This window comes from Tinamus guttatus, unplaced genomic scaffold, assembly GCF_059628265.1.
Source record: "Tinamus guttatus ecotype Peru unplaced genomic scaffold, ASM5962826v1 Tinamus_guttatus_pri_ptg000475l, whole genome shotgun sequence".
Taxonomy (NCBI): domain Eukaryota; kingdom Metazoa; phylum Chordata; class Aves; order Tinamiformes; family Tinamidae; genus Tinamus; species Tinamus guttatus.
In genome coordinates this window covers 219078-346732 of record NW_028289009.1, presented here as the reverse complement: position 1 = coordinate 346732, position 127655 = coordinate 219078, and the positions used below count along the sequence as shown (strand labels likewise).

General features: G+C 41.0%; 1 protein-coding gene across 1 annotated transcript; it reads right to left on the bottom strand.

Annotated features, from left to right (window-relative positions):
* Window positions 1-7439: 7439 nt before the first annotated feature.
* Window positions 7440-105676, bottom strand: LOC148592949 (EF-hand calcium-binding domain-containing protein 6-like). Its single transcript, XM_088533041.1, has 29 exons — window positions 105408-105676; window positions 103477-103697; window positions 102196-102284; window positions 99931-99997; window positions 93881-94017; window positions 84757-84875; window positions 82678-82802; window positions 80876-81024; window positions 75996-76109; window positions 75601-75721; window positions 69239-69409; window positions 66611-66771; window positions 62762-62929; window positions 55503-55674; window positions 51108-51222; window positions 47552-47685; window positions 46227-46462; window positions 43766-43862; window positions 42711-42829; window positions 40912-41139; window positions 32165-32320; window positions 29067-29262; window positions 25719-25907; window positions 16798-17010; window positions 13235-13462; window positions 11719-11896; window positions 10696-10880; window positions 8325-8474; window positions 7440-7562 (listed from the first exon to the last, which is right to left on the bottom strand). Exons 1-29 carry the CDS (start codon window positions 105580-105582, stop codon window positions 7440-7442), a joined length of 4536 nt encoding a protein of 1511 aa, XP_088389167.1. The 5' UTR covers window positions 105583-105676.
* Between the last annotated feature and the right edge of the window lie 21979 nt (window positions 105677-127655).

The window sequence follows — 127655 nt, the reverse complement described above, 5'->3', positions numbered from 1 at the left end:
AATGTTCTCCAGTTGGTGATTACCCTTGGTTGATAGATAAATATGGTACTCAGTTTTTGCTATTGCCATGATGCAAGCATAAAAAATTTGGGTACTGAGACAGGGAAATGCAGAAAGTGTCCTCTCACTAGATACTAGAAAGAAAGAGAAAAGATAGAATTAGAGGAGACTGACCCCTGTTACTGTGGAGGAGGAAAAGATTGTCCAAGGGATTGGCTAGCGAAGGGGTGGTGAACTGCAAGTCACAACCCAAAGGAAGACTCGGATAAGATCACGAAGCCAGAAGACACCCACACAGCTTTGTTAAAACTCTGCTCAAAACAGGTGGCCAGAGAAAAGCATCCAAAGCATCCATCTCTTCTTGGAGAGAAATGAAGGAAATGGGAAGACACAAGGACTTGAAACTGAAAATGTTGCTTAGGCAAGAGGCATAAGTTAAAGGAACTGGGTTTTTAAGACACCAGAAAAGCTGTACAGTTTGTACAGCTCTTCCTCCGTGGCTGGAGTAGTAAGGAGGGATTCAGGTAACAGCAGAAGGGTATGAAGAGAAGGAACCAGCAGCCCTTACATGGTCTAGTGCGCCCTACCTAGTCTTTGTGTTGGCAGCATTTGGCAGAGACAAAGACTGCACTGTGCTGAAATTCATACATTGATTAGATATCAAGATTAAAAAGCCCGAGTAATAAATGCAGAGAATAGAAATTGCTTGTTTAGAAACATGCATTTGAACTAGCTGGTATTAATGAAACCTAATGAGATGACACACATGACAGGAATGATGATGAAGTTGTTTATAATCTCTTTAGAAACCCTCAACTAGGAAAAAGGGAAACAAAACCGGCTCACAGTATAACACGGTGTCACTGTCAACTGTGAAGTCAGTCGACTACAATATGGGAGCCCAAAGCTAAGGCTCGTGGGAGCCTACTAGTTGCTTTACTGTGCACCCTTAAAGCACACTTAGAGGGTGACTACCTCAGCACTTACCAACAATGTCTGCAAAATGCCCTGCACTCATCATCATGAGGAAGTTCAGTCCAGAGGGTATAAATCATAAATACCAGCATGCCAGCATTTCTACAATTCCTGGATCACAACTTTCTAACAAGAAAAAAAATGCTATTTTGAAGAGGGACAACATCTACATTACATCTCATCTGGGATAAGGTGAACTTCTTCACAGAACTAAAATACTGAAGCAAAAAATAAAGATACTGTGTACCAGCAACCATGGCCAAATTTATTACATGAAAATAAAATGCAATAAAGGAGATGTAACAATTCAGAAAAAAAAGATCTTTGTGTTTTAAAAAGAATGATTTCACAAAACTGAAATTTAACAGGTCAGCTGGGAGAAAAACACATTTAAACAGGGAAACACCAATGGCTTTTGCAAACTGCTTAAGAAAATTTGCCAAACAGTCCCGGAACCCAGAAAGCAAGCCAAACTTGTTTTCAAAAAAACCCCAAAACTAAAAATCAAGCAAAAGTAAAACCAGACCGGTTTTGAAAGAAAAACAGATCTAAAAAAAAGATGTGTGGGAAACTGATGAAAGGGGAAATTTTTCTTAAATATTCACACAGGATACAAAATTAAACAGAGATATCGATAGCTTGAAATGATAATGTATAAAATGCAACGTTAAATGGAAATGGGCGATTCATCAACAGTATTATTAAAAAGGTGGATTTTACAATGAAATTTTTTGTTGTGCACAGGCAAAATGGCCCAGTGATAGTGGGACATTATACAGTGTTGATGAGCAAGTACTTTCCAGCCCATAAGTTATGGAAGAGTACATTAAACAGCAATTACCACATATTTTAAATCAGCAACTTTGCATCTGAGATTATCCAAGAAATCGGCGGAGGAGTTTGCAAACTCCTAGTAATGGTTTTTCAGACGTGTTAGGACATGAGAGTAGTCCCAGCAGCCCAGAGAAATCCGATTTTGTGTCAATATCTTGAAAAAGGGAAACAGACAGGTCAAAGTGAGTCAGTGTTAGCGTGACTTTGATCCTCAAAAAAAAAAGTAGTGATGGGATTGATTGCAAGGGACTTGAGTAATAAAGAATAAAAAGAGGCTAATAAAATCAAATGCTAATCAAGGTGTGTTTAAGTAGAATGCATCTTCTCAGACTAATTTGATATCTTTTTATGAGATTACAAGTTCAGATGGCAAATGAAATAGCTTTAAGGTAATAGTCTTCTGTTAAGCCAAATAAGTTGGCACCATTGCACAGTATTTTGAGTAGGAAACGGCAATGATATAAATCCAACACTGCACACATTAAATGAATTAAAAATCACCTAACTGATATAATTAAATGAAGACTCATCTTTAAGTGGCTATAAGGTATGGGTTCCTTATCTGACATGATTTAGTTGCTAGATCTGGTTCTGGAAAACCCTCCTTGCCCCACAAGTGTTACTGAAACATTTTACAGACAATTCAAATATCAGAAGAGAGGAAATACTGAACAGGAAGGAGCACAGCTATGCTGCTGTCTAGTTTTGTTTGTTTGTTTGTTTAAGACAATGATGACAACAAATTAACAAATTAATCTACATTTCAATATGGCCATATCAAAGTCCTATCTCCAGGCTCAAGGGACATGGGCCATAGTGGCTCTGCCTTGGAAAGCAGGGCACTAACCAGGGTTCAGAAGTGGCTCTGCATGGCCAGAAGAGCTAGTGCAGCAATTTGATGTGCAAAGCAGCAGTAAGGAACCTGTCTTTCCTCTGGCTGCAATTTGAAAACATCTCCCTTCTGCACTGACTCAAAAATGATTTTGAGAAGTTGGAGGTGACACCACAGGGACCCAAGAAAATGGTTACAGGTGAAAATCTAGTAACTATTTTGTTTTGCTGAAAAAAGTTAGTTATGGGAAATTCATTCATGGGCAAAACAAACCAACAAGCCCTTCCAATTCATCCTGCTGGGCAGGGGATGAGGCCCTTACTCAACACCGGGGATGTTGGCAAAGGGACTGCTGACCAGGAAGGCTCCCATCTTGCTGGGACTGCACAAGCCACCGCCACTCAGACAAACCTGCCTTTATCCAGCCATGTCATTCCACACCCTGGCAGGCAATTAAAATGCAAATTAAAAATGTTAATTAGAGCGGTTTCAGCATTACTCGAATGTGCAAGATGGGAATTCTGCAGGGAGCAGGATGCGCTGCTCCTCGGGTGAAACTCCGCTGCCGCACTCGCTCCAAAGCGGGCGGAAAGAGCCACTACTTTTTGGGAAAACTGATTGCAGCAGAGAAGGAAATAAAGTGCACAGGTCCGATTCACATACCCGTGCGGGAATATATCTGCTGAAGTAGTCACAGGGCATTGCTGATTAAATGAAATACTCTGTAAATGCAGCAGCACTGAAAGTAGATGCAAAGGGATATCTGCAGCACAGTGAAACTCCAGTGTTATCCTGCTTTTCAGTCTTTATTTTCGATAATCTCGGCCAGGGACAAAGACTGACACCAGCGCAGGTGAGATTCAACTGCAGCCAGCTGCAGCCTCGGGATAATCCCAGGGCTCTGGAGCTGCTGATGAAACTTGTGCCTGGAAGCAGCCTCAGGGCTGCCAGGGCACCCTCATCCCAGCACAAGTTGATGTTCAGGACAACTTTTTTTTCTTTCCTATTAAAAACCTGTCTACATCAAAGATGCAATCTGGATGCTCCCAGAGCTGCGGTGAGGCTTTTCTACGGCTGTTTGAGCAGCGTGTTATACCTGCTTATTTGAAGATGATGAGATTGGTTTTGTTGCTAAGAATTCATGCCAAGCATAATTTTGGGACACTGTGAAGAAATCATATTTGCATATTTTAAGTATTGATATAATACAAAATTCTTTTTATGTCTCTTTTCACAGCATAATGCTTTTGCTGCATTGTACAACAGCAGTATAGAAAAATTTGGAAAATAGATTTTTTTTTGAAAATAGATTTTTTAAATTTGATTTTCATTTTGCCAAGTTTGGAGCATCCTTTCTAGTCATGACCTGCTCTGTATGATCTCGATAAAAACAGTAATTGCATATAGATACTTCACACAGTAGTGCCTTAATCAAACAAATGAAATGCCTCTTCTGAACAAGAAGCTTCTTTTCCTAAATACGCTCTTTTTCTGCTCTTGCAGGCTTTATGGCAGACCCAGCAGGTAGCCAGCACTGATCCTGTGGATCTCTCCTTTCTTTCCTTCCTCTCGCACCCCTATGCCTCCTTCAGTCCGTCCTCTCTCCATGCCCCGAGTGCGGAGGGGGTTATTTCTGGTCTCGCAGGCTTCATGCCAAGCCCTAGAATAGAAACAGCTCCCACAGACCACAAACCTCTTCCTCCCCTTCACTGACTAACTTCAATCCTGACTTCCCTTTCGCTCCTTTCTCTCGCAGCGGGTTAAGGAGCGCAAGCAGCCCCAGTGGGCTCGAGGACGGGCTGTGAGCAGCACGTGCTCCTGCTGCAAGTCTGCAGCTCCAGGAGCTCCCCCCGCGCTGAGGGGAAGCTGCGGGGGAAGGTGCAGGGAGGAGGCGCAGTAGGAGCGTGAAAGACACTCTCTCCTCTTGGTTGTCTAATTAATACGAAATCCACTTTCTGTGCAGCCAAGGGTAGCTATGTTGTATTCTAATCGCCGGGAAGGCCTCAGGTGCTTGGCTGGTGTGAGCCCCTCCTGCCAGCCGGGCTGGCTGCCCTGAGGGCTCCTCCCTGCACAGGGCTGCTGCAGCCCTCGAGGGCCTCTTTGAGGAGGTCCCCATATGTGTAGGGGTTTTCAGACCAGCTGGAGTGCGTAAGTGTCTAATAGAAGTGGAAACACGTGTAAGGGAAACGCCGGCCTTCCTAGCGCGTGTGTGAGGATCGCCTGGGAGGGAAGTGTGAGAACGCGCTCGAGGCTCAGGCCCGTCCCTACACCCTCCGCTCGGCTCCGCAGGGTGAGGGCGCTGGGCCGGCCCGGCCGCGGCACCTCTCATGCAGCGGGTCCAGAGCGCCTGGGCCATCTACTGCGGCCCCTGGAACAGCAAAAACCAGGGAGGTCCCCGGAGCAGGCCCGGGATCCCTGTCATCTGCTCTGAAATGAAATGTGCCGCTTCCCCCTCATGTTTTTATTTATAACTGCCTCAGTGCCGACACAGAGCGGCAGGAGAGCATTAGCACGGGCTAAGGTTGTGGCCCGTTGACATTATCTACTGCTTCATGAAAACCAACTGGCGTCGCTGACAGCCAGTCATTGCCAGGCAGCTGACCGTTCCTTACGGATAGTGGTTACAAAAACACCCCACTTTTCTGTTATGAAGTTTATTCAGTTATGTCTAGCAGTTGGCAATTTTAATGGGAAAAGTTACCTAGATTATTTCAAAAAGCTGGCAGCTGAAATTCAGTTTGTTTTTTGAGACTGGATAAACAGTTGGCAAGTGCCAACTCACTAAACGCACTAAAAAACCCAGCGTGATTTGATTTGTTTGTACAGCAAAAAGATTGTTCTTTAATCCCTTTGGAGTTGTTGGATTTCGTACTCCTGCCAGCTGAACTAATGAAAAATCCTCTGGTGTGACATGTCAAGAAATCCAGAAACGCCCTCGTTGCAGCGTCACTTCTCCTGGAGGCAGCAGGTGCCTTGACACAACGGCAGATTATCAGGATCTCACAGAAATGCTCTTGGGCTCAACCCAGTTGCTGAAATATATTTACCCTGGGTGGTTTGGGATGCCCTAGGACACCGGAGACCTCCCCTTGGGACTGGCTGATGTTACCTCAGGGAGTTCGGGGGCAGTTGAGAATATCTGCCTCATTCAGACACAGTCTTCTCCCTTCGGGCAAGTGGATCAAGGTCAGTCCCTTTTAGTTATGTGCTAAAACATGCGCATTTTTAAAATATTCCCTTCTATTAATGGAACTAGTTTTCCAACAGTTTTGGAAAAGATGTCTAGCTAAGCATCCAGATGCACTTGTTTTATACGAGCATATGACTTACATGCATCTTAAAAGCTATAGGAGAAACAAAACAAAGACCATCCAAACTGCACACCTCCAAGTGTAGCCTAAAACCTCATCAATGCCTTATTTTTTCAAAAAGTCATATAAAAATCTCCAGAAAAGTTCCAAATACAATGAAGTATCTTCTCAAAAAGGTATATATTGAAGTGTTCTCGTGTTCTCACAGGGAATCATAGCAATAGTTTACAACTTCATTAGAAATAATATTAAAAATAAAACCAAGACTCCATTTCTTTGCTCTTTCCCATTTCATCATGGCTTTAATAAGTTATTTTTCTATATATGGTGTATGTATGAATATATGCTTCTAGATATATATATGTACACACACACACACACACATACACACATACACATATATTTGTAACTTGCTCCCCTTTTTTTTGTTGATTGTTTTTTTGTTGCCTTAGCTTTATTTGCTACTTGGGAGAACAAACCAGAGCAAATGTATGCAGGCAATGGGGACAGGGCTTTCCACTGCACCGATGAAAACTAATTCAAGAACCAGAAAGTGATACAATTATCTAACAATTCTTCAGAGAAGGTAAGTAAGTGTTTTAAGTGTTGATATAATCCCAGGAAGCAGACTCTAATGATCATATATCCTTTAATTATCACAACAGTTCAACAGGCAAAACAATTATCTTTTAATTTCCTTGTCAAGATCAAAGTATCTCACAAGATATTCAAGCATAACTTCTCTGAATGGGGGAATCTCACCAGAGGTTTTACTTACCATTTACTGTTTACTATATAAAATTATGTATTATTCTTAAAAAATAAACCTCAAGGCTAGCACTGGGAATGCACCTCTGCAGTTAAGAAGTCAAAGCTGATTAGCAAAGTAGCTTATTTTTTTCAAACATACTGAAGGGTGCAGAAGAATACTTTTAACAGAAGAATGTGGCACGTCCATGCACATTTGGCAGCTGCTCGAATTTCAAAGGCCATTGAGGTTAGCATGTAATGTCATTGGCAATACAAATATGGCACTGCATGATCAAGCAGAGGAAAAGGATTGTGGACAGGACAATTTTTTGAGTAAGGAAGGAGAAAAGTAATATATTCCGAAAACTACAATTGAGGAAATTGAATAGTATGTCTTGTAACCCTTTTTACTGAAGTTAGAGTGTGCCATTAATAAAATGCATTAAAAAAAAGCTTGCTTAAATGCAATGCTTTTTGATATGTCTTAGGAAGCATTATTTTGACATTGCTAATTGTTGTCTTTTTCTCTTTTGATAAATGGATTATGCAGAATTAATTCCCTCACTATGTAGATTTAATCCACAACACAGGACCACTCTGTCAGAATTGTTAAGTATTTTGAGGTTTCTAATGAATAGATACAAAAAAAGCCATACTCAATTAATTTATTAGTTTGAAATTTTAAAATATAAATCAGTCACTCTTTTTATCTATAGCTTCCTGCATTTAACTAAATCCTACTGCAAAAATGCCCGGAGAAAATCATTATAGGATATTTTTGAAGACAGATTTTTATCATAATATTCCAAGATGTTAAATAACTCTTCTTCAGTTAGGTTAATGCTGTACTCGCGAAGAACCTGCAAAAGACAGAAATCATACAACTGATTCCAGTGCTGTGGATTAGCAAAGGAAAAAAAAAAACAGTTTATGTTGCTAAAATTTCTTTAAAAGTAGCTTCATGGTTCAGCTCTACTCAGGTTTCTCAGAGTATCTGAAATTCAAACTCTCCCTATTATCTCTTAGTTTTCCAATGCTGATATTGTCTCCATGGGATGCATTCCCAAAAACCCGCATATACAAGGCTTTTGCCCACTAGCTAAATGTCATGTGGGTAAAGAAAGCATTTTGGAAATGGGTAGCACTCCTGTGCCTTGACGCTTGTTTACAGAAAGTCCATATTTAAAAGGCTTTCATTAGTATAAACAGATGGGACCAAGAGATAGAAAAATCATCTTTTCTACCCTCCTTGAATGATCTGCAGTCTTTGCATTCAGAATAACAGAGGGAGTGATCCAGTCTCTCAAATAAATGTATGCACAGTAGTAATGTCCATGGGCACTCTGGGCTTTTAATGCTCCTGAGACAAATACTCAGCCTCCAGGTGCTCGTGCTCAACTCTTCCATGAGAACCCAACTTGGCCACGGAGCATCTGGTTCAGCAGATGCCAAAAGTGAAGCTGGACACCTGCCTCTTTCAAAAATTCCACCCAGTGCATTTTGCAGCATGTCAACAGATTTAAATGTCCCGCCGCCAATGCTCTGCCAAGTAAACTTTCAGTTAGGAGGCTTGCATTAGACTACTGTAATTGTCCAACTGTTATTTGATAAGTGAAGCTTACTTGTCTAAAATCTGGAATATTTAACATTCCGGTCCGACTTTCATCATAGGATTTAAAGGTTCGCCTCATTGGTCTCCAGCAGTGCAGGATTTGGGGTTGAATTCTCAGCATTGCACTGAAGAACGCTGTGGTTTGTGGTCCAGGACTCAGCTGGCAAAGTTGGGAGAAAGACCAGCACTTACTAATACCAGGAACACAACTGGGCACGACGGTAACACAGAATGAAAAGGTGGCAGAACGAAACTGTGACCGAAACTGTGACAGGCCACTGCATACCCGTATACAAGTTATTGCAAGATATTGCTTACACAAGATTTATTTAATCTATAACATTTTAAAAATATTGGGAAGTGTAGACGGTATATTTACCTAATCACAGTCAAAATCCTAACTTTTATTATTTGAATCTGATTCTGAGGGCAATGTTATTTCTTCTAAGATCTCAGTGTTTTCACACATATTATACTTGTCCTTGTTTCAACTCTCAGTCATTCACAGTTCTCTGAGGTGTTCATTTTTTAGAGCGAATTTCTTGCTATAAAATGACTGAATGCATAAGCCAACTGTTGGAGCAGTAGACTATTTAAGAAAAACAAAACACCAATGTATGTTTTTCCTCACACATAAAATACCTTGTGACCAATTTTTGAACATTTCTACAGCTTGATATTTGGAACACGGAGTCAGTTTTATTGGGAAGTGTTGTCTCTTTTGTGTTAGCCTTGCTGAAGTCGTTACATTGTTGAACCTTGAACACATGAAGTGTGAAACTACTGATTATGGCAAAATTCATTCCACTTGTACCATGCAGTAAGACTTGAGTTGTAAGGGTAAGGGACTTGGGGAAAACTCAGCAAGCCTCAATCATCCTACAGGGTCTTGGTCTCCTGTAGTGCCCTCTCTGACTACAGCTCCATCTCTACCTCTCTCCATACTCTCCTGGTATTATTATAGCAATAGGGTTAAGTCAACAGTCCCCATTTGTGCCAGTTGCTCAAGCCACTGGCATCTCTACAAATGTCTCGGTGTGGAGGAAATGTACTGTTGCTTTTACTCATCTGCTACCTGCCACCCAGAATACTGATTCTCTCATGCTTTTGAGAAAGAGTTGTGCCTGCTGCAAAAAAAAAAAAAAAAGGTTTTATTTGTTTTTATTATTCCTTTTGATGTATGTCTGTATACTTATTAGGTGGAATGGGCTGAGCAATCTATGAGGAAATTTCACTTTGAATATTACATTCTATAAAGATGCTCAGAACATGGATCGAGCTCTTCACTATGCTTCCTGAATAGAATAAATAAAACAAAAATTATTTGAGACTACAGCACAGGGACTTAAAAATTACTGCTTTATGCATCCCAGCGTACTGGGATAGAATTTTACAGCATCACATTTGTGTATAAAAGAAGCCTTATGTAAGATAATGAAGTTCTTTGATGCAAAACTTAATAGTTTTACCTTACTCTCCCTACTGGCAGTGAATACTTGATAATTCCTAATGACACTCTCTTCTTACCTTGGTAGCAATCTGTTCCACAGTTCCACAGCTGAAAACAGTTCCATAATGTAATTTCTCCATAAAACGCTGCTACTAACCATATCTAAGCTAATTAGGCACAGTCAGAAACAGCCTAAGAATGTAGCAGGTTTGCTGAATGAGCAGATTTGGAATCTGGCGCTGTTTCTACTTCACATCTTGACTGGGCACAGTTACCTATCTCTCTTTTCTAGGTCAGGAGACTCAGATTTTGACATCTCTTCTGATCTTTCCTGCCCTGTGCTGGCACCATGGGCAGAGGGGATCAGCTCACGTGCACCAGCCTTGCTTGGACTGCTTTGCCTTTTCATGGCAGTTTGTGGACAGGGTTGCTGCAAGGGCATAGTGTGGGCTGACTAGTCATGGCTATTAGATGTTTTTTAGACAGTATTAACAGGGAGGGTTTCCTCTGAGCTTTTCTTGCTGTCCCCAGTGTGGAGCTGAGGCAATACCTGCCCCTGGCAGTATCTCCAGCTGCAGCTGTCCCACGAGTCAGATAGATATCCACTGCAATTTTTATTGCTACTTGATTTAGCTAAAAGTCTCCTAGAACTTCAGCTCTCGTGTTTTCTATTTCTATTATCCAAGTTTTAGCAAATATATCGTATACCCTGGATAGACAGAGCACGATCCCAAGGAGTTAAATGCTGTAGCTGAAGGAGACACCATATGAATATTATTATTAAATAGGAGATAGGATTAAATAGAAGAATGTTGGAAAGTTCCTGTATAAGGTGACAGCAGAATCAGGCCATGAGATATTCTGTGAGAGAAGCAAAATTAAAAAAAAAAAAAATCCCCCAAACCTTAATTTTTAAAAGCTTTGCATATACCGGTATTTGTGGCTTCTGTATAATCATCCTTTGTAGCAGGGAGGTTTCCTTCGGCTTTAAAAACAAGATGCAGCTCTGAAGGAAGTTACAATATGCAAATTTTCCATTATTCTTGAAATCATATTTTGTTGTTATTTGCTTAACTTCGTCTTCACTTAAATCCAACTCAAACTTCTCTGCTATATCTAGAATAACAGAAATGCAAAAAACAACAACAACAAAAAACCTGTCACTCTCAAAAATAACCAAGCATTGCAACTGACAAATTTTAGTGAGGATATAGAGGCACGCCATCAGTGACTGCAGCATAAACACGTTGTGCATGCCTTAAGCTATGCAGAGCTACACGTATATGTGCACGATTATAGGCATGGCAATTCACACTGAACAAGGTTTTAGCTGATTGATAACATGCCATTTTAAATGCTCGAGAAGTACTTCTTGATATTAACTGTGATAAAAGTTCTCATAAACTGATAACATGTTCTGATACCCGAGGCTTTACAATTGATTACTCAGGTGCATATTGTCTTACTACATGGGCAAATGTCCTTTACAAAGACACAGAAGGTCATCCCTGCAGAAGAGAGCAGAGCAGCATAGCTTAGCTCTTCCAAGGGAAAAATCCAGGGGCCTTTGAAATTAGCAGGCCCTTAGCCACCAGTATCAGTGCAACCAGGATTTCACCATAAAGCACATACAAGAGCATAAGGGAAATGTCTGGTAAATGTATATTTATTCACATCTCCCCAGTCCTACAGAGGACTAATATATTAGGAAGGTTATCAGCCAGCCTGTGTATATGCCATAAATACCAACTGGTCTTTCCCAGAGAATAGCTAATTCTGAGTCCAAATGTGTGGCATACACGGCTGCATTTAGTCCTGTTCTGTTATAGCAGGATGCAGCAGTCATGCAGTGGATGCCACTTGCTAGGGACCAGATGTTCCTATGGCTAGGACACCAGAAAGAAAATGAAATACATCTTAAAATGAAAAAAACATTTATTGGATGGTAACAAACCTAGGAAGTCTGGCACTGGGATTTCTCCTTTCTTGTGGACATCCTTCTCTTTGCACTCTTTCAGTATTCTTCTCCAGGAATGCTTGATTTTCTTCCGTATCTTGTTTTCTATTGGTTCACAGTTAAGGACAGGGGCAGAACATGTTGCTGTTGTCTGAGGACGGCTGGATGCTGGTGTCTAAAAGAAAGAGATCATGATAATTTTTCTTCTCAAGCTTTGTTGGCTATGTAGAAAAAACATCAAATGACAAATGACAAATTCTAGCCTTTCATATTGGAGTTTATAATATTTCCCAGGGCCTCCTTGAGGATTTCACTGCAGCCTTGCACACCCTGCCATGCAGTGCTGCCAGGGCACTCAGTTACTCAGGATCAGATTCAGGCTGGCCAGGGGCTTTCCAACAGCCATGAGTTTTGGGAGGGCTGATTTATAGTGGCCAATCTAGCATCCACTGAGAGTAATGAGGAGTTTTCTATTGCTTTCTGTAAGGATTAGGTCAGAGCATGAAGGATGTGTGTAACTAACTGCTTTTTAAGAAAGAACTTACAGGTAGTGCAATAATTTAGCTACAAGTGGGCTGTTTAGAAGAGCCCTCCTGACAAGCTCTCTGTTTCTTTAAATTGTTCAATCCATTATTTCTTTTTCAATAGCTAAACATCTCATGCAGAAGTAGGAAGAAAAATCCAAGCATGTTCAGAGCACTGTATTGTTCTAAATTGTAGAATAATTGTATTTTTCTGTTTTAAGTTTGAAGATAGCCAAAGAACATGGAAAATACAGGGCAACCACACGGAGGACATTTCATTTTTATGCCTGTCATGATTTCCTCACCTTTCTGTGAATTCTACTACTCGTGGAAGATGGACGTTCAGGCGACCCATGTGATTCATTGACAGGAACTATAGATACAGATGCAAATCTGAAGAAGCACTGCTGCCATTCTAGTCCACTTCTCTTGTCTCTCCCAGATTGCTGCCCTTTAGACTATCAGCCAATAACAGCTGCAATGTGTCACCCACCAGAAAGCAGAGCAAGGCCATGAGAACATTTTTGGACAGGCCAGCAAACACCATTTGGAAAATGGCAACTCCCCAGCTTGCCCGGCTTTGGCAGATGACCACAGATTGACATTTGTTAGGCTGCTTTTGCAGTTATTCAGCCTTGGAAACTTCATCTGTTTATTTTTTTCTCATAAAAAATGACTGCTAAATAGGTTTATTGTAAATTGTATTTGCAATACCACTCTGATGTAAGTAAAGTAACAGGGTATGTTACTGGCATAAAATTAAATAAATCCTTTGACTAAAGTGGAGTTGCACCATTTGGCCCATTTTTTGTCATTGTAACACAATTTTGCAAATTACTGCCCTTATTAACAGGTGTTTGCTAGAGGCTTTTGTTTGCCTGCTGTCATGGGCAGTTAATAGAAATGCCTTCGCTGAGTTCACAGGCATTATTTTCAGCCTATGCACAGAAATGAAAATCCAGAAAACTCCTAAAGTGTCTGTCACTTACTTTTCTTTGCTCTCCCAGAGAAGATGATGTCTTGGGACGTTCAGGCTGAGATGATACCTCTAACTCCAGCGTGGTAGTGGTGACTGGCCTGGTACAAGATGCAGAACTGCTTGTACTGCAAGTGCTCGAAGGCATCGTTCCACGTTCTGAGCTGAACTGCTTCAAAAAGTCCTGGTACTTCAACCGTCCACTAGCATTGACATCTACTGTGTTCCAAAGATTTTCAAACTAATGGAGAGCAAAATATGACTTTTGTAAATGATAGCTTAAAAAAAACCAAAATCTAGAATCCCCGTGTGCACTAAACATATGACAAAACAAATTGAAAAGAAAGGGAGAAGATGCCCCTAGGAATGGAGGAATCCTAGGGTCCATCTCATTGAAAAAAAATAGTCTTATTCTCTGCAGAAATCTACATAAGGCTAGAAAAGCAATGAAAAAGGGATTTCTGCAAGACATTTTTAATTGAATTGGGCCCTTAGTAAGCTGTTTACATGACTAAACCTTGTGCTTAGATGTAGTAACTGAGCTGCAGTCTAGAAGAGTAATGTTTTAACATGATGTGTAAATCAAATACATGGTACACTGATATCCTGCCTAAGTACCATGCTATCGGGTGCACCTCACTTCTACAACCATCTCAACGGGCCATTCAGGTTCCTCAGTTACTGTATTTGCATCACCAATTTATTTCACCCTGAGGGCAAAAATGAATCAGCACAAAAGAAAATAGCAGGAAATCTTTACAGCCTTCAGAATCACACATACATAGTGACAATGTACTGCCAGGAACTCTACCTCTACAGTACAGACTGCCCATAGATGACCTAGGAGGGTTTTTATAGCCTTACTGCTGTTGCTTGAAGCACCTTCCAGGGCCAGGTGGTAGAGTGCGGTGCAGGTCCCGTGCCCTCACAGTCACCTAGGGAATTCCAAGGATGGGGGTGCTGATCTTCCCCGGAATAGCACTTTATTCCCTAAGTAGCCACATTGAATTAAATGGGACTACTCATGATACAGGCTACTAATCAAAACCAGGATTATTGCAGTCTGCCCTTAAATGAGCTGCTCTGATTTTGTGAACATTTCCAGAGTCATCAGCATGCCTTTTTAGGGCCTTCATTATTGATTTTTAATATAAATCTAATTGGGAACTTCAGATTGCTTTTGATTTGGTCTTTTTCGGCAGAGACTTAAGCCCTAAAGGAAACTAGTCACCTCTTTGATGCATATGCCAAGTTGCAGTCAAACTTCAAAGGGCAAAGGATACATTCTGAATTTCCTTTTAACTTTTCCCCCATTGGCCTGGCTGCTGCAACATTATGAATTATAAACAATTCCATTTTGCGCTCGTGATTATACTTCACACTTCACACGAGGATCTCAAAGTGCTCTGCAGACTTCAATTAAATGGAACAATACTCCGATGAGCTGGGTTAGCTGCACTGAGCGACTCTTCCAACACCCAAGGAAATGTAGCCAGTTGGGGGACTGCAAATAGCAGTAGTTGTAGTAGTAGTTCAAGCAGGGAGGAAGAAAGTGCCAGGAATGGAAAGGAGTATTTTGATGGGCAGGATATTAATAAACACCTTGCGGTCTGTTTACCATCCTCAGCTTCTGAAAAAGGTCCCAGGATCGTGAGCCTAATGTCAGGGATAAATTCTTCATCCACAACTCCACGCGGCCTCCCACTGAGTCTTGTTAATAACTGAGCATCACTCAGGAAAGCATTAGAGGAGGCATCTCCCATGAAGCCACCCAGACTCTGACTATCAGTAACACTTTTGTAACAACTCTGAGCAGTGACAACAGCCCCAACAGGGGGGTGACAACAACATGGTTTGGGATTAGCAGTGGCAAAGCCCGTACCCAGACTGGACGGCTCTCCTGGGGCATCCTCATGTAGCTCTACATAGGTATGTCTTTGAGAGGCCTGCCAAGGCCTCTCTGGAGATAGGGGGCTTGAGTCTCACTCACGCAGAGGCGCCTCAGGCTGGCATCTAGTTGCTATCATGGAAGATGGTTTCTATTGTGATTTTTTTTTCTTCACTTGTCTGAGGTCCTCCTAAGCATAATCATACTTCACTTCTTTGGGGCATAAAGTAGACATAATCTAGTCCAGAGGACTTTCAAAGAAATAAAAGAAAGCCTAAGAGATTTGTCCTAACTCAGTGTGAAGTCTGTGCATTCGCCTAGGCCAGAGCTCAGCTGTGAGCTCGGCCTGGACACTCCAACTCAGCCTTTTGCAGGGGGCAGGAAAGAGTATCACCAAATTTTCACCTAAGTTTTCATTTGGTATTGATGCACTAGACTCAGATATGGCACTTGTACCTGGTGTCTCACCAAAAGCAGGGTGGCTAGGACTAGAGTACAGAGGCCATTTGTTCTTTCATGCTATTTTCAAGGGGGAAATAGAAAACATTTTGATTTTTTTCAATGTTTTAATCTGTAACTTCTCTCCTGCATAGCACTGTCTGATAATATGGCAGATTGTGCAATCACTTTACTGTAACAACAAGTAGGCCCTGCTCTTGCCTGCGATGTAGAGTCCAAGTTGCTCGGTGGGAAGTAGAGAGCCAAGTAATAAATCTGCAATGAGTACAGTACTGCATTAGTTTTCTGTGCTGCAGACATACATGTGAGGCTGGGGGCTCTGTGTCTTTCAGTTGGCTGCCAAGTGGCACTGCTGCTGCCAAGTGACACTGATACTGCTCCGAAGATGCAGGTTAGAGCGCTGCTCAGTGAAAACCCAAATCTCCTAGTCAAGGTCCCTTCTGGTTAATTATTCTCTGGACTAGGAAAAATCACACTGAGACAGCGTTAACAAAGATTTTAAAAAATGGTTTCTTTTGTCCTAAGCTTAGCAGAAACAGACTGCTGTGGACGACCGGGCCCTCGGGCTCCCCTGAGATTAGAGCTGGGCATATCAGATAGCTTGTACTACCAGATGTATGTCATGACTTAAGTCACTCACGCTAAACTCCAGAGTACAGAAGCTCTGCTGAGGCTGATCCAGGGGAATCTGGATGCAGACACATCACTGAGAGGTGGCCAGGAAATGTCAGACACTTGCCCCTTTCTTTTTCCAAGAGAAGAGGCCAAAAGAGTTGCTAAGAAAAAGGGATTTGCATTAGATCCGCATGGAAATGCTTTTAATTCCATGCTGAGCATGCTTTCTTCCCCGTCAACTGAAAGCAAATGGGCTTACAACTGAAAAAACAGCGAAACTTTTAAAAATAGCAGCTACCCAGCTATGGGGCTAGTAGAAGAGAACTACTGCGCTTTAAATTCACGCTTAGCTATTAGCAATAGCACTTCCGTGACTTTGTTTCGGAAAGCCTATGATTATTATAGTTCCCAACTACATTCAGAGACAACAAAAAAGACCATCTCCTGCAAATGTAGCAACAAATGTTCCTGCAGTGATAGTCTTAAAACATCTTCATTTCACCCAAACTGTTAAACTGCTTGCCTACGTTCACCACTATGCAAACGCATTCCTGTAGCCACACCGGATTTACCGGTATTACACCTAACAACACAAAATAAAATAGTTTTCTTACTTGTTCTTCAGTCAGCAGGAGCAAATGCCGGTTGCAAACATCCCAGAACTCCTCTTTAGACACTGTGTTGTCTTCGGAAGAGTCAATATCCTTGAACGCTTTTGCGATGGTGTTAAAACGAGCGGCCGCCGCTTCGCGTATCCGGGAGAGGATGCCTCTCTCTGACAGCTCCCGCGAAGATTTAGGTAGGAAGACTTTTTGCCCTTCCTCGGTCTAGACAGAACATACACACGGAATCACTAATGGATCCACCGAATAAATTACCAGTGCCGGGGTGGCAGGCAGCCAGTCAGCGAGGGAAAAGGCCATGGAGGAGGCGGCCGCAGAGATCCCGCAGGCAGTAAAACCTCCTTCCAGGAATTCTGGCTTAGACCACAAAAGAGAAAAGGAGCCATATAAAAGTAGCTAAAGGGAGAAAAAAAAAAAAAAGGAGAACTCTATAATCAGGATCCAACTGGTGACAGGCCAACAAAAGCACAGACTTCCAAGAGTGACCTAAACCTCTACAAAGGTCTAAAAAACGGGGTGATCTTACAAAGGGGGCTATTTTCTCAATGCAGAAAAAACAGAATTGAGTGCTAGCTGGCCCAAATATCCCAAATGTGTTCTTCTCATCTGCCCAATCTTTAGCACACAGTGGAAATCTCACGGCTTTGAAGGGGTCATCAGTCCTTAAATGAAGGAGAAGGCGGTTATTTCCCCTTCATGGCTAAATTCCAGATGTATTTTCTTTCATATATTTTTTACCTGGTCATCCATAATAGCTGAAAGCTGCAAATGTACATAGGTACCAGGTGAAAGTGGCTGGGTAAGTGAGCTAATGTCAGAGCAAGATACACTTTCTAAGTGTCCAGCTCTCATATCTAACAGCAGTGAACAGCTTTCAAAATCTACCAATAAACCCCATTCACAGAATCATAAAATCATAGAATCATTATAGTTGCAAAAGACCTTCAAGATCATCGAGTCCAACCGTAAACCCTTCAACACCCTGCCTGCTAAATCATGTCCCTAAATAAGTGCTTCATCTGCATTCCTGACTAAACTTCCTATCACACATCCTGCAGGGTGAAAATCCACACTGGGAGTAAAACCAGTTGAAATTCACCTTGCAAAAAGAAGTAAAACTACAAAATATGGTTGCCTGGAATAAACAATTTGCAGAGTAAAATAGTACTTAGTTTTTGTATGGACATATTGAGAACACCCAAATCCCACTGTGCTTGCAGAAAGCTACATTTCATAAAAGTAAAGTCAGTGAAGTCTATTCAACATTCACTTTCTACCTCTAGAAGCAGCAGTAATTTTCATTTTTTAAAGTGGAACCAAGTTTTACTTATAAAATTAGTCTCAATGGTACAATGTGGAATAATAAGAAAAACAAAACATATCAGAATTATGAAACTACTTGTTTTCAGAAGTGGAAGCCAACCTTCCATGCAGTGCACTGTCTAAATTAAGTACATTGAATATCTTGAAAGCAGAGTTTTTATAAACAGCAGTGGCAGACAGTTTTACTATAGCTGTGGTAACAGGACCTGCTCAAAAGAAAAAAAATGTCTTTGCTTCAAAGGTATTTCTTTACAGAATGTTAAATGTAGCTATTATATTTTATACCTCTAAATTTAAGCATATAGGCTTTGCCACCTCCATGCTCCATGCAATATGAAATACCAAAAGAGAAACAGATGGCTTTTGGTCCTGTGCTCCTGTTTCCTTGTCATTTCTCACATGATTATTGTATTGGAATGGAGAAGAAAATACATTTCTTACAGAACAACACGAAACCTGTCTCCTAATCAGAAGACTCCGCTATCTTCAGATGCAAATAACACTTTTCAATATTAACCATGCTTTACATAAAACATATCAGCGGGGTAGGTATTACAGCTGTATTATTAAGAGGAGAAATATGAGAGGTGGAATTATGTAAGCAGACGTGGAATTGAGTCCATGCTGTTGTCAGGAAATGAAGATTGCCAGGCACGGTGCAGCATGGGGCACACTTTCCATGTTTCTGACAGTCTGAGGAACTAAAAAGCCCTACATCTCTGTTTTTAATTATTCTAATAAAGCCAGAGGCTTAGGGAAATTATTACTGCCTGCAATCCTTTAAAGAAACATGCTTCGAAAATGCAAGCTTCCCCAATTTATTTCATTTCAGGAGCTTTTTGTTTATTTCATAAGACCTCCTCCACTTTGATCTTAAAATTGTTAGAAAGTCGATATGAAAAAAATGATCACTTTTCTGCTTTCAAGTACAGACTGAAAACTGGAAAATCTTTGCTGTTCAGTTACTGCATTGCATGTCTGCTGTGCATTCAGTGTGTATTTATAGTTGTATCATCTAAAACACGAATAATTACCTAGAGCTGAATTAATGGAGCTAGAACCTAAGATTTCCGGCTGTGGCCCGGGGATCCAGATATTTAAGTGTCATTTCTGATGCTAACACGACACACAGTGTGAGTGCTTTTCTTAGCTTTGCTGTCTTGGTTGAACCTCCTGAGTAAAAGGAATGACACGAATTAACCTGCCTCGGAGCTGTGCAGTTTATGTCCTAGAAGTGCTTCCAAATCATTCATAGAAGAGCTTTGCTTGGAAATAAATAAATAAATAAATGGGAGTTATTTCTCTTTTACCTGATTTGCTGATATTCACTGCAATTTTCTTCACTCATGCCATCAAACTCTTTTATTTGTGTTATTTCAGAACACAGAGACCAGGCCTCAGTAGACTGCTCCTGCAGCCCACACTATCTCCCACCACCAGCCACTGCTGCTGCCTGGGCCGGGCGCTGTGGTGACCACAACACTTGGGTGTCCTGCTCAGCCCCAGGACCCTGGGGAGCATCGGAGCAATTAGGAGGCCTCTCCCACCTCACGGCTCTTCCCTGCCTTGCCACTGCTCCTGACAGAATTGGAGAGTGCCTCGGGAGCGCCACGCAAATCCACAGAATTGGACAGCGCCTTGGGAGGACCATGCAAATCCACCTTCACCTCTGCTTTCACCATGATTGGGGGCATTTTGTGTGGCTCTTCTCATGAGCCGCACGATGGAGATCGCTTGCTGCTCAAGGCAGGGCTGTTTTTTTGTTCTTTAGAAAGCACAGCCTTGTGTCCTTCGCTATAAATGGCACAACGATGTTGATTAGTAATAAAAGAAGGCTCCACCACCCACACCTGCTCAGTGAAACTCCATTCCTGCAGCTCCTTCCTGATGGTGGAAGCGTTTTCTTTTAATTTTAACTATAAAGTGCATCAATGCGTCACGATAAATCACACTTTCTCTGGTTCTGTTCATTGCCCTACCACAAAAGCGACCTCCCTCCCTGTCTGGTGACGACCAGGAAGCGAAGTTCTTGGGAAGCTGCTTACATGAGAAGCCCCCGTATCGTTGCACTGAAAAAGGATGCATCTTCCTCTCTGTGCATGAGGACGACCTTTGCCAGAAGTAATCATCTGGTTGACAGTTGATACAGGTTCAGAGGCTTGTGTGCTTAGCCCATGGGCCTGTCCCTAATGATTTCTGTCTTCCAGTTATTTTCCATAAAAGCTTCTTCCCTAACGACGTGTGGAAGGAGCAGAGTTGGTTGCCCAAGCGCAGACGGGAGCAGGGATGCATCTTGCTCTGCTGTTCGCATACCCAGCAATCCAGCAGCTGGCCAGCTCTGACTTTCAGATTCTGAATTAAAAGTTGCAGTGTTATGGAGAAGCTCATGTTTCATCACTGCGTCACAAGAAGAGCTGTATCCTCATCAAGCAATGATCAGTCTGGCTCCATTAACCTGTGTGCTGACTTACGCCTGCCAAGGATTCGATAGATGTGTGCAACAAGAGCTCGCGATATTAAACAGTTACAAACAAAAGATGAAGACTCCACTGAGGGTCATTCTATAATGTACCATTTTCCTTTGGACCAGCTGTTTGCAACAAGCAGATTCAAGCGCCGAGGTCAGATTATCCACCAACGGGGAAAGGTAGACCTACGAAGTGCTTCTCTTCAAATAAAAGGTAAGCATAAAAAAAGGCCTTCAAACAACCAAACCCCCTCCCCCACCCCCCCAAAAAAAACCACACAGAAGAAGTAGGCAAGCAACACTGGGCAAAATCTGCCTGCAACCTGGCTAGTGCCATACGGTGAGAACACAGCTAAATATTCCCAGGAAGAAGGAGGAAGCTCGGCTGAACTTAGCTCCTCTGCGTGCAACATCCAGCCAGACACCAGAGCCACCAAAGGGGGACGGAGTGACCTTCTCAAAGCAGACCTGGACCTACCACGGTGCCACAGGGATTATTCCCTACCCCGCACCGCAGTGTCCAGCAGCGCTTGACAACAGCAGTAATGCAACATATCTTATGGTCTGGTCTCAAAACCATAATCCTTACTTTCTTCTTTCCTTCCTCTCCTGTTAAATATAGAGCAACCCAGAAAGGCTCTTCCATCACAAGGAACAACTTGAAATTTTGCTTTCTGCCCTTAAATAAGGGCAGGTTTTTTTTTTTTTTTTTGGTGGAACTTAAATTCCAAAAGATGCATTTCAAGAGGATCAAAGTAGTTTGTGAAGGATTTTGTTTTAAGAATGAAATTTTCTGCCCAGTTCTGGCTGTGGAATAGGAAACTATTGTTTCCTCTGGCTTTCACTATTTTCCTCACCACTCAGAAGAGAGGAGGAAAGGAAGGCACAGCTTCAGCAGAAAGGATCCCCAAACAGTTCTCCCGGCACGAGGAGAGACAGCACACTGTAATGATGGGGAAAAACGATGTGTGGGGAAGAGCAGGGGCAAGGAAGGGAAATTAACGTCACTATGGAGAAGGAGTAATGCGAAGTGAGAGCGATGGCTTCACCACGTAGGCTCTGCCTGGCACAAAGGGAGAGAGCCACTCAACGCTTCTCACTAGCAAACAGCAGAACACGGTCCTGGAGCTCAGTCCTGGCACTGGGAGGTGCAGTTTTCGCCGTGGCAGGCTTCAACAAGAGGAATGTGCTTGCTGCACCGGGGGGATCCTTGCAGGGCATCTGCTGCAAAGAGCGGCAGCTTCCTCTCCGTGGCAAGAATGGTATCAAGCACCAGCAAACACGCCTGCAGCTTTGCATGCGGATGGAGCAGGCAGCACTGGCTGAAAACAAGATGCACTCAGCTGGTCATGAAGCTACTCCGCTGTATGAGACAGACTGCAGGAAAACTCAGAAAGCTAAATGCAAACAAAAATGGGAAATCGGGGGTGGAAACAGGGAGTTCAAGACATGGCTAAATGAAATACCCAATTTTATATTGAATTATTCTGCCATCTTTTCTGCCAAAAAATATCCTGGAAATCAAGGTAATCTCCAAATTTCATCATTTTGGATGAAATCACATTTTTTTTCTAAGCAACAAAAAAATCATTTATTGAGTGTGTTCCTGCTCATTCCAATAATTCTTTGTTAGCAGAAAAACACTTATCAGCTCAGTTCCTGTCCTTGAATGGGCACGAGCCACGGCCTGTTCATTCTTTCTGCCATCTCCTCAGCTTGATCCGCTCTCTTTCTCCTCACTGCTGGAACCTTGACAATTTAAGGTCTACTAAGCTTGCAAGAAATCACTCAGCAGCTGCAGCTCCAAGGTGAAAATATTTGGCCCTGATCACAGGCCCTCCTTTCCTCACATACTCGCCACATTTTTGCTGCTAATTCCATGTACAAATGTTGCTTTCTAGACCTGACCAGCACTCCCTGAACTACAACTTTTAACATTCATTCTTTATTTTTTCCCTTACCCAAGTGAAACATCTCACACTGGGAAAAGATATTTGAGCATATTTTCTCTGAGGGAAGGAGGTGTCTCATTCCCAACTGGGGCTTCCATTAGGCCAGACTGTATTAGCCACCTAATTTGATGTATAAGAGCTCCACTTAGGCCTTATTAATCATCAGACTGGCAGCCAAGAAAGGTTCCTGATGCAGATTCCCAGCTTCAGGGTCTGGATTTTTTACAAGAACCCTCAGAGGGTACTTGTAACCCTGGCGGTTAACAGCATCCCACCTCAGACAAGGTCCTCACTGTTTCCTTTCTCAGCTCTTCTGCAGTTGGTTAACAGTAACGCAATCACAGTTCTTTCTTACCTAAATACTAAGCTACAATCGTATTGCTTAAAATACTTTACATTTCTTTAGTTCTATTTTTGTATATATAGCCCTACAGAGCTGTGATTCAGTGGGAACCCTGCTCATATAAATCACATCAGACCTACCAATGCTGCAGTGTGTTTGCTGGAGAATTCATCAGAATGTAAAGCTCATTAGCATATGTCAGAGCCATCAAAAGATCTGCACGACACATGAAGCATTTAGAAATAATTTCCGCAATATTTTTTCATCTCTCCTTATTCAGCTGTTTTCTAAGCCTAAAATACAATTTAAACCAGTATGGCTTTTGGGTTTGTGAATGTTTGCCTTTGTGGTTGTGGGTTTTATTTATGAGGTGCCATTTGAGACAAAAGTCATCCCAGGCTCTTACTTTACTAGTTCAGTAAATTTTCCATACTTTAATGATCAAGCTGCATACTTTACTTGTTACTTTTTAATATACTTCAGTGATCAAATTGTATAGTGTAATGATAAGTTTTCCTAATGTGCCTGAATGAGTTGCATACCTCATTAATTTAGTTACACACTTTACAGGCCAAAATTGTAGCATGTTTGGATGAAGTGAATAATTTCACAACCAGCCTTCTCTCAGAACCTGCACAGGAGCCCAGGGATATGTGCGAACCCAGGGTGGGATGAAATTGCAAAGGCGAGGCGTGAACTCAAATGGAAAACTTGAGATTTGAGAGCTTCTGGAAGCTAAAGCAGCACTATGAGCCTGGTTCATGATTATTTTGTTTTTTAAAAAATGTTCCCATGTAGCTTAATTTGGGATTTAAATGATGGGTTTATCCCCTCTACCCATGACACAGCACAGAGAAGTGTTCAGGAAGCATGTGTTGCCATAAAAGAAGTACTACAGACTTCACTTCCTTCATGGACCCAGGACCCCTCGAAGGGTGCAAAGGTGCCTTATTTTCTTTCTTATAAGTTGAGGTGGAAAGTACTCAGGGTCTGGAAGGACTGTTAAAAGAGATTTTTGAGTTAAAATGTGCACTCTTTCAGAGGCTGAACCTGGGAGTGCACAGCTTGTTCAAGTTGTTATGAAGGATTAGCACCTACTTGCAAAACGAAGAGACATTACAGCAAAATCTTTCTCACCAAAAATAGTTACCTGTTCTGAAGTTAGCATGTAAGCCTGCCAATGGTCAATATTACAGCACACCAGTACATTCCTAAAATAATTATTTGGATATTTCATATTCCATACAATTGGTCTTTGTGCTAACATGACTTAGTTGAAATTTACTGGAATTGTATCAGCCTAAAAGCAGGATAAAGGGGAAATGTGGCATTTTCTAACCTATACAAAGCATTCCAGTGTTTTACACTTGTGAATCATGTAATCTATTATATCTTTTAAGACTGCATTTTAATTTTAATAAGCTGAAAATATAAATATTTAAAAATCCTCAACTATTCTTTAAGTAACTATAATTAAATGCACTCCTGCCACTAAGGACAAAGTAACAGTTGCGCTACTATAAATATTAATGCTAAATTTACAAAGAATAAAAGATATTCAAGCAACCTTATAAAATTTTGAACAAAACTTCACTTATAATAAACACTCTGGTAAATCTACACCCATTGGTAACTGACACACATGTATAAAGTCCATAGCACATTCCTAAAGCTATAACACATTACAAACATTTCAAAGCGCTTTATGGGTCCTCCTTCATGTGAAAACTGTGGTCCCTCTCTTTCCTCTTGTGAATCACCCTGCAGTTATTTAAAGCTGCGCAGACTTTTTGACTTGGGTTATTAACAGACTGAGATGAAGTCCTCACTGGTTTCTCAGTTCCTACTTTATGACACAGGATTTAATTACCATATAGTTCTATACGGATTTGTTTTGCACAACATTCTGCTATTGCCATGGCAATAAAGTACTAGGCTTTTTATATGGTTTTCCATTGGGTGATGGTTATTATTTTTCTCGTTTTATTTCTGCTTCAAGCATATATTTTGAAAGGGAAGCCAAGTTACTTCTTGGAAGATAAGATGTAGGCTACTACTAAGTTTTTTTAGAACCGCTGTGTAAACTGCTAGGATGTGGCTTTCACATGCTCAGCCAAACTCAGAAATGAACCGCAAGGTAAAGTCATTTCTATTCCTTTACACTCAGACCTACTTACACCCACTTGCCGCTGGGTAAGGCAGCCTAAGATGGGAGAAACGAGAGGAAAGGGAAGGACTGTGAAATTAAAATAGGAGAGAGTCTGCTTTTACTTGCACCTTTCGAAATGCTCCCATTATTTATGAGTGTGCTGAGGATTTCTGCGCTTGTAAAAGGACGCGAGCAGGAGCTGAAGTATCCGTTCCTGCAATCTGTACCAAGATAATATTCTGTCTATGACTGCAAGCCACATTTTCTCTATCATTTGGTGTCCCGTACTCATATCTTCATGTAACACTCCTTGCTGCTACATGTGCACTGATATAACCTGGTGGGCTTCCCACTCCATGCACCCCTGCTCATGCAGCACCTTACAGTTTGGAGAACAAAATTCACTGGGTGTATTTGGGTGTCCTACATCATCCAGGTGGGGCAATTTGGCTGCATCTGTAGTCATGTCTTCAGCTTGCCACATGTACAGACCTATATCTATATCAGTGCAAGGGTTAACCTCGGAGAACAGTTTATAAGGAGGTTAGGACTTCATGGAGTTCAAGAGAGATCAACAGAAAGATACATCAATTTACATGCTTAGTTACACAGTCACTTTTAACACATTAGATCTTATCTTTAAAAGAAATATCTTATAGCTTGGTAGCTCCTTCCTACCTCTGAGGGGAGGTTGATGTTTTTCAGGAAAATCTTCCAGTTAACTGTCAAATCCTCACGCAGTTTAAAGTTCTTGAGAAGGTGCCTAAATTGTTTGTCTGATAATTTAAAGCAGAAATGGTCAAGTATCTGACGAAATTCCACTGTTTTAATTACTCCAGTGTCTTCTTTATCAAACAGAGAAAATGCCTGAGAAGCAAAAATTCACATTACTGGAGAAAAGCTGAGCATTCTAAACACATTTCTTTTTTAGTATTCATTTAGTATTCATTTATTTACATGGAAAAGCTTGATATCCGTATACTTTTTGCATGCAAGTATTTTATACATGAAGAAAAAGAAAACATTTACTAGAGCCCTGCTTGGTTAAAAAGTTACCATTGTTTTAAAAACAAGATGTACTTTCTTACATAAAGCAAAAAAAGCCTGTATTTTTTTGCTCAGTGTATATCTAAACATGCAAATAAACAATAACCTGCAGTAAGAGCAGAAGGGCTCATAACAAATATCCAAAGATTGCAGAATAGGCAGAGAGGAAAGAAACACAAATATTCGAGGGTTGCCCTGAATATTTTTTATTTAAAATATTTTTAATTAAACTCACTAGAACATATTTATTTGCCTTTTCTTACCAAAGCAGAACAACTCTCCCTGTGTGAGCATGTTTATCTTTCTGTCTACTCCATAAAGGGCCCGATAGCCCCTCGTTCCCATTAGATTAGCTTCAGCTCATCCTGCAGGCTCGCTTGCTCTGGTATTGCTCTCTCTTGCACGGGCCACCCTGCCTATCCAAAAGGTTCTCAGAGGGAGCAGATTAGGTTTATAACAGTTGCAGCTTTCAGATACAGTAGTTAGGGAGTAGCTCAGCAGTTCATGCAAGAGTGATTGAGCTGAGTGAAAGAAGCACTGAGGTCTAGGAAAGCTGTGGTTCATAACCCCCCTCAATCCATCTTGTTGCTACCAATTTACTGCGTCCCTTTGCTTTATTCTGCCACCTATTTATAGTATTGCGTATATAAATCATTCACTCCATAAATGTAAATGAATATTGCGACATTCAAAACTTCAGGTTAAAGTCCTATTAGTCTTCTAGCAAAGTAGCATATGGGTATAATACAACATTTTTTATGTTTTAGCATTATAACCGTTATAAATAATGGATTTAAAGATGTATTATTTTTATGTACATGAACCAGGCTGAGTGGCAAAATAAATACTAGAATATCCTAAAGATATTGGAAAGGAATCCTTGGAGTATTAAAGAGGATCCTATTAGGAGTTTCTTAATAAGACACTTGGATTTTCAGTTATATATTGAAGAACTTATGGAAAAAAAACACTGAGTGTATAGTATACACTGTACTGAAGTATGGTGAAAATGAGTGGAAAATGATTACACTGAGAGAGAGGACCTGTTTGAACTCTTTAGCTATTTTTAACAAGCTTTCAAATTTTCAGATTTGTAGAAATGTTGTGGATGGAATGTGATGTTTTTTTTGAAGGTAGGAACTGTATTTTCAGTCCTGTCTCTTTCTAACAAAACATTTTGTTAAAACTTTATGCTCCTTATCACATATGTCACAAAAATTACTATTCAAAAAAGGCTGTTTTTTTTCAACTTTGGGTTTTTTTTTTTTTGGAAAAGCAAAAGAGAACTTTATATAGATGTCATATAAGGAATTAAGAAAAGTTCTGTTTTTCTCCAACATGGTAGACAAACTGTGGCCCTCCATGGAGAAACTAGGTTAGTCTACAAAGTTATTTTACCCACCTACTGGCATTTTAAAAGACCATATGGATGCTTTGTTCATGTCAGAGGTCATGTTCATGTCAGAGGTCATCTTCAAATCATACACTCAGCAGACAAAACTTCCCCATTCCCAAGGCACCCAGGGATGAGAAGACAGATATTGTCCTCCAGGAAGCCTCATGTCCCCCATTAAAATTTAACAAACACTAACCTATGCTATTGAATTTATCTATTTCTTATTTTAATAATGCAGAGCACAGTAAGGATTTTTTTGCTTTACTCCGAAAAATGTAAAGTGCCTATATGAATATTTCAGTATCCTGTTTCATAATAAGACTATCTGGCCCAAAATGGTGAGGTGATCCCAATAAGCTTATAAGCATTACAGGAGTCCCCAGACAGTGTGAAAATAGGATTCTTTAAAGAAACAGCATCTCCCGTGGTAATATTTTTTTTTTCTCACCATTGAAACCATTCGCAACATCTTTGCTGGAAGCCTGGGTTATTTTTACCTGCATGACCAAGTCCATAGATTGAGATTTCAGAAATGCAGTAACTGGTGAAAATAAGAACCCAAGTCCTAGTTACCAGCACATGGCAGGTGGGAGGACCACCTTGCTGGGCATGGGAGGCAGCGAGCCCAGTTTCGCAGGCAGATGTCTGCCTCTGCAGCCATGGGCCTGAACTGGGCCTCCCACTGCAGGTGCAGCTGAAGTGGCTCTGCAGTTCTTTGAGATAGGAAGGTTTTCTTCAAGGTCTTTTTGATCATTCTTTGCTATGCATGAAAATATTCTTACTGTGGCATCGAGAACTATTTACTCCCAGAGGCTGCTGTGTTTCTGCAGACTCAGACATAACAGTCTACAACTACTTAATATGCAGCATTTTTCATTCAGGGTTTTCAAAACTCTAGGGAAAAGCGGTTATTTTTATTGTCCTCATTTTACAAATGGGAAAACCAGGGAACATGCTGCCTGACAGCTAAAGCACTTTACCTCTCTGAGTCAGAATGAGAGGTGGACAAGAGAAAATGTAGATAGTTGCAGCTGCCCAGCTGACAGGTGCCAACTTCTGCAGCCGCTGTAATGTGCTTACATCTCGATGGCATGTCTGCATCCTCCGCAGCTACATGATCCTTTCATCTTGCACTTATAAGCCATAATGCCTCACGGTAGTTGCACATCATAGCTATGTGTAATAAATCTTGGCTGAAGAAATTCAGAAGAGCTTTTTGGAAGGGATGTATTATTTACATGCCTAGTACACAATTTATAGACAACTGGAGGAGAAAAAGGAATTGTGAAGGAAAGGGAGGTTCTGATAATTTGTTATTTCTTTTTGCTTTCCAATACTTTTTGTAGTCACAACACCTCTAGGCTTGATTGTATACCCTTTTTCTTTTTTCTTTTTCTTTTTTTTTAATGGAATTACCAGAACGCAATCAACTAAAGCATCTGCAGTAGTCAGAAGATGCCATTTCTACACAGAATGGTAGCATGCGGTTAGCAGCAGCAAAGTTTCTAAGCCTTTAGGCTGGTCCTCAGCCAGGCAGGAAGAAAAAAAGATTCAATAAAACGTGATGACCACATGAAACTTACCTTGTACAACAAATCATAAGATGATGCAACTATTTCTTTTATCTTAATTAGGGTCTTTTCTAAGCTGAGTGCTGCAAAGCTTGCAGGTGGTGCAGTCTGCTTTTGTCTCTGTTGGTATTTAGAGGCTCTGCCATCCTCAATTGCTCTCAGGAAATCAAAATAAGAGAGCTTGCTGTCATGAATGCTGATTCCTAAGCTAAAAGAAAAGCACAGAAAGAGATATCAATGATTTTAAATAATTATCTCACTGTTGTCTGATTAATTATGATGATGCATTATTTGTACTTCAGCAGCACTTCAGGATATGCCTGGGCTGTCAGTGTGTGAGTAAGTCCTATTAGTGCCAGCCAAAACCCTTTCTCAAGTCTCAGACATCACTCCTATCGGTTAATGCAACCACACTCTCAGACAGATTTAGGCCAACTTCCAGATGCCCAAGAGTGCTTTAGCCTGGGTCAAAGTATCTAATGTTTTAGTCCATCAGCATTCACTTGATGTCTTGTAAGCACGACACAGGGTTTGGAGCCCGACTTGCTGGTGAGCATGATCGGCATGGGCAGAGAACATAAAGGCTATCAATCCTGTCCTAGGATCTTCTCTTCCTGTCACAGCGTGAATACTATCTAACAGACTCTGCTGAGGAGCAGATCTTCATTATTCTGGCACTTGCCTTCACTTGGTACTTGGCGAAGGAGCTTTGCAGAGCTGGTTAAGTCTGCCAGCATGTCATGATTATCACAATTGCTAGAGGAAGAAGCAGTCCCACAAGGAGTTGGGTCAAGCGTCACTCCACACAAGCTACTATACCCCCTACAGCTCGGTGCTGCACTGCATGGCTCTACCGGCTTTCGTCTCAACTCACTTGCTTTCTTTGCCCATGGTCAGGAAACCAAACTGGTTTCCATTCAAAGTTCTTCCTTATGCTTGTGATGGAAGGACATGGCTTCCTTCTGAAGGAAAGTATTTCATTCTGCTTGGTTTGGCAGGCAACTAGAAAATTATTTTACAGGCTCTTGGCCCTGATGTCAGAGTAAGTAGTTCAAAGGTTTTAACCTAAAGTGTGGGTAATAAAATGCCAAGTGATGGGCTCAGTCCAAAGTCTCTCCAGACTGCTCCCACAGCTTCTGAATTTCTGCTGTCAGCTGAAGCATCTGCTGGATCATGGGCACTGGGGAGCTTCATGTTCTGTCACATCAGAAATTCAGAGGGTTATGTTTCTGACTAGAGATAGCTCCAGGTAACAACCATGAATATATTTTTGCATCAAACATCAGCATGGGGAAAGACGAGATTTTGCATATGATTTGGGGATTTTTTTTGTAGAGGACTTTGTGACAAAACTAAATTAATTTTTATTCAAGAATGCTTTACCACAAAAAGACTGGAATTAAGGCAAGCTTTACATATGCAGAACAAATGCAAAACAAAAGTTATTTAGCATCAAAGATTAAAGTGGGATGAACAGCATTAACCATAACATGAAAAACTGCTTTCTCCCAATGTCCTCTGGCACGTTACCATTCAATGACACGGCACCTGGTACATTTGAGACAAATAAAAGGAAGGCGTCAGACCTGTTTAATGAGCCCGTAGAACTCATTACCACCCAGCAGTACAATAGCAGGGGCATGTTCTGCACTTGCTTACCCCGTCAGTATCCAGCGTAGTCAGTTTATGGAATTTCCTACCGTTGAAAGACAATCAAAGAGTCTCCAGGCTAGATTACACTTAGTTTTTTTGATATACAGTTGCCAATTGCAGAGGGGTTTTTAATAGACTTCATTAATTTTATAGGCAGTTATCAGAACTGCAGATTCTCTGCATATATGTAATGGGTAGAAAATTCCTATGCTGCAGGGGAAAGGCTGGATTTTTCATGCTTGCATTAAGCTTTGTAATGAGAGTTACGGTCAAGGCAAGTTCTAGAGAGTCAAGTCTTGACAGCAAAGTTGGTCCCACTACCTAATAAATTTCTTGTGTAAGACTGAATTACTGTAATGTACTTTTATCATCTCTTTCACTGCGGACCAATGATTCAGCTACCAATCACTGGAATATCCAGTTACAAAAATGTCTAATTAATGGCAAGAGCCAGTAAAACAAAGAGGACGCTTTATAAAAGGCTGGAAAAGAAATTAACTATAGACCCAATATCTGCTAGTAAGAAAAAAATATTCAAGAGCCCTGATTTTGCATCTTGCAGCTGCACAGCACTCCCACATACTACCCCATGTCAAGCTGGCTGTAATACTGGAGACAGTGTGTGGAAAAGGAAATAATCAACACCATTTCAGCAGAGAAATAAATTGCCAAGTGGGCATTAAAATTTTAGTAATAAAACTAAATGCATATGCTAATCTACTCTGTATTATTTAGAAAAGACTGTTTTGGATCAAGAAAGGAATAATCTGCACAAAATTACAATGAATAGAGGTGTTTATCATCAAGAGGTCTTTGAGAAAGAAACAAGCAGCAGATTCTTATTAGAGTTTCAATTCATAAAAAAAGTTGATCATCCAATTAAAGGTGAACTGTGAAAAGACTTTGTTAATTTTATTCAAACAAAAAAGAGTCCAGTCTGGCAAGCTCTAGACCATAAAGCACAGTGTTGCCAAGAATATGATCCTTGGGGGGTTGGGAGTACCCCAACTACCCAGTGTTGAATCAGGTCCTTTGTGTTCTTCAGCCTCCACATAAAAAAAAAAAAAATTCTTGCTCGTATTAACACACAACAACAAACACACAGCTTTTCATGGCAGCAGCATTTGAAAATTATTGCTGTTTTATAGCCTGTTATAATTCTGTTTCTGTTTGAAACAGGATCTCATTCACACATTTGTTCTATTAAATTGAAATAAATAAAGAAAACAAACTAGCAAACAAATACGCATATCCAGAGCATGCTGGTTTTATGTAAGAAGCCATTTCACTCTCATTACCTGCAAAGCCAGTAGCCTAGAAAGATTTTTCACTCATAGCTAGGCATATGGGTACCGCCATTACTTTTAGCAAAGCTTCCTAGATGCTTAACACGAGTACAGGCTTACAGTCTTTGCTGGACATGACTAAAGAGACATTTAGCAGATAATTGTGCAAACCCATTTAGAAGATCATTGAACTGATTATAGTCAAGGAAATAGTCAAATTCTTGCAGTATCTTTTGCAGGCCACATACTGTTACGTAGCCATCTCTGTTTTTATCCATTTTTTGAAAAAACTTCCTGAAATCTTGGAAGTAATTCCTAAATTTATTCCTGAAAGACAGGCGGTTTTCTTTGTTAGTTCCTTCGTTAAATAAGATAAAAAGGACAAAAATAATTATACAAAATGGGGGTGGAAGGGCAAGGAAAGATCTTGAGCTTATTTGTGTGTGGAAAGCTCATATGATTTATCCAAAGCTTGATAATAAAATTGTAATGCCAAGTTATTTAAAATAAAATTTCATGTTTTCTCACCCCTTCCCATCCATCACACTATTTGATATTTAATTTGCACCCAGAATTGCATAGGTAAAACCTCCAATTCCAACTGAAAACAAGTTATGATTTACTGATTACTCTGTCCATTCAGAATTGCAGATACAAAATAAAATTCTCTATCTTTTAAAGTCTATCCTGATTTGAGGCTCCTGAAACTTTGATATAGCAGAAAGAACTATTTAACAAAGACAGTCAGACCTGAGCGAAACCAAAGTGTTGCAGGGCCTGATCCATGCTCAAGGGAAGACAGGCAGTGCTCCTGATTTATGTGGGCTTTGTGGCACTACCTGAAAACTTCCCTGAGATATTTACCATTTCCTGTATACCAGGAAACTCAGGCCTCAAAACACAGGTACTTCTTCCCACTTATTTTGTCCCTTACAGCTCAATGACACCATAAACTGCTTGATGAAACTTGGGAAAGCCAAGCAATATCCCTCCCATCCTCTTCATTCTCGTGTCACTACAAGCCTCTCTGTACATTGTGGCTCAAAAGGACCAGGCAGGCGCCAACGTCCCTTGTTATTGCTCGTCCTCAGTTCACTGCCAAAGTCACTTAAGATTAATGCAAGATCAAAATAGCTGTGAATTATGTCTTGATGGAGATTATCAGACATAAATAAATTATCTACATATATTTATCACTTAGAAGATGACACTTGTATGGAAGAAATAACAAGTTTTGATTTGGGTTAACAACTACAGCTACACTCCATTTGCTTTGGGACAGCTCTTTTTGACAATGCTAGGCTACAGAGTGTGGAGTGTAAGTACTTCAGGGAATCAGCATTTGTGCTGTAAAAGGCTTATTACAGAGATAATGCAGTTCAAGATCATAACCCACATAATCAAGCATGATTCATTGCCTCATTCCTTGCTAAGTCTGTGTGTGGATCTAAGAGCTTAGGACAGTTCACTCCTTCCTGCTAAGCCACTGTCAAGAGGGCAGCATCCAATTCTTATGTTTGCTCCTTTGTACGAATACTCTATAGCCAGTTCTTTTAAAGTAAAGCATGTCAGTAAAGGACATGCTGAACTTTATACACTTTGTAGCAATGCTCAGTGAGTCCTCTCAGAGCTCTACAACATCTCATGGATCTCCTCAGAAGCATCTGCTCTCAGCTCTAGCTATGGGTGCTATCTTTCCACTGACAGCATTGCAGAATCCTTGATTTTTCACTACTTTTCAAGAGGCTGTAAGCATTCTCAGTATTTTCCTTACAGAGATATTCCTCACCAATCGCTGCTTCTAAGAATCTGTCCTTCTGGAGTTTGTACTTCATTTTCCCCACAACTCTCAGAGCCCAGGAAAATACCTACTTTGCAAGATTTGAATTATAGTATGACTTTTGTAGGTTGTTAGCCATTTATTAGATGATCAAATATGATTATATGATTATATGATAACATTTTATCTTCCATTGTCATTTGGATGGGATTGGGAATACTGGGACTGTCTGCTCAATGAAGTTTCAGCTGGCAACAAACCACTTTTCAAAGATGTGTTCTCAGGTTTGGGACTCTTCTGAGCTCCACAACCTACTTCAACTGTTGTTTAACAGTTTCAGCTCACCATTGAACTGAGGATTTCTGGATGGGACGAGACATGTTGTAATTGTCCCTTACCAATCACTTCAAGTCCTAGTTGCTGAATAGTGGACCATAGCTAGACAAAATTTCTGGGATGCCATGGCCAAAAAAATACAAAGTTAGTGCATGTTGTGATATGTTCTGATGTTAAATACTATCAAAATGCAATTTCAGAATAATGCCTAAATTGAGTATCTATTCAGATATATCTATTTGGATATATCCTCACATGCTCTGTTCTTTCATATTTTTGAACATGCTTATGAGTTCCCTGCATTTTGTGAAACACGTCAGGTTGTAATTCACTGACAACAACTGTTTTTGCTACCTCTAAAGTGTCTGCCAGTAAACATAGGAAACTCTCATTTGAATTGGTGATATGGGCTTGGTATGTAATGCCCTATCTAACCAAAAGGTGGCAATCTTCAGGATTTTCTGCATTGTGACTTCTGTATAAAACCCAGAAATCTCAGGTCACTTTCTTCAGAAATCGAATACTTTTAAAAATCAAATTTCCATGTGTTTTGTCATTTTCTGTGCTGTTTTCAAGAATAGACTGATTAGGTGCTTTAGAAAGAATGTCTTTAATCTTCAATGAGTAAATATTCAATGAGTAAGTATTTCTCTAGCTTAAACTTTATTGTCAAACTACTAGTTAATCTTCCTTTCACCATGTCTGCAAAACGTTTTGTGCCAGCTCTGACCATAACAGATCGATAAACAAATACACAACCTTTCTTGTAACCATTTAGCAGCTCCAGAGCTCTCTCTGTTTGAGCCCAGAATCACAGTGTTCACATGGGCCTTAGAATCACAGCCCACAGATCTCTGTGGTGTATTTTTTCAATAAAATTGCCTGCAAGCCTTCTTTTGACAACTTTGCCTGGCCTTCAGTGTCATATATGGTCTGAAGTTGTCTTTAGGAATGCCTTTGATTTGGGAACTCTTCCCAGAATGTCAGTCCTGACCATGTATTTCATGCAGCGACTCAAAAGCTGCTTGTGCAGATTGCCAGGCTGGATAGGAGCTCTCCTGTAGTATTCACCAACAGGCCTCTGGACACCTTATCTTTGTGGACAGCATATTTGTAATAGTCCTTTTGTGTCTTGCTTTCAGTTAATCTTTTCTGTTATTTCTCTGTCCTTCCGTTTGTGTTTCTGTCTAATCCTACTTCTCAGGGCCTCTTGGGTGTTTCTACTATCTAAAATAGATACTGGGCACCTCTTGTATCTATTCTAGCAGCCACGGTTGCTTCAAGTGAATGGCCTTTCTTACGCTTCTCAATAACAAATTCTTAGTCAAAAGAAAGTCTGTAAAAGGATAATTTCCTCTGTGCACTAAAAGTGTATGGTATTGAACTCCTCTCATGCAAGGACTTCTGCTTGCATCCAGTACAGGAATAGAAACTTGTACAAAAGCTTATATACATTTGCATGAAGATATGCAATCTTTTTCCTGGAAATATCCTCTCTAGGAAACTGTCTATCCTGAAACATATACTTAGCCTCAATGGTTGTAAAGACCATCTCAGTGACTTGTCTTTTTTTGTTACTGTTGCTAAGTGGCTCTTCCTTTTTCAAGCTTCTCCCCATTATTCCTACACAATCTGGCTCCTTTATAAATTTTCCAAGTCACAGCCAGAGGAACGTTTGCAGCAGCATAGGCTGTTGGGAGAATACAATTTTGTAAGATGCATCTAGTTTACCTCTGACAAAGACTTCTAGGGACTGATCTCCTGCGTTTCTAGTTGCTTCATCAGATTCGCTACTTTAATCAAGCCCAGGGACAGGCATATATTTAGATCCAATATTATCCTGTTGTGCCCATAAACTTAAACATAAGTTACTGTTTTTATCTTTTCAGTTTAAGTTCATATAATCCTTCACTAGGAATTTGATTCTTAGTACACACCCTCGGTTTTAATAGTCTTTCTTTGTATGCAGAGATGTCCGATTCAAAATTTTTATAGTGTTTTTTACGTAACATTGGCTGGGCACTTTCAAATTTAAAAGTGTTTATCCTTAGACTGCAGCTCCTTTTTGCATCTTTTACAGAGAATACCTTTGTGGTATTTCAATGTACTTTTGGTTTGCACACCATCATATAGATTTGGGGTGTGTCTTAGGTGTACCATTTTGCTGCTTCTTTTCCAGTTGCAAGACCTTGCAAAATAATAATAATAGCTTATGTTATAGCTGCTGCAGTACTTCCAAACTCCTGGACATAATTTAAATCTGTGAATTTTCCTATATCTCATTTTTGCAACTTCTTGCAGGTAGCTCTGAAGAGTCTCTTCAAAGCTGTTTTCCACTTCCAATAGCCAGCACATTCTGTATCTCTTCTGATACCTTCATATTGCCCCTTACGTGCGGCCAAGCTTGCCGAAAGACATTTCCCCAACTGTAGATCTTGGCTTCCTGGTGTAGTTTCTGTGGCTTTGATCTATGATTCCAAACCCTATCAGATCCCTTAGAATACATCTCCCCAAATGCCATATTACTTGACCAAATCCTTATTTTAAGATCAACTAAAAATTCTTCAGAGGATTCCTCTTTGCATTCTTATATAAAATGTGTGTCTTTCAATAATTTAACTTTCCTCAGGAGTGCAATGTTCCTTCAACCTGCTTTCTATAGCTGCATGGTTTGCCCTTACACTCTGGCTTGGCTTCATACCATGAAAAACACTGATAACTCCTATGCGTTCAATATTTCAGAAAATAGCTGTGAGCTTCCTTCTGATGAATCTATACTACACTGTACAGCAGTTTCAAAGCATTGTGTGAATCTTTTCAAGGAGCCTGCAACACTGCCAATGTGTTTTAGAGTTTCTAAAAGCCTCTAAAAAGCTATCACCTTTTCTCTCACTTTCAAATCTCTCTTTTTTTTTTTTAATAGTTAATTCCTTCCCCTGTTCCCATGCGGTATTTGCATCGCACTCAAAGCAAGAGAGTCACACTGGCAAGCAGGGTGCAGCAGCCCAGAAGTCAAAAACAACTGACTTCCCTTAGGACATTTTGTAAATTCACTTTGTAAATTCAATCATCTCGTCCAGCCCCAGAAGACTATACCATATAGCCCTGCTTCCTCCACATTGTAAGGGTGTGCTTTAAAGGATATGATTATACCATTTCTGCGGAAAAATTCTGAAATTCTTTACCGTTATACGTTCCTTCAGTGCTCTTCTGTTAAATGCTAGCTCTTCATCGCTATTATATTCTTGCCAATGAGGGGATAAGGTAAAATCAACACAGTTTGAGAAACATATTTTTAGAAAATTGAAGCAGGCAACATTTTTGGATTGAATAAAGGTTTTCAAACAGTAATTATTCCACTTGCAGCAGTAAATATGTGCACGGAGTATATGAGGTTTTAAACCATAGTTCAAGATACATTGCCAAAAAAGTATTTTCTTGCAAATGCTTTGTATTTCTCTTGAAGAGCTGGAGAGCCACTGTTCACTGTCTGTTTCTAATTTGGGTTATTTGTTCCTGTGAGTTTCAACAGAAAGAAAGAAATGGGAAAGAAAAAAAAAAAAGGGCTCAGCACTATGTTTTGAATTTTAAGATGTCCAGAGCCTTTGTCTGCTTTACAGTGTGTAATCACAGAGCACCCAAACTCCTCCAAAGGTTCGTAGTCCCTGCGGAAAGCCAGGAGGAAGGACCTGGATACAGCCACTGTGTGGATGGTAAAGGGAGAGCTTGAGTACGACCACACAAGGGGCTGCGGGTTCTGCTCCTGGTTGTCCTAAAGTGGATCCCAGAAATTCAGCCTTCGCAGACTGCCTCCTCCAGGGCAGAATGTGACAGGGGAAAGTAACCGCTTTCCCAGCTCAGTGAGAACAACGTGGGCGCTGAGAGGCATGTGCATGATCAGGGTCACGTTTTGTAGCCACTACATCCTCTCTCCTGTCCAAGAAGAGATCTCCTTGCACTGACTTTTTCTGGCAGAACGGCACAGTGCCTATTTCTGCTTCCTGTGTCTCATGTCTTTTCTCCTTCTGGAGGGAAAGGCAGACAGTCCACTGGCCTTCAGAGTCACCACGCACATGGATTTCATTCTTCACACAATGACTCTGGCTGAAGGCTCATTTACAGCTTTCAAAGGCCCTGTGTGAAATTTGAGGAGTTCAGAGGCCTGGATTCTCCCCTTGCACTTCTGGCTTTCCAGAAGAGAAAAAAATACTCAGGTCCTGCTACTCCAGGACCATTCCACTGCCCAGGAATTGGATTATAAAGAGCGGGAAACAAGTAGGGAATTTCCAGTGGAACTGAAAGGTGAGAATATTTGATAAAAAGACCACAGAGTTTTGCACAAGCCACAAAGCTGGGAGGCTTTGCACAAGCAATAAAGCTGGGAGGCTTATTCCCCGAAGAAAGCACTGACTCCAAATTTGAAAAGACTAAGAACAAAATGGGATATTTTTAAATATGCAAAGAAAGAGGAAAAGCCAGAATAGTAACAATAACATCTTTTGCAAAAAGGATATGAAAATGTTGCCTGCAGGCATACACTAAACCTTTTCATAGCCCAGGATGAGACAGCCCTGGTTTAGGGGGCAGAATTTCCCATTTCCATCTCTTAGAAGGCTGTTTCACCTTCACCAGAAATAACCTGACAGTGCATAATACCAGATACTAAATGAGATGGTCTCTGATCCAGTCTGCCAATTCCTGTTTTCCTCCCAATGATGATTAAGTGATCACTGTGCACTGTACTATGTATTTGTATATGCATGGGTATATAGTTGTTATCATGGTATGGTTTCAAAACTAAACACCTCTAAATTATTATTATTATTAACCTCATGTGTCTTCCTCATTGATTGAATTACTCCCCACTGCCTTGGGATGAGTATCTGCATCTTTGGGCCATGCTGCATAATTTCTGCTTGCAGCACAGCTTTTCCCCTACTCGCAGTATTCTTTATTAGTTACAGCATTGCAGGTAGGGCCAGATTGCACTTGGGCTTCCACTAATGGTACGAAACAATGACAAATGCAGTGGAAGAGCTCAGCATGAGACAGCTAGGGCCCAAGCTTCACCTAGGCCAGACACAAATACTGTAATAACCAACACCTGCAGCACATTGTCTGCTTAACCATCTCTGTTGGATATTATACAGTTTTTTCACAGGTGGAACATTTGTTGATACCTGCATGTGTCATGAGGGCAGACTATAGCACAGGAAGCTGCACTGCATGTACGAGAGTGTGATGCTGGACAGAAAGGAGAGTTTTGGCCTGGATTCCTTCATATTATTTGAGACACCAAAAATAGCATTAAAAAAAAGGATAAAAAGCCCAAGGTCTTTGCTTAGAGGCTTCTCTTTTTTTGTTTTATTTTTTTTTTGTCTAATGATTTCTGAGGGTTACTCTTTACCTGCAAGAGATAGTTTCTCCTCTTTGTTCATAGGTGTAACACCTGGATCAACAATGTCATAGGGAATTCAAATTATTATTATTATTATTATTAATAATTTATTAGCTCCTACAACATCTAGATACTTTCTAAGCACAAAAAAAGTGACTCTGTGCTCTTGGCGGGTATATATTTGTGCACTGCCTTGCTCCTGAGGGTTTATACTCATTAAACCTGCTACCCACCCCCCCACAAAAAAACCCAAAAAATTCAATTCTGAAAAGGAGAGAAAATATGAGTAGAAAACATGATAAGCACCCAAGCGGTATCTGGCCACAACCTGGGATATAAAGGTTTAGTAGCAGTGCAATGGGGCAGCGGATTCTCCTGCTGCCTCATTCTGTTGGCGGGTTTGGGAATCCTACGACCAGCAGCTGACATCGCTAGGGCAAGCACGGACCGTTACACTTCACTCCGAGTAGGATATCGTGTTGTCATTTGTTTGTCAAATGCTCTTCTGGGGAGCAATGACCTATTAACTCTGCGAGTGTTGATTTTGTTTGAGGCAGACTCCTCTCGCTTGGGGACCAGAGTTTTATTTCTCTTGGGGTCCATCCTTGTTGTGGTTGCTTTTTTTGCTGCTTCTGCTGAGGCATTTACTAACATTTTAAGTAGCTGTTACAGGGCTGCAAAACCAACCGTGATTGCCAGTTTGCTCTCATCCATGGGGCAGGATAGGATATGGGACCAAAGTGTCCCATATGTCCAGTCACTGCAGCTGCAATGAGAGCCCCTGCTGATCATCATCGGGTAGGTCTAAGCCTACGGTGCCAGGAGCAGCCTGAGAAGGAGAGAACTGCAGGGTGACCAAACCACACTCACTCAGTCTGAGCTGATGGCAGTGGAACCACAGGCTGTGTCTATAGCAATAAACATCTCTGCTGGTGAACCTTCCCTGTTGCTGCAAGAGAGTAGCTGCCTGCACACTCTGTGTTAGGTAGAAGAAAGTCTTTGAAGCCTTCTTGTCCCTCAGCTGTGCTGGGAGTGATCAGGGATAACATTAATTGACCAAAGTGCAGAGGCCAAAGTGCAACAAGGTTTGTACTGGCAGTTTAACAGCATAGATGATCATGTTACAGCAGCTGGGAATGTTTGTGATACACTGACTTACCAATAAAGTTGCTTCTATAAAATGAGTAATATACAGCTGTGGAGAATATTTTCACAATGCTTGCTGAGCTAGGATTATCTCCAGCAAAATGTGGGGAATAACACTATGTATAAAATTTGTCCACCTTCTAAGATTCTTCTTCAGAGACTTTTTTTGTAAAATAACATTTGTATAGTGCATACTGTCATCTTAACAAACTAAACACAAACACAGAAAGTTATATGCTAAGCTCATAAATAACTTACTTGATCTGCTTTTTCACTTCATTTACATGCAGAGCTTTAGTTTGCTGTTTCTGTTGCTCTTCCAGCTTTGAATGCTTTTTTTGCTGATTATTATAATGTGCTTTTAAGTGTACATGGTTGTCTTCTGTGATATGTTTGCCGAGCCCTGTGTCAGCGGGTGCAAACTCTATCCCCAGCTTCTGCAAAAATTCTTGGTGAGTAAGATATCCTTTTGCATCTGTATCATACCTTGAAAAAGAAATGCTCCTTTTAAATATTCATGTACTCCTCAGAGAGAGGCATTACGGATGTCCTTAAGTGACTTAGCAGCTTAAATCTCATGGCTTGCCTTCCTTATAGAGGTGCCATACCACACAGAGAATGAGCGAGTGACTTTATATGAGACTCACAAGGTAGGATGTAAGCTTCATAATCACACAGTTGTTTTTGAAAATTCTACCTTGAGGAACAAATTGACAAGGAGTGTTTTCTGGCTCTCAGTACAGCTGCTTTGCAGGATCTGACTTGAGACAAAGAGCATCTGACTTCTGAAACTTCAGCCCGAAATGTCTCAAATGGGTCACACATATCTGAGATGCTCAGAATTGTAATAACCCTTCAGCAGCGCGTGCTTAACTTCATAAACATTTTTCATATTTTCTTAGGTATGAACATTTCCATAGGATTGTCCCCTGCAGTCTCTCGCACTGCTAGTGCTCCGATGCATGGTAATGCCTAATTTAGCCTCAGCTTCTCTCTAATTCCTTTATTCAACTTACAGATGTATCAGGCACGAAAGAGATTTTATCTATTCTGTAAAAGCAGTGGCTTATGGGAGTGAAACTGTGCAGCAGATGACTGCATGAAAAGGCGACTCTTCAGTGTGCCATGGCATCCATAAGGAATAAGAATGGAAAGTAAAATCTAATGGAGTAGAAAATAATTCAGAGATGAATCAGTGCTAGTAAAAAAAAACATATAGTTAATGCAGTTTGAAGCCACAATGCAATACACTTGGGTTACTTATGTTGGGGAGAGTGATTATTTTTTTAAATAAACCTGTAATGAAGTTTTTTATATAATGTCACATGTAGCTGACATCTATGCCTTTTCAAAGACAGTTTATTGCACAGTTCCTCTTAGCTGTGAGCAGACAAGTATTTCCCCTCCACTTCAGAACAAGTTACTCGCCTATAAAAACATTTCATGGTATTACTTGCCATCTTTACACAGCATGAAATTACCTTCCTTTCTTTTGTTATGTATTTGGTATGTAGCATTTTTCTTTTGACTGAATCACTTCTATTTAGGTTGAGAATGTTGCAAGCCAATTTCGTGCTCTGAAAAGGAGGTAGCACTGCCTTCAGAGAGACACTTTGTGGAGCACCTTGATGGAAGCTCCGTGTGCATTCCCCAGCGGACCTGAGACACTTGGAGCTGACTTTTCACCCACAGCAAACTGAGGTAGGCATTTGTGTATATAAACTAAATTGATGAAAAACAAGTTAATTTAACTTGCAACCCAAAGTGCCATCCAAGATGAACACATATATTAAATTAAAGGAAACCGGAATACCCAAATGAACGGAAAAACTGTCTTTAAATTCACTGGAAACTGATGGATCTAATTGTATTCTTGACTTTAGTATGATACAACGTAGCCTTGTGTAACACATTGCCATGATTTAAGGTCACATTCATAACAAAAGAAAAGTTTTCTTGGGCAATGTAATCTATTGTAATTCACTGCACTGCCAAAGGCTGTGTAATCCTATAAAAGACACATTACTGTAAGAGCTAAACATTTAGAGTTGTCATACCTTGCCCAAAGTTTCTTAAATTCTTCTGGGGTGACTGGAATGCCAAATCTGAACAAAACTTTTTTTAAATCCTCAGGCCATATAATGCTGTTTCCTTCACTGTCATATTCCTGAAAACTCTGGAATGTGAAAGAAATCTCTAGCAAGAACCAACAAGTTTGACAAAACATTTCATCTCCCTATAAGCTTAATGAATAATATCAATTGAGAAAGAAACGGATAAGTCTGAATTTCCTTAATTTCTTTTTTCATTTGATTTTTAGTTTTTCCCACTTTCTACTCTGATGTGCAACTCTCAAAAACATTTCCTGATGGACTGGCTCTGTGTAGAAAGTCTCTTATTGATGGTAAATACACAGATATAAACACTAAAATTATATATCCATGTATGGAAATTGCTACTGCTGAAGTGCACCAATGGAAGATGAAAACAGTTAATGTACCTAGGATTTTGCTTTTTTGTTTTTTTTTCTTTGTCTTTTACACCACTCATCTTGCAAGCTCAGACCATAAGAATTATTATCTCACACAAACATTCAATTAAAATCAAGCTTCATTTTTTCCATATGCTGCTTTGTTCTCCAGCTATTGCAACTATTTAACTGTTAAAAACATATTGGAATTAATTTTCATGGATAGTTTTATGAAAAGTCTCTATGAACGGTCACCTTAATCAAGGCTTCCCTTTGTTGGGCAACACTAGGTATTTGTATATGGCACCTAGTCAAATGGGCCTTAGATAAGGCCGATTACTACTCTTATAATAGAACCATTAAGTAAAATCAACAATAGTAAAATATAAAGAAAGTTTCAGAAACAACTATAATATCACTAGTATATAAACTATAATAGCAATACTATATAATTAACACTACCAAAATCGAACATTATTCAAAGTGATGTTTTTTTTAAATTCACATATAAAGTTTTTATGATTAATGAGCTATTTTGCAAGGATCTTTTTGAATATTTATAGAATCTGAAGATCAACATTGCATAATGTTCTGAAATATATTAGCGCAGTTTTATTTATTTAAAGAAAACATTCTTCTTACCCTTGCTAGGTCATGCCATCTGGTTCTTGCTTTGATAACAAGGTAGTAATGAGCCTGATCACAAGCTAGCTCTGCATCCGTTATCATCTGTTTTTTTCTCAGAAAAGAAAAAAAAAATAAAGTAATAACTAACTATGCTATACGTTAGTGGAATCTTTAATCTCCAGAAGTTTCCTTTCCTTTTGTTGTTCTTCATGGCAGCAGTGATTTCACTTCCTAGTTTCTAAGATACACATTAAAGACTGTTACTTCACATCTGTGTAAACTTAATTCTTTAAATACTGCCTTATTTCCCTAGCTGCAGGTTAGCGAAGATGTTTTAAATTTTGTAATTCCCTATTTATTTTCAAACCAATGTTGTTCAATTCTCCCTCAAACTCAAGAGACGGCATGATCATTTCTACACATAGAAGGAAACATTAATTAGCTCAGAAACAATTATATCCTGGAGCGACTCCAGGAAGATTATCCTTGATTTACTTCAATAACTTAGATCAAAACTGTCTTTGTGCATTAATAAGACCTAGCTGGTAATTCTGGGGAGCAAGACCCAGATTTGCAAGCAAGCTCAGCCACTGCTTAGCATGGCAAGCACTGAACTTTTGAGGGCCTGGTGCTTCTGGGGGAGTCCAAGTATGGAGGGATTAACAGGTTCCTCAGAAACAGGATCCAGCAAAGTTATTGCACGGTGCAGAGAGCTGACTGTATCAATGAGCTACGCAAAAACACACTTGACTGGGTTCTGGAGGGAAGGCATCTTATATGTCGCCATTCTCTGAAAGAGTGCACCTTCCTCTGTGTTACAAGAGCCCTTCTTTTGGAGTCAAAAGTATCTTTTTCAGATGATAGAAAACTGAGGAGTGGCTGCTCATTTCTCTTCATGCACAGCTGTCCATCTCACACTACTTCCTAGCACCAGTTTCTCCTCTTGCTGTCGCTTTATAAGAAAGTGCTGAAGACATACGTCTTCTGTGCCCAGTTCAGAGGCTTTCTTGCACAGCACAGATCAAGATCTCAAACGAGAAGCAACAGAATATTTAGGCTGCAGACCATGTTAGATACAATCATTACATCCCGCCTAATCTTTGAGTTCTCATGCCATGTGCAGAACCAGAACTTGGGTCCTGCAAAATGAGCTACGTCTGAACTTCCAGAGCTCCAGGCCTCAACAGTTTATGCCTATGGCTCACTTTGGATTTAGAAAAATAGATGGCACATTTAGGCATACTAGGTGCCCAGGAACCTTCAGATTCTCAGAGCTTCCCCACTCCTGCTATCTGGGAGCAGTCTCCATAAACCTAAACTATTGACCATTTAAAATGGTGTAAGGACTTGGCTGGGAAGCTGCAAGCAATCTCAGGGCTTTCAATCATTATATTTTCATTGTTAGATTTCTAAAATAGTAACAGTTTTGAAACTGAGAATATTTTGGAGCTAAATCCAAAATGAAACAGAAGAGAGAGCAAGACATTAATTCATTTCAGATTTCAACTGTTAGCAAGACCAAGTGATGATCATGAGTTTTCTTTCTTGTTTTAGACTGATGTCCTTGATTCACTCAGTTGCCCAATTCAGGAAAAAATGAAAAACAAACCAAGCAGATAAATATTACTAGCATCTGAGCCAACAGTAACACAGTAACAGACAAATAAAAACTGGGAAATAAGCCTATGTGTATATATCACATCCTCGTTGCTTCAGCAGAGATGAGTTGCTGATCACCAGCTTTTTCAGTTCTGCTGAATCTTGTCATTATTTTCTATCAATTTATCTGTTTGCGCAGTCAAACATAGTTTCACACTGAGTTTTCAGAATAATTTTTTATTGCCCAAGCGCTATTTATCATTAAGAAACACTTAGGCTTTAAATTCCAGACATTTTAGACAATATCACTTCTCAGAGTAAAGGAGCCTGCTGCCATATTTTCACTATCTGCCATTCACTCTACAGCACCCCAGCATTTCTGCACACCTGACCTGGTCTTGCCTATCTGCAGTACTTCGGTGCTAAAAGGAGTTGGGCTGTGTAATGCCCAGGCTACTCTACTGCACACTGACAACGAGACCAGTTTCAGAATTGACAGGGACTGTGGCAGGCAGGTAACACCCTCAATCCCAAATGACATCTCCAAACTGTGTGTCCAATTCTGCATATTCAAGAGATCCAGCTATGTTTTTCAGTTTGAGCTCTAAGGCTCTAATTCAGGTATCAGTATATGTTTTAATCTCACAGATTTGAACAGTACCCAGAGTTTATTACTCATTTTAACTGAAGGCTGGACTCAGTATTTTATTTGAGTACTGTATCATTGATAACTTTTCAGAGCTGCTTACCTTCAGTTTGATAAAGACATGTTTTAATCTTTTTTTTTCAATCATACCTAACACCAGCTTTCATATAGTATATTCTTTTTTATAAACACATCAGTTTCATGTAAGCACTACACAACTTTTTCTCTTACTTGTGAGGTGGGATCAGCCAAGGAGGTATGTCCTTAGTTTCTTGGGTTTCAAACAGTTGACAAAATTCTTTGTAATTTAACGTGGAGGTCAGGTTCATTCTCAACATGCCAAGCAGGCGCAAGAACTCCTCATCTCTAAGGCTAAACAGAAAGCTGTCCAAGAGGTGTCGAAAGTCAAGCATGTTGATGACACCATCACGGTTAGTGTCTGCGCTACGGAAGGCAGAATAGGTGTCCTAACAAGGAACATTTAATTAAATGTATTCACCAGGTCGAGTACACATTTTAAAATTTAAATAACAAAATGTTTGCTCTGGGCTTGTTTTGACAATAGGCAAATACTTTAAGGGAATTTCATAATACAAAGCATTTATAGTACCTTACTAAACAATGTCAAACTACTACTATCGCCAGTATATGATAATTTGCAGTAAAGCACAGGTCTATTACTTTCATCTCATGGATGTACAGAATGAGCAAAGCAGAGACCATCAAGAAGCCAGCCCCTATGCAAATCTGCAAATTGGCCTCCACCTCTTCTCAGTCCTGTATTGAGGAATAGAAGCCATTTCTGCCCTCTGTCTTAAACATTATTGGGAAACGTGTTATGAAGAGAGGCTTAACAGCAATTAGTGTTGCAGCTTCTCCCATTAAAATAGACATAAAAAGTCCACACCCCTTTAAGAATGGTGAAGATGTTCAAAAATCACTTGTTAATGTGACCAGCTTTGCTGGAGGTGTCCAAGCTGGTTTGAAGAGAGGATCCCTTTCCTGATGCTGCTCTTTCCCATTCTCCCAGGGAACAGGAAGGGAATGAACTGAGCAGAAGGCAAATGCCTGCAGCTTCTTTCCTTTTGCTAAATGTGACCTCCCTTGCTCTATGTATATCCACGGTGGGATTTCAAGGAGTATATTTTAATGGTAATTACAGAAAACAATAACCAAAAAAAAAAGAGGAGCTCTTCTTGACAAGACTGCACTTGTGTTCATAGAGTATTCTGTGAAGGAGCAGTGCAGAGATATTCGATATTAACTGCAAAGTCTGTAAAAGCTATGCTCACAAAATAGTGGGAAAAAATAGCTCAGCTTTTAATTTCTTGGCAAACACTGCAGCAAAGGCAGTTAGTTAGAAAAAACAGTCTTTGCCCTGTAAAATGAATGTGTTTCAACTGGACTTTTTTGAGCCAACAGAAAACAGGAAACTCGTCATAATTTTCAGAGTCACTTTTCTGACAGCTCTCCCAAATCAACTTTAAAACAAATATTTGTATCACAATAACAACTAGCTACCCTGCCAAAAGCAAACCGTAGCTCAATGTATTTACCCCATACACTTCCATCAACTTATCATTAAGCTGACTGAGACATTCTTCAGCAGTCATGTAGTGATATTCAGCACTATTTCCTCTCTGTTTTGGGCTGTGACATAATGCAGCTCCTGGCCCATTCAGTTTGGCATCTGGAATAAAGAAATCAAAGCAGAGCGAGCATTGAAATAATGATATTAAACATATCTGATAAACAGCACAGTAAGACCATATAAACAAACCAAGAAACCTGCAATCATGATTTTTACAGCCCAAACATGACAAAGCGCAACAGTTGTACATAGTATTAGATGTGTCCATCTGATTTCCAGAACTGCCTCAGCTGCTATGCTGCTTCCCAATACACGGTAAAAGAAGCCTGTAGAGGGTCATCTTGCGTGAAGAAAGCAGAGCTAAGACTTCGCCTCTTCCTTTTGCCTTCTCTGGTTCCTGGTTGTTTTGAGGAAGCAGGATATTAGACTGGAGGAGGAGGAAATGAATACTAAGCAAGTGGTGATTTGCTGTTCTATCACTTATTTCTTTGAGGAAATACTGTGCAGCTCCTGAGGACCAGAGCACCAGAGGAATTAGTCACATCTTTGTGTAGCAAAACTGCTGCCTGCTAGACCATCCCCCCCAGAGAAATTCACGTGTAGCTAAACCCTCCACTGTTTTGAATCAACACAAGGAATTTCAGGAGCTCTCCCATCACAACACTGCTTATTTTCCAGCTCACCTACATGGTGTCACGTCGATACTATTTTGCCTGATGTTCAGGTCTGGCAAGACTCAGTCTTGCACAAGCGGCAGCTTCGTGTTGTTACAACTTTAACTTTTATTATCTCACAGCCCAGTAGGATGAAGAAAGGGAGACAGACAGCTTCTCAGCAGGACACACAACATGTACTTCCAGTCCTGAAGGACTAAGGTATTTTTAGGCAACAGAAAAGCTATTTTGGTCACTGTTTGACATTTCTTTTTTTTTTCTGCTCGCTGTGCTGTGACACTCTAGGTAACTATTTTACCTTGCTTTTGGGGAAAAGGAGACCAAATAACACCTTTTAAAGTCTCTTCCACATTTTAGAGTTTTTCTGCATTGTATGAGCCATATAGAAAATATATGGAAAAAACAGAATTGTCACTGAGCAGCAAGCAAAAAGGATTTTCTGGGAATGTGCTCTTCATACCTTCCTGCTACATCCCACCATCCCCCCTCACAAGGACATCAATACTGCTCATTCATATGTTTGCATAGCTGAAGGCTATTTGGAAAGGTATTTTAAAAAAGCCTTTTAAAAGGGTGTCAAAATCTGTATGTGTATTTGCTGGGGTCAATTCAGACAACAGTTCACCAAGAAAGACACTAATCCCATAGAGCTTAGCCAGATAAGCACCTAAGTGGTTCACATAGATGAAGCTATAGCAAGATCACACTGCTACTATACTTCACCTCTCAAACCTTTGGGTGAGAAGAAGATATCAGCACTAGCAATTCACCCAGTCGATAAAATGTCATCATTTTGTAGGCACGGTTTCCTTCTTATGTTCAGCAAATTTCTAGTATGTATGTTTTGCAATAACTTTAATCAATTCATCTCAGATTTTTAAAGTGGGAGAAACTCTCAAAGAAAAATGCACACATTAACATTTCACTACACCCTACTCCTGACTGACTGGAAAAGTCCTAAGTTAACAGACCTTTCTAAAGGAATTCATTCATAGAAGTGAAGACAGAAATAACTTACACATAACAAAAGCCTGTACTCCAAAGACACCACTAAACTGTATTTTCTCTGTCCTTTTCTGTTTCTTATGATTTTACCCTGCAACCCTCCTCCCCACAACTACACACTATCCATCCCTTTTTCAATTCCTTTTTCAGCTGAGGCCTAGTCAGGAATCTTTTACTCGTCTTCCCACTAAAGTATATGAGAGAGAATCAGGTCTCTCTACCTACACTGTGACTACAGCCCATGGGTTCAGAGCTTCTCTTCCTCCTTCCCCTGCAATTAACCATGATCACTGGAAAATAAGTCTTTTTTTTTTATTTTTCATTGCCTCCTGCGTTTTGAGCCTTATGTTAAATGTGGGTTACAGCTTCTTTTATTTTACAACTGTGAGCTTTCAGGTAACCTCCTGAAAGAAAAGCTGTGATTCTCAAGACTGTTGAAAGGAAAAGCTTTAAATACAGACAAAGCACTTCTGATTCTTGAATTAAATCAAAGTGTTGATGCACTTTTACCACAATTAACATGTTTCAAGCATCTTACACTAGACCACTGCATGAAAATATTTGGATGGACAAATGATTAGCTGACCATACTCACATACTTCTAAACACTGGGCCTCAATGAAGAAAAACCTGAATATTTCATCAGCCCTGCCACAAGTGAGCTCTCCCCGTTTCTCAGGTCTAAGGAGTATTATTGACAGTAGAAAATAGTAGAAACTGTATGGGAAAAGTAAATGGGCACTGCTGAGAAAAATAACGAAGAGACAGATAATACAGAAATTAAAACTCGCCTTCTTAAAGTCAACAGCAAAACTTCCATTGACTTCTGTGGCATCAGAATTTTATCCAGAAAATCTAGATTTAAAGGATAAAATAAATGAGAAATGAATAATTATTTACTAGACTCAACTTCCACAGAAGTGTTCCAGCATAAGAAAATGAGTTCAGATTTGATTACTTTCAAAGAGTCAAAATTTGGAACTCTCACACTGTTGTGAAATTGGTGCAATCACTGATGGAGGAAAGCAAGCAGCTAAAGTGAAACAATATGCTCCCACATTGCAGAGATACTCCTCTGGGTTGCATTCCTCAGAATCAGTAGATCAGTGAAGACCACATCCTCATCATGTGTGTGGACAATGTACCTGCGTCTACACAATCTCACTGGGATGCTTCATATGCTAGTAAAACTGTTTCTTTATAGACAACCGCATTTCAGCACCCTCTAGTAGCAAACTCCCTTAACAGCTTTAACATTCAAAAGCGATACTTTAAATTAAAACCATAAACCAGTAAGTAACCGGATCACATCACAGATCTCTAGTTGCATATGCTGCTCCTAAAGCCTATCACTAAAGGCTTAATAATGGATCTTTAGTACCTGAAAGGATTAGTTACTGTTTCCTGACATTTTAGATGATAGAAAAAAAAGATCTTGTTGTGTAACACTACTTTAACAACGTTCCCAGCAGAACTTGGGATAAAATCCAAGCCCAGGACTGTGAACAAGAGTAAGAAATACTTGCAAGAAGGACCTACATAAGCACAGAAACCAGTTCATTACTTGCTGCAGTCTAGTAGTGATAACTCCATCACACCTTTACTGGTCTTTACTTAGTCCATGGGCCACATACCCCAGTTTCCCTCAAGCCCTGGGTTAGATATGCAGCTGGTTAACTAGACCAAGAATCAAAGAACTCCAGAGAGAAAGGCCATCAGTGTTCTAAGACTCATACCACTGATCTCTTCCTAATTTCTCCAATAGCCTTTCCTTGAAGAGGAAGTTAAACATTGTCTAGGAAAGGTGTGTTTTATGTTGTGTTGCTGTTAGAGTTCATTTACCTTCAAATATTGCCACAAAATCCAGATAACTCAACCCTCCATCTGGGAATCCTAACTTTTCTGTCAGCAGATTAAATTGATTGTCATCCATCGGCATACCATGGTCTTCCAAGACCTGTCAGAAGAGAAATAAAATAAGATATAGATGTGCCTATTTTGTTGCTTAATACACCACCATTTTGAATAGTAAATATTTGGGGGTTTTATCCCATAGCTCACCTTGAAATCACTGTAGAAATCTCTCTTCCTTACATATACAGTAAACCACTTTCACGTAGACCTATTCCATATAACTTCAATTCTATATAGAATTGAATTGAATTTGCAGAGAGCAAAATTTGACTGTATCTTTAAGACTGACATTGTAAGCAAAAGCACTGAGTGCCAGACTAAGATTAGCTTCACCTGGAAAGTGGAAAGCACCAGAAGTGATCACTTCAGCTCATTTGGCAGACTGAGGAAATTTGGTTTTTGTAGAATTTGCTAACCCTTTTTTGCTGATCCTACAGAACCATCACAACTGATTCTTGGACAAAGAAAGCTGCAAAGTGGGCTCAGGCCCCTGAGCCATGTATAGCTACAGTGAAGCGGAAAGTAGGATTTCTTCTGGATGCTGCTCTTCAAAGCAGATCTGGCACTGCATTTGATGTAATCCATTTTGCAGGGATCTGTCAGACCATTCTGCCTCGGTCATCTTGAAGATCTGTCCCAACCATAACGATTCTATGATTCCCAGGACCCATTCTGGGGACCTCTGTCTCCATCGAACGGGTATGATATTCTGGAGGAGTAGCAGCCAGCTACATCCTCCTCTTTTTTTACCTACCGGTTGCCTGTAGAGCTGTTTTGTGGGTTCCTTCTCCCACCTCCTGGTTCCCTGAATAGATCTTTTTGCAGCCCCTTCATTCCCTTCAGCTGCTTTGTAATCCTGATTTGGGCATAACCTTTAAAACTCTCCTCACAGCTCTGTTCTGTCTTTCCAAGTGTTTCTACAGCAATTACTTTTGCTATTATATTTTAGTTAATTGTATAGATTAAAGGAAAAAAAATTCATTAAATCGATGAACAGTATAAGGAGTGTTAAAAAAAGGAAGAGAATAATTAGCAAATTATCATTCTTTTCAATTGAATGTAAAGCTTCTGGATAAGCAAGCACATTTTATGTGCAGCTGAACAAGTATTTACCCTCAGATCAAATACTTAATAGTGGTGATAAGGAGATCTGGCCATACAAATCCAGTCAAAGCTGGAGAGACTCAGTCACAATAGTAATGGGTGACTACAGCCCCAACGATTAGCACTTTCATCTAGAGACAAAAAAAAAAAAAAAAAATCCTGCCAAATTAAAGTATTAAAGCCTGAGACTAGGTCATTGCCCTGTGCTGAACAGCTCACAAAATGAATAGCTTCTGCATATTTAAAGGAAGAGGAACTGATTACCACTGTATGAGGAAATACTTGCCTACTTCTACTAGTTGGACTGGACCAACAGGTTCCAGAAAAGTAGTCCCTTTTTATAGCTATGACTGTCACATTATCCTATTTACTGTTTGAGTAACCTACGCTACTTCTGGAGCAGAAGAAGCCTCCCTAGCTGCTCTAGAGATGTGTGTGCTCTCTTCTGTGGATCAGAGTAGCACTTGATAACCCTGATACTAAGGAGGGAAATGGAGCGGACAACACATCTGCCCAGCTGCAGAGTCAGGATTTGGTCCAAGAATACTGAATACGTGCAGAACACTTAAGTTTCAGTGGGGCCCCCAAATGCTTTATAACCTACCTACCAGGACACTGTAGCGGCAGGTTTTACTACCAGCATGTTAGTACCTGGTGCTATTTGCAGTGGTCTGATATGTCCGAGACATTTGTATGAGGCTGGCAGATGTGACAAAAAGGTGCTTGTACCTGAAGCAGCGGCTGGAGTCCAGGAACAGTACCCCATAATGTCTACAGTGGTGCTAGACACCAGTTCCTGGGTACTCTTCATCTACCACTCAAACTCTATCACCTCTGAGAGACAAGTGGCTGACATGTTCATCACCCTCTGCCCTGAATTGCTGAATTGCTACAAAGGGGGTGATGAACATCTCAGCAGAATTGTCAAAGAAACTGAAGCAGTAGGAACTAAAAAGTTCCAAATTGGAATTCTGTCAGGACAATGAAGTTAAAATCCCCTTTCTCTTGCACAAGGGGTGGAGCTCTTTAAAGACCATGAGTGATGGAGAATCACTTTCAGTTTGCGTTTTATCTGAGAATGCACGTGTCCAGGCAGTTCCCCAAGACATGCAGCAGTCTGTCTCTTTTTAAGAGACATGTCCCTTTTTAAAGGATCAAAATCATCAGCAGCAGCCAGGCATAGTTCCTGGGCAGTACTCCCTCCAGCTTAACTCTGCTGACTTTGCAGGGTCCAAGACCACCACAGTGATGCGTATCTCTGGATGCAGATATGTAATGGCTTTTTATCCTTCGTGCATTGCCAAAGCTTAAGGAATGCATCATCTGTAGCATAACAAAAGAACAAAGAAATCACAAAGACTGACTGTTTGACAGCTGCTGGTATTATACAAATATCTTAAATGTGAGTTGTACACAGTCAGTGAATGCAGAGGCAACAGCAGCAGGTTGAATGAGTTCCTTCAGCCTAACAGTGACAAAAAAACATTACTGCATTAGTTGTGGTCATATATGCTATGTGCAATATGTACAATTGCTTATATACTATGTGCAATGTATGTGCAATTGCTTATATGTAATGTGACAACATTGTAAGTATTAATTGCAGTTCCAAAGGCAATGCCCCAAAGGCATGTGCCACAGATGTCAGATTCATAGTGAGAGGCTGCAGTTTAACTATGTTCTTAATAAGTTTATTATTATTAAAAATATATATAACGATAAAATATGTTCTTTATGTTTTTGTCCCCCTCTCTCCCTCCACTTCATTTCCAAACAATTCCACTGGCAGCACACAACTGCAGAAGGATATTCACTTGAGGGTAAGGAGTGCTGCAGTGTTCACAGGGCAAGGCTCTATAGTAACAGAGCCTTCGTCCTGCCATACGAAGTGGAGCACATACCTCCTGGGTCTGCGCTGAGAAGGGTAGAAAGGAAGACTACAGCTCTGTCATCTCTTATGAGTCATTACATTTGCCCCTGCACAGCAGCTGGTGAAAATATGCACAGCCTCTGGTACACGGATGGGAAGATGATGTTTACTGAATCACAGTAAAGAACAGATTGGGACAAAGTGTCCCCAGGGACCATGCAGGTTATGTTCAAAGGTACAGATCTGTTCTGACCTTTGCTGACTCCTTATCTTCCCTCAACACCTGGACAAAGGACAGAGCATGAATAGCTGTCATAACACTATTCAGCAGCAACTCTTTGCTTAAAATTAGGTAGACCAGGGAAATGTTACTACTCTCATGTCTCTTTTCTTGCCCAGTGTCAACTTTCAGCAAAGCATTTTTTATCTGAAGTGCAAAAAGAAAGAAATGTACAGCTGGGTGGCACAAGCATCACAGCTACCATTCCAAATCCACAACCTCACAAGTCCGTCCAAAGGGCAGCATGCAGAATTAGATAAGCAATCAAGGCTGTGAGGCGCCCTGGGAACAGCACTGAAAACCCTACCTCAAGAAAGACTCATATAAAATTCAAGGGGAAGTCTCAACAAGTAAAAATTAAATTATTTGAACATATTTTCATTTTTTGTAGATCCTTTTTTTGCACTGAGATATTTTACCCAAATCAGCTAATGAAGTATTCAAAGCCACCCAAAAATCCAATAAAGACAGTGGAAAATGACAATGAGGTAAAATCAACTGATCTCCAATTAGAGCTATAGAAAGTGTTTCTTCTCCTGTTGGTGACCAGCCTGGGCCCTAAAAGGCTACTAGATTCCCCCAACATGAGCAAGAACGATGGCACAAAAGCAGCCTAGCTCATGTCAGTCTTGTTCTTCACCTCACTATACCAAGTCTCTATCAGCTACTACCACACAACTACAAAGGGGGCTTAAAGACTCTGAGTTAATAAAAACAACTCTTTAAGATATGCCCACTCACTTCTCAAAAAAGGAGCACTGTGGGTTGACAGTAGATATCTAAGTCCCACCCATGTTTCTCCAGATCCAATTCACATATCCCCCTGGAAGAAGTGGAAGTCTTCAAGATGCACTGCTATCACATGATGACAATTTTTTGTCTTTTTAAAGGAAAGCAGAAATTATTTCCCACATAAAAACCTGCATGAGGCCTGTTTAGCTAATTAGTGATTGAAACAATCCTGGAAGATTTAACTCTAGCTGTGTGAATCAATACAATGCTAAGGCAATAATCATCTTTCTGGGAAAAATACAGGGCAAGGAAAAAAAAAATTCTAATATTTTCCTACCTTCCGCAAACCAACTTTAGTAATTTTCCCATTTGCTTGCTTGTTGTAGGCAAGAAAGCTGTCTTTAATAGTTGCTGCCTGTTGTAACACTTTGTCCTTCAGCTTTTCAATTACTTCATCAACAGTTCTATTCTTGGCATATTTGTTAGCTTGATCCTCAATCTGTTTCATTCTAAAATTGAAAGATTGTGCATGAAGACAAGTCACTTATTTTTTGTAGCTTCAGACACTTGATTCAGCATTAATGAGCAATACTGCTTTAATGACAAACAAGACATTGACATGGGAGAAGCTCCTTTGATGCAAAAAGATAGGTTGATCATATTAAAGCACGTGTTGGTTCCAAGGCCTGTATTATGCACTCATTTCTTAAGTATACCTTGTTTTACAGAAGAAGATAAAAGCTGAATGATACTGCTCTGAAGTATTTATTTTGCAAATGTAGATCCTATACCTTCAATCACAAGCTTAGTTAGGTCATCACACTGCATCAGCTAAGGAAACATATTTATCCTTTAATACATATTCAGTTGCCATAACATGTCATAAGTTGCGATACTTCTTATGAAAGAATTAAATGAGTCTTTTTTCAAAAGGAGAAAATGGCTCTTATGAAGTTTTCTCTCTTCCTGGGAAGGTGAAACTTCCACTTCATGGATCCCTAGTAAATCACCTCCACTTTTTTCCTTTGTGAGAATGGCCAGAATATCTCTTTCTTTCTCAGATCCTATAAGAGAGTTCACAGATAGGGACTTTATACTCTTCCTGATAAAATACCACTGCCCTCATCAGTAAGCCATTGAAGCAAGTCAAAATTACATACTTAATAACTTTTAAAGACAGAAAAGAAATTAAATTAAAGAGTATGTAATGTGTCCCACTTTTATCTATTTTACATCTGCTAGAGATTTACTATGGCTCATGAAAAGGGAAGTTAAAACAATTATTTTTGTTAAGTCTGAGAGCATGTATTACCATATAAGCAAAAGGCAGAATTATTCAACAGTCTTGTTTTTATAGATTTATTAAGTATGTTTTATAGTATTCCCTAAAATTGAAGATAACCTTAAAATTTTAACTCTCGTTCTGAAAATATGTTCATGAAAAGAGTTTTGCTTTGATGTGAGCAGCACACAGAGGATTAACTCCAAGCCTCCCAAGAGTGATCAGGACAGCAGCGATTGGTGACTCCCTCCTGAGGATGCCAGATGGACCCATCTGCTGAGGGGACCTGGTCTCCTGAGATGTTTGCTCTCTTGCCTGAATGCAGGAGGTTGCCAAAACATTACATTCCCCACCCCAGTCCATTGACCATTATATTCCTTTGCTTATCCACAAAGGTCTTGTCATGAATGACCCCGCAGAGATGAAGAAGTAACCACATTGTAAGGTGATGAATATAGATAAACTCAGCTGTTGTTTATATGATTTCTCTTAATTAAAGTTAGACACAGTGACTTGCAGGATGTCATCAGAATGACCACCTTCCTTGGCAGGGATTTTTACTTCCATGGGCTACAAGGTAAAATTAGAATCCATCTCACCAAAAAGTGAAAAGCTTTCTGTATCTACTACCTGAATAACCTAGTAAGGAAGCCTTGGATTAACATTAAGGAAAGCTGTCACAAAAACCCATAGGAAAGTATAAACTATAGCAATACAGTTGAGGGGTTAAAAATAGGTGACACTGGGTTATATATTAGTGTAATAAAAAAACAAGCAGAATAAATCAGGCCACCAAATACTGTGGTTTCGCATACATAAAAACATAAATATATTAAGAATATATATTATTTAAAAATAAATATGAAATGTGAAACAAATAATAAATATTCAATAAATACTAATGTTTACTATTGTATACTTTTAATAATACTTATAATAATGCATGTGCAATAATTATATTTTAATGCTTATAGTTTTAATATTTACTATAAATGCTAATATTAGAAAATAATTATACTTAATTAAATTCTTGTTCAAATTTTTAGTTAATTATATTAATATTTATTAATAACAAATGCATTTTTAATAAATAAACACAACATATATAAATAAATATAAGTAAATGCATATAAAAATAAAAAGCATATGGCATAAGCAACAGGAGCTAGAAGTCTTAAAATAACCTGAATTATAAATTAAATGGATAGCTCACATGACTGGAATAAGCAAAGGGTTCGTTCCTGAGGACAGGTGAGTTGAGGAAGATGATATATTGTCCTTTACATCAAGATCATTAGACAGAATCTTAGGGATCCTTAGGATTTGGTAAATTAAGCACTACTAGGAGTTCTACTCATAAAAGCCCACAGGAATGAGGGTGTCAAAATTGTGGGACACCTACTATGTCACACCTCAAGGGAAAACAGGATATGGATTTGATGCTTTAGGAGATTTGAAATTTTTTCTAAAAAAAAAAAAAGAGAGAGAGAGAGCAAAATCATCCTAGTGAAACGAGCTGGTTGTAATCAGGTGGGTAATGATGACAGCAGAATACAGGTTGCTCAGCAGATTACCAGAATGTATCAGTGAATTCTGCTGATACCACATGAAGGGAAGTCTTTCTAAATGTTATCCTAACTAACACAGAAATACTGTTTGAAAAGGTGAAGTACAACTTAGGCAAGAGTGGAATGACAGATCTCATGACCCTTGGAAGAAAGAAGGATAGAGAAACAGTAGACTTCTACCTACTCAAGTTACCAGTATCTCATATGAAATGGGTTTAAGAGCAGGTAGCGCATAAGTGAAACATGTTACCACAGTATAAGATAGTATATATGGGCAAAATCTGAATGGCCATGACAAAACATGCGATTTGATATCAAAAATATGAAGAACAATAAAAAGTCATTACATTAATGCCTCAGTAAAACAAAGGAAAATTTTGGCTTGCTAATGAACAGGAAGAGAAAACTATCGACAGATGACATTAAGGGATATGAAACACTTAAAACTTCTGTTTTAGATTGTTTTTCAATAGAGAAGTCAAATATAAGCAGGTGGCTTGAACAAAGAATACTAACAACAAATAAGGAAAGAAAGAAATCAGAATACTGCTCTTTTTATTCAAATTTGTATTTAAAGAAATGGCTAAAATGGTCTCAGATTTGATACAAAACTTCCAGAATTATGCAGAAAAGCAAATACACTACCTACGTTAAAAAAAGGGGGTGGGGGGTGGGCAGGAGAAGAACTAGAGAGTTACTGACATATTTCTAAGAAATCTATTCTTGCTTTCAGGCAGTAATTACACAGTCACAAAGAGTTCAAAGCGTGTTAAGAGACACAAGAGCCACTAGGGATTCTAGAGATCTCTCTTGATTTCAGACGAGCTTATATTTTAAATAGTACTCCCCTCCAACCTGCACCACTTTTACCTCACTATCCTAAGGAAACAAGAATAATGCAATCCATCTTTTAATCCATGTGCCTGTCAGCCTTCCCCCTGGAATTGGATACATCTACCAATTTCAGTCAAAACTGAGGTGGGTAGGAGTCTTAAGATATGCATGCTAGCAAGCTTTGTGGAACTGATGGTAGGAAAGGAGAGAGACTCCAAGCTGGGAAGGCCGGGGAGGCTCACGCCATTATCTGTTCCGTTCGTTAGCTGCCAGCCAAGCAATCAGCATATGTGTTTCCCTGGGCTAACCACCTGCCGTCTCTTGCCCAGCTGCCACCTTGAAGTATTCAGTGAAAAGCAGCATTTTTCTACCTTTAAATAATAATCTGCATGTACATTTGCCTGGTGCCAAACCCCACTCCCTGCACATTATCATCCTGCTGGAGTGAATCTCTAAGTTCTTCACTTAAAGGTTAATGACTGCCGAGCAACTGTAACACACCAGCCCTGCATGCCATAATGCTTGCTGGTGGTATGGAAAGTGCTCAGATTGTGGCTCAGCAGAAATCCGGGACAGGAGTATCTATTAATGAGGCTAATGAATGTATTCTCAGTTTGGTGTACTGTGTCCTGTTGACAGCAAGGTGATCTATTTAGGTGCTTCATCTGCATCTTTTATCTGGACAGCTCTCTGCTCTGACAGTCTTCCAGCAGAAGTGGCATTGGACCTCTCCATAAAACCACCTCAGGAAATCTCAGAAAAATCTGTTCCTATCAATAGGAGAATAGATCTCTCAACCTCCAGGACAGGAGGGACAATCTCTCAGCTTGCAGAAAACAGCTGGATTTCCTGGTTAAGTGTAACTCCAGTTCTACTTTGGGGATGACCTTGGAACAGAACTGCGAGAACATCCCATTCTCAAAAGCATTACATAGTGAGAGCTGAAGTCTTGACTATCTCCTGGCGTCTTTCAAAAGTGAATTAGGAAAGACTTCCAGAGACAGTCAGCTAAAAAACCATAAAGATTACCCATTGCAAACTGTTGATCCTAAATGACCACTTGGATAAGAAAGAGTCCAGACTTACTTTCCTGGAGTCTTCCTCTTCCATTACTAATCATGATTTCTTATAATTTGGTAGATGAAAGTCACCTAACATGAACAGTGTGACAAGGAGAGAAGTAATATTAAGATTAGCTGGGTGCCAAAGATTTTTGTGAGCAGTTTCAGGAAGAGGGCAGAAGCCTTCAATTCTGGTATAAAAGGTGCTGATTCCAGAATTGCTTTGGCCAAGCTGGAGTGATCAGATTTGTCAATGCCACCCTCAGACAAGATCAAGAGGAATGGAAGAGAAGGTGTAAGCTAATGCTCATACATACAGAAGGAGGAACTCAGATCTGCAACAGATTCAAGACACTGACCAATCCAGGGACCAAAAATCCAAAGTTTCTGTTTTAAATTCTTAAAAATGCCCATGTCTGATGTGAAAAGATCCAACTTGGTATGTTCCCAGTACATTTGCCAGCTTTCTGCACAAGGGATTGACTCAGTTCCGCGCTGTCCTGACAAGCTAAAGTGATTCAAGCCATCTACCGAAGAACTGATGCCACATGAACTGCTGACACATTGTCAGGCAATAGCTTCAAATAGTTGGCCATTTCTCAACAGGCCATGACTGACAGCACAATATAAAGTAGTTCATGTCCTCTCAGCAAAAAGCCACTTTGGCAAGAGGGTAAAGGCAAATTACTGCCTTCTTTAAAATATCCTAAAGGCTCCTAATCTTCCCAAGACCCCAGAGAGGGAGGGAAGGATGTCCCAGTGACTGAGAGGCATTATAGCATAGGTAGTATGCTTCTCCTCTATTTTGGCTTGCTATAGCAGAATTTGGCAAAGGACAAGAAGTGGACTCTGGTGAGTGTGAGCTGTCCTTCTGCAAGGTCCTCACCAAATCTGCTGATGGATTCTTCATATTGCCAATTCAAATGTCAAATAGCCATTGCCAATTACTTGCTGTTAATGACAGAACCATGAAAGTCATGGTAGGCCTATAACCTACTATGCGAGGGTGCTGCTGAAGGCTGCATTAAGTGTAGTCCTGAAACTGGTATTTGGGGTCAGAGTTCCAATGTCATTGTTTATTGGTGTCCTTACAGCACTCATGTTTCTTTTAGAAGTGTATAGAGGCCCCAAGGCAAAGCTCTGAGACAACAAAATGGAGACAACAGAAACGGGCTTTTTGAGCCATAGGAATAAGCTGTGAGTTCTGAGGACAGACAACCTCTAGAGCTTCTTTGAAAGGGATTCAAACACAGACGTAGGAAGTACAAAAAGACCAGAGAGTTGAAGAGGGAGGAATCTGGGGCAAGGTACATCGCTTACAGAATTTCTGACTTCAGATCCCCCCTCTCTTGAGAGCTGTTGACAGGAATGGGAGCTTTGCACATAGCATTCTCTTCTTTGTGAAATACCACCCTCAAAATGAGGCAAGACAGGAACAGTGTAGCCAGCAGGACCAGGGAAGTGATTATCTCCCTGTATTTGACACTGGTGAGGTCACACTTTGAATACTATGTTCAGTTTTGGGTCCCTCACCACAAGAAAGACGTGGTGCTGGAGTGTGTCCAGAGAAGGACAACAAAGCTGGTGAAGGGGCTGGAGCACAGACCTTATGAGGAGCGGATGAGAGAGCTGGGGTTATTTAGTGTGGAAAAGAGGAGGCTCAGGGGAGACCTTATCAACTCTCTACAGCTGCCTGAAAGGAGGCTGTAGTGAGGAGGGTGTCGATCTCTTCTCTAGAATAACTAGCACTAGGACAAGAAGAAACGGCCTCAAGTTGTGCTGAGGAGGTTCAGATTGGGTATTAAGAAGAATTTTTACACGGAAAGAATGCTGAAGCCTTGGAACAGGCTGTCCAGGGAAGTGGTGGAGTCACTGTCCCTGGCAGTGCTCAAGATACGTGTAGATGAGGCACTTAGGGACATGGTTTAGCAGGCAGAGTGTTGAAGGGCTTATAGTTGGAATCAATGATCTTGAAGGTCTTTTCCAAGCATAATCATTCTATGATTCTATGATTCTATGCCTCCTTGAACATGCCTACATGGACTCCCTAACTCTAATTGTAACTGCAACTGTAACTCTAACCCTAAATATAATGCCAACATTAACCCTAGCCCAGTCCTCCAGTACCAGGGTTAAATATTATCTGGCCTCAAGTGAAAATACATGTGTTCTGAGTCTGAGTATGCATGTGGATTTCCATACGAAATTAGAAAAAAATGTATTTTTGAGGGAAGCAAAGCCCATTCCTTTAAAAGAGAAGCACTTCTTACCCCCCTCTCCTCCCCTGGGCTTACACAGGAATTTCCATACATTAAAAGGTAAGAAGGGGAAGGAATCAGTGGTTCATGTATCTTTGTAACCTGGTGCAAAGTATCCATGATGCTGATTCAACTGGAAGCTGTGGTGATGGCCTGCAGGAGTGACAGACAGTAGATGGAGCAGAGTTCCCACTCCTCTGGGAATGTTCAAATCCAGCTCCTGAGCAATGAGCTCCTGAGCAATGAGTGGTTCTACAGAGGATCACAACCTTACATTTCAGATGTTATCTAGAGCGCAAAACTTGAACTCTTGAATGATGCAGTGAGATAGATACAGTTCTTGTGGATCCTGTAAAGCCAAGAGCTCAACCATTTTTGCCTGAATCTGAGAATCTTTAATGAATGATCCATACATATTTGCACTCCTGATGCAGTGCTTTGAGTGTTGTACAGTTTTGAATAGATCTCTGTGAAATGAGACATAAGCCTAGGACAGTACTTCCTATTAAACAAACAGTATGTATTCTCAGTCTTTCTGAAAGTATCTTTTCTATATATATTTTATTATATTGAAATCTGTATAAATAGCATACCTTTTTGAAGGATCTGTTTGCCTTTTTTCTTCTCTTTGTTGGCTTTCCTTTGATATATGTGAGCCGACACCATTTAAGTCATCAGAAGGAACATCAATCTTTAAGCTATCCAAAAGCATATTGTAAAAGATCCCACCAGAAGAATTATCCTGATATTTATAGCATAACCTGGATAAAATAAGAATTTAAAATAACTTGGGAGATTGGGAACAATGTATAATACAAATGTCTTTCTTAAGACGAAGATGATCTCAGGAATACATTTGCTTTCCATATACAGCTAAGAACATTATTCAAAAGGCTTTCTTTAGGCTTTGGAAACTAGCCTTCCTGGACTCCTTTGGTAGCCTACAGAGAAATTAGGAACCAGCTTAAACACTGAATGATTATATAGAGGAGCTCCATTGACTCTAGAAGGAGCCTAAGGAGACAAGTCTCTCCTATCTCTCATTAGCCTTAGTGAATACTCCGCATCATTAACACTTGGATTATATAGTGGTCAATTGGAAGAGATTTGTCTCACCTGACACTGGCCTCTCAAATTTGGATGCAACAGTGGAAGAAGTAGGTGAGAACACAGCTACTGCACGACTATACCTGACAGAAAGCATGAATGAAAGCCGCTGTTTACCATAACTTGCAGTCTGGCATATAAATGTAAAATTAAATCACTTGCAGCTTAAATTAATACTGCTGGCTGTCAACCCTAGCAGCCCAGGAGCAGACTTGCTGTCTGTACAGTCCCTCTGTTACACTGAAGGTAACTTCCAGCAGGGTGTTTGAGCGAGTAGCTCTCTGGGCCAGTTAAATTACCGCCTTAAATCACTCCGGTATAAATTAGCAGAACTCATGAATCAGAGCCCTTTTCATCACCGTGTCACTGCTTCACGGAGCAGCTCAGCCTTCCAAGATTTCACTCATGCTCATAAAGCTTCTGGGCATTCCTGGACAAAAGTAGAAAGCTCCTGTACTTGTACTGAGGAAGCAAAGCATTCACTATACTCAGCTCACCCCTAGTGCCCATTCTATTTAGACTGCCATTAAAAAATACCTTAAAAAATATTTGGAACTTAACACCTATGCCTTCTTTCTGAAATAAATAAAAAGAATAAATAAATAAATAAAAGCAAGGTTCCATTTCTTTTGAGAAGTCTAATCCATGACATACACACTGCAGAGTGTCAGAGAGATGAAAAAGACAGGAAAGAATCTCCATTTCTGAGTGTGTGCAAGCCCTGCTCAGTTAAAACAAGTGTAGCCTTCACACAGAAAATGTCTGTGAACATCATAGCGCAACATCTGTTTTGTGAGTATAATCCATAAAAGGCTTCCAAATGCCCTTAAAAAGTGTTCTCCAGTCTGAATGTCATTTCACAGGAAGCCATCTGGGACAAGCCAGTTATTCTGCTGCAGCGACAGCAGTATTGTCCTCAAGTGCCTCAGGATGAGTCACATCAATGCAAAAGTTCAATTACAGCAGAAGCCCCTCCAAAGCTGAGGTATCATTTCAAATAAATAGGACTGATGTAGCTTAACCACTGGAATTCAGAATGTAATTCAGTCACTTCATCACGTTTTGCTCCAAAACCCTGCATCCCTAAAAGCACCTGTGTTAAATCCCCAGTCTGGAATGTCATAACATTCCCAGCACAAATGTGACAGTCTTAACCCTGTAAGTGTGCATTTAAAAGAGTCAATTACATCTTCTTTACTTATTATTTTAAAATACAGCATTTTAAATGTGGCATCTCTCACCACTTTAGAGCAGTGAACGAACAGTGCCATCCACTGTTTCTCTGTATAATCCACACTATTTTCCTAGGGTAGTTTTAAATAAGGTTTGACATAAGAATTAGCACCATGAGAAAAAAAGTACAGATCAATAAAAATGATGTGAGTAAAAAAACATTTTTAAGGAATCAGCTATATCACTGAATGGTAACTTTAAAAATAGATTATCACCAAGTGGATATTTTCAAAACACCTCTTTAGCTGTGACTGAGCCATTCTAATTTAATTAGCTAATTTTTACTCATTTATTTTAACACTAAACATTTTTCCAGTCGACTATTAAAATGTTGTGTACAAATCCCCACTTCATCTTATTAAAATAATTAAATTTTATCCTCCAAATGGTCATCTTCTCTCTTGAACATGGTCCTGTATATGGTCTTGCTAAGAGCAGGGTTTTTTAGAAATGTTTACTACAGAAGAACTAATACAGTGTGAATAAGACTCTGTTTTCATGGACTGAACATGGTCGATAGAAGATTATGTAGCAATTGATGTCCCTGAATGTCTTTGACAATGGAATTCAAACCTTATCTTCTAGATGCATTTTTAAAATGCTGCTCTTATCAGAAGATTACAAGCTCATCACATCCACAGGGAAACATGCCTGGTTTTGAGAAACACACATTGCTGCATTGTTCAGCAGTACTGCAGTTCGACAGTGCTCAATATTCACTACAATAGGAAACCTGAAAGACTTTTATACACACTTCTGCGGCTTTGCTGGAACACAACCTGAGTTGCTAGACTTGGTGAGGCTGATTGCACAGGATTTATTTTGCATCGTTTTAAATCAAAGCCAAAATAGCCATTGACCACAACGATGAATGAATTAAACCCTCAAAAAGAGCTTCTCATTGCCTCTTCCCCTACATTATTTTTCTTACGGTGAACGCTTAGAATTTCAAGTAAAGGCCACTTTAGAATTCAAAGTGCCAGCAATTCCTGACTTCCCTGTCAGTAGAGATCTTTCTTTGACACAAATAATGGTAGAAACATTATTTAGAAAATCGGAAAACTGCTGAGTCCCAGGTAATTCAAAGGATAATTACTTGTTCATGATCAATGACCAGTGATTATATAGTATACAACACAGAGCTATAAAACTGACAGATGATAAAAGCATATAGTTATAACACACCATGCAGGGAACACGACTTTTATGAACCCAGTATATAACACACAAAGTTTTCTCTAAGATATATACAGAAAGAAAAATGCATACAGTGGAATTGGTTTTACTGATCATGCTCATGCTCATTCATATTTCAGGATCAAAAATTATTTTCCAAAAGCCATTTCCTATCGATGCTGTTATGTTTGCTCCTCACTCACAATGATCAGCAAGCCATTGGGTTATGCGAGTCAGGCTTGAATTGATTTCTTCGATTTTCCTATTATGTTATCAAAGGTAGGAAAGAACTCCACAGCTTTCTGAAAGTGAATGAGTGTAAACAGCGAAGGCTAGAGTCTGCGGGAGAGCAGATTAGACCGGATTATAACCTAAATGAATTGCTATTGCCATAAACACTTAATGCTGTTCCCTCCTCTTTGGACATAGATATTTTGACTGCATGTTCCCCATGTTCTTCAATTTGGCATTCTGCTGATATTCAAATGAGATTTCATGTTGGCAGTGCTAAAATTCATCTCCTTGTTCATTACAACAATAATCTATTGAGTAAAAATACAATATTAATTCAATTTTTATTACATTCTTGGAAATGCTGAGTAATATTTGATAATGGCTTGGATCTCCACTACATCAGTTGTTCTTTTGTAGAAAAAGACTTGTCTTACATTTAAAATGCTCAATTATGTCAAACTCATGAGAGTTTCCAACACAGAATATTCATGTAAATAAATAAGGAATTTACCATAACATGATCATATATGGAATGCAGCATCTCTTTCACTGCTTTTTCTTTTCTATAAGCTTAAGGGAAACCAAAATCCTAACTACTGCATCAATAGTTACCAATTCAAAGACAGGAAGAAATACATAGCAAGAAAAGAAGTTATACTAAATCTGTTACAACTCACATAGCATCAACCTACCTCATAAATTGTTGGTCTGACAAACAGGGACAATATATCTGTAGAATTTTTCTTAGATGACTTCTGCTAATAATGCCTGTACATTTAGGATCATAGAATTGCAAAGTCGTATGAAAATCTTTCCAGTTTTCTGTAATTTTATCTGTAAGGATCTCCGCCACCTAAAAAACCAAATGAATTAGTAAAGGGGAAGACAAGTGAATCCCTGGAGTTAAACTATGATAGCGCTACTACGTGATAAAAATGTACTAAAATGGCAAACAATGATACAAGATCAACATCCACTGAAATTGGACCATGTTATTACCTACAATATTCTACACTGCAATAACAGAAGCAGTCTTCTTAATTGGTTTGTTCCATTAAGCCATTTATGACCCACCTAATTTAAAACAAAGTTATATTCAATTAAAACAATTTTAGCTTACTAATTTCAAAGCAAGATACAACATCCGGCAGCACATTCACTCACCAACACTTATCTTGGAAAATGTTTGTTCTGAAATCTGAATGAAAAGTGACTAAGAAAAAGTGTATCTCACTTCACAGACCTGCTCCTTTAAGCAACTCAAGAGTCATGTCTACCAATTGATAACATCACAGTCTTTTTATTGTGTTTTTCCCCTCAGTCCTGTAAAACAAATTCACTAGGACTGAATGAGTTGCAAATGGCACTCATCTTACTCGGGGCATAATTTGAAGGCAATAGACTTGCACAGAGGATAATAATGACAAAATCCGGCTTGCTGAACCTGCTTCAGGAGCTGTCTGCAGCATTAGCAGTTAGAATAAAAGTGTCTTTTCACTTGTAAATTGAGTACATTAAAAACAGGAGCGTCTGATAAGAAACAAACACAGAATCTCAATTTGACAGAGAATCTCCGCACAACTGCAGGTCTGACTGAGCGCTGTGCTACGCTGAACCTATGGTGAGAAGAAGGAGGTGGAGGTTTGTGTTGTTTTAGTACCCTCTGGCTGAGGGCCCAGATTGTTTACAGGTTCTGGTTCTTCCCATTCCTCCTTTTAGGTGTCCTCTGACTGAACTGTTTCCCAAAGGAATAATAAAAAGGCAGAGATTTCTGGAAAAAAATGTCTTATTTTATTTGCAAAACCTATTATCTGCCTCTTCCAGAGAATGAGCCATGTTGATGGAGCTGGCATCACTACTCAGGACACCACTGGAAAGGATTCCTGGACACTCAGGCTGCCTTGTAGCTGTTTTCTATCAAGAGATGGCTGCAAACTAGCCACAGAGTCCATAGTTCACCTACTCCTTAGAGCAGAATCACTCTCCAAGTGTGAAATGACACCCACCAAGCTCGCATCATGCACAGCCACTGTCTCACTCCTAGTGGTATTTCATGCCATGGTGACCGTGATCTATAAGGCTTAGCATTTCCTTTACCTGCATTCTTTCATGCTATCATTTACTTCATTTTGGATTTTTATTTAAAATGGTAAGAATGGTCTTTTTTTTTGTGACAATCTCTAATAACGAACCTAACCAGCTCGATTTAAGCTCAACTTAGCATGCATATCAGCTGTATACATTGATGTAGTCAGTATTTGTACTTTCCCCAACATATCAATATCATAACTATTAAAGTTTATCCCAGAATTTCACTCAGACCATTATCCTCCTCAAAACAGCCGGAAGGGACTTGAGCTGCTGCATCAAATGTAGCTATTGTTGGAGCCATCAGAAAGGAATGCAGGCTATTCCAGTTAGGAACATCAAAGTATTTCAAAGCAGTGCACACTATTCAGGACTGAATAAGAATCGGATCTTTTTGTGCATCTAGCATCTCTCTTGACATGGCTAGACCCCTTTGATATCTCTCAAAAACACTAGTCAGCCTAGCTAAGACAAAAGCTAAACCCAGAATTAGTCAGATGACATATTAATGCAAACATAAAAGAGATTTGATATGGAAAATTATGAACAGGTTCTTAATACTAGGAAGCAGATATGCAAATAGGAGCTTAAGTTACTTCTTAGTAGAATTCAGTAAGCAAAAATGTATTGGCAATATTGTCTCTGTCTAAGGAAGCAGATCTAGTAAACAGAAGTTTCGACTGCAGGATTCAGCATATAACCTATCTGTACACATGGTAAATAGCTTTAGAGGAAGGTTTTAAAAGAAGACTACAAATTCAGAAGATATCAAAGCTGTACCCAGGAAAATATGCAATCTCTGTGTAGCATACTGCATATATTTTGAACCAATGTGTTATTATAAAAATATGTAAAAAAAACCCAGATAAAACAAGAAACAGCTCTTTTGCAGAAAGGAAAACAGATTTGATACCCTAAAGCTATGAAATATTACTACTGCCCCTCTGCTGCTGTACACATTTAAGCATGGCAGTGATTCTACAGGAGTTTTCAAAATCTCCAATAGCCACAGGATTGATGCTTTTGAATAATGCTTTCCAACCAATGCTTCAGAAGAAAAGAGTCTAGAAGTGGTCATTATGAAGATTTACATTGCTGGAAAGTATGTGAACGCACTTACTTAGATGAAGATGCTACATAGAGGATAACATTTTACTAAAATATATTCTAGCACTTCGCTGCAGCCATTGTAAACTAGGCTAACTTAAAGGAATTAAAAAAGAAACACTTACTGGACACTCTTTTTCTTCAACCAAGTCTAAAAATTTATGATAGTCAAGATATCCAGTCTGTTCTGGATCCATTATCTGGATCAGCTCTTGGAAATCTTTGTTTTTTATTTGAAGTAAGAAGTAATATAAAATGCGACGAAGCTCATCTCTGGTGATCTTTCCATCTCGTTTCTAAGACCCCCCCAAAAAAAAAAGAAAAAAAAATACATATGTATGCATATATAAGAGCAAACAAACATACTAGAGCAAGTCTGATTTTAACATGTTATTCTGCATCTCTAAATCATCCTACCCTACAATAACTCAGAGCTCTGTAACTTTTCCAGTAGCCTGCATATTTTGAATCTAGTACTTCTACTCCCGTTCCCAGTGAATATACAACTGGAACACTTATTGGATGGAACACTAAACCTATGGAAATGAAACTTCAATGACCTTGCAAAAGGTCATTGCGAAAGATTATGCAGTTTGCTGTGCCACAGGAGAGTGGATATGTAAACTGGCTTTTGACAGACCTCACATTCAGGTCAGTTTATTGACCACATTTCATTCCTTATTTGCTCTGTACATATCAAGTTGTGTCTGACTGAAAAAGCTTGCTGTGTCTGAGGGGAGTCAACTCAGGTGTCTCTCTTTTTCTGCTTCCAGAAAAGCTGGCCCTACTGTATGGGTGCTTGCTTTCTCCAGGGACTATACTATACACAAATTTATTATTAAGAACTCTGTTGCCAACCCCTCTTCCCTGCATGACAGTAAACTATGAATTAACAATTACTGCAGTCACATTGCTGATCCTTCAGAAAGGCAATATAAGGAGTTTGTGCCACATATACCTAGGTTAGACTTCTGAAGGTGGACAAGTTTTTTTCCCCACTTCTACATCACTAAAGGATTTTGTGAAATTAAAAGGCAGAAGTTGCTTTGCTACCATTCACGAAGTTGCTGCTACCACATACTCCATCCATGGCCTTGATGAAGAATACCTTAGTCCATCAAATGATGTCTGTAGCAATATCTTAAATACCTCAGCAGGTTCGTAAATGGCACCTGACCCTGGGTTTACCGGTATTTGAAGCACATTCCTCTATGCCAGCATTTTCTTCATGGTTAGCTTCAGAAGACAACAGCAAACATCTTGAGTGCAGCTTTTCCAAGGGCTGCACTTTTCAGCTGTGGTCCACAACCGTGATGGCTTATACAGTCAGAGTGAATACTCTGCAAAGACTTGGGTTATTAGAGAGCTCTCAGGTAAAGGTTCAATGATAAGAACATGCTGAGCCTTGAGAAATTCTAACTGTTGGCACATTCATCAAATCTTTTGAGATTGACTGTCCTAGGACTTTCCTTTTCTTTTTAGTGTATTTCCTTTACCTCTTGATATGCATCCTTTGCATCTGCTTTACTGCTAGGTTAGGTCTCTCAGCACGCTCTACTTGGCTAGCAAGGGTGAATTAGTTAATTAGTTTTTAGGGGGAATCTGTATGTTTGGCTTGATGCCCTATCATACCGTCATGCCAATGGGTTCCCGTTTAGGCTGTAAGGTAATGGATGTGTTCATGAAACAAATCAAGGAATCTTTATGTTGCTGCACTTAAGGCATAGCTTTTCTCTCACTTCTCACAGCAAGTAATACCCATAATTTATATGGGAGAGCTTAAATATGCGTTTGCACCAATTCTTTCTTATGACTATCATTGGATCTATTGAATTTTAAAATTTCCTATTTGTTCTTGGACTTTTCTGGGACTTTTTTTGGGGTTTGTTTCTTTATTTTCTCTAAAGAAACCTGAAGAAGAATAATGTGGAGAAAGAAGAAGAAAGAGTGGAATAAAGGCTTCAGAACAATAAAAGGAAAATTAGGAGTAAATAGTTCCTCCAGCGATTCGGTTTCTGGCTAAGCACTAGACAAATATCTTTCTCTTCATAAAATTCACTCTAAGAAAATTCTGTTTCCCTTTAGTCCCCCACCGAGATCCAGAGTGGCAGTAATAATACAGAGGATGAACAATTATTTACTTCATCAGCTGGTCTGGGAAATACTTTAAAGTTCTGCAATCAAAAAATAATGGTCTTGTGAAACTACTATATGCTATTTGAATTTTCTTTAGAGACTGTTGTCACTGCATTAAATCATATGGAAACAAAACCTGATAATATACCTTCCTTGCCCAGTAAATAAGTTAGGGAAGGCGGAACTGAAGTTACAAAGATAGTCTGCATATCACAAGAAACAAATGTACACAGTGACAATGTCTAACCCATGGAATATCTGTTACAATGAAAAGAAATCACATTCTGTTCAAAGGTTAAGTAAGACAGGCAAGGTGTACATGTATATTAAAGCCTAGTATATACTATATCAGTCTTTCTGAGTAGATTATATTTGCTTATTTGGCCACCTTTCAAATTTTAATTTTATTCGTTTAAAATGATATCACTACCTCATACAAGCCAATCTGTCATAAGTAACATCCATGGGCTGCACTGATTTACTCCAACAACAAAAAATCATGATATCATGCATAAATTCAGACCATTCTTACATATATTCCTATCAGTGCCAGAGACCCCAGATGTTAAGGATAAAGTGGTTCTGTTTTCAGCCTGTCTTTCCTTTCCACTACCTCAAGAACCACTAGCTCAAATTTTAACAAATGCCTTCGTTAAAATTTCATTCAGTAATGCCCCTATCCAGCAAACCACTTATAATCATGCAGTGAAGTGCCTTGTTGAATCATGGGCTGAATGCTGTAGGTGTTGTTGTTATCTACTGCAGTATATGAAACTGATTTCTTTTTTTTATAAATTGCTAGGTGAATTCTTTCTTCTTGTGGTCATATATATATGTACATAAATAAAATACTGCAAAGCTAAAGAGAATAGTTTTTATGCAATTATATTAGAAAGGAACTGTGATATATCATCTATATAAAGCCATCTGATAAAAAAAATGCCAACCGTACTTCTAAAGATATGCCCAGTGCTCATTCTGCTTGTGTCAACCAGACTGAAAGCTTTAATTCTTTAGTCTATTACTTGCTCATTCAATTCCGAAATACAGAACTTAAGAAGTGCAATTTAAGAAGTGCAATACGTAGCAAATCAAAGTAATGAAAAAATCCATCTGTCCACTAAAGGCACAATCACACAATCCCATGTACAGCACATATATATCATGACATTCCATCAGAAATGACAGGGAGGCATTTTAACAGAGTTCAGTACATCATGAAGGCTACAGAACTGGTAAGGATAGACAGTTCTTTATTAAAAGTCCACATTCCAGCACTAGACATGAAAAGGGAATTCAAAATCCACAAAAAAATATCATATGAAGATGCTTCTGAAAACAGAGGGACCTATGCAATTGTATCCTCAGTAGTGTGCCGGTGTCACACATACATTACCGTCTACCTATCAGATCACACACTGCAAAACATTTACAGATACAGATACTATCAAATGACAGCACTTTCTGTTTATATTACATTATATAGGCCTAAAATAATTATGCCATAGTTCTGATTCTAATTCATACTGATTTTATCCTTTCAGCAAAACAGATTTATTTGGAGTTTCTATGTGCACTCTGAGACCAGGAGCATATATATTGCTAAACAACGTATTTTGACATCCACATTTAGGAAATCTCCCTTCTTTTTCAAATTATTAATCTCAAATTCAAATATAGTCTTACTCTGCAAATATTTATGCCTATCTTTAACTTAAATGTCGGTACAACCAATGGGACTCCTTTACCATGTAATGTACTAGAACAAGCAACCATGTGCCTTTAAATCTTTTACAGCTGTGGGAACATTAGAGTTTTTCTGATGCCAGGTTTCAGCACTGGACAGAAAACAGCTTAGTTTCCCTTATGAATTTCACACAATTAAGGACTTCAGTTAGGAAACTTTCCAATATTACTTGAATTCTTTGCCTTGACATGAAAACACATACTTCACATAAAATCAAGAACAAGCATTCACTTAAAAAGAACACAGCAGACTCCAGGAGTTGCCTTTCCATTTGCAAATGCACTCCACATAGTGGAATGTATGAAAATAACAGTATTTGGCAATAATAATGATTAAAATTAATAAAATTAACTAAAGCCAAAAACGTCCAGTATGTATACTTAGTACTGCCTACCCCAATTACTAATATTTTTATGTTGTTATCCCTGTGTTTCAGACTTTATGGGAAACCTTTTTTGAAAAAGAGGCTAGAGAGTTTGTATTAATTCCTTGAAATTAAAAAACTTGTGTAACAACTTGTTTTTTTTTCAAAGATTACATTTTTACAGTAAACTACAAAACATCACGACATTCACAATAGAACATCAAAGGATACTTCACTTATCCTTTTGCAAAATCTGACTCACCATGTTAGAGTCAAATTAGTAAATCTAGTGACAGGTACATTACACATGTAGGCTGTATATAAGAAAGCACTGGTTTTAGGTTAAGACTTGGATATGGAGGAACAGGTAGGGACCAGCAGCATTTTAGACTCCAACAGATCAAGACTGATTCAGACAAAAATCAGTTGGAAGAAGAAACTAGCAGGCACTTGCTGGCAGGCTGGGCAGCAATGTCATAAAAAATCACAAGCCTGCAATATAACCCTATTAAAACTTTTAGATAAGAACATAAATTTACTTTAACTCTGGAACAGAAGAAGTTTAAGCTCAATCTATTTCTGTTTCCTGAAATAAAAGAGCAAGCAACTTTATTAACTCTGAAACCTGGGGAAATTGCTTTGCTTCGCTGATGTTTTTGTAATAGTAGCTGAAAACCCTCTTAAACAGCTTTATAAACATTTAGGAATGTTCCAAATTTATACACATTAATGTGTATAAATTAATGTTCCAAATTTATACACATTAAATGATGAGATCATTGGTGAGATCACTGCACTGTTGAACCACTGCACAGAGCGGCTGAGCAGGAGAAAACTCATTTGCTAAATGATGCTATATGGATCTTACTGTGACAAGGAAATTTGCCATCCAGGAAGAACATCGCTCCGATGTTCACATGACACCAGAAATTCTCCATAAATTCAGCAAAAAGTGTCAAAGGCAGTAGGCACCACATTTCATCTTACTGATATGGAAATCAGCACTCCTGGGAGCTACCACACTTCACAAGAGACCACAAGAGGTGAGGACAAGAGGAGATTCACTTGAGCCCCAAGATGGGTTGCCCTGAGCAGGAGAGAAGGAATGTGGCGGCAGGTTTGGAGATGAACTCCTGCATAATCAGGACATGATGCCCCTGGCAGAGACAACCACCAGCACCAGGTAACATGGAGATGGCAAGAGCCCCCATCTCACACATCTGAATCCCCCTCCCTTGGTGCTGCCAGCCAATAATCCAGCTATCAAACAGATGTGATAGATAAACCAAATAACAGAAAACTCCAAATGCAGTTGTAGGTAACAGTCCACTCTCCATAGGCCTATTTCCATTGAGGTCTTGCAGGAGGTAATTTTCAGCCCTTTGTTATGCATCTTTCTATGCATACCTAGTACATATAGATGTGTGTGTGTGTGTGTTAACAGGGTAAACACAACTCTACGCACGTGCGCACACACACACGCATATATAAACATGTTTATATTCAAATAACCTGAAAAAAAATCTAAAATACATCAGATAGCCAAAGACAAATGAAATAGTAAATAACACTAGAACAGCACAATAGAAGAAAACACTAGCACAGCACAATTATTTGGGAATATAACTACAAGCAGAAAAAAAGCTTTCTAGTAAAGTCCTACATTGAGAAATGGCAAAGGAACAGCAGCATTGATGAGGAATCTTACTTACAAGAACAGTAACTGAAAGACTGCAGGCCATGATAGATAATCAAAACATAAAGAAATTGCCAGTTTTTATGAATTCCATAGATAAATTGGCTAAGGGATTGAGGCAATCTTTGGATGTATAAACAGGGGAAAATGTAGCCACATCTGGGAAGTTATTTATTTTTCTGATACCAGTGCAACTTCTCCAAAAACACCATTTCTCATTTCTGGCATAATATTTAATGAAATACTAGCAGGGGTTCAAAAGGGAGTCCCAGGGATAATTAAAGAACTGGCTAACACGATTTCTAGTGAAATTCTAAGAGGTCAATAATTTTTGTTTATCAGAGAGGCTGTTACAGAATATTTAGTCCCAGTTTGCACATATCTAAGTTAAAAAAAAAAAAAAAAAACGAATATGGACTCTGAGGAAACACAACACAAAACATGAGCTGGCAGCTATCAGATTACTTCAGAGCATATATAAGAGATGAATGACTGGTTGTGAGAGTAATTAACCAAGGCAACATCTAAAAATAATTGTTCTTACTTTGTCAAGCATCAGGAATGCCTGTTTTAGAGAGGGATAAACGTCTTGGATGTATCTGCGCAACTTCTGAAGAACAGTGTCACCACAGAAAGTTTCATCTCCTCCTCTAACTGGACCTACTCTGTAATAGGGAGAAGACAGACTTCACTACTTTCATCTCTCACCCTCTCCCGCTCACTGTGTTCTTCTTAGAGCAGAAAGAATAAATCACCTCATTAAGACTCAAGGTTTGATAGGATAAAAAGAGTGTCCACTTAGAGAAAGCAATGCCAAAAGATGATTTAACTCAATTTAATCAAGGGTGATCATTCAGTGAATACATTTCTCTCATTTTCAATGAACAGGTATACCACAAGTTACACAGACTAACACAAAAAAAGGAACTGCCAACTTACTTATATTTTTTCCTCAGGGGAATTGTCTGTCTGTTTTCAAAGGCATTCCCAGGATCATGAACTTTTTCTAAAAACTGTTGCCAAGCAATTTTACCTGTGGCTTTCAATCCAAACCTGATTAAAAAAAAAAGGAAAAAAAAAAGATTTGAGCTAATTTTTAATGGTTTTCTTTTAAAACACTGTATTTTCATAGAAGAACTGTAAATTACAACATTGTAACTTCATTATAACATCAATGTGTGCAACATTCATAATTACAGCAAGCTTCCATAGCTTTTTTTTGTTACTAAATATGTAAACTGAGCCAACTTATTTTCTGAATTCCACATGTCTGGCTGGGGAAGAACTAGACCCTAAGCGAGAATTCATCTAACTAAGGGTATGCATCTGCACCTGAGTGAATCCCTCTAAGTTCCCTTTATAGTCACTGGGGAGAAACAGGAACTTTCAGGGCAGGAATCATCTCACCTAAAGTAGACATCTAAAACTGCTTAGATGAATCCTGCCTATTGTTTCTCTCCAGTGACTATAAAATAGGGTCTAGAAGGAGCAATTCAAATGTAGATGTTCACGTTACAGATGTCTACAGTAAGATTGTATTTAATGAATCCTTTCTTCTTATTAACACGTAACAGTAGAGAAACTAATTGGGGCAAATCCTGTGATTTTTTAAAAAAATCTTATGATTCTGGTTCTATCTATTCTATTGAATTTTCTGAAAGCCCCAGAAACATTACATGCTGTTAAAAAACTGGGGAGGTAAACTGGGGAAGTGAGTATTACATAGCATGAGCAATTACTTTAAAAACAATAAAGACCTGATCCAATGACCCCCTCTTATCCCTAATCATTGTCTTATCTCCTATTCAGTTTCAATGGCGCAGCAATACGGCCTCAGTGAGCGTGGCAAAATGTGCCCTGCTTCAGATGGTAATCTCCCATATTGTCAGAAATGCACTGACTTGCTACTCTAGTCATCCCTGAAAAGCTTTTCAAACTCCTAATGCTCCTTAAAATGGTGGCAGATGGTGTTTACAGCATTTGCTAATCCCAGATACATAGGACAAATGTAAAAAATTAGCAAATGCAGTCAGAGGTATGTAAGACTTCCTGGATCTTTTGCAAAAAAAGCCTGCCATCTTTGGACCTCACAAGCATTTCTCAAGCTCAGTCAGTAAGGCAAAACCCCAAAGATACAAGAATTCCCTCTTGGGCCAACCAAAACCTGAGAGCACTGAGTATTTTCTCCTAAGAAATGGAGCCTTTTTCCCATGGTCCTGCGTAGGAGTAGCATGCAAGGACCACAGTTGAGTAGCTCATGGGCAGAGCATCTTAGACTGCACAAGCAGCGCAGAGCACCAGAACGGCCTGGGAAGAGCCAAGCACCACGGGATCAAGGGAAAAGAAGGCAGAGACAGTGCTGGCATTTGCATTACACCAGCGGAGCCATTCCACTCCCTGCAGGAGGGGCTTTGCCAACAATACTATTGAGGGAAGGGTTATTTAAAAAAAAAAAGCTGTGGGAAGGAGAAATATTTTATATCTGATTATTGTCTTGGATGAGTGAGTATGAAACAAACAGTACGAAATAACAGATGATCTTTAAAATTAAGGCTCAGATAACAAGTGTTATTTTGAGCCCCCAGCTGAGATTCCTTCCCACTCAAATATCTATGGTCTACTAAATCACTTGAATCCTACTGCAGAGAGCAGCTCTGCACTGAAAATGAGCAAGCAGCCAAAGCTGTGTCAGTCAGAGTAAGAGATCTCTGCACTTCGGGGTCTACCTCCTTTCTCGGAAGCCTCACTGGCCTCCATGCAGGTTTTGGCAAAGACAACTGCCAAAATGCTGAAGTGAACTTGGGCAGAAATGCGAATGCTGGTATGTGAAGGCCACTTGTTACTCTTTGTGGTGCCATCGGCCAGAAAAAAAAATAAAAGAAAAAAAAATGTGGGTGCTAATCTAGCATTTTGCTTACTATCATATGCCATATGCCATTGAAGTAATTAAAAAAAAATAAAACACTGCATGGCTTTTTGGAAGGATACGTCTGCTCATGTGAAAAGGAGTAAATTTCCAAATGATTTGACTGATATCATAGTACTCACCGAAAAAAAAAAATTCACTATCAATGCTTTAGTGTTACATAAATGATGGTACATAAACATGATGGTAACAAAAAAGATTTAAAACTACCTCTGCTGCTGACAACCGTCCTCAGTTTTTAGTCTGATACTACATTCACCAAAGTCCCAACCGAGAGAGCACCATGATGTTATACCCCAAATAAAGGCCACCAAATACAAGTCTGAGCAGCCACACAAGAGGAGGTCACATAAGAAAAGGCCTCCCCTAGGGACAGCCTTCATACTGGTCACGTGTGACCCGCTCCTTCAACCTACCCTCACATGCCCAAACCTGTGATAGGACACAACACTTAGCAGTGCTCCAAGCCCAAAGAGAGTATTTCCCATGTGGGAATGCTGCAGTGTTGTGTAATTCACTCCTTCACTTTATACAACTCTTTCGATAACCTCATGTCCATAGTGAGAGAATTTTCACGAATAGAAATGCTGGAATTCAGGGAATTTGGGACTCAGATGAGTGATGTCCTTTAAACGAAGTACACAGCAGTGGTCTGTTCTAATGCATTTGATCTTGCTACGGCAGGGACATAGACTGAGAGATAAATGTTGGGGTAATCTGGTCCTAAACCAGTCAGGGATAAAATCCTAGCTGATGTCTAGGGCAAAACTGCATCAATTTCAATAGGCCTGGAATTTCGTAACAGAAGCCCATGAGATGTAAATATGTCAAACAACCATAAAATTCTGTCATGTATTATTTCTTATAAATAGCTCCCTGCCACATCTCATGCCATATTATTTAAATATAAAATTTAAAATCTTGCAATCGCATCCCTTGCCCGTCAATTATTATTATATTTATTATCAGCTACAATGACACCACATCATCATTAGAATGAGAGAACTTTTGCTGTTGCTCTATTCAGCTGGTGGATCTTTTGATTTATATTAGCTGAGAAATATCACCTAAGAAATACAGGCTTGCACATTTCTGTTTACAGCATCATTAAAATGTCACTATATTTTTCAAAAGTTAGAGAAAGCTCCAGTAGAAGAACACATACAAAAACCTTTTCACTATGCAACTGTTCTTAAGAGCAAGATTTACTTTAAGATTTAAACTATCAAGTGACATGAATTGAAAAAAAAACTATAATAGCAATTTTTTGACAAAGTAATAGTTGATCATTGCTATATCACACTGTGAATGACTAGAGGCAAATCAGATTTATCTGCTGAATGCACAAAGCAATATGGTTACTGCAGATGATACTCTCATACAGCACCTGCTGCTGTAAAATATCTATCTGCAGTGAGGTCTTTAAAGCTAACTAGTGCATATAAAAAAAATCAACTGATAATTTTCATGGATGATTCTACACTTCAGACAATTTAAATATGTAAAAAATAAGTTGTGGAATCCTTAAATAGAAATATATGAGCTGGTTATCGCCTCCCTCCCATTGTAGGATTTGGGTGCCTGGCCTATTGTTGTGAGCTGAAACAGCATTTTGGAGTAAAAATGCTGTCTAAGATTTAAGCTGTTTTTCTTCCTCTCTCTTCGACTGGCCATATGCCCTTAGCACAGTTGCCAACAAGTATATTCTGGTAGTTTTCTTCTCACAGTTTTTGGTTTCAGAGGATAAAAGACTAGTCTTGAAAAAGCCTGGTCTAGGTTTAACCTAAAGGCACAAAAACGTCCACTCCTATGATATTTTGGCTTTAGAAAGGAAATATGAGTCTATGAAGTTAGTCCGCTTAAGTTCAAATCATGTCCAGGAAACAAGATTTTGGAAAATGTCCTGCAACCTTAACAAAGGTCTGCTCAGATTCTTGGAGCCAGGCATGAAAATCTTTTCTATTAATTTGTCTTTTATATACTATATTGCTCAGAAGATGATCGGAGTTTTGGTTATAATACTGCAATCAGATGCCTGGTCAAGGTAAAATAGTATATTGATTTGAAGCTTGTAGATTACATGACAACATCAATCCTCACAGTTTGTTTTTATACAAACATTCACAACATCAACACCCTAATTCTTTGTCTCAATATAGTTTAAATACAAATTTCTAGGGATAAAATCACTTAACTGTGCAGCTCACAAGTATACTTTGGTTGTGCTTTTCAGTGACTATTACCCAGGCAGAGCAAACGCTTTCAGCTTTCATTTGTTCATTGGGTTAGGGTTAGATTAGGGTGAGATTAGGGTTAAGGTCTGAGTTAGAGGTTAGAGTTAGGGTTAGATAGGGTTAGGGTTAGGATTAGGGTTAAGGGTAGTGTTAAGGTTAGGGTCTGGGTTAGGGTTAGATAGGGTTAGGGTTAGAGTTAGATAGGGTTAGGGATAAGACTAGGGTTAGGGCTTGTTCATTGACTTTAGGTCTACTTCTTTCTGCCTTGCCACAGTAGCATCTTTAGAACAGCCATCCTTAGAGAGTTGGATTGTCTCTGAGCAAAAAGAGTGCAAAGACTGAAACTCTTCTTCTAGCTAACTCCCACCATGCCGTATCATTGCTCACTTGTTTGGAAGAGAACTCCCTTTAAGAGAATAAGTATGAACTTTGAACAAAATGAAAAAAACAGCAACTTGAACTCCATTAAAACTATATAACTTACTGCTCAAAATGTGGCTTTTTTACACATTTCTATCAGTTTTTACATATTGTGCTTTACACACTGCAACACAGGCACAAATGAGGTGAATTAATGACGGTAGTCACAAGAAGCAATAATAAAGTTATGAGACAGCAATGCTAAAAAATGTCCCCTAAGAAAATAATATGATTCTTACCTATTCATTAGTTCTTGAAAAGTTTCACTTGATAAAGGAAATATAAAGTCATTTATGACTGACTTCAAGCAATCCAACGACACAAATCCACTCTGACTGACATCAATTGCTCTGAAGGCTTTTTCAATGTCCTGATAGGCTGAACACAGCTGTAATGAATACAATTTATAGTATTTTGCTCGGAAAAATCAAGCTCATGAAGCTTTTAAAACAATAATGCATTTTTTACAAGACCTTTTCAAATGTTCTTCTCTGTGAATTGATCAAAAAGGTTACCCTGGCATGCTCTGACTGTCAAATGTTTAATTAACAAGCTCACTACCAAACAGTATTCCCAATCACAGACTCTCTAATGACAAGATAGACAAGTCTCTCAGATAATGACTCTACCTCAAAATTCAGAGCTGAAAGTACTTGGTGGATCAGCCCGCTTGATAACATCTTTCTTAATATAACTTTAAAACCACCCATTGCATAACTGCATAGCAAAGTTCTCCTTATTAAAAGGAGTAGTTAGCACAAGGAATGGAAAATGTTAGGAGAAATGGAATAGTTAACATAGCTGCCGTATAAACATATTACGCATTTCCTCAGTTGTTTTTTTAATTCACAGGCTGTTGCAAAGCAGCATTGTGGAAGTGCTTTTGCTTATGGGACTTGTAAAATGCCTGAAAGTTGACTTACTGCAGATTTTGATAAGGCTCATGAAACAATAGGAAGACTGGTTTGTTTTTCTGAAATGTCAGCTCACACTGGGTTGTTGAATACTGCAAGCATCCCTGAGGCTTTTCTTACCTTCCCCTCCCATTTTTTGACAAGCACCCCATCTGCTTCTGAGCTGATTACTGTTTATTCAAAACTGCAGAAATCACAGAGTAAACATAATGTATAGAGAGATTTTAGAAAGCCCAAAATAAACATCAAGGACTGGGAGGGTGAGCTGTGCTCTGCTTCCATTTCAGGTTTTAACTTCCCTATCAAACATCTAAAAAAGGAAAAAAGGGTCAAGATGTCAATGCCCCTGAAACCCTGTGTGTTCCTCCTTTCCTGTCTTTTCATGGCTAGGAAAGAACAGTTACAGGTCTGGGTATCTGAGTTTGTACTAAAATATGCAGTCCAGAAGCCTCAGCCTCTGCTTACTTAGAGAAGGAAGAATTTCATTACATTAAATGAATGCATGAATTAGTGTTGGAAAATTTGGTTTCATTTCACCTTCCCACAGAGCAGGTAGAATACAGGTAATGCAGCAACCACTGGGTTCTCCCATCATAGTCCCCAACTGTCCTTGGTAAGATCACATCTAAGGGCATGCAGACAGGTCGTTTGCCATGCCTCTTCCAGTTTCACTCTCTTCTCTAAGCTTGCCACCACATATAAAAAGATAATGTAGCAGCATTCACCTACTAAGAATTTGTTTCATGTAGGTTGGAAAATAACTGTCAGACAATGATAACTAGTCATTACTTGGAGTTAGTCATTAATTATTTTGCTCTGACAGAGAGATCTAGTAATTCCCACTATGAAACACCTTAGCCATCAAGCTTCAGGGTTCTACCATTTTGCGTTAGCCTTAGGAATATGGAGTTTTAATGCCTTGAATCTAATAAAACAAGACTGGAAAGTGCAAAGTAAAACAGCACTGCTATTTCTGCTATCTGGCTTTAAAAGCAAACAAGACTTAGCATGAAATTTCTCCACGAGGTAAGCTGGTCTCCAAACATGGCAACTTCCTCTTCCCGTGATGCCTGCCTCAGCCTCTCCACCCAGGGAAGTATTTCAAGATACTAGGCGCACTCTCTTACCTTGTCTCTAAATGCCCTCTCAGTGCCGTCCAGACTGTACTCTGTTGCACCTCGTTCTGCTGATGATGGCTGTAGAAGTTTGTTCTGTTTCTGTTCTTTCTCTTTTATCTTCCGGCAGATTAGTGCTGTTAAGCAAAACTGGTTTTAGAAAAGTTGACATGAAACAGTCAGCTTCAAAAATAAAATTAAAATATCTATAACTTACAGGCTGTGGATAATAAACACATCTGCTAACCTTTGAAAGGCTCTTTGCTTTTCCATTTTCTTCATATACACCTACTTCACTGTCCTTTCTTAGCTCCCACCATACTTGGAAGAGCTTCTAGTCGGTATGACTCAAATATCCCTCCTCAGCAATTGCCCAGACACAAGAAGAAGATATTCTGTGTAATATCCCTTTCAGCGGGAATGAGCAGCTCATTCTGTGACACCGGTTTGTTGTATAGGCTCTATTCAATGTGCTGTTGGCAGGTACTGTCCTTGGGGTAAGGAGATTGCTGTGGAGGTGGTCTATTTGATCTGCAGCATAGCAGCAACCAGGACACTGGCCAAAACTGCACAAAGGAATGGCACAAAACCCTATCAAAGTTATTCCACTGGGGCTGCACAAGAAACAAAATGCCATTCACTGTGGGCAAGAATACCAGATTATGGCTACTCTGCCCTTAAGGCATGCTCCAGAAGAAGCCACATCTTCTTAGAAAACTTCTTCCTATTTAACTAAACCTATGTTTTTAATTATATTCATTATTTAATTTTTTTAACTTACACATTTGTGTGTCTGTGTGTGTGAATCTCAATTCCACCTAAAGCTTCCATATTCTGTTTAGTAATGTGTTTATTAAACAAGCATCACACAGCTTTGTACCTCAGAAATGTGCTGGAGAGGTTTTAGCTGTATGATTTTTAAACCACTGATTTAGCTGCATGGTTTTAAAACCTCTTTTTAAACTGGTGCTGCTCAGCAATTTTTTATAACTGCTTCACATGGACAAAGCTCCATGTCTCAAAATGCATGGGGTGACAGACTGGAAAGGAGAGGACAAGAGGTGAAACGAAGCTGAATTCAAGAAACTATGAGGTGCAGAGTAAGACAGGGCTGGAGCATCCCCTCTCAAGGCCAGATGGCCCAGAGGCCGTGGTAAGTGAGCCCATTGCTGTGAAAGTCCTGAATGTCGGAGGCATCTTATGGCAGGAGGAGCAGGGAGGTTGTGTCCCAGGCCCTGCTAATTAGCTGGGTTAACTCTGGGTTTTAATCAAGCACAATTCTAGGAACTGCAAAGGAGAAGGTGCTGAACATCATAAAATTATTCCTCAAGCATGTCAGTAGCCCACACAAGCAAATGAACTCTGTTTTGGGCAGTTACATTGACTTTTACTGATTGTTTCTGCATGATCTTGGATGGTACTGCATAAGCTCACAGACCTCTATATAGACACATTGCAGTCCTTTAAAATGGTGAGCAGGTAAAGTAGCTTAAAAAAAAACTTCATGATTTTAGAACAGTTTGGCTTTCCCTAAGCCTGTTGAAGCCAATCTGAACAGGCAGCATTCAGGAGTTTTGAACATCAGGCCATCCATTTAAAGTGACTTCAAACCCAATTCTTGCCATCCAAGGAAAGGCTTTTTTGTCAGGAAATGGATAATCAAAATTCAGACTTCTGGACTGCTGGATTCTCTTTTATAGACCAGTATAGATTAGTTGATTCTGTTGCAATTTTCTTCATGAAGTGTTAAAGTTGGAGTAATAGAAAGAGAAATAGACAATTTTTGAAGCTAATAGGCTCAGATTTTAGCTTACGCTCTTTAGTCTGCAAAGTACAGGTAATTCTTTATTGGCTTAAATGCTGTTAAACTCATGCCTCTATAGGCCTGCACATTCACATTTTGTGTAAATCTGGCAGATTTTTTCTGTATAACATTTCAAACATAATCTTTTGCATCTGTGTACAGGGCTAAATTTCTTCATGGACTCCACTTATCCAGCAACTGAATTACTGAAGCACACTTGATATCATTGGAAAGACGAACCCCTCCCCAGATTTCCTGAAATTTTCAGTTGTTTTCTGAACACATACCTGGAACTTGGTTTTCTGTACTCCTTTTCTTAACTGTATCTGTATTTAAGCCAAAAATCTTCAGAAAAAAAATATAATCTACTACATTCGAATCTCTAACACAATAATGGTTCCACAGCCTGGAAAACAAGACATTTTTGAAGAACATTACTATCCTAGATCCTGTTGGTAGGGAAGTGCAGCAAAAATTTAGAAAAGTTATATTCAAAGGAATGTAAAAAATGAACTAGCAGTAAATGGCTTTTTTTTTTTTCTATATTCCCATTGCATTCTTTTCTGGATTCCTTCCTCTGTCCAAGATTATGTCTGTAGGATATGAGCTGTCTGCATAATATCATTCAAATCCTAAATACGGTGCCATTTGGTTGGCCATCTACATGAACATGAATTTTAATAGATCTGCGCAGAGAAGTTTTTCTTTTTTATAATATAAGAATATTGCGATATTCTTAAACAAATTCCATGGGAACTTATGATAAACCATACCTAAACATTATAACAAGTTGTCTGGGTTTTACAATAGCCTGGAAATTTTGCAGCAGCTTCATTTGGATTAAATGTGAAGTTTGCAATTAGAACTCATTTCCACATGGTATTAATTTTCACAGCTTGGAAATTAATCTCTGGTTGCAAGTGCTTACTTTCTAGATATTTGCTCTAATCTGCAGTGAAGTTGATAATATTGTTGACAATTGCCATCGTCAGATTTTAGTGAATTGCTTGTAAAAATGGGCAATTGTCACCTACCGCAATAACGGTTTGTTACAGAATTCAGGTCCGTTTTATAACAAGCTACCCAGGGCTACATCTGCAATCCCCTCCAGACAGCACTGCTGTGACTCATGTTTATAATTTATCTTTTAATCATGAAACCTAGAAAGATGTGATTTTTAAAATGAAAGTTAAAATACTGTTGTATAAAATGGATTCATGAGTCTAGAGCTAAAATGGCATTGTTAGAACATCTTGTATAAAACAGGCATATAATTTTCCCCCAACTTCCTCTCTCTGAATTTACTCCTATAGTTTGGGCCTATATAAAATAAAACTTATGTTTGAACAAAGCATGCCTAACAAAAATGCATCTAGCTAGTCTTAAGTAATTTATCAGGCTAAATAACAGCTAAACTGGGCACTTTATTTGTTCATTCAAATTTTTCTAGATAGTGAAGATATTACGTCAGATGACGTATTCACCTCTTAAACTCTTTTTTCAAAAGCTAAAGAGATCATCTGCTGCCATTAGATCTAAAGCATTCACAACTTCTCCAGAATTGTGACTGTGGTCTTTTTCCACAATCTTCCAACATCCTGAGCACAACAGCACCTGATGTGAGGCTGTGTTCTGGTTTTGACTTTGCCAATATAGGAAAATACAAGTGCCTCCTAGCTCTGCTCAGTAGTTTTTCCATATGAGGACATTAACCCTTTCAGAGTCTCATAGTGTAGACTATGAGTGGAAGTTTAAACTTCTTACCACATCAGTAAGTCATCCAACAATTTCTTTAAATTTTTGACCAAAAATTAATTTTAAAAAATGATTTTTACTTCGGTAAGACTAATATTCAGAACAGTATTTATTGTTCTATTTCAGAAACCTATAACAACATTTCTGAAAACTTCACTGGCCCCTACTATAGCCGGTATGTGTTCCAGAATCTCTAAGTCTGCAATAGGCTGTTTAATATTCTTTTGAATGTTTTTATCGTATATTTTGACTACAAAAACAAAAAACTCAAGTTATATTCAAAGTGAGCTAATGGTGGGAGGACATGGCATTGCAGAAGTAGAGATGTTCACACAGGGTAACTCCAGCCTGCACGGCTGCCTCTCTAGTCAACCACCAGCAGCTCTTGAGATTGGTGGAGGAAATTCAGGTCACATAAATCAAAGTTCTGTCAAACTAGTGCAATGAATTAAGACTGCCCAGCTGAAGTGATTAGTGCTCCAAAATGTCTTCCCTTTCTAATGAACATTGTACCCCAGAGAAAAGATATCTGATCTGCTGCATTTTTTTTCAGCCTGGTCTATTTGTGGACAGCAAGTCATCTCAATGTGACCACCAAGCCTGCAAATCCTTATGTGTGTCACTTATTTTTCTCCGCTGAGGCCAACTTGAGCATTCCCATGCTTAATGAAAGCACATAGGTAAGTATTTGCGTGATCAGAACCTTTATTACATCTGATTTTCTGTATTTTGTTTTCAAAAGATTCCAGTACAGTCTCGGGGTCTCACTGTGAGATCAAGAATTAAATAACATTTAAGCCCTTTAGAACCCATTTATAATCCACTACTCACCTTACAATGGAATGCCAAATTCTGCTTGCCATTTATGGGACCATTTAGGCCACAAAGAGAAGAGAATCTGGTTAATCATTAGGCAAATTCCATTTGGGACAAGTAAGCACTGTTGTGCTGTAACATCCTGTTCCCCTCTCTGCACTTTGAGTTGTGTGACAAGCTGGGAAGGAATGACTAGTTGTCAAGATCACCATAATTCAATCACTTTTGTGAGGTACTGAAAAACAGCAATTCCCAATCGCAATATTCATCACTGCATTTAAGAAGCCATTGACATGGGTCTTGCCTCAGTTTCCCACCCATAAAACTGCAATGCAAATGCTGCCCGACCTACGGGGCTTTGTTGGTTATCACAGTAAACCATATCCCTTTGTTTTGATACATGTAAGCTGTGGATATATGTATAATTCATGGAGGAGTTCACTTCTCCCCAGCACTTCCTCCACATCCTATTTTACCCTCAAGCCTTTCTTTATGTCTTATCAAAGGGTGGGGATTATCTGTGAATTTATTTTCAAGGAAATTTTAAAGGGATGAAGATTATTTTAGCTGTGAGTTGTACAAATGGAAATAGAGAATGAATACATAGACAGTACTTTGACATCTGTGAAGTGTGATAGAAACACATATAATAAAATGCATAGATTCACTTCCAGTTTGAGCAAACTTTTCATGCATACATTCAAAATAAAAGGAATACTTTAAAAACATTTGTGTGATTGGATTATTTGAACATTGACAGTTCTATTTTACAAAAACGCCACGAGAAAGATCAGGTTAATAATATACCTCAGCATCAGGAATGACACTTCACCACATTTTAGGAGTATCTAAAATTCTCCCCTGTCTACAGTTCCATTTTTGATCTACTAAAATACCTCAACACACAACTAAAAAAACAGATATACACACAAATTACTGTGGCCTTAATACAGAACAGCAACATTCTTCCATCATTATCCTACATTAGTGACAGTTTTCAGCAACTGATGGAGTACTCCATTTTCTAGCACATGAAAAGCTGCTTCCCTTAGAAACTTTCTATTACTACTCCCAGGCAATTTCTGCTGTTCTGAACAAAATGGCTTATTATGGATCTGCATATATCAGGGCTGGAAAGTCAATCCCATTTGATAAAGAAATAGAAATACAGAACTAATTGCAAAAATTGTTCAAAATTGCATTTTGCCAGCACTTCTTTATACTCCAGCTTCTTACACAGGATATGAAATCCCCATGAATAGGCAATAACCATGTTTTGCACATCCTTACAGAAGGGATAGGATATGATTGGGATGCGCATGTAATATATGGAGATTGAATTGTTCTTTGCAGCAGTCACCAAAATTTGGTCTTTTTGTCATGATAAAAAGGAGTTTTGCTATTGCCCTCACCTGGGCATGTAAAGAGAAGAGAAATTATGTAGCATCATTCTTGAGTAACCTATGTTAATATGCCTTAAAATACAACCTATGTTAATATGCCTTAAAATACAAATTAGTGATTCTAACCATCACAATGATTAATTTGCTTTTCTGAATGTGTTGAACAGTGACATAATTCCCCGAAACTAGTTTTAAACACTGGCAGCAATCTCCTTTATCCTTCTCCATAAAAGGAAGGAGGAAAGTAAGCAGTACCACAGGCTGAATCAGACATGCCAAACCACTGTCCTCGTCTGCATTGCTCTTTGGAGATGCTGATCTTTTTCCACTTAGTAGAGAGGGTGCCTAGCCTTTGGATTACCTTGTCCTTCCTGCCATCAAATGACTTTCCTGTGTTTTCCTATGACTTCCCTCTTTATTTCTCTGTTTATATAATGTAAAATAATTCATATTGGTTCATATTGGTAGGTTGTCATATGAAAAAAAATACATCTAGTAACTTCTTATATTCAATACCTGCTCATGCGTGACCACTGTTTCCTCTGTACCCCCATGATAGAAGCACTGAATCGATCCCATTTGTCATCAAGGAAAATACATTCATCAAGGGACATTGGATCTGACTCTTTTGTGAAGTCCTGTTCTTGAATGAACATATTTTTTCTGAGCACATGGCCCAAGCCACATTTAATTTTAATCCTAGTTTTGCTCTGATAGGCTGAAGAACCCATTCCTATTCAGACAAAATACCCTTGAATCAGTGACATGAGTACAGCTGAACTGTCTAGACCATAATGGGAGATCTTTGCCCAGGTTTTCATTAAAAGCTAGAAGGCTATCTTGGTGCTGGAAAGATTATTACATGAAGGTTTACAAGGAAGATAATACTGTTCTATACATCTTAAAAGTTTGGTTTGCTTTTAATTTCAGTTTATATTTTCAAAGGATCACTCTTTTTTTTTTTTTCAATTAGGTATTTTCAAAAGGTTGAAACAATTCACATGTAATAAGTACAGAAATAGGTTCTGGTTTCCTAAGTGTCAAAATACACTAATTATATAAGTACATCTATTTATCATTTTACTACTTTCTATTTTTAATGCATAGAAATACCCTTTAATTGTTAAAATTCAAAACCAAATGTATCCATTCTACTTTTCATGAATCCAGTCTATTGTTCAAGAAAAAGAAATCATTCTTTACACAAAGATTTGCTCTGAAATTGCTGCCAAAGAAAATAACTTTGAGTTATTTGCTGCAGAACTGCCACATGAGTACATTAGAGGTGCCTAGGGACAGCTTCATCTTGAGCATGTGACTTTTAAGAAAAACTTTTAAGTTCAATACTTAGAAATTGCTGCCATACCCCTTTTCTTTCCCTTGATTTTTAAATTATTTGCAGTTGTCACATACAGGGAGAAATCCAGTAGTTTTATTCCTACATTTGCAGCCATTTGTCTAACGATGAGCATTTGTAATTGCGTGTTTGCAATGAATTCAAGATATCACTGGGATTGTTAAGGAAATAGGTGTGCGTATATATGTGTGTGTGTGTGTTTATAAACAGACACACACATGTATGTGCATACTTATTTCCTATCTATCTATATATATACACGTATATAGGCATATGTGTGTGTATTTCATGGGAATTGTTTCTCACAAAACTGGCGAATGTCAGCACTGCAATGAAACCTGAATAATTATTAGGATTAAATGAGCAAGACTGCCCAACTGTGGAAGTCTAAATGCTCAAGACCTGTGAGAGACATTTTTCACATAATCATGCAAGTCTTTTGGATGGGAGGTCCATTTGCAAAGGCTTTGCCTCTTCCTAGCCAAGACTGGGTTTCAGAATTGTTAGACTTCTCTTAAGAATCGTGGGGTTAGTCCAAAGTCTATCCAAGTTAATTGGGAGACTTGACATTGTGTCCCAATGTCAAGTAATTGCAAAATAAAATTTGTTCATCCATGGGAAATGTTCACCAAGCTCTGTCTTGAATTAGAAACAGCTGCAGATTCCAGAAGTAGAAATAAGTTCAGGAGGCCATATTGTGAAGGGGCATCAGGAAGAAAAGTAGTAGCAGAACTTTGTCCAATTTCTTTTTGTTCTAGATCAATGCAGGAAAAAGTACTTTAAGTGAGTTATGTCACACTGCAATTCATATTCAGAAACCTGAAGGACAGCAGGGGCCCAGGCCTATCATGAGATCGATTTCATCTCAGAATTACAGCCACAAGCTCATATATTGAAGCAGTATTGTCCAGAGAAACGTGGTGTAGCAGCTAGGTGAGCAGCCAACAGTCTGGAATCTCCCTGGACCCAGAGCTTTGAAACATAGATCTTTCAGATTTAAAGAAACATCACCGGAAAACTCAAAATATAAAATATTCATTTTCTTCTAATTAAACTCATTTTTCACATTGCTAGGTTCAGCATACTCCAATCTTCTGCTATAATACTTGCTTTGGTGTAAACAAATTCAGTACAAACAAAGGTGAGAGCTGAGTGGGAAAAAAGGGCATAGAAACATCCAAAAAGTCAAAAATGCCTGTTAGCATTTACTCGGCCTGCCTACTTACCATCTCACCCCAGTATGCTAAAAAAATCCTAAGAAGACCAGGCATTTTTCTTACACCTTGGTGTAGATTCTTGTCAGGGGATTTCCTGGATGATAATGCAGAGTATCTAAATATTCCATGTGAGAAACAGAAATCCGCCACAGTTTGCTTAGATTGTTTGCTGTTTGCTTTCGATTTTTCATGTTTCTCAGCCCTTGTCACACTTTCAGCAATACTGATTTTTGAAATGACTGAGTGAATCAATAAGCTTACCAGCATGTGAAAAAGACAGCATAACAGTTGCACAATTTATGAGGAATTCAGAGAAAGGCAAAAATATACTTGAAAGATAGTGGAGGCCATTTAGATTGGAATTTCTCGGATTGCCCATATCTCCTAAACCAACTATGATACAGACAAAATAAACCTGGTAAATATGACCTAAGGTTCTCACCTGGACAATATTATTTTAGGGCATGATGACTACAGGAAATACAGTTTTTGTACATTAAGAAAAGTGCAGACAGAAAAGCAGATCTGCCAGTACATTGCTCATTGTTTTATGTTGTCGTTGAGATGTAAATGGATCAGTGCAAAATTACTAGCACAGAAGTGAATTTGAACCATAATTTTAACTGCACTTTCAAAGGAAAAGCCTTTATTCCTTTGACTAGGGCATTAATATACTTCCTTAAATGTATTATTAGCAATAATGATCTTGCACTCTTATTTTGAGAGTAGAATACACTTTCAGTTACTTTATAGTCTATCCATAATATGAAACTCAGGTATAGCTTGAGTATACTTTAACACTCAGTTTTAACAGGGTTCTTCAAAAAAATCACAGTAGTATTTGTGATATTCCATCAGTAAGAAAAAAATATTAAATTTTATGTCTGTACTATCTCTGATATTCCTTGTTTCATACAGAGGTGTTTTGTTAAGCTTCAGAAGTTTTATCATATAAACATCATTTTAGAGCTTTAAAGTCCTCAAATAAAAATCTTTTTTATTATTTAGTACTTAGGAGACATAGTAACATTTTTATAGATTTACTACCCTTCAGACTGCAATGCCAAACACAAGGTTTATTGTCAAATAAAGTATCATTTTGGTTTTTTTGATTGCCTGTGTTGGACGAGTATTGCTTCTGTTCTGTAATTGCTCATACCAAATTATTTAATTGGGTTTGTTGAGATGTAATTCTGGATAGTATCCCATACAGAAAATATACACATAGTGAAATAGTGTAGCCAGACAATAAGAATGGCCTAGAATTATTTTGGAAGTTGCTTACAATAAAAAAACAATTCAGCCAAACAAAAAATCCCAACAAAAATCCTCAAGCAATAAAGTACCACCCCAAATTGCTTTATTTTCTTTAGGTCCCTACCCAGGAAACACTTTCTCTAATACTATTCCCTGCTGGATTTCAGAGAATTTATATCCATAGGAAGCCTTTCACAATTAAATGACAGTAGACTTTCTTGGGAAACAAGCTGTACAGTCAGGCTTGTGCTGGTTTAGGGAGGTTGGTAGCTGATCTCCCTGCATGTCATTGTCATCAATTCACAGAGGTTTTACCATGAAGGCACAGTCTCAGAGAAACCCATCGGCCACGATTTTTGGAAAATCTCCACATTACACTCTTTGGATGTTTACTCCCCTTCTCCGCCATGCTTGCTCTATGCTGTTTCCTGAATCCTCTAGAGCAATCAAAGCTCTGGCTGCTTCCCATTCCTGCTCCTTCCCACTTCTCTGCTCTGAGAGCAGGCTCTCTGGCTCTGCTACGTGTTTCTGTCAGTAAAAGCCAGCAGGGCATTGGATCCATAGTGCCTGAAACATCATATGGACTCCTAGCATTAATAATACTTAGGACTGAAGAAGCAGAGCAATCTGGTTTCCACATACTCTACAAACTTCACATCATCTTCTGGAGGAAGCAAGTCCTCCTATACAGCATCATGGACTTCAGTCCAAAAAGGCTAAAGGTATGTCTAAGTTTCGCATTGAATCAAGTGACAGGCTTGGATTATTGAGCCCCTGATTTTCTGGCATTACCTTCTTGGAGGTAGACTCTGAGCTTCCATTTCACTGTATTATTTTATGCAAAAATCATGCTAGGGGGAAGGGAAGCAGAAGATCACAGTATCCTTCATGCAAGCGCTCCCTGTTCATAGCTTCAAGATGCACAGGATGTGAAGGAGTGCCACGCTACCCTTTTATCTCAAATAACAGCATTTTCTTACCATGGAGGTAAAAAAAAAAAAATTCAAAATACCTGCAGCAATTCAGCAAAAGCGTGAAGCACAGTGGATCAGAGTTGCTACCTTTTTCAAAGGCAAGATTTCACTATGCACCTGGTTATCAGGATCTTCTCTGCTGAGAGGCAATAGCTCTTGGTTTTCACTACGCACTGATCTCAGTAGGAGTGGGAAGCCTCTTCCCACACAAGACCCAACTGTTTCAAATCCCTTTGAAAGGCAGGAGGGGCTCTTGATCCAGAGATCAGGTCTGTGTCCTGCACACACGTGTTGTCTTCTTCACTTGGACCACTGGTCCTGCTGATCAGTATTTCAAGGAGTCCCAAATGTTCCACTACCTTTACCACCATCACTGCCCCACCGCCGAAAATCAAGCTGACTGAAGCTGGGTTAAATTCTGATGCAGGACTCATCCCTTCTGAAAGGAATTAATGTCACTTTTATTCTTACATACTCTTGCATTCATTTAGTTAAGAAAGGCTGAAAGCTACAACTTGAGTATTGCAGATAAACTGGCAAATTAACCTCCTGCAGGCACCCCCCAGCCAGTGTCATTCAGAAGACCACAAAGTCCCCATCATTCAGTAGTATTCTCCCACACTTTTACTTACTTTTCGAATTCTGAGTCCTTCATCCTAAAACAAGTGATCTCAAGAATATGCCGTAGTGTGTGCCTCTTTATCTGTCCTGAATGGTTGTAGTCAAAAAGTCTGCAGCTCTTGATAATGCTTTTCACATTCTTCGCAATCTACAAATTCAAAGGGATATCAATAAACAGGAAACTAATACTGACACAACTGACACAAATGCAAGTACCGTAAACCACTGCTAATATATAATATAAAATGCCATTTTATACCTCCTTCAATAATACAGAAAAACCTTTCCTGGCATGGTAGGAGATGTAACAATAACACTCCACAAAAAAAAAAAAGAATATTTTGCATTTATTGAAGGCAATTTCATTTTTGAAGGGAACTGGTAAACTTGAAAACTCTTTTAGGCAAAGCAATGGATTTCAGATAAAATTCAAATATTAAACTAAAGATAATGAATGTTCTTCCTTCAATGACTGAAACCTGGATATTATCTAGAAACCAGGTATCAGAGATCATGGCAGGGCCACATTTTGTAAGCATCTGTTTTTCAGAATATCAGTTAATTACTTTTTAATTACTTACTTAAAAACTGAAGCATTATTTTTTTTCTTCATTAAAAAAAAAAACAAAACCAAGGAGATGAGCAGGTTGATTGAGAAAGTATACAGGGGACAAATTAATGAATACATTAACATCTCAGCAATTATAGCTCCCTTCTCCAAGTCTGCTAAAAATCTCTCAACCTGGCCTTAAAGCAAATTTAAGGAGAGAAAACTGTCAAAAAAAATGTAATTTTGAAGAATTTCACGATTATTCTGTCTGTGCTGAATTTTCCCAGAAAGCCTTGTTTTAAAATACCACTCCTTGCAACTGCTGCTGCTGCAAATACAACCTGGGAATTGAACGTCAGGCTGTGTTCTTCCCAGCTCACATAATAGCAGCGCTAACAAGGCCGGTGCCACTGCTGCTTGCTCACTCATTGCAAAGCCACGATTAACTCCAGCTCGGTTGCATATGCTCTGCTGTGCTGCTGGGCGTAACGACGAGGAAGAGTCAGCGGAGGAAACCCTGGTCACAGGGAAGTCAGGACTTCAATGGGGTTAGCATTCCGCATCTGATTTGTTTTAGACAAAAGGTTGGAGGTGCCAAGCCTGGTATTCCTGCTGCCAAATTCAAATTCAGAAGGATTAAACTTCACCAAATTAGACTAGAATTTCTCTCTTGCCATGACTGGCAAAACGTTGCCACTATAACTCCAGGCTTTCCACAAAGAGAGAAATGCAGCACTGATTAATTTCTCCCAGCACGCTGGTTTTACCGAATCGGACCGTCTCCTGGGTGAAGCACAGGTTTGGCTTCCACGATGTGTGGCACTTGCATTTTTCTGCCAGCTGGGCGTAACCGGTTGTCCTTACAGGTTAGATAACCCAAGCACCAACTAGATTATGCTGTTGATGAAGTCTTCCATCACAGGCATGAGAAACAATGTTCCTGATTATTCTCCTGAGTCGGAGGGATATTACAGCACTCTTAGCAACTGCAGGGCTTTGCCATAGTGTCTTTGGCATAATGTCCTCTGTTGTCACCGACACATGCCAGCTGTGCCTGCATTTCAGCAGCATTTATGCATGTGAAGTACTTGGGGATCCCTCGGGAAGCAGGGAGAGGATGAATATTTAAAAGTATTTTCTTATACTTCAGAAGCACAAAGGGTATCCATTGAAAACATGTCCTTTGTAGATATTGTTAACGGCAAGGACCTCCAAACAGACTCTTATGCAGAGTGCAGGTTACTGCAAAAAGATTTCCTGCCACGTATTGCTGAAGTTCACTTCGCTAGCAGTGCCACTGCCAACTGCTATAGACCAAGGCACTTCCCTTGACACCTGCAGGGCTCCTGGATCTCAGCTTGCAAGGGGCCACCTGTGTCACGGGCTGCCTCCCACTCCCAGCCTCCATGGAACCTGCCCGCTGGCTCCAGACACTTGGCAGGAATGGAGATCTGGAAAGGGGGCTTCATGCCTTCCTGATGTCCCCAAATCTGGAATTCTGTCTAAAATAACACATATCCTCTTTACAGTGTTGAATGAGTGGGAGAGACAAGCGAGCCCCTCGCAGGATGGTTTGGGAGAAGAACCGTGCTTCCTAGGGACGGCGGCAGGCGGGATGGGCCGGCTGGGGCTTCCTGCTGCACTCGGCTGGGCTGAGAGGGCCGCCTAGCGAGGCGGCTACGCACGGCGGAGAGGGGGACAGACCCAGCTGCCCTTCTGCATGGAAAAAAACGGAAAAAAAGAAAAAAGCTGCTTGCCCTCGACACAAGGATCAGAAGCAAAATCTGTGTGTTCAAACTCGTGGTTGCTGCCCCTCATTAGAGTTGTTCTGTCACCCTAATAAACAGCATATGGGAAATCTGGAGATTATGTTTTGCCAAAAAAAAAAGCAAAAATAGCAAAATTTTCATGGCAGGAATGGTATATTCTACAGAAATATGCTATAAGGAGTACATTGGGGACGCAGTGGTAAAACATGCGGCCTTCTTCCATTTTTTTGTGAAAATACGTCAAAAATGCATAAATTTGCAATGAAAAACCCATGCAGTAGCACCTGGTACCCTCTCTGGCAAGACGACTACAAGTCAGATGTGCTTTCAAGGCAAAACCAGCCACAAGGGAGAGTGTGGAAGCTCACTGCCCTCACCACCATTCCTGAAGGGCCTGCGTCTGAGATGCCGTATCATGGGGGCTCCAAAATACCCTTCTGGAGAGAGGAAGAGGTGACAAATGGCACAGGGAGGGAAACGAAGAGCTTCCATCGCTTTGCTTCCACAGTCACTCTCAGCACAGCACTCTGTAGCAGCTGTTTTTGGTCTGCTTTTCATTCTGTTCCTTCAGTCAGCACCCCCACGCAGAGATATCCCCTTTGATTTCTTGCCCTTCATAGCTCTCTACTATAAGAGGCATCAGTGGAAGAAGAGGGTAGAGGAAGCTTTTAGAGTTGGGAGAGATGCCTTATCACCACATGAGAGATTTCAGTCTGCAAAGATCTATCAGTTGAGCATATTGCACCTAGAGAGATACATGCATCATATTTTGTTTGTTTTGTTAAGAAAAATAAAGAAAGAAAATAAATGCAAGAAAAATATTCTACTCTTTCTATAAACATATCAGTGCTCATTTTCTCTATATTCTACTTTGGGCCATTTTGTGTAAAATCTTTAATTAAAGTTTTTCTTTGAAATTGTCATCATCAAAGCAGAAGAAAGAAAGTAAAAAACGGAAGGACACAGCTGTGCATATGCGAAGTGCTATTCAGTACCAAATGAATTGGAACAAAATAAGTATCGTGACTGTTATGCTCTTAGTTTTGGCTCTGTATTCTCAGTAGCACAGTCTAACTTGTCACTTTATATTGATTCCATCTGTTTACACTCTGCAGAGTATTGGCTTCCTACGGTGAACATTTCCTATTTACCAGCTGGTAAAGATAGGCCCAAACCAGATAGAAAAGAATTAGACTATTTTCAGATCCTCATAAATGTAAAATCAAAATTAATGGGGGAGGGGAGATAAAAGTAGGGGGAGTGAGGAAGATATACAGCGCCTGAGCCTTGTTCGTATCGATAGCCCTTTTTACTCCCTTTTTAACAATTTTTAAAGACCTTGATCTTTGTGTACTGAGCATACAAAATAAATCAGTCCAGCCCATTTTTACATATCACATTCATGATAAGACTGTTCAGGAAAGTGTTTCAAGACTAGTACTTCACTAATCTTTAAAGAGAAACATTGGGGTCTCTCTCATACAAGCAGTGAAAGGCTTTCACATAAAATGGATGAGCACACACAGCATAGAGCCATCTTTGTGCTCTGACAAACGGATTTTTTTCATTCTTTCCTTTTCTGACTTGCTGCTGGATTCCTTTCTGAAGGAGACAGCATCATTTGGAGGGACTGTCTCACCTCAGGAGAGTCTTCAGTAGTAACATTTTATTGCTTGCGATTAGAAATGATGGAGGGACTCCCCCAGTCAAAGCTAAATTAAGAGCTTTGCCCGGGTATCTGAAATATTTTCCTAGCTTATCTTTGCTCTTTACTAAGCAGGTAAGATTAACTACAAAGGCAGCAAGGTGTACTTGCCAAAATACAACTGATAACTTTAGTGTTATAAAAGCACTCAAGGACGTGTTTAGATCATTTGATTAAGTGAAGTGTCAGTCTGGCTACGGTGTCTAAGTGCAGCAGAGTGATGAGGAAACCAAGGCTGTCTGTCAGGTCTTGGTTCCCTTATGACTTTTCCCTGACTTACTGTTTTCTTGATCTTGCCCATTACAGTAGTTGTAATGCCTAAATACACATGTACATGCCCTGGTTTATGTGGTAGGAGGTCCAAATATGGCTTCCCTTTTTTCCCCTGCAAGAAGAAAGCTGGTATTCTTTATTTTATTGAGGGCATTAGGAAGTTTTTCTCATTCTCTCTTTCTCTCTCTCTCTTTTGTTTTTTAATGTGCACACACAAATTCACAACTCAATCAAAGTAACTCATATAAATGTATCCTTAACTGATGATGGGCATTCAAATGGAAGCAGAATATGGTTTGGCTTAGCACTAACTGTGATATTTTACAGATGAATATTTATTTCAAAGATTGCATGAGTTCTTAAGTGTATCTGAACAATTATTCGCATATATGATGCACTTACATATCTTGAAATACTTATTCAGCTCAATTGTTGCAGGAATACTTACGTAGTAGTAACCTCACCTCAAGTTTATATTTTCGGTTAATATATTAAAAGTATACATAATAGCTCTATTTCACGATGTCCTTAAAAAACATATTACAGAACCTTGTAAACTAAATGTGCCAGAACTCTAATTAGGACTTTGGAGGATATTTTCAATTCATTAATTCTATAATAAGAAGCTATTTCAGATGTTTCTTTTGTGATAGGAAATGCTTAACATGAAAACGTAAATGTTACTCTTCAGTTAGCTGCATACAGCCAAATGAATAAAAGCTATGACATTAATAATAACTATACCCAGCTATGATTGATAGGCTTTTCTACAGCGAGGAAAGATTGTCTTGGATACAATCTGTCCTAACAGCCTTGTGATATGTTAATATTTTATTCAGACTAGAGTGAGGATATATTCAGATGTCCTTCTCAGCGTAAGGGAAGCAAATGGGTTGCAAACACTACTGCAGCCCTGAGGTGCAATAACAGCTGTGAAATCAGAAAGATTTTATTTCACCCTCCCAAATTACAGGCCAAGTGCATGCCAAGCACAGCAGGAGGTTAGATTTTTCCTTGGAATTTACATCAGGTTATGTTTAATGTATGTTTTTCCTCTATGAAGAGTCTTGGAGTAGAGGCAGCCAACTCGCACAATGCTCTAGAAGGTATGGCATGCTTTCCTGAGGTTCTGGGTCCTTAAAAATCGTAACTATTATCAGGCACCATGTCCGGCATCAGATCAACTTAATTTCAGTAGCTTGAAGAATCAGATGACCGAATACTTTTAAGTAAAAGAATAGAAATGACTAAAATGCCATTCTACTCATACGATAAAATATTTTACACCAGTACTGCAAGCAGGTAAATAATTATAGAAATTGTACCACCATGGAGAATCCGGTTTCTTAAATAAATCAAGCCTCGTTATTTGAGCCAGAAGCATTTAGTAATTGAGAAATAAAAATCACAGTGGGACTAAGGCAGTCCTGTGCCAGAGATTTGCTTGACGGCTCGAAATAGAAGAGTGCTTAGGTTTCTGATACTAAAAAGACATTCTCAGTGCAACTTAGAGCAGAAGCTCCCAAAATACTACTTAGAATCTTAGCATCATTAAGACAAACAGAAACAACAAAATAAAAACAATAACAAAATCCAAATACACCACTATGAGCAGATCTGCATTATGGAATCACGTGGCAGCATCCTTCTAAAGATTTTACTAAATTAATACCAGTATATCAGCAGTACCAAGTATTTATTCTTATATCTGAAGTGAATTATTATACCGGCATTTAGCTGGGATTACCACTCTGGTCAACATACTTTCTCTTTGAGGAGGGACTCCAGTTGACATAATGTCATTGTTTGGCTACTTCGGCCATTGTTCAACCTGAAAATAAGCAGTATCATGAAAAAAAAAAAAAAAGATTAGATGTACATATAACACAAGTGCATTACCAAGTATTGTTGAATACTACTAAACTGACATCACTGGGAACTTCGCCTCAGCATGCAAAGAACTACAAACATGAAAGTGGCTCGATCCTGCTTTCATTCTAGCTTTGTTCACAGCCCTGCACCACTCCTGGAGAAAAAGGCCACAAATGTAGATTCCTTGGCAGAATAGAGAAGTGGCAATTGCTCCTCTGCCACAAGCATGATGGCTGTTGATGCAGAATATTTGTGTTCAAGTAGCTTTATTGGATCCTATAGTGGACATGAAGGCCTATTACCAGCTGGATTTGGCTCTTGCGATGAAGAACATGGGAACCTTGAAGACAGAAAGATTACATTGCCAGTCCTCCCTTTCCGTACTCTCACCAAGCATTTCCTCCGGTAGCAAGAAGCACCTCCCTCTCTCAGCACAAATCTGAGATCCACCCATTATCAGGAACATAATAAAAAATAAATACATAAATAAATAAATATTAACTTGCTTTTGTTTCCTCTTGCCATTGACTAGCGTCAAGCAAGAGCCTTGGTCATTTTCATAGTCAGTTCTTAGCAAAGTTTACATTCACAAGTGGATTTTCCAGATGCTAAATCCTATTCAGTAGATTCAGCCTCAAGTACTTGCTCCTGGAACTTCATTCCTATTTGCATTTGTGTGCTAAAGACCTAAAAGCCAAGCTCTGCTATATTTTCTGTCTCTAAATTCAGGCGAATTGATTGAGTTTTAAACCGCGAGAGAAAGTACCTCTAATAATCCCTCTGACAAACTTCTTCAGAAATACAGCACTTATGCTGTCCTCTAGTGGTAAATATATACATAAACACCTATATTCACAGCAATCCTAACACTGCTTCCCACCGTTGCACGCATTTTCAGTGACATTCTCTAACAAGCTAGCCAGCCAAAAGACAGCATTTTTTAAGCATGATCCTTACCTTCTAACATTTTAGTGAGTTTAAATGTAAATCAAGGGTAAATCTTACATGTTTCTCTTGAAAGTTAGAGGAAAATAACCCCAAGCATATAATAAGCTTTACCATTTTTATTATTTTCCATGTAATTAAGAAAAGATTAACCTTTTACTTCACGGAGGATTCCTCATTTGTTATTTAATTAGTTTGCACTAATTAATTAGAATTTTTAAGCTCTTCTGTCTCTCAGAGAGAGTGGCTTATGTCCCTTCCTTCTGCTTTTCTTTTGCTGCTCCTCTTCCTCCTCTAGCCTCTTTTCAAAGTCCTAATCCCATTTTTGTATCCTCAGCATTACACTCTTTCATTCAGTCTTTGTCTGAGAGCTTTCTTAGCTCTGCACTTGCTGGGAACAAAGTAGGACTGGAATTTACATAATATTTTCGGAGACCCTTTCTTGAAGCCTCAGTCATACCAGACCACAGTGCCAACTGAAGGAAAAGGAATTTCTCTGCAGATCCCCCCTGCCAAATTCCAACCTTTACATCGCACTGGGGGCAGGGAGGAAAAGCATGGTGGTTGAAAACCTTCAGCGTACTGTGGAGAAAGCTACTGGGAGAGTACAGGATTTGTTATTTTGTTTATTTTTATGCAGAGGATGGCTCTGCTTTCCACTTTTCAAATAGCATTCTTCACTGATGGAGGAATCTCAGTTCACACAAATTTGGTGTCCCTTCAATTTTATTGTTGAAAAGTTACTCGCATTGCAAGTGAAAAAAGTACACAGGTTATTTACTTCTAAAGGAAAGAACCCGGTAACACTGTAACTTTCCCATTACTGGGATCTTTATCTTGGCTTCTATACTTAAAGATAGGGCAAATTGAATAATACTTCCTTGAATCCCTATTAAATGCATTTGTTTAAAATTTCTTTCATACACAATAGCTCTTGCTGATAAGTCTTAAAGGTTCATGTATTTCCATTAGCAGATCAATGGCTTGGCCGACCATTCCCTTCGCTTTGGCAATCAAGTAACATTCCTATGGCAACTGCACCAATTACACACTCAGAAAATAAAAGCAGTTTTAGAAAAAGAATTTATTGTATCTCTGCCTCACTAGAAGCTCACATGAAAAGGTAGATTCTCCTTTGAAAGCTAGACAACTGGCAAATGATGCATGACCATAATTTAGGAGCAATTTGAGTACATAATATAAAACACTTACCCTTTTAGCATGCTGGTACTCTTGGCAACTTCGGTGAACTTTGACAGGAAGTCAAGATACGGCACAGTAACTTTGCCGATATTTGGGATCTGTATTTCAGTGAACATGGATAAGAACATAGATAAGATCTGCAGTTATAACAATGATAAATATTTTTAAATACTTCTACTTCCATTATTATTTTTTTCTTTTCATAAAACAGCAAAAATAAATGTATCTTATAACCTTGCTTTTGTTCTGTGCATCATATATTATTTCTTATCAGTAGCTTGTCCAGAATTAAGCAGAGCATGAATTTAATACCTGGTAAATCCCTCAATGAGAAGTTAAAGCCTACAAGTCTTTCCATCATGTAAGAAAAAAAGATTTATCATTTGTTTAACTCTGTGATCTTTTACATCTATTTGTGAAAGTACAGTCATTCTCATCAATGTCAGGCAATACTTCTGTAGTTCAAAAAGAATATTTAATGTATTTTGAGTGTATATGAGTCCCCATATTGATGATTTAGTATTAGCAAGGAATTTAGCAACAATCTTAGCTAAAATAGAGTTTAGAGTTTGAACTAATCAATTAGTTCAAAATGCAGCTCTAATAGTCCAGCTCATCCATGTTAAACACACAAGACTCAACAATCAAATTTATTTTCTAATAAGAAAGAAATTTTATACTCTTTCCTAAGAGCATAAACCTTAACCTCCCTTCCACTTCCCAGGCAGAAATTTAACTGCAGTAACTCTGGTGCAGGCTGTGCTTCAGAATCCTCCCCTGTTTTGTGTCAGTGTGTAAGTGTCACTCACAATATCTTGTGAACACCCAATGTTTCTTAAAGTCCACTTTGACCATGGTTTATAAAGTGGCAAATATCAGAAGTTAGCTGAGAAACACCCAGTACAAATGAAAAGCACCTGGTCTCTGATTCAGAGTTTATAACCTAATCTACCCACATTTGTAACACTGAATGTATATTAATTTTTTGTTTGTTTTCTTTTGTTTTTTAATGACAGAATTTATGAGTAAATTGCAACTCTTTCAACTAGGGAGGCAAGCCACACAGACAGAATCCTCTTCTAAAATACCAGTGGCCAGAACCAGTTCACATTTCTTTTGCAAGTTTTCTACTGCTTTTGTTTGAACTACTCACATAAGGATGTGATCGTGTTTAGTATCTTTCATAATACTGGTTTGGACCCTGCTCCCATTGAAACCTGTGGAAATTTTGTTCTTGGCATCCATAAGAACAGCCTCTAAATGATTATAAACAGCAATGACATAGCATACCTCTGCCAGCATAGCATCAAATTCGGCTTGTGTTAGAGGGAAAAGAAAAGTTTCAATCACTCTCCTGAATTCACCCTTTGTGACTGTCAGGGTCTGACCAACATCAAGAGTTTGAAATGCTTTTTTCAGTTCATCTTCTTTTTCAGCTGTCTTTTGAAGTAAGATACGCCCAATGTCCTGGGAGAATAATGTGGGATCTGGGACAGAGCTCACAGATGCAGCTGTAAAATATATTAGGCAGTCATCACATGCTCCTAAACCTGGCGAAGTCACATATTTTTCTGAGAATTCAGTATAAACCAATTCATCTCTGGAGATATACAAGCAAACTGGTTATTATTTTTCCATTAATTTGAAAAAAAATAATTGAAAACAATTGTATTTTAATAAGACACCAACACCTTTTTTTTTCCTGCTACTATAGCAAAAAAGGAACTTGGAATATGCAATTATGTGCCAAAAGTTAAAACAATAATTAAAGTCACAGTACATAGGCACATTCTTTGACAATAGCTTTCCCATTTCAGACTACAGATGGGATCTCTTTGCTTTGCAAAAGTTCGAGACTTTATTAAGTTATTGAGCCTTGGGTAGAGAGATCATCTCTGAAGAGAGAGCAAAACGACTTGACAGGGCACTGTAGCTTACAGGGATGCCTTGTATTACTTCAGACACTCTGGCGCTCATTAGACCTGAATAAGAATTAAGCAAGGACCAAAGGATTTGGCCTGATATTTCTTCTGGATTAATAATGAGTCAGGTTCAACCACAGTTATGAGCATTTAATTTAATTACCTACCACACTGGGGATTTTACAAACAAATCTGAAGATAAAGTCTACTATGTTTTTTTCTGTACTTTAGTCTAGGATCTGCTCTCAAACAAAATGCAGTTGCTGCTCTCAAACAAACTGAAGTTGCCTTTAAAGGAAGCTCTGTTTACAAGGAGGAAGATAGAAAAATGTGACTTTTTGTTATTTACAGCTTTTTTTTTCAGTTTTACAGGAACCAACCTTTTATCTTGTCCTCATCCCTTTCTTACAAGAAAAGATAAAATCATGGCTGCCTTGTACATTTCATTTTAACTTTGAGCCATTCTGACAAAATTCAAATTCACAGCTGGATACAGCCTTGGTGAAATCAATAGAGCTATCACAGCTTGCTCCTACAATGAATCTGACCCTAAATCTAAAACTGCATGGCAAAGAGAGAAGGAAAATTGACATGAACTGCAATGGAGGATGCCTTGCATGATAATAATTTAGAGTCACTTGCGAGAAAAATGTCCACTTCGGGACTAGTAGCAAATTCATACTTGATTGGAACAAACTATAAATCTTGCCATTCCAAAAAATAAAATTGCTTTCCTTGGTAAGTGTATAGCCATTTCAAATGATTTCCTAAAGGATAAGATGTATATCAAGTCTGATAATGTCTAATAATTGGCAACAGTTATCTTGTAATGATTTAAGAATATGAGTGAGGCAGAGGTCCAAAGCATGAATCTCTCTCGCGATCCAATGGATTTCAAAGAAGGAAAGAAAATAAAGATCCTGTTTCCCTACCAGAATGGTAACACGAAGAGGAGTCAAGTAAGAGGCCTCCACCCTCTCTCCATAACAGAACGAGATTGATTTTGTTAGTGCCCAAAGGACCCAGGGAATGTGGTGTTCCTTCTCCCAACAGACTTGACAAAATGTGCCTCAGAAAACCATAAATGGCACAAAGGATCCTTGGCCCTGGCAGCTTGCTGTGCTGAAGGGCACCACTGACCTCAAAGTAAACAAGAGGACAGAAAGGACTGAGGGGGCAACGCTACCTGCAAAGCAGGCAGAGCTAGTCCTCTCAGCACTTAAAGGGTATTGATTTAAAGGGTACTTTGATTTAAAGTCCCAAGGCTAAGAAAACTTAGACCTCAGTAGAAACCCGTACCTGATTTAGCTGAATTCTGCCTGCTGGCACATGCAGATGCTCTGCTTTGTGTAGGCTGAGGTCGTGGGGTAAGCGTGATTCCTTGAGAGCAGGGGTGTAAGGCACCTAAGTCTTCTGCATTTGCCTCTCTAGCCATGGTCTTGCCTGGATTTAAAACAGAAGTATGAGAATACATTACAATATAGAACACAAAAAGATGCAATGTGGCTGGCAACAGCAACAAGAGACAAAAACTGATTTATTGACAAGAAGTCTAATGTGCTGATAAAAAAAAATGACTGTGACAGTATTCAGTACAACCACAGAAAATTTTGACTCCTCTCATCTGGTCACTACTAGTCAGCTAGAACTATCACCTGTAGAGGAATGGTTAGAGAGCCACGGACATGGCTGCCCAGCAGGCCTGCTCAATTCCAGCCTTCAGGTTTCAGTGAAAGAACAAAGGGACTGCTTACTAGGAGATAAGGAAGTAGACCAAGGTCAGAGGGAATAAAAGAGCTGTTGAACTAAAAGGATGAGCTAAACAAGTAAGGGGGGCTGTAAGGGTCTTAGTTAGATCATTGTCTACCAATTAGGATCCTGTGTAATTACATCACTAACTGCTAGAATCATATAAATGTACTGCATGTAAGCTAATAGACGAAGCCAGTTCCAGCTTCTATGAAGTTGTTGTCTGGCATTCCTGACCCGCTCCAAGCTGCAACAATCACCTATGATGCTGCTTTCAAATACACAGTTTACAGTAAGAGACATTAATAAACCAACTTATTTACCAAATAAGAGAGAAGTACCTGTCAAAGAGGTTTTGGCCATTATCTTGAAGATAAGGGACATTTAAAAAATGCAACATTTAGTTAAAAAAATGCTATTTTAAATAAACAGTTAAGCTGCTTAGATGTTTATTACAGACTTTTCAGGAGAAAAATGCATGTAGCAGACACCAGCTCATTACACTAATTACTCTGTTTTATGAAGAGCTCATAGTAAATTTCCTCCTTAGGAAATCTGAGGGGAGCTACACAGCAGGTATAAACAGAAAGGCTAGTGGGGAAAATAACTCGAGGGGGACAGTACTGCATGGCACAAGCCACGGTTTGCCAGGTATGCCTCAGCGGTGGCCCACCAGGGAATGCTGAGTGGGCTGCACCTACACAATTTGAACAGCACTTTGGATTACAAACACCAACATTAGGTGAACTCTTGCTAGAAATCCAGAGAATTGGCACTGCTCTGTGCCTCAGAAGTTTAGGAGCTGCTGCTCTATGGCTTATTCAGATATTCTAAGGCATTTGTCTTTGCCCCTTTGGAACGTGCTTTAAGGGCTAATGGAATAAGAGGATGAAGGTGATGGTGCTGTCATCCAGTGTAGAGGGATGGCTAGAGAGCCGCGTACATGGCTGCCCAGCAGGCCTGCTCAATTCCAGCCTTCAGGTTTCAGTGAAAGAACAAAGGGAGTGCTAACTAGGAGATAAGAAAGTAGACCAAGGTCAGAGGGAATAAAAGAGCTGTTGAACTAAAAGGATGAGCTAAACAAGTAAGGGGGGCTGTAAGGGTCTGAGTTAGATCATTGTCTACCAATTAGGAGCCTGTGTAATTACATCACTAATTGTTAAGAATCATATAAATGTACTGCATGAAAAGCTAATGAACGAAGTCAGTTCCAGCTTCTATGAAGTTGATGTCTGGCATTCCTGACCCGCTCCAAGCTGCAACAATCCAGTTTCTTACACACTATTTTATGGTGATTGGTCATACAAATACTTTAAAAAAGTTTCAGTCTTACGCACTTCATCACAAGGTAGTTCTATGAAGTTACATAGTTAACCCAATCTGACTCTTCAAAGGAAATATTTCTAAAGTCTGAGACTGCATTTTCTTTTTTATAAACATAATTTGAAATCAGAAATCTGGCTCCCCCTCAGAATGAAAGACAGAGGATAGAATATTTCCTTCTCTCTAGTATGTGCCAAAGAATTGCATTTTGAAATGTCTCAAGCCTGAGGTTTCCTCTGCTTAGCTCAGATTTTTGGATTACTACTAGGAAGAAAGCCAACAAACTCACCCTTTCTTTCAACTTGAATAATCTTATTTCCATGTTATGAAATGAAAATTACATTGATCTGGGTAGACACCCCCCACCATTTAACAAGCAGCAAATTAAGTCAAAGTGGGTACTGTCCTTGGGCACTGCGACTTCATACTCTGCACCATCGAATTGTTCAAAGAGTCTCTGCTCAGGTTCTGAGCACAGCTTGGGACAAGCAGCTTCTTGGGCACATTTCAAGAGTTAAGTTGGCCAGGAGCCATTCCCAGTGGGCACTTTGCATGCAGCAAGCCTTCTAAAAGGGTTTTAGAAAACTCGATCAGTCTGGACGTGGACTTTTCCATGCCTCTTCTTCTCTGTGCCAAGAAACGGTCCCAAGAACTCTTAATTTCATAGCACAGCCCATCTACAGCAGTAAACTCTGGCAGAAGTTCTAACTCTATAACCATCCATTAAAAGAAACTAACCTCCAAGCATTCTTTCAGGTGGAAAACAACTGGTTCCTGCTCATCTGATAGATGAATAAGTGTCCTAATTACTACCATCACTAGTATGATACGCTTGCAACAGCACCCATGCAAATTTGGCTGCCTGAGAACTGTAAGCAAGCAGGGTCTGCTTCCCACATAGCAAGAGAGCTCAGATTTATCATGCTAAATGAAGGGGTTCTGGCTGCAAGAGGAGCTAAACTGTCATAAATCTGAACAGACAGCAAGGGTCTTTCTTTGAAACAAATGCAAGTCCACTCTGCCATTTCCCTTCTGACCATCACTGAGCTCTGTCTCAGGCACTGGGGTTTTACCAATAAACAGATTATGCCAATTATCTGTATCACACCCAAGCCAGAGAAAAAAAATCAGACTCCTCAGCCCTACTCTGACCTATTTACTGCTTTTCCCACACATCTTTCTGGGTTTAAATCTATTTGTTACCAAAGGACCACTTAAACAGCAAAGACACTAATGTGACTTGGCAATAAGGCTACAATTAAAAAAAAAAAAAAAAACATGTTAAGAAGCACAGCCTGCCGCCCTGCTGTTCATGGAGTTGTTTGCAAAACTTGGTTTTGACTTCACAAAATCTGGATGAACAAACTTTACAAAATCTGGATGGAGCCCTAAATGGCTCCTGTAGAAGTCAAATGCAACTGGTAGTTTTGTGTTTTTTTTTTTTTTTTGGATTCCTGAATATTTTCTGATGGAAGAACACATGCAAGTCCAGTCAATGCAGGTCTGACAATAGGCTTGCCCTTCTTTGTTCTCTTTTTCAGACTCTTCAGAAATAGCGCATGGACCTCACAGTTTTAAGAAGTTAACGTACTGGAAGTCAAAGATTACCACACAGAACAATTAAAAAGTTTTATCAGATACAGAGTTTGGTTCTCTTCTCACTTAGACCTCCGAAAACCACCAGCTAAACATCAATGCACAGATCAGGAATAAGGCAGCTGCACTGAATGGCTCCTGATTTATATTTTGCACGGAATTCACACTGATGCCTACAAATATAAGCAGTGGACCTGATTTATGATCTCTTAAGCACACTCCTTCTAATCTTAGGGCAAGATCCACAGATACTATATAAATCAGGATAGCTCTGCTTGCTTTCCTATCTTCAAGAGAATTACAGCATTTACAGCCACTGAGGGATTTGGCCTTCATTTCTTGTCATTTCAATAATTTAACTGATAAAAGCTCTCCAAGTGTCTATGCACGAAGTTCCTGCATCTGAGCCATGTTTGGTTCTAGTTACAAGATGGATGGGTCTTACACATGGATACAAATATAATTCTGGCCATTTTCAATAGAAATGTAGAAGACACTTTCTTGCTAACAGAATAATGAGGAAACATTATTTCAGACAAGCTGTTTCAAACAAACCATAGAGCCATGTCCTTTCCTTTTCTCACAAGGATAAATGAAGCTCAGCTTCCTTGCTTTTTCTATTTATTTCTGTAAGCCTCAGTATGTTGTATTGTGCTTGGCAAGGCAGATAACAAGTCTTACCTTGATTTTCTCTTAACTGCTTTTATTTTTAAGCCTATCATAGTCTGTTTCATATAACTTAAAAGAAACCTTTTATTGTTTCTTTCTCCTTGAAAGAGTGCCTAGCCTCTGTAATTTCAAAAGAAAAATTAAGGTTATGCATTCTCCCAAGAGTGCAAAGAGCGAACAATTCCCAGTTTAAGCACAATTTGTTGTTCTCACCACGAGGTTACATCAAATGACTGGCAGTAGAGCCACATTAGTGTGCAAACTGCTGGGTGATCTGGAATGGGCAACCCAGAGGCTTCTACAGTAAGTCACTCTAGCATCCAAGTGTCAGGGGGAGCAGCATTTCCTTGGGGAGCCACTGTCATTCCCCACCCGAGAACTGTTCTTGGAGTTTCCTGTCTCTGAGCTACATGGTATCTTTTGCCTACGCTTTTTACAGATAAGAAAGCCATATGCAAATCATAGGCTCTCCTTTGTATAGATAGAGTCATCATCTTGCTTTATTTTTCTCCGCTCACTAATGGCAATTATGAAATCTTTAATTATGGTATTCTCAGTCTGAAGTTGCTGCTTCTCCTTATTCCTTTCCATGGCTCAGAAGGAAAGATTGTTTTCTAGAAAACATGTTCATGCAGAGCTAGGGTTTGTCCTACTTGTAGGCTGGACAAAGAAGTTTTCTCATTTTGTACAGCCTCATGTAAAGCTGGGAAAACAGCAGTAGCTCCAGGGGAAATGCAGAACAGCAGCAAATAAACATGAAAGTCTCTTTAGAAAGAACAATCAACTGCTTCAATGCCATGAAGGCAGGAACTACTCATGTAGGTTCAGTCCATACTAGGGCAGAGCTTTTCAGATTCTGGCACATGTATCACTCACGTAGACAATTCACCTCCAATTTTCTACCCCTTAAAAGTGCTGCTCCTATCCAAGGGGCTTAACCTCCTCACTGTGCCTGGGTACTCAAAGAAGGCAGTAAAGCTGGATGCATACCTCTCGCGGATCAGGTGGAGGGCCTGGCAGCTTCCAGTTTTGTAGACAGTGGGGAGAGCCTTGTCAGTGCAGCTGATAATGGTTCTTGAGCAAACATGGACGTTTCCTCTCCAGTTCTGTTTCGATTCTGATGAGGAACACAAAAGACTGAGAAAGGACGCATAGTTTTCTTGGCTAGAGAATTTTACGTATTCTGAGGCCAGAGACTATATAATGTAGTGTTTCATGAGAAGACATTCCCGAAACATTAAATCCAACTTGCAACACTTTGAGAAAGGGAAGTTCAAGTCACCCACAAGCACACAGGAATTCTCCTATACCATACTGCACTTCACCACTGTGATCAACGGCCATCCCAGCTCCCCGGACTCACTCTAGGATATCCAGGGATACGGTAACAGACTGTTGGCCCCTCTGCCTGGGCAAATTCTCCCTTCCGGGCTCTTGAGAATGGAAGATGCTCTTTGGGCAAAGGGGACTGTAGAGTAACAGACACATAAAAGCCTCTCCTCCCAACCAGGGCATGGAGCCTTCCCGCAGGCAGCAGGACCGTTTATTTCTTCACTATCTGCACGCAGCCCTGCGGCTGCTCCCCCCGCCGCGCTCACAGGCACCGGACCCCCGCCCCGTCGTCCAACGGCCGCCCAAAACGGGCAGCCCTGCGCCCGGGGAGGCCCCGCCGCTCTCCCGGAGACTCCACACCGAGGGGCGGTGGGCTGGGGGCAGCCCCTTCCCCGCGCAGCCCCGTTACCTGCCCGGGGCACCGCGGGCCGGAGGGGACGGAGCCGCCGGGCCCGCCGCTGCCGGGGCCGGGACGCTGTTGCCGCGGTAACGGCGGCGCTCGCTCCCGATTGGCCCGAAGAGGCCCTGTTGGCATGGCAACAGCAAGGCAGGCCGCCATTGGGGCCGGCGCTCTGCCCGCCGCGCGCGGCGCCCGTAACGGCCCCTCGTGGAAGCGTCTGGAACAGCTTCCAGGGGCAGCGGTTCCCGCCAGTGCGGGGCCGGGGTCGTTCCAGTGTAAAGCTGGGGCCTTTGGGGCTTGAGTCAGTACTACCTATGGGTGTTTATCGGCGCGGGGGACAAGCCTTGTAAAGCATTGGAAGGGGGGCTTTACCTTCACTTCGGCTTCTTTTGATTTATTCTGAAAGGGGTTCATGGATTTTGGCAGCCCGACATGAAAGCAGAGCTCCGTTTTCCACGGCCTGGCCTGAGATTTGCTGTGTGTTTTTTTTTTCGTAAATTGAATCAGATGTGTTGAAAAACACGTTTTCACAGTTGTTTGTAGAAAAAAATACAGTCTCTGGTGGCATTGGGATGCTGTGGCCACCTGTAAGCTGTTAATGGATAGTGCTTAGACCAGGGGTTCTCAAACTACGGCCCACGGGCCGGATAGGGCCCCCCCCCAGGATCCACAATCCGCCCCGCCGGTATTTGCAGAACCTCCCCGCCGGCCGCCGCCGGGGGCTGTGGGGGGAAACCAACCAGTCGCAGACGACTTCCTGCCACTTAATCCGCGCGCCGGCCTCCGCAGCCCGCAAGCACCCGCCGGGACGGGGCTGAAACCAGCGCCTCGTCCTCGACCTGCCCCCGCCAGGGGGCGCCTCTCGGCTACAAACCGCACCTCCTCCTGCTCCTCCTCCTGCTCCTCCTCCTCCTCCTCCTCCTTTTTTCCAAACTATAGTCCGGCCCCCGACAGTGTCTGAGGGACAGTGAACCAGCCCCCAGTTTAAAAAGTTTGAGGACCCCTGGCTTAGACATTTAGTGTTTGGGTTAGGGTCAGGGTTTAGTATTAGGGTTAGGCATTGGGGTTTAGTTTTAGGGTTTGAATTTTAAGGTTAGGGTTTAAGGTTAGGTGTTCGGGATTAGGATTAGGGTTTAAGATTGGGGTTGTTTTGGTTAGAGTTTAGATTTTAGGGTTTATGGTGAGAAGTAGGGTTAGACATTTAAGACTGGGGTTTGGATTAGGAGTTAGGGGCTAGCAGTAGTGTAAGGGTTAGCATTAGGCACACCATTTAAGTTAGGGATTGGCTTCGGGTTAGCTTTAGACACTCCATGTAGGTTAGGGTTAAATTTGGTTTAGGGTCAGGGTTAGGTATAGGGTTAGGGTTTAGGGTTAGGGTTCTTTAGGGTTAGTGTTGGTTATGGTTAGCGTTAGGGTTCAACATTTAGAGTTAGAGTTTAGGGTTAAGGTTAGGGTTAGACATGCCATTTAAGAATAGGGTTAATGTTTACGTGACGTTATGGTTAGGTGTAAATTTGAGTGTTAGAGTTACGGGTCAGGTTTAGGTGCAGCGGTACGGATTAAGGTTTAGGGTTAGGATGAGGTTCGGGGTTGGTGTTAGATAGGATATTTTTGGCTAGGCTTAGGGGTGCATAAGGGTTAGGGTTAGACCTGCGTTTAAGGTTAGTGTTAGGATTAATTTAGGGTTAGACATGTAGGCTTAGGGTCAAGGTTAGGGTTAGCATTAATATTAGGGTTAGGGTTTAGTGTCTTCAAAATGCCATGAACAAGCTTAGCGCATCTGTAGATCCTGTTGCAGATGCAGGGCCCACAGAGCACTTTAAAGCTTTGATGGTGCAAATGTTTTTGTATCTCTCTCAGCTTTCATCCGAGCTACCTTTGGATTCAATGGTAGCGCTCTTGTGGATGATGGGACTTGACCAAAAGTAGGTGAGGCTTTAATGGCTGTATCCAACATCATAGTTAATGCTCACTGTAAGAAAAAGGAGTGCTTTTTAAACAACTGCAGCTTTTTCATCTCAGAGACTTCATTTGAATTGCTTCAGGTGACTGAGTAAACAAAGTGACCGTCTGATCTGCACTGTTAAAAAAATGGTGTTTATAGCTTTATTTGGCCTGTAGCATATTTCCATGTATGTATCTTTTTCTGTCATGCTTAGAAGTCATCTGTAAGATCTTAAGTAATAAAAACAAATGGAGAAATAGATTTAGTCTCTAATGTTTCCTGCCTTTACAAACAAAAAATGAATTTCTGCCAACGGGTCTGAAAATCTTGAGAGGGCTCTTAAGCGCCCTGTTTGTACAGAGGTGATGCCGAGGTGATGTACAGAGGTACACGAAAGCCCATAGGATACTCCCAGCCCAATGTGCACAGAGGCTGTGGGAGGCCACATGAAAGCCCATAGGGCGCCTCCGAGCTTAGTACGCACTGAGGCCCCAGGAAGCTGCACAAAAGCCCATAGGGTTGTTGCAGCCCAGTGCGCATGGAGGCCCCAGGAGGCTGCACGAAAGCCTGTAGAGCTCCCCTGGCACAGTGCCCATGGAGACCCCAGCAGGATGCACGAAGGCCATAGGACCACCCGGCCCAGTGCGTGTGGAGGCCCTGGGAGGCCGCATGAAAGCCCGTAGGGCCACCCCAGCCCTGTGCACATGGAGCCTGTGGGAGGCCACATTAAATCCCATAGGACCACCCTATGCCCAGGGTGCAGAGAGGCCCCAAGAGGCTGCACGCAAGGCTGTAGTGGGCTCCCTGGCACAGTGCGCATGGACGCCCTGGGAGGCCTCACGAAACCCTGTAGGGCCTCCTGGGCCCAGAGTGCACAGAGGCCCTGGGAGGCCACATGAAAGCCCATAGGGCCCCCCCAGCCCAGTGTGCAGGATGTCCCCTTGAAGCTGCACGAAAAGCTGTAGGACCCCTCCGGCCCAGTGCACATGGAGGCCTTGGGAGGCTGCATGAAAGCTCGTAGAACCCCTTTGACCCAGTGTGCACAGAGGCCTCAGGAGGTTGTACTGAAGCTCATAGGGCTCCCCAGTCCCAATACTCATGGAGGCCCCACGAGGCTGCACGAAAGCTCATAGGGCCCCCTGGTACGCGTGGAGGCCCTTGGAGGTTGCCTGAAAACCTGTAGGGCTCTCCCTGCCTAGTGCACAGGGATGCCCCGGGAGGCCGCACGAAAGCCCATACGGATCCTGAGGCCCGGGGCACATGGAGGCCCCAGAAGGCCACACGAAAGCCCGTAGGTCTTCCCCGACTTGGCACGCCTGGAGGCTCCGGGAGGCCACACGAAAACCCATAGGGCCCCCCAGCCTGGTGCACATGAATGCCCCAGGAGGATGCACATATGCCCATAGGGCCTCCTGGCCAGGTGCACACAGAGGCACCAGGAGACTGCATGAAATGCCATAGGGCCCTCCGGCCTTGTACGCATGGAGGCCCTTGGAGGTTGAAAACCCGTAGGGCTGTCCCTGCCTGGTGCACACAGATGCCCTGGGAGGCTGCACGAAAGCCCGTACAACCCTCCTGGCCCTGTGCGCAAGGATCCCCAGGAGACCGTGCGAAAGTCTGTAGGGCTCCCCTGGCCCAGTGCTCACGGAGGCCCCAAGGGGCCTCATGAAAGCCCTTAGGACCCCTTAGCCCAGTGTGCACAGAGACCCCGAGAGGCTACGTGAAAGCCCGTGGGGCCCTGAGGTCCGGTGTGCATGGAGGCCCTGGGAAACCGCACTAAAGCCCGTAGGGCCCCCCCAGCCTTGTGCGCACAGAGGCCCCAGGAGACCACCCAAGTACTTATAGGGCCCCCTTGGGAGATGTGTGCACGGAGGCCCTGGGAGGCCACACTAATGTCCATAGGGCACCCTGGCCTGATGCACATGGAGGGCCCAAGAGTCCGCACGAAAGCCTGTAGGGCCCCTCCGGTCCGGTGCACATGGAAGCCCATGGGGGCTGCACGAAATCCCATAGGACCCTCCCAGCCTGGTACGCATGGAGGCCCTTAGAGGCTGCATGAAAGCCCGTAGTGCTCTCATGGCCCAGTGCACACGAAGGCCCTGGGTGACTGCACGAATGCCCTTAGGGACTCCCCTGGCCTGGTATGCATGGAGGCCCCGGGAGGCTTCATGAAAGCCCATAGGGCCCCCCTAATCTGGCACGCACAGAGGTACTGGAAGGCTGCACGGAAGCACGTAGGCCCCAGCCCAATGTGCACAGAGGCCCAGGAGGTCTCATGAAAGCCCATAGGTCCCCCATGGCGTAGTGCATATGGAAGACGCACAGAGGCCGTGGGACCCCACACAAAAGACCGTAGGGCCCTGCTGCCCAGGTGCGCATGGAGGTCCCCAGGAGGCCGCATGAAGCCCCGTAAGGTCCCTGTGTCCCAGTGCACACGGAGGCCCCAGGAGACCGCACAAAAGGTCGTATGGCTCCCCTGGCCCAGCGCGCGTGGAGGCCCACGGAGGCTGCATGAATCCTGTGGGGTCCCCCCGGCTGGTATGCACAGAGGCACTTAGAGGCTGCAGGAAACCCCATGGGCTTCCCCGACCTGGTGCGCACGGAGGCCCCAGGAGGCCTCACAAAGGCCCATAGGGTCCCCCGGTCCAGTGTGCACACAGGCTCCGGGGGGCCGCACCAAACCCATAGGGCCACCCCGACCTAGTACGCACGGAGGCACTTAGGGGCGCACGAAGACCCCGGGAGGCCGCATGAAAGCCCTTAGGGGCTCTCCAACCCCATGCACACGGAGGCCTTGGGAGGGTGCACAAAACCCCATAGGGTCCCTCGGCCTGGTGTGCATGGACGCCCTTAGAGTCTGGCGCCCAAGACCCGGTGTGCATGAAGGCCCCAGGAGGCCGAACAAAACCCTGTAAGAGGCACAACAGCACAGAGGGAGTCTCTTCCCCGGTTTCTTTGTGGCGCAGGGAGGATATTTTGGTTTCTTTGGGTAGCAGGGGAAGCATTTCTGGGCAGAGGTGGTAGGAGATATCAAAGGGGATGCTGCCAGTTTGAAAGCTCAGAGCTGGACTACAATTAGTATCTGTAACCCCATCTCTGACTCTTCTTTTTGGAAAGAGACAATAGGATTCTCGTATTGCAGATCCAACCTGCCCTGTCCACTGGCATCAATCTGCATTACCTGAGTTGGGATAGAAAGCATCGTTTTCTCTTCCTTTGTGATTCCAATGAAAAGGCACCCTAGGAAGGGGGACACTGTTAAGTGAAGACATCACTGGGGTTAGATGGTAAAATGTGACAAGAATTCCTTTTTTTTGTTGTTTTGGGTGCACGTGCTAGAGATCTAGCATGACTTCCAAAGAGCTTCTGAAAAAATGTGCCAAACTCTTGTGGACTTCACCTGCCTCTTTAAGCATCGCTCGCCATGCAAAGACACAAATTCAGGACTCCAAAGTCCACTGTTAGAATTGCCATAATGATGAAGAACTTGGGCTAAGACGACGCCCTGGCTGCATGAACCATAAAAAAGCCATACAAGACCAGTCCTGTCATGGCTGTCAAGGGATAAGCTTTGGTCTGGAAAGCTGGAGAAAAGTGAATCTCTCCATGCTCTAGAGTTGACTGCCTCCACTGTCACACACATCAGAGACCTGAGTTCACTCAGCGAACTTGGCATGCTGATTCAGGAGACTCTTTATTGCCCTAATTAGAGGCCAGCTTTTCTAACTGAGTGCTCTGCAGAGAAAGACAGGCTCAGAATTGCAGCCTTAGCAGGCAGCAGTTAAGAGCTTCTTCGATGCTGGTGCTCCAAAAACCGTAAGCTTCCTTGGGAAGACCCTGAAGCTCCGTGAAAAGGAATGTCCAGCTTTTAGCAGCTTGGCTGAGTTCTTATTCTGCTAGGGCAAAGATAGAGTTTCTTGCCTCAGACACATTACACACAAGTTGTGTGTGCCCGCAGCAGTGGTACTGTCAAGGGGCAACACAGACAAACCTGAAGAGCTTTGCAAAGGTGGGTTACCTACTTTTCTGGAGCAAATATTCCAGTGATTCCACTGAAGTCTATGCACATATTGCCCAGCAGACCACGTGTCTTACGATCTCCTTTCTCCCTTTTAGCCAGCTTCCAGAGGAAAATCTCTTACGGCATGTTCCTTGGGGCATGGGTGGTTGGATGGGGACGTAAAAGAAGAGCTGGTAACCCCTCCTCACTCAGGCACTTTTGTTTCCACATCTTGTGCTGTGCAAAGAGACTCTGCTAAAGTATATGTAAGCTTAAAGAAACTATCCCTTGAAGAGCTTCCTTCAGCTGAGAATGGCTTTCATTCTCTATTTTGACAGGATCTGGCATGGCTAGGAGTGGAAAATGCCTGTCCATCTGACATGGATAGGATAGGAGTGGAGGGTGCCCAGGCAAAGCCTGGAACCAGCCATGGGGGACAGCTGTGTTTTCAGGGCAATTTCCACTCCTCACTGTGCAGTGCACTAAGATAACGCAAATCACATTGAACAGAAGGAGTAGCTCCAATATTCTAAGTAAAAATAAGAATAGGAAAGCAGGAAACCAAAAGGTCTCATCTACAGCAAATGGTGTGGTACTGGTAGAGTGCAAAAGCTTCAAGTCACCAGAGTCTGTTAAGTATGCAAACCTATAGGTTAACAACACATTTGAAAAACTTCCTCAATATCACAGAATCACAGAATGGCTGAGGTTGGAAGGAACTTCTAGAGAACATCTAGTCCAACCCCCCTGCTCAGGTAGGGTCACCTAGAGCATGTGGCACAGGGTCGTATCCAGGTGAGTTCTGAAGATCTCCAGAGGAGGAGACTCCACAATATCTATGGGCAGCCTGTTCCAGGGCTTGGTCACCCTCACAGGAAAGAAGTTCTTCCTCACAGGGAGATGGAACTTCCAGTGTTTCAACTTGTACCCATTACCCCTTGTCCTGTCACCTGCCACCACCCAGAAGAGTTTGGCCCCATCCTCCCTACATAATCTCCTCAAGTATTTGTACATATAAGACTCTTAGTCTTCTCTTATCCAGGCTAAATAGGCCCAGCTTGCTTAGTCTTTCCTCATACGATAGATGCTCCAATCTCTTAATCATCTTTGTTGCTCTGTGCTGGACCCTCTCTAGAAGTTCCACTTCCCCCTTGTACTGGGGAGCCCAGAACTGCATCCAATACTCCAGATGCGGCCTCACCAGAGCTGAGCAGAGGGGCAGGATCCCCTCCCTCGACCTGCTGGCAACGCTCCTCCTGATGCAGGCCAAGATCCCATTGGCCTTTTTGGCCACGAGGGCACATTGCTGACTCCGGGTTAACTTGTTGTCAACCAGGGCTCCCAAATCCCTCTCCAGGGAGCTGCTTTCCAGCAGGTCAACTCCTAATCTGTACTGGTGCCTGGGATTATTCCTCCCCAAGTGCAGGACCCTGCACTTGTCCTTGTGGAACCTCATGAGGTCCCTCTCTGCCCACCTCTCCAACCTGTTTAGGCCCCTCTGAAGGGCAGCACAGCCGTCTGGAGTGTCAGCCACTCCACCCAACTTGGTATCATCCACAAACTTGCTGAGGGTGCACTCTGTGCCCTCATCCAAGTCACTGATGAACAAGTTGAACAGCGCTGGGCCTAATACCAATCCCTGGGGGATACCACTGTCCACAGGCCTCCAACTAGACTGGGTCCATTTATCACAACCCTCTGAGCTCTGCCATCCAGCTAAGTTCTCAATCCATCTCACTGTCCACTCATCTAACTCACACTTCCTGAGCTTCCCTATAAGGATGTTATCGGAGACGGTGTTGAAAGCCTTGCTTACGTCAAAGTAGACAAGGTAGACATGTCCAGTGCTCTCCCATCGTCCAGCCAGCCAGTCACGTCATCACAGAAGGTTATCAGGTTTGTCAAACATGACTTCCCCTTGGTGAATCCATGCTGAGTACTTCTGATCACCTTCTCCTTGACACATCTAGAGATGGTCTCTAGGATGAGCTGCTCCATCATCTTTCCAGGGACAGAGGTGAGGCTGACTGGCCTGTAGTTTCCTGGCTCCTCCTTCTTGCCTTTTTTGAAGACTGAAGTGATGCTGGTTTCTTCCAGTCCTCCAGCACCTCCCCTGCTCTCCATGACCTCTCGAAGATGACTGAGATGTCACACGCTCTACTGTTCTCAAACTGCTCCAAGATCAAAAGCAGAGATTTGACGATGTGAGTGCTAGATGGGCTCTTTACCCAACAGTGCAATTAGCTGTGGCAAATGAGTTCCAGGCAGTCTTTAAGAGTGCTCTTAGAAGTATCTCAGAAAACAAAGGCAAAATCCAAAGGCTATTCCCTAATGTTTAACTTACTCAGAGGACTGCCTAGAACTCATATGCATTTCAGCACTAAAAGCCTGCACATTTTCTTAAAAAAGGTGGCAGCACACCCAGAAGGACTCTCCTGTCATAATGGCCAGTGCTTCCCTTCAAAACTTGCTAACTAACACTCTTCTAACCCAGCTGCTGGGCATTCCAGCTCATCACTCGCCATACAGTGTGCCTACACTGAGCCCATCACTGCCTTTACACAGCAGGTGTCTCAAGCACTCAAAAGCTATATTTCTTGACAGACTCCTGCAGAGGAGAGAGACATTGCCCAGACACGTTAGTCAGCTCTGGCCAAGGCCACAGCCTGACCCTTTTCCCCTGCTTTAAGACAAGAGTTTAGTGACAGGATCTGGTGCTTCTTTACCCAGAGCCGTGTCCCTTGTGGAGCCTCTGCTGGCTCTCAGGACCCTCTGCTTCTTCCAGGTCACTCTCTGCACACCTGCTATCGCTCAAGGGACTATTCCAGAGTCCAGCCTTTCCATAGAACGCTGCTTGCCCAAGAAAGCTCTAAGGGCACGTTAATGGAGGGATTTCTTTTACCCTCCAAGGCACAAAAGGCCATTACTGGAGTATCCCCGAACGCAAACGAACGTTTGATTCCGGTAACACTCTAACATCCTCTCTTACCTGGCAGCTCACGAAACCAAGCGCAAGTCAGTCAAGCCCAATGGCTTAACTGCTGCCATTCGGAGCAGCCACGGCTGCAGTGCAACTGCTCATCTTCCCCAGCACTATCCTTGTCTTAAATTTGCTTCTGCACCACACTCTTAGTCCAAAATAAAGCTGCCCAGCCTCCTTCTCCAAGGAAGCCCCTGCTCTGAGAGGGGAAATACAGAGACTCACAGAAAAAAAGAAAACAGCATAAAAGGAGAGCACACAGCAACATACCCTTACCTAGTGAAGGAGTGAACTCTCCAACGAGGATCAACCAGCACAGGAGAAAGAAGTGCCAAACCTGATTTCTTGTCCTGCTGCTCTTTTCCTGGGAATAAAAAAGTGCAAACCATTGACAAGTGGGACACCAGCACAATGTCCTTTTCAAGATATCTCTTATCTATTTATTAAAAAATTGCAAAAAAAAAAAAAAAAAAAGGACACATATATAATCACAGGCAGCCTTTCCGCGGGGCTTACTGTCTGTCCTGGGCTTAAGTGGCATTGCTGTTCCTTTTCTTTCTGGCTCCTTCCAGAGAGGCAGTGACAGGATGCAGGCAGCAGCTCACGGAGGGAGTCTCTTCCCCAGTTGCTTTGTGCTTTGTGCCTAAGAGATTCACATGTTACTGGGAAGAACAAGGGACACCTGTGCACTCACACATGCACAGGCCTTGCTGAAGCCTTCTTTCCTGAACAACCTGAAGTAAAAAAGCCCTGTCTCAAGCACTCACAAGCTGTATTTCTTGAGAGACGCTTGCAGAAGACAGAGACACTGCCCAGACACTTTAGCCAGCTCTGGCCAAGGCCAAAGACTGGCCCTTTGCCCCTGCTTTAAGACAAGAGTTTACTAAGAGAATCCGGTGCTTCTTTACCAAGAGCCGTGTCCCTTGTGGAGCCTCTGCTTCTTCCAGGTCATTCTCTGCACACCTGCTATTGCTCAAGGGACTTTTCCAGAGCTCTGGAGCTCACCAACCTCTCATACTCCCCAAAGATTCCCCAGAACGTTGTTAAACCTCCTGACCTACCTAACCTTTTCTTGTGGATGCTGACACCTCCTGTCATGCTGACACCTGTGTCATGCTGACACCTCCTTGCACCTCTTGGTATTTCCTGAAGAAGGCCCTCATTAATAGAACTTTTTCCCAAATACAAATATTCTCTGGGTTGATTCCTAGCTTTTTTTTGCTTGCTCATTTTTGGCTTTGGTTTTTGTGTCTTTTTAACTGGTAACATGACAGCAAACTCTGAGTCACCGCAGAGGAGGCTCCCGCTCCAAGTCGCGGCTCTCGCCGACTAATTCTCACTAACACGGACTCTCTCTGACAGTGTTAAATGTGGAAAATGCCACAGGCTTGCGGTAGGAACTGCCAAGAAGGAAAGAAGGAGATACGTGTACAGGTACCTAAGAACACAAGCAGCAGAGTGGGAAGGGAAGAAGATGCTGCAGCAGGCACCATGGCTGCAAAGTGAGCGCTGACAAGGAGCAGAGCACCTGGGCCCAGGAGCCTCTGCGGAGCAAGCAGCAAGCGCGGGCAGAGCTGGACCCAGAGCAGGAGGCAGCGCAGAGCTCGCCCCAAAGGCACCCGGCCTGGGAGAGGCCTGTGAGGGGCTGGCAGGGGCCACCCGCGTGAGGGCCGCTCGCAGCCGCCACACGACACGGGCCGCCCTCGCGCCAGCGCCCGTTCTGCGGAGGGCAGCGGGCAGGGGCTCCGCGGCACTCGCAGCACATGGCCACAGCAGCCTCGGCTCGCATCGGCCTCCCTGTGAGGACCCGCTTAGCGGGAGGAGGACAGGCAGGGAGGAAGCACAAACCGCACAGGGTGCTAAAGGCCCCTGCCCGCCGTGCAGCGGCCCTCAGCCTGCAGTCCCTCAGGGGCACCATGACCCTGCTTTGCCAACTCCATCCGCCCAAGAGCGGCCCCACAGCACCTCCGCAGCATCCCCAACGCCTCCCGCCCCATGAAGGGGGAGCCCCTGGGGGTCGCCGGTGGCCAGCCAGGGTCAGGATGGGATGTGGGCAGAGCTGCAGCTTTGGGCAAGCTGGTTTCAGGGGGTGGTTTGTTCCAGAGCGGGGGGCAATAGAAGGAGCCGGGCGGCACCCCCCACGCCTCAGAGGGGATGGGAAGCCCCATTGTTGGGTGTCGTCGCCAGGGGCCACCTGCTTCCTTGATGCCCTCGGGACCCAAGGTGCCCAGCGCAGGGCAAGCGGCCCTGAGGGCACCTCTGGAGCCCAGCGCGCCTGCTTTGTGCAGCAGCAGCACCAATGGCTCTCGGGCCACGGCTCTCCCTCGGCCAAGCGGTGGCGGCGCCAGCGCTGGCCCTTCTGCTCCTCTGGCTTCCCGGCGGCTGCCCTCCAGCCTTGCGGGATGCTGCTCCCCTTCTGCAACCCTCGTCCCTCCTCGTCGTCTCCCTGAGCCCTCACAGACATGTCTCACAGAGACCGGGCATGGAGCACGGCATCTCGTGCTTATGGAGTAAGCCCATGAATCAGGGTTACCAGCCAGCCCCTGGAGCACAACTGCAGCCACAGCCCCCACTGCATTGCTCCTGCTACATCAACCCTGCCTGGGGGAAGAATACACCTTGCTGGTCTGGGCAGCTTGTGCTGCAGGCAACCCTCCTGCCTGGAAGAACGCCACCAGCCACAGCCTCCAGCTTCATTACAATGCAGTGCTCATCAGCTTCATGCTCTGCTCCTGGAGGCCTTCATCACAACTTGAGCATTGAGATGTGCGGGCAGGATATACGACTGCCAGGATTTGGCCCACACATTCACCCGACCCACGGCGGGGAGGCAGTAGAGCTGGGCTGGTGTGCACGCCTCCAGAGTGCAAAGTGGCAATACCGTTTTAGCAGCCACGGAAGCAACTCATCTGCCCTTCTTCCCAGCAACGATCATGAAGAGGCACTACCACCGTCTGCTTACCCAGGAGTCGAGGTGCAACCCACATGTGCAACCCACTCCAACTACGGTTCGACTGTACGCTACAGGCACCATGTGCTCCGTTTAGCTTCAGTCAGCATTGAGCAGATGCCGCACATCAGCTACAAGTGTTCTCTCAAAGTCAAGCTTAACTTGCAGCGTGGTCTCAGGATCAGCTCCAAGCTCCTTAGTGTTCCTCACCAGCCCCTTCGCCTCTCCTCGAGTCTTCAGCCTCTTGCACTTAGGGCACTGGCCTACAGGCTGCAGGACACACAGGGTAGAGGAGGTTGCTTCAGTTCCTACAATTTTTTGACTTTCCAGAGCAACTTCTGTGCTGTACCTGCTCTTCCACAGCTTGGTGAGATGCTAGTGGCGAGCATAGTTTTCCCTGGAGAAGTAGGAACTGGAATGGAAGCCAAAAACAGGGCTTTCCCTCTCACCAAAAAGGAAAATTGGAATGCTGCCGCTACTTCCTCTGCCATAATAATATGCAAGAATTGTTTTTATCCAAAGCTGGAAAAGGAGAATGATTCCAAATTGGCCAGCGATGCTGTGATTTCCACTGTGCTTCAAGAATTTGACAAGAACCTTCTCCCTCGGATAGGTTATCCATCAGGAATTGCAAGAGCACTGCTGGGGCACAAAACACTTGTAAAAGGCACAGTGTCAAACATAGTCACTTTCAACATCACGTGGCTGGCAGCCAAAGTAATAGTGATGCCCAACGCTGTGAATGTGGAAAAAGCTTTGGGAGCAGCCATAACTCAAAACCCTGTGCCCCTTTTAACAGTTGTGCTAATTTTTCTAGCCTACCTTGTTTTGGCCCTCTGGGGCATGACAAAAGACAAGGCTGACAAGGACACAGAGGACAAGAACCCCATTCTGCCAGACAAGGAGCCCTTTGATAAAGTGCACTTTGCGGTCACGTTGTACACAGGCAGTCGCTTAGGAGCTGGAACCACCGCAGATGTTTTTCTTCAACTCGTTGGCCAGGATGGCACAAGTGACGCCTTTTGCTTACGACACCCACATCTTCCGTCATTCCATCAGGGAAGCACCGATACATTTTTGCTAACTGCAGAGAAAGATTTGGGAGATATTTGTGCCTTAAGGGTCTGGCACAACAACAACGGGCCTTCTCCAAGCTGGTTCCTGAGCAGAGCGAAAGTTGAAAACGTGGACACCAACAAGACCTGGTTCTTTATTTGCCGCAAGTGGCTTGCGCTCAACAAGGATGACGGCTTACTCCAAAGGACATTCCTTGCCATGAGCCCAAAAGCACGTCTCGGCAGAATTGACTATTTTTTGATTAATCTTGAAGCAAAGCTGAGAGATGGTCACCTCTGGTTCTCAGTTTTTGCTCATCCTGGCACCGGCACTTTCAGCAGGCTCCAAAGGTTAACGTGCTGTTTGGCAATGTTACTACTGAACCTGCTTGTTAATTTTATGTTCTTTAGGACTGACAAAAAGGAAGAATCCCCACTACCTGTGAGCGTTATGAGATCAATAGCATTAGCAGCCGAAAGGGCTTTGATTACGATACCTGTGCAGATGCTCCTCATTTCCTCATTTAGGTATTCCCAGAAGGAACGTTTTAATGCATTAGAAGGGGACAACATTCAGAGACAGAAGACTCCACAAAGCGCTGTCCCCTTGTTCTTTCGCAAGAGACCAGCATTAGTTTTTTGCCGGGGATGTGTCTGCCTCTCCTGGACATTAATTACAGTTGTAACGGGGCTGTCTTCATTTTTTATTGTCTTCTATGGCTTGTCTTATGGGCAAGAGACCTCACATCAGTGGCTTTTAGCATCTTCAGTCTCCTTTGCAAAGAACATCTTCTTTTTCCAACCGCTAAAAATCCTATTTTTCTCAGCCCTGAGTACACTCCTTCACAAATATTGTCAAAGTATTCCGTGGCCAACTCAGGAAAATTATTCTGACTTTAAGCCAGATAAAGCAATGGAGACGGAAGAGGAGGTGAGAGAGATGCACCGTAAACTTGTTCAAATCTTTCCCTTCACTTACATTGCACGTGAACGCCACACCAGACGCCGAGAAAGGAAAGATTATCTTAAGAATAGTTCCAGTATCATCCACTTAGGGTTGAAGTCAATATTATTACTTTTTGCTTTTTTAAAGGTCATAAGGTTTAAGAAGGGAGCAGCTATTGGGAAATTCAACTTATTTCATCCCATCAATTTCAGCCTCAGAGGAGACATCACTGACATTTGGGGCTCAGGGACAGAAAAATAAATGGGAAAAAGTGGTTTATCTGGTCATATGAGCAACGCGGGATATTGTATTCAGCACTCTGTGCTTTGTACTTTTCAAATAAATGCTCATCATTGTTTAACTTAATTAGTCATTCTTGCCTGAATTGATTAGTAAATTTTAAGGAGTTCTTAACACTCAGCCACTTGCTTTGGACTCTGTTCTGGTTTTCTCCCAAATTTTGGCCTTGTATCTACCTCAGTGGTACTTTCCCGTCATGGCAGCTGATACCTCTTTTACATAGACAATGACTGGAGAACAAGGCTATGAGGGGTAATCTGGCCTCTGGCAAAGAGGCCATGAGCGGATCTATGCTAAGCTAAACTAAGAGAGAGCTAAAAAAGGTGAGTGCTCTGAAAATGCTGATAAAACCTTTGCTCCTCAAAGCATAAGCAATAAAAGACGAGAGGATGATTTATTGTGCTTTGACCCGGCACAGTTAAATTAGGAGTTCTTAACACTAACAGCACATTTACATTTGTATGTGTGTGAAACTCATACAGTTTTTACTTTTGCAAGGCATCCATGTCAGCCTCTCCAATAGTATAAAGAGTGTAAAATGGCCTTTCCATAGAATGCTGCTTGCCCAAGAAAGCTCTAAGGGCACGTTAATGGAGGGATTTCTTTTACCCTCCAAGGCACAAAAGGCCATTACTGGAGTATCCCCGAACGCAAACAAACGTTTGATTCCGGTAACACTCTAACATCCTCTCTTACCTGGCAGTTCACAAAACCAAGCGCAAGTCAGTCAAGCCCAATGGCTTAACTGCTGCCATTCGGAGCAGCCACGGCTGCAGTGCAACTGCTCATCTTCCCCAGCACTATCCTTGTCTTAAACTTGCTTCTGCACCACACTCTTAGTCCAAAATAAAGCTGCCCAGCCTCCTTCTCCAAGGAAGCCCCTGCTCTGAGAGGGGAAATACAGAGACTCGCAGAAAAAAAGAAAAAAGCATAAAAGGAGAGCACACAGCAACATACCCTTACCTAGTGAAGGAGTGAACTCTCCAACGAGGATCAACCAGCACAGGAGAAAGAAGTGCAAAACCTGATTTCTTGTCCCGCTGCTCTTTTCCTGGGAAAAACAAAGTGCAAAGCCATTGATAAGTGGGACACCAGCACAATATCTTTTTAAAGATATCTCTTATCTATTTATTAAAAATTTGGAAAAAAAAAAAAAAGGACACATACATAGTCACAAGCCTTTTTGCAAGGCTTACTGGGCTTAAGTCCTCGGTTCTGGGCTTAAGTGGCATTGCTGTTGCTTTTCTTTCTGCCTCCTTCCAGAGAGGCAGTGACAGGATGCAGGCAGCAGCTCACGGAGGGAGTCTCTTCCCCAGTTGCTTTGTGGCGCAGGGAGGATATATTGGTTTCTTTGGGGAGCAGGGGAAGCATTTCTGGGCAGAGGTCGTAGGAGCTCATCAAAGGGCATGCTGCCAGTTTGAAAGCTCAGAGCTGGACTACAATTAGTATCTGTAACCCATCTCTGTCTCTTCTTTTTGGAAAGAGACAATAGGATTCTTATATTGCAGATCCAACCTGCCCTGCCCACTGGGATCAATCTGCAGTACCTGAGTTGGGATAGAAGGCATCGTTTTCCCTTCTTTTGTGATTTCGATGAAAAGGTACCCTAGGAGGGGGGACACTGTTTAAGTGAAAACTTCACTGGGGTTAGATGGTAAAATGTGACAAGAATTCCCTTGGGTTTTTTTTGTTTGTTTGTTTGTTTGTTTTGGGTGCACGTGCTAGAGATCTAGCATGACTTCCAAAGAGCTTCTGAAAAAATGTGCCAAGCTCTTGTGGACTTCACCTGCCTCTTTATAGCATCGCTCACCATGCCAAGACGCAAATTCAGGACTCCAAAGTCCACTGTTAGAATTGCCATAATGATCAAGTACTTGGGCTGAGAAGATGCCCTGGCTGCATGAACTGTAAGAAAGCCATACAAGACCAGTCCTGTCATGGCTGTCAAGGGATAAGCTTTGGCCTGGAAAGCTGGAGAAAAGGGAATCTCTCCATTCTCTAGAGTTCCATTGGGGCAGTGACTAATACGATGCAGTTCCAAAAGCCCTTTGTTAAAAGGGATGCAGGCGCCTTCCTATCCCTCTGTCATCAGGAGGTTTCTCATGCGCTTGCCAGGCTACTTCCCAAGAACTGACGGGCTAAATTGCCCAGCGGATGCCAAATTGCATGTTTCTCTAGCAAACCGAAAGCATTTCCTCTCTTTGCTGCTCTTTCTTGCATTACTCTCTTTCTCCAAACATGAGAGTGGCCCAAATTGTGGAGGCGACAGATTGTCCACTCTCAGCTCTGAAGGAGCTGACTT

What these genes read in the sequence shown, in the direction of transcription:
- LOC148592949 (XM_088533041.1), bottom strand. Translation starts at nt 105,582, where the DNA reads ATGTATTCTCATACTTCTGTTTTAAATCCAGGCAAGACCATGGCTAGA. An exon ending in TACAGAAAACCAAGTTCCAG is followed by an intron (nt 82,803 to 84,756) that starts GTATGTGTTCAG and finishes TTTGCTTAACAG; the next exon opens with CACTAATCTGCCGGAAGATA. An exon ending in ACATCAACCTCCCCTCAGAG is followed by an intron (nt 17,011 to 25,718) that starts GTAGGAAGGAGC and finishes TGTTCTGTCTAG; the next exon opens with ACCGAGGAAGGGCAAAAAGT.